This window comes from Xenopus tropicalis, chromosome 8 (genome assembly GCF_000004195.4).
Source record: "Xenopus tropicalis strain Nigerian chromosome 8, UCB_Xtro_10.0, whole genome shotgun sequence".
Taxonomy (NCBI): Eukaryota; Metazoa; Chordata; class Amphibia; order Anura; family Pipidae; genus Xenopus; species Xenopus tropicalis.
Window position 1 is genome coordinate 136,979,620 of NC_030684.2, and position 142,651 is coordinate 137,122,270.

Genomic DNA, 142,651 nt, shown 5'->3' on the forward strand with positions numbered 1-142,651 from the left:
ACGACATGTTGCACAGACGACATGTTGCACAGAGGAGATGTTGCACAGACGACATGTTGCACAGAGGAGATGTTGCACAGACGACATGTTGCACAGAGGAGATGTTGCACAGAGGAGATGTTGCACAGAGGAGATGTTGCACAGACGACATGTTGCACAGAGGAGATGTTGCACAGAGGAGATGTTGCACAGAGGAGATGTTGCACAGAGGAGATGTTGCACAGAGGAGATGTTGCACAGACGACATGTTGCACAGAGGAGATGTTGCACAGAGGAGATGTTGCACAGAGGAGATGTTGCACAGACGACATGTTGCACAGAGGAGATGTTGCACAGAGGAGATGTTGCACAGAGGAGATGTTGCACAGAGGAGATGTTGCACAGAGGAGATGTTGCACAGAGGAGATGTTGCACAGACGACATGTTGCACAGAGGAGATGTTGCACAGAGGAGATGTTGCACAGAGGAGATGTTGCACAGACGACATGTTGCACAGACGACATGTTGCACAGAGGAGATGTTGCACAGAGGAGATGTTGCACAGAGGAGATGTTGCACAGAGGAGATGTTGCACAGAGGAGATGTTGCACAGACGACATGTTGCACAGAGGAGATGTTGCACAGAGGAGATGTTGCACAGACGACATGTTGCACAGACGACATGTTGCACAGACGACATGTTGCACAGACGACATGTTGCACAGAGGAGATGTTGCACAGAGGAGATGTTGCACAGAGGAGATGTTGCACAGAGGAGATGTTGCACAGACGACATGTTGCACAGAGGAGATGTTGCACAGAGGAGATGTTGCACAGACGACATGTTGCACAGAGGAGATGTTGCACAGAGGAGATGTTGCACAGACGACATGTTGCACAGACGACATGTTGCACAGACGACATGTTGCACAGAGGAGATGTTGCACAGAGGAATGTTGCACAGAGGAGATGTTGCACAGAGGAGATGTTGCACAGAGGAGATGTTGCACAGACGACATGTTGCACAGAGGAGATGTTGCACAGAGGAGATGTTGCACAGACGACATGTTGCACAGACGACATGTTGCACAGACGACATGTTGCACAGACGACATGTTGCACAGACGACATGTTGCACAGACGACATGTTGCACAGAGGAGATGTTGCACAGAGGAGAATGTTGCACAGAGGAGATGTTGCACAGAGGAGATGTTGCACAGAGGAGATGTTGCACAGAGGAGATGTTGCACAGAGGAGATGTTGCACAGACGACATGTTGCACAGAGGAGATGTTGCACAGAGGAGATGTTGCACAGACGACATGTTGCACAGAGGAGATGTTGCACAGAGGAGATATTGCACAGAGGAGATGTTGCACAGAGGAGATGTTGCACAGAGGAGATGTTGCACAGAGGAGATGTTGCACAGACGACATGTTGCACAGACGACATGTTGCACAGACGACATGTTGCACAGACGACATGTTGCACAGACGACATGTTGCACAGACGACATGTTGCACAGACGACATGTTGCACAGACGACATGTTGCACAGACGAGATGTTGCACAGACGAGATGTTGCACAGAGGAGATGTTGCACAGACGACATGTTGCACAGACGACATGTTGCACAGAGGAGATGTTGCACAGAGGAGATGTTGCACAGACGACATGTTGCACAGAGGAGATGTTGCACAGAGGAGATATTGCACAGAGGAGATGTTGCACAGAGGAGATGTTGCACAGAGGAGATGTTGCACAGACGACATGTTGCACAGACGACATGTTGCACAGACGACATGTTGCACAGACGACATGTTGCACAGACGACATGTTGCACAGACGACATGTTGCACAGACGACATGTTGCACAGACGACATGTTGCACAGACGAGATGTTGCACAGACGAGATGTTGCACAGAGGAGATGTTGCACAGACGACATGTTGCACAGACGACATGTTGCACAGACGACATGTTGCACAGAGGAGATGTTGCACAGAGGAGATGTTGCACAGAGGAGATGTTGCACAGAGGAGATGTTGCACAGAGGGATTGCCAGAGGAGATGTTGCACAGAGGAGATGTTGCACAGACGACATGTTGCACAGACGACATGTTGCACAGACGACATGTTGCACAGACGACATGTTGCACAGACGACATGTTGCACAGACGACATGTTGCACAAAGGAGATGTTGCACAGAGGAGATGTTGCACAGAGGAGATGTTGCACAAAGGAGATGTTGCACAGAGGAGATGTTGCACAGAGGAGATGTTGCACAGACGACATGTTGCACAGACGACATGTTGCACAGACGACATGTTGCACAGACGACATGTTGCACAGACGACATGTTGCACAGACGACATGTTGCACAGAGGAGATGTTGCACAGACGACATGTTGCACAAAGGAGATGTTGCACAGAGGAGATGTTGCACAGAGGAGATGTTGCACAAAGGAGATGTTGCACAGAGGAGATGTTGCACAGAGGAGATGTTGCACAGAGGAGATGTTGCACAGGGAGATGTTGCACAGACGACATGTTGCACAGACGACATGTTTGCACAGACGACATGTTGCACAGACGACATGTTGCCACAGACGACATGTTGCACAGACGACATGTTGCACAGAGGAGATGTTGCACAGACGACATGTTGCACAAAGGAGATGTTGCACAGAGGAGATGTTGCACAGAGGAGATGTTGCACAAAGGAGATGTTGCACAGAGGAGATGTTGCACAGACGACATGTTGCACAGAGGAGATGTTGCACAGAGGAGATGTTGCACAGAGGAGATGTTGCACAGACGACATGTTGCACAGACGACATGTTGCACAGAGGAGATGTTGCACAGACGACATGTTGCACAGACGACATGTTGCACAGACGACATGTTGCACAGACGACATGTTGCACAGACGACATGTTGCACAGACGACATGTTGCACAGACGACATGTTGCACAGACGACATGTTGCACAGACGACATGTTGCACAGACGACATGTTGCACAGACGACATGTTGCACAGCACAGAGGAGATGTTGCACAGACGACATGTTGCACAGAGGAGATGTTGCACAGAGGAGATGTTGCACAGAGGAGATGTTGCACAGACGACATGTTGCACAGAGGAGATGTTGCACAGAGGAGATGTTGCACAGACGACATGTTGCACAGACGACATGTTGCACAGACGACATGTTGCACAGACGACATGTTGCACAGACGACATGTTGCACAGACGACATGTTGCACAGACGACATGTTGCACAGACGACATGTTGCACAGACGACATGTTGCACAGACGACATGTTGCACAGACGACATGTTGCACAGACGACATGTTGCACAGACGACATGTTGCACAGACGACATGTTGCACAGACGACATGTTGCACAGACGACATGTTGCACAGACGACATGTTGCACAGACGAAATGTTGCACAGACGAAATGTTGCACAGAGGAGATGTTGCACAGACGACATGTTGCACAGAGGAGATGTTGCACAGAGGAGATGTTGCACAGAGGAGATGTTGCACAGACGACGTTGCACAGAGGAGATGTTGCACAGAGGAGATGTTGCACAGAGGAGATGTTGCACAGAGGAGATGTTGCACAGACGACATGTTGCACAGACGACATGTTGCACAGACGACATGTTGCACAGACGACATGTTGCACAGACGACATGTTGCACAGACGACATGTTGCACAGAGGAGATGTTGCACAGAGGAGATGTTGCACAGAGGAGATGTTGCACAGAGGAGATGTTGCACAGAGGAGATGTTGCACAGAGGAGATGTTGCACAGAGGACATGTTGCACAGAGGAGATGTTGCACAGACGACATGTTGCACAGACGACATGTTGCACAGACGACATGTTGCACAGACGACATGTTGCACAGACGACATGTTGCACAGACGACATGTTGCACAGAGGAGATGTTGCACAGAGAGATGTTGCACAGAGGAGATGTTGCACAGAGGAGATGTTGCACAGAGGAGATGTTGCACAGAGGAGATTGTTGCACAGAGGAGATGTTGCACAGAGGAGATGTTGCACAGAGAGATGTTGCACAGACGACATGTTGCACAGAGTAGATGTTGCACAGAGTAGATGTTGCACAGACGACATGTTGCACAGAGTAGATGTTGCACAGACGACATGTTGCACAGACGACATGTTGCACAGACGACATGTTGCACAGACGACATGTTGCACAGACGACATGTTTGCACAGACGACATGTTGCACAGACGACATGTTGCACAGACGACATGTTGCACAGACGACATGTTGCACAGACGACATGTTGCACAGACGACATGTTGCACAGACGACATGTTGCACAGACGACATGTTGCACAGACGACATGTTGCACAGACGACATGTTGCACAGACGACATGTTGCACAGACGACATGTTGCACAGACGACATGTTGCACAGACGACATGTTGCACAGACGACATGTTGCCAGCATTGCACAGACGACATGTTGCACAGACGACATGTTGCCACAGACGACATGTTGCCAGACGACATGTTGCCACAGACGACATGTTGCACAGACGACATGTTGCACAGACGACATGTTGCACAGAGGAGATGTTGCACAGAGGAGATGTTGCACAGAGGAGATGTTGCACAGAGGAGATGTTGCACAGACGACATGTTGCACAGAGGAGATGTTGCACAGAGGAGATGTTGCACAGAGGAGATGTTGCACAGAGGAGATGTTGCACAGAGGAGATGTTGCACAGACGACATGTTGCACAGACGACATGTTGCACAGACGACATGTTGCACAGACGACATGTTGCACAGACGACATGTTGCACAGAGGAGATGTTGCACAGACGACATGTTGCACAGACGACATGTTGCACAGACGAGATGTTGCACAGACGACATGTTGCACAGACGACATGTTGCACAGACGACATGTTGCACAGACGACATGTTGCACAGACGACATGTTGCACAGACGACATGTTGCACAGAGGAGATGTTGCACAGAGGAGATGTTGCACAGAGGAGATGTTGCACAGACGACATGTTGCACAGACGAGATGTTGCACAGACGAGATGTTGCACAGACGACATGTTGCACAGACGACATGTTGCACAGACGACATGTTGCACAGACGACATGTTGCACAGACGACATGTTGCACAGAGGAGATGTTGCACAGACGACATGTTGCACAGACGACATGTTGCACAGACGACATGTTGCACAGACGACATGTTGCACAGACGACATGTTGCACAGACGACATGTTGCACAGACGACATGTTGCACAGACGACATGTTGCACAGACGACATGTTGCACAGACGACATGTTGCACAGAGGAGATGTTGCACAGAGGAGATGTTGCACAGAGGAGATGTTGCACAGAGGAGATGTTGCACAGAGGAGATGTTGCACAGAGGAGATGTTGCACAGACGACATGTTGCACAGACGACATGTTGCACAGACGACATGTTGCACAGACGACATGTTGCACAGACGACATGTTGCACAGACGACATGTTGCACAGACGACATGTTGCACAGACGACATGTTGCACAGACGACATGTTGCACAGACGACATGTTGCACAGAGGAGATGTTGCACAGAGGAGATGTTGCACAGAGGAGATGTTGCACAGAGGAGATGTTGCACAGAGGAGATGTTGCACAGAGGAGATGTTGCACAGACGACATGTTGCACAGACGACATGTTGCACAGACGACATGTTGCACAGAGGAGATGTTGCACAGAGGAGATGTTGCACAGAGGAGATGTTGCACAGACGACATGTTGCACAGACGACATGTTGCACAGACGAGATGTTGCACAGACGAGATGTTGCACAGACGACATGTTGCACAGACGACATGTTGCACAGACGACATGTTGCACAGACGACATGTTGCACAGACGACATGTTGCACAGACGACATGTTGCACAGACGACATGTTGCACAGACGACATGTTGCACAGAGGACATGTTGCACAGACGACATGTTGCACAGACGACATGTTGCACAGAGGAGATGTTGCACAGAGGAGATGTTGCACAGAGGAGATGTTGCACAGAGGAGATGTTGCACAGAGGAGATGTTGCACAGAGGAGATGTTGCACAGACGACATGTTGCACAGAGGAGATGTTGCACAGAGGAGATGTTGCACAGAGGAGATGTTGCACAGAGGAGATGTTGCACAGACGACATGTTGCACAGACGACATGTTGCACAGACGACATGTTGCACAGACGACATGTTGCACAGACGACATGTTGCACAGAGGAGATGTTGCACAGAGGAGATGTTGCACAGAGGAGATGTTGCACAGAGGAGATGTTGCACAGAGGAGATGTTGCACAGACGACATGTTGCACAGACGACATGTTGCACAGACGACATGTTGCACAGAGGAGATGTTGCACAGACGACATGTTGCACAGACGACATGTTGCACAGAGGAGATGTTGCACAGAGGAGATGTTGCACAGACGACATGTTGCACAGACGACATGTTGCACAGACGACATGTTGCACAGACGACATGTTGCACAGACGACATGTTGCACAGACGACATGTTGCACAGACGACATGTTGCACAGACGACATGTTGCACAGAGGAGATGTTGCACAGAGGAGATGTTGCACAGAGGAGATGTTGCACAGACGACATGTTGCACAGACGACATGTTGCACAGAGGAGATGTTGCACAGACGACATGTTGCACAGAGGAGATGTTGCACAGAGGAGATGTTGCACAGAGGAGATGTTGCACAGAGGAGATGTTGCACAGAGGAGATGTTGCACAGAGGAGATGTTGCACAGAGGAGATGTTGCACAGACGACATGTTGCACAGAGGAGATGTTGCACAGACGACATGTTGCACAGACGACATGTTGCACAGACGACATGTTGCACAGACGACATGTTGCACAGACGACATGTTGCACAGACGACATGTTGCACAGAGGAGATGTTGCACAGAGGAGATGTTGCACAGACGACATGTTGCACAGAGGAGATGTTGCACAGACGACATGTTGCACAGACGACATGTTGCACAAAGGAGATGTTGCACAGACGACATGTTGCACAGACGACATGTTGCACAGACGACATGTTGCACAGACGACATGTTGCACAGACGACATGTTGCACAGACGACATGTTGCACAGACGACATGTTGCACAGACGACATGTTGCACAGACGACATGTTGCACAGACGACATGTTGCACAGAGGAGATGTTGCACAGACGACATGTTGCACAGAGGAGATGTTGCACAGAGGAGATGTTGCACAGAGGAGATGTTGCACAGAGGAGATGTTGTACAGACGACATGTTGCACAGACGACATGTTGCACAGAGGAGATGTTGCACAGAGGAGATGTTGCACAGACGACATGTTGCACAAAGGAGATGTTGCACAAAGGAGATGTTGCACAGAGGAGATGTTGTACAGACGACATGTTGCACAGACGACATGTTGCACAGAGGAGATGTTGCACAGACGACATGTTGCACAAAGGAGATGTTGCACAAAGGAGATGTTGCACAGAGGAGATGTTGTACAGACGACATGTTGCACAGACGACATGTTGCACAGAGGAGATGTTGCACAGACGACATGTTGCACAAAGGAGATGTTGCACAGAGGAGATGTTGCACAGACGACATGTTGCACAAAGGAGATGTTGCACAGAGGAGATGTTGCACAGACGACATGTTGCACAGAGGAGATGTTGCACAGAGGAGATGTTGCACAGAGGAGATGTTGCACAGAGGAGATGTTGCACAGAGGAGATGTTGCACAGAGGAGATGTTGCACAGAGGAGATGTTGCACAGAGGAGATGTTGCACAGAGGAGATGTTGCACAGAGGACATGTTGCACAGAGGACATGTTGCACAGACGACATGTTGCACAGACGACATGTTGCACAGACGACATGTTGCACAGACGACATGTTGCACAGACGACATGTTGCACAGACGACATGTTGCACAGACGACATGTTGCACAGACCGACATGTTGCACAGAGGAGATGTTGCACAGAGGAGATGTTGCACAGAGGAGATGTTGCACAGACGACATGTTGCACAGAGGAGATGTTGCACAGAGGAGATGTTGCACAGAGGAGATGTTGCACAGACGACATGTTGCACAGAGGAGATGTTGCACAGAGGAGATGTTGCACAGAGGAGATGTTGCACAGAGGAGATGTTGCACAGAGGAGATGTTGCACAGACGACATGTTGCACAGAGGAGATGTTGCACAGAGGAGATGTTGCACAGAGGAGATGTTGCACAGAGGAGATGTTGCACAGAGGAGATGTTGCACAGAGGAGATGTTGCATAGAGGAGATGTTGCACAGAGGAGATGTTACACAGAGGAGATGTTACACAGAGGAGATGTTACACAGAGGAGATGTTGCACAGACGACATGTTGCACAGAGTAGATGTTGCACAGACGACATGTTGCACAGAGTAGATGTTGCACAGAGGAGATGTTGCACAGAGGAGATGTTGCACAGAGGAGATGTTGCACAGACGACATGTTGCACAGACGACATGTTGCACAGACGACATGTTGCACAGACGACATGTTGCACAGACGACATGTTGCACAGACGACATGTTGCACAGACGACATGTTGCACAGACGACATGTTGCACAGACGACATGTTGCACAGACGACATGTTGCACAGACGACATGTTGCACAGACGACATGTTGCACAGACGACATGTTGCACAGACGACATGTTGCACAGACGACATGTTGCACAGACGACATGTTGCACAGACGACATGTTGCACAGACGACATGTTGCACAGACGACATGTTGCACAGACGACATGTTGCACAGACGACATGTTGCACAGACGACATGTTGCACAGAGGAGATGTTGCACAGAGGAGATGTTGCACAGAGGAGATGTTGCACAGAGGAGATGTTGCACAGAGGAGATGTTGCACAGACGACATGTTGCACAGAGGAGATGTTGCACAGAGGAGATGTTGCACAGAGGAGATGTTGCACAGAGGAGATGTTGCCACAGAGGAGATGTTGCACAGACGACATGTTGCACAGACGACATGTTGCACAGACGACATGTTGCACAGAGGAGATGTTGCACAGAGGAGATGTTGCACAGAGGACATGTTGCACAGACGACATGTTGCACAGACGACATGTTGCACAGACGAGATGTTGCACAGACGACATGTTGCACAGAGGAGATGTTGCACAGACGACATGTTGCACAGAGGAGATGTTGCACAGACGACATGTTGCACAAAGGAGATGTTGCACAAAGGAGATGTTGCACAGAGGAGATGTTGTACAGACGACATGTTGCACAGAGGAGATGTTGCACAGAGGAGATGTTGCACAGACGACATGTTGCACAGAGGAGATGTTGCACAGAGGAGATGTTGCACAGAGGAGATGTTGCACAGAAGGAGATGTTGCACAGAGGACATGTTGCACAGAGGACATGTTGCACAGACGACATGTTTGCACAGACGACATGTTGCACAGACGACATGTTGCACAGACGGACATGTTGCACAGACGACATGTTGCACAGACGACATGTTGCACAGAGGAGATGTTGCACAGAGGAGATGTTGCACAGAGGAGATGTTGCACAGAGGAGATGTTGCACAGAGGAGATGTTGCACAGACGACATGTTGCACAGAGGAGATGTTGCACAGAGGAGATGTTGCACAGAGGAGATGTTGCACAGAGGAGATGTTGCACAGACGACATGTTGCACAGACGACATGTTGCACAGACGACATGTTGCACAGACGACATGTTGCACAGACGACATGTTGCACAGAGGAGATGTTGCACAGAGGAGATGTTGCACAGAGGAGATGTTGGCACAGAGGAGATGTTGCACAGAGGAGATGTTGCACAGAGGACATGTTGCACAGACGACATGTTGCACAGAGGAGATGTTGCACAGAGGAGATGTTGCACAGAGGAGATGTTGCACAGACGACATGTTGCACAGAGGAGATGTTGCACAGAGGAGATGTTGCACAGAGGAGATGTTGCACAGAGGAGATGTTGCACAGAGGAAGATGTTGCACAGAGGAGATGTTGCACAGAGGAGATGTTGCATAGAGGAGATGTTGCACAGAGGGAGATGTTGCACAGAGGAGATGTTACACAGAGGAGATGTTGCACAGACGACATGTTGCACAGAGTAGATGTTGCACAGACGACATGTTGCACAGAGGAGATGTTGCACAGAGGAGATGTTGGCACAGAGGAGATGTTGCACAGAGGAGATGTGCACAGAGGAGATGTTGCACAGACGACATGTTGCACAGACGGACATGTTGCCACAGACGACATGTTGCACAGACGACATGTTGCACAGACGACATGTTGCACAGAGGAGATGTTGCACAGAGGAGATGTTGCACAGACGACATGATGCAGAGGAGATGTTGCACAGACGAGATGTTGCACAGAGGAGGATGTGCACAGAGGAGATGTTGCACAGAGGAGATGTTGCACAGAGGAGATGTTGCACAGAGGAGATGTTGCACAGACGACATGTTGCACAGACGACATGTTGCACAGAGGAGATGTTGCACAAAGGAGATGTTGCACAGACGACATGTTGCACAAGACGACATGTTGCACAAAGGAGATGTTGCACAGAGGAGATGTTGCACAGACGACATGTTGCACAAAGGAGATGTTGCACAGAGGAGATGTTGCACAGACGACATGTTGCACAGAGGAGATGTTGCACAAAGGAGATGTTGCACAGACGACATGTTGCACAGACGACATGTTGCACAGACGACATGTTGCACAGAGGAGATGTTGCACAGAGGAGATGTTGCACAGACGAGATGTTGCACAGACGAGATGTTGCACAGACGACATGTTGCACAGACGAGATGTTGCACAGAGGAGATGTTGCACAGAGGAGATGTTGCACAGACGACATGTTGCACAAAGGAGATGTTGCACAGACGACATGTTGCACAGACGACATGTTGCACAGACGACATGTTGCACAGACGACATGTTGCACAGACGACATGTTGCACAGACGACATGTTGCACAGACGACATGTTGCACAGACGACATGTTGCACAGACGACATGTTGCACAGACGACATGTTGCACAAAGGAGATGTTGCACAGAGGAGATGTTGCACAGACGACATGTTGCACAAAGGAGATGTTGCACAGAGGAGATGTTGCACAGAGGAGATGTTGCACAGAGGAGATGTTGCACAGAGGAGATGTTGCACAGACGACATGTTGCACAGAGGAGATGTTGCACAGAGGAGATGTTGCACAGACGACATGTTGCACAGAGGAGATGTTGCACAGAGGAGATGTTGCACAGACGACATGTTGCACAGAGGAGATGTTGCACAGACGACATGTTGCACAGAGGAGATGTTACACAGACGACATGTTGCACAGAGGAGATGTTGCACAGAGGAGATGTTGCACAGAGGAGATTTGCACAGACGACATGTTGCACAGAGGAGATGTTGCACAGAGGAGATGTTGCACAGACGACATGTTGCACAGAGGAGATGTTGCACAGACGACATGTTGCACAGACGACATGTTGGCACAGACGACATGTTGCACAGACGACATGTTGCACAGACGACATGTTGCACAGACGACATGTTGCACAGACGACATGTTGCACAGACGACATGTTGCACAGACGACATGTTGCACAGACGACATGTTGCACAGACGACATGTTGCACAGACGACATGTTGCACAGACGACATGTTGCACAAAGGAGATGTTGCACAGAGGAGATGTTGCACAGAGGACATGTTGCCACAGACGACATGTTGCACAGAGGAGATGTTGCACAGACGACATGTTGCACAGAGGAGATGTTGCACAGACGACATGTTGCACAGAGGAGATGTTGCACAGAGGGATGTTGCACAGAGGAGATGTTGCACAGAGGAGATGTTGCACAGACGACATGTTGCACAGAGGAGATGTTGCACAGAGGAGATGTGCACAGAGGATGTTGCACAGAGGAGATGTTGCACAGAGGAGATTGTTGCACAGAGGAGATGTTGCACAGACGACATGTTGCACAGACGACATGTTGCACAGACGACATGTTGCACAGACGACATGTTGCACAGACGACATGTTGCACAGACGACATGTTGCACAGACCGACATGTGCACAGACGACATGTTGCACAGACGACATGTTGCACAGACGACATGTTGCACAGACGACATGTTGCACAGACGACATGTTGCCACAGACGACATGTTGCACAGACGACATGTTGCAAGAGGAGATGTTGCACAGAGGAGATGTTTGCAAGACGACATGTTGCACAGAGGAGATGTTGCACAGAGGAGATGTTGCACAGAGGAGATGTTGCACAGACGACATGTTGCACAGACGACATGTTTGCACCAGACGACATGTTGCACAGACGACATGTTGCACAGACGACATGACATGTTGCACAGACGACATGTTGCACAGACGACATGTTGCACAGACGACATGTTGCACAGACGACATGTTGCACAGACGACATGTTGCACAGAGGAGATGTTGCACAGAGGAGATGTTGCACAGAGGAGATGTTGCACAGAGGAGATGTTGCACAGACGACATGTTGCACAGAGGAGATGTTGCACAGAGGAGATGTTGCACAGACGACATGTTGCACAGAGGAGATGTTGCACAGACGACATGTTGCACAGACGACATGTTGCACAGAGGAGATGTTGCACAGAGGAGATGTTGCACAGAGGAGATGTTGCACAGACGACATGTTGCACAGAGGAGATGTTGCACAGAGGAGATGTTGCACAGAGGAGATGTTGCACAGACGACATGTTGCACAAAGGAGATGTTGCACAGAGGAGATGTTGCACAGACGACATGTTGCACAGAGGAGATGTTGCACAGACGACATGTTGCACAGAGGAGATGTTGCACAGAGGAGATGTTGCACAGAGGAGATGTTGCACAGAGGAGATGTTGCACAGAGGAGATGTTGCACAGAGGAGATGTTGCACAGAGGAGATGTTGCACAGACGACATGTTGCACAGAGGAGATGTTGCACAGAGGAGATGTTGCACAGAGGAGATGTTGCACAGAGTAGATGTTGCACAGACGACATGTTGCACAGAGGAGATGTTGCACAGAACGACATGTTGCACAGACGACATGTTGCACAGACGACATGTTGCACAGACGACATGTTGCACAGACGACATGTTGCACAGACGACATGTTGCACAGACGACATGTTGCACAGACGACATGTTGCACAGACGACATGTTGCACAGAGGAGATGTTGCACAGAGGAGATGTTGCACAGACGACATGTTGCACAGAGGAGATGTTGCACAGAGGAGATGTTGCACAGAGGAGATGTTGCACAGAGGAGATGTTGCACAGAGGAGATGTTGCACAGAGGAGATGTTGCACAGAGGAGATGTTGCACAAGAACGACATGTTGCACAGACGACATGTTGCACAGACGACATGTTGCACAGACGACATGTTGCACAGACGACATGTTGCACAGACGACATGTTGCACAGACGACATGTTGCACAGAGAGATGTTGCACAGAGGAGATGTTGCACAGAGGAGATGTTGCACAGAGGAGATGTTGCACAGAGGAGATGTTGCACAGAGGAGATGTTGCACAGACGACATGTTGCACAAAGGAGATGTTGCACAGAGGAGATGTTGCACAGAGGAGATGTTGCACAAAGGAGATGTTGCACAGACGACATGTTGCACAGACGACATGTTGCACAGAGGAGATGTTGCACAGAGGAGATGTTGCACAGAGGAGATGTTGCACAGAGGAGATGTTGCACAGAGGAGATGTTGCACAGACGACATGTTGCACAGACGAGATGTTGCACAGACGAGATGTTGCACAGAGGAGATGTTGCACAGAGGAGATGTTGCACAGACGGACATGTGCACAGACGACATGTTGCACAGACGACATGTTGCACAGACGACATGTTGCACAGACGACATGTTGCACAGACGACATGTTGCACAGACGACATGTTGCACAGACGACATGTTGCACAGAGGAGATGTTGCACAGAGGAGATGTTGCACAGACGACATGTTGCACAGACGACATGTTGCACAGACGACATGTTGCACAGAGGAGATGTTGCACAGAGGAGATGTTGCACAGAGGAGATGTTGCACAGAGGAGATGTTGCACAGAGGAGATGTTGCACAGAGGAGATGTTGCACAGAGGAGATGTTGCACAGAGGAGATGTTGCACAGAGGAGATGTTGCACAGAGGAGATGTTGCACAGAGGAGATGTTGCACAGAGGAGATGTTGCACAGAGGAGATGTTGCACAAAGGAGAATGTTGCACAGAGGAGATGTTGCACAGACGACATGTTGCACAGAGGAGAGTTGCACAGAGGAGATGTTTGCACAGAGGAGATGTTGCACAGAGGAGATGTTGCACAGAGGAGATGTTGCCACAGACGACATGTTGCACAGAGGAGATGTTGCACAGAGGAGATGTTGCACAGAGGAGATGTTGCACAGACGGACATGTTGCACAGAGGAGATGTTGCACAGAGGAGATGTTGCACAGAGGAGATGTTGCACAGAGGAGATGTTGCACAGAGGAGATGTTGCACAGAGGAGATGTTGCACAGAGGAGATGTTGCACAGACGACATGTTGCACAGAGGAGATGTTGCACAGAGGAGATGTTGCACAGAGGAGATGTTGCACAGAGGAGATGTTGCACAGAGGAGATGTTGCACAGAGGAGATGTTGCACAGACGACATGTTGCACAGAGGAGATGTTGCACAGAGGAGATGTTGCACAGAGGAGATGTTGCACAGAGGAGATGTTGCACAGACGACATGTTGCACAGACGACATGTTGCACAGAGGAGATGTTGCACAGAGGAGATGTTGCACAGAGGAGATGTTGCACAGAGGAGATGTTGCACAGAGGAGATGTTGCACAGACGACATGTTGCACAGAGGAGATGTTGCACAGAGGAGATGTTGCACAGAGGAGATGTTGCACAGAGGAGATGTTGCACAGACGACATGTTGCACAGACGACATGTTGCACAGAGGAGATGTTGCACAGAGGAGATGTTGCACAGACGACATGTTGCACAGACGACATGTTGCACAGAGGAGATGTTGCACAGAGGAGATGTTGCACAGAGGAGATGTTGCACAGACGACATGTTGCACAGACGACATGTTGCACAGACGACATGTTGCACAGAGGAGATGTTGCACAGAGGAGATGTTGCACAGAGGAGATGTTGCACAGACGACATGTTGCACAGACGACATGTTGCACAGAGGAGATGTTGCACAGAGGAGATGTTGCACAGACGACATGTTGCACAAGGAGATGTTGCACAGAGGAGATGTTGCACAGACGACATGTTGCACAGAGGAGATGTTGCACAGAGGAGATGTTGCACAGAGGAGATGTTGCACAGAGGAGATGTTGCACAGAGGAGATGTTGCACAGACGACATGTTGCACAGACGACATGTTGCACAGAGGAGATGTTGCACAGAGGAGATGTTGCACAGAGGAGATGTTGCACAGAGGAGATGTTGCACAGACGACATGTTGCACAGACGACATGTTGCACAGACGACATGTTGCACAGACGACATGTTGCACAGACGACATGTTGCACAGACGACATGTTGCACAGAGGAGATGTTGCACAGACGACATGTTGCACAGACGACATGTTGCACAGACGACATGTTGCACAGACGACATGTTGCACAGACGACATGTTGCACAGACGACATGTTGCACAGACGACATGTTGCACAGACGACATGTTGCACAGACGACATGTTGCACAGACGACATGTTGCACAGACGACATGTTGCACAGAGGAGATGTTGCACAGAGGAGATGTTGCACAGAGGAGATGTTGCACAGAGGAGATGTTGCACAGACGACATGTTGCACAGAGGAGATGTTGCACAGAGGAGATGTTGCACAGAGGAGATGTTGCACAGACGACATGTTGCACAGAGGAGATGTTGCACAGAGGAGATGTTGCACAGAGGAGATGTTGCACAGAGGAGATGTTGCACAGAGGAGATGTTGCACAGAGGAGATGTTGCACAGAGGAGATGTTGCACAGAGGAGATGTTGCACAGACGACATGTTGCACAGAGGAGATGTTGCACAGAGGAGATGTTGCACAGAGGAGATGTTGCACAGAGGAGATGTTGCACAGACGACATGTTGCACAGAGGAGATGTTGCACAGACGACATGTTGCACAGAGGAGATGTTGCACAGACGACATGTTGCACAGAGGAGATGTTGCACAGACGACATGTTGCACAGAGGAGATGTTGCACAGACGACATGTTGCACAGAGGAGATGTTGCACAGAGGAGATGTTGCACAGACGACATGTTGCACAGACGACATGTTGCACAGACGACATGTTGCACAGACGACATGTTGCACAGACGACATGTTGCACAGACGACATGTTGCACAGACGACATGTTGCACAGACGACATGTTGCACAGACGACATGTTGCACAGAGACATGTTGCACAGACGAAATGTTGCACAGACGAAATGTTGCACAGACGAAATGTTGCACAGAGGAGATGTTGCACAGACGACATGTTGCACAGAGGAGATGTTGCACAGAGGAGATGTTGCACAGAGGAGATGTTGCACAGACGACGTTGCACAGAGGAGATGTTGCACAGAGGAGATGTTGCACAGAGGAGATGTTGCACAGAGGAGATGTTGCACAGAGGAGATGTTGCACAGAGGAGATGTTGCACAGAGGAGATGTTGCACAGAGGAGATGTTGCACAGACGACATGTTGCACAGAGGAGATGTTGCACAGAGGAGATGTTGCACAGAGGAGATGTTGCACAGAGGAGATGTTGCACAGAGGAGATGTTGCACAGACGACATGTTGCACAGAGGAGATGTTGCACAGAGGAGATGTTGCACAGAGGAGATGTTGCACAGAGGAGATGTTGCACAGAGGAGATGTTGCACAGACGACATGTTGCACAGACGACATGTTGCACAGACGACATGTTGCACAGACGACATGTTGCACAGACGACATGTTGCACAGACGACATGTTGCACAGACGACATGTTGCACAGACGACATGTTGCACAGACGACATGTTGCACAGACGACATGTTGCACAGACGACATGTTGCACAGAGGAGATGTTGCACAGAGGAGATGTTGCACAGAGGAGATGTTGCACAGAGGAGATGTTGCACAGAGGAGATGTTGCACAGAGGAGATGTTGCACAGACGACATGTTGCACAGACGACATGTTGCACAGACGACATGTTGCACAGAGGAGATGTTGCACAGAGGAGATGTTGCACAGAGGAGATGTTGCACAGACGACATGTTGCACAGACGACATGTTGCACAGACGAGATGTTGCACAGACGAGATGTTGCACAGACGACATGTTGCACAGACGACATGTTGCACAGACGACATGTTGCACAGACGACATGTTGCACAGACGACATGTTGCACAGACGACATGTTGCACAGACGACATGTTGCACAGACGACATGTTGCACAGAGGACATGTTGCACAGACGACATGTTGCACAGACGACATGTTGCACAGAGGAGATGTTGCACAGAGGAGATGTTGCACAGAGGAGATGTTGCACAGAGGAGATGTTGCACAGAGGAGATGTTGCACAGAGGAGATGTTGCACAGACGACATGTTGCACAGAGGAGATGTTGCACAGAGGAGATGTTGCACAGAGGAGATGTTGCACAGAGGAGATGTTGCACAGACGACATGTTGCACAGACGACATGTTGCACAGACGACATGTTGCACAGACGACATGTTGCACAGACGACATGTTGCACAGAGGAGATGTTGCACAGAGGAGATGTTGCACAGAGGAGATGTTGCACAGAGGAGATGTTGCACAGAGGAGATGTTGCACAGACGACATGTTGCACAGACGACATGTTGCACAGAGGAGATGTTGCACAGACGACATGTTGCACAGACGACATGTTGCACAGAGGAGATGTTGCACAGAGGAGATGTTGCACAGACGACATGTTGCACAGACGACATGTTGCACAGACGACATGTTGCACAGACGACATGTTGCACAGACGACATGTTGCACAGACGACATGTTGCACAGACGACATGTTGCACAGACGACATGTTGCACAGAGGAGATGTTGCACAGAGGAGATGTTGCACAGAGGAGATGTTGCACAGACGACATGTTGCACAGACGACATGTTGCACAGAGGAGATGTTGCACAGACGACATGTTGCACAGAGGAGATGTTGCACAGAGGAGATGTTGCACAGAGGAGATGTTGCACAGAGGAGATGTTGCACAGAGGAGATGTTGCACAGAGGAGATGTTGCACAGAGGAGATGTTGCACAGAGGAGATGTTGCACAGACGACATGTTGCACAGAGGAGATGTTGCACAGACGACATGTTGCACAGACGACATGTTGCACAGACGACATGTTGCACAGACGACATGTTGCACAGACGACATGTTGCACAGACGACATGTTGCACAGAGGAGATGTTGCACAGAGGAGATGTTGCACAGACGACATGTTGCACAGAGGAGATGTTGCACAGACGACATGTTGCACAGACGACATGTTGCACAGAGGAGATGTTGCACAGACGACATGTTGCACAGACGACATGTTGCACAGACGACATGTTGCACAGACGACATGTTGCACAGACGACATGTTGCACAGACGACATGTTGCACAGACGACATGTTGCACAGACGACATGTTGCACAGACGACATGTTGCACAGACGACATGTTGCACAGAGGAGATGTTGCACAGACGACATGTTGCACAGAGGAGATGTTGCACAGAGGAGATGTTGCACAGAGGAGATGTTGCACAGAGGAGATGTTGCACAGACGACATGTTGCACAGACGACATGTTGCACAGAGGAGATGTTGCACAGAGGAGATGTTGCACAGACGACATGTTGCACAGAGGAGATGTTGCACAGAGGAGATGTTGCACAGAGGAGATGTTGCACAGACGACATGTTGCACAGACGACATGTTGCACAGAGGAGATGTTGCACAGACGACATGTTGCACAGAGGAGATGTTGCACAGAGGAGATGTTGCACAGAGGAGATGTTGCACAGACGACATGTTGCACAGACGACATGTTGCACAGAGGAGATGTTGCACAGACGACATGTTGCACAAGGAGATGTTGCACAGAGGAGATGTTGCACAGACGACATGTTGCACAGAGGAGATGTTGCACAGAGGAGATGTTGCACAGACGACATGTTGCACAGAGGAGATGTTGCACAGAGGAGATGTTGCACAGAGGAGATGTTGCACAGAGGAGATGTTGCACAGAGGAGATGTTGCACAGAGGAGATGTTGCACAGAGGAGATGTTGCACAGAGGAGATGTTGCACAGAGGAGATGTTGCACAGAGGACATGTTGCACAGAGGACATGTTGCACAGACGACATGTTGCACAGACGACATGTTGCACAGACGACATGTTGCACAGACGACATGTTGCACAGACGACATGTTGCACAGACGACATGTTGCACAGAGGAGATGTTGCACAGAGGAGATGTTGCACAGAGGAGATGTTGCACAGACGACATGTTGCACAGAGGAGATGTTGCACAGAGGAGATGTTGCACAGAGGAGATGTTGCACAGACGACATGTTGCACAGAGGAGATGTTGCACAGAGGAGATGTTGCACAGAGGAGATGTTGCACAGAGGAGATGTTGCACAGAGGAGATGTTGCACAGACGACATGTTGCACAGAGGAGATGTTGCACAGAGGAGATGTTGCACAGAGGAGATGTTGCACAGAGGAGATGTTGCACAGAGGAGATGTTGCACAGAGGAGATGTTGCACAGAGGAGATGTTGCACAGAGGAGATGTTGCACAGAGGAGATGTTGCACAGAGGAGATGTTGCACAGAGGAGATGTTGCACAGACGACATGTTGCACAGAGTAGATGTTGCACAGACGACATGTTGCACAGAGGAGATGTTGCACAGAGGAGATGTTGCACAGAGGAGATGTTGCACAGAGGAGATGTTGCACAGACGACATGTTGCACAGACGACATGTTGCACAGACGACATGTTGCACAGACGACATGTTGCACAGACGACATGTTGCACAGACGACATGTTGCACAGACGACATGTTGCACAGACGACATGTTGCACAGACGACATGTTGCACAGACGACATGTTGCACAGACGACATGTTGCACAGACGACATGTTGCACAGACGACATGTTGCACAGACGACATGTTGCACAGACGACATGTTGCACAGACGACATGTTGCACAGACGACATGTTGCACAGACGACATGTTGCACAGACGACATGTTGCACAGACGACATGTTGCACAGACGACATGTTGCACAGAGGAGATGTTGCACAGAGGAGATGTTGCACAGAGGAGATGTTGCACAGAGGAGATGTTGCACAGAGGAGATGTTGCACAGACGACATGTTGCACAGAGGAGATGTTGCACAGAGGAGATGTTGCACAGAGGAGATGTTGCACAGAGGAGATGTTGCACAGAGGAGATGTTGCACAGACGACATGTTGCACAGACGACATGTTGCACAGACGACATGTTGCACAGAGGAGATGTTGCACAGAGGAGATGTTGCACAGAGGACATGTTGCACAGACGACATGTTGCACAGACGACATGTTGCACAGACGAGATGTTGCACAGACGACATGTTGCACAGAGGAGATGTTGCACAGACGACATGTTGCACAGAGGAGATGTTGCACAGACGACATGTTGCACAGAGGAGATGTTGCACAGAGGAGATGTTGCACAGAGGAGATGTTGCACAGACGACATGTTGCACAGAGGAGATGTTGCACAGAGGAGATGTTGCACAGACGACATGTTGCACAGAGGAGATGTTGCACAGAGGAGATGTTGCACAGAGGAGATGTTGCACAGAGGAGATGTTGCACAGAGGACATGTTGCACAGAGGACATGTTGCACAGACGACATGTTGCACAGACGACATGTTGCACAGACGACATGTTGCACAGACGACATGTTGCACAGACGACATGTTGCACAGACGACATGTTGCACAGAGGAGATGTTGCACAGAGGAGATGTTGCACAGAGGAGATGTTGCACAGAGGAGATGTTGCACAGAGGAGATGTTGCACAGACGACATGTTGCACAGAGGAGATGTTGCACAGAGGAGATGTTGCACAGAGGAGATGTTGCACAGAGGAGATGTTGCACAGACGACATGTTGCACAGACGACATGTTGCACAGACGACATGTTGCACAGACGACATGTTGCACAGACGACATGTTGCACAGAGGAGATGTTGCACAGAGGAGATGTTGCACAGAGGAGATGTTGCACAGAGGAGATGTTGCACAGAGGAGATGTTGCACAGAGGACATGTTGCACAGACGACATGTTGCACAGAGGAGATGTTGCACAGAGGAGATGTTGCACAGAGGAGATGTTGCACAGAGGAGATGTTGCACAGACGACATGTTGCACAGAGGAGATGTTGCACAGAGGAGATGTTGCACAGAGGAGATGTTGCACAGAGGAGATGTTGCACAGAGGAGATGTTGCACAGAGGAGATGTTGCACAGAGGAGATGTTGCACAGACGACATGTTGCACAGAGGAGATGTTGCACAGAGGAGATGTTGCACAGAGGAGATGTTGCACAGAGGAGATGTTGCACAGAGGAGATGTTGCACAGACGACATGTTGCACAGACGACATGTTGCACAGAGGAGATGTTGCACAGAGGAGATGTTGCACAGACGACATGTTGCACAGACGACATGTTGCACAGAGGAGATGTTGCACAGAGGAGATGTTGCACAGACGACATGTTGCACAGAGGAGATGTTGCACAGAGGAGATGTTGCACAGACGACATGTTGCACAGAGGAGATGTTGCACAGAGGAGATGTTGCACAGACGACATGTTGCACAGACGACATGTTGCACAGAGGAGATGTTGCACAGAGGAGATGTTGCACAGAGGAGATGTTGCACAGAGGAGATGTTGCACAGACGACATGTTGCACAGACGACATGTTGCACAGACGACATGTTGCACAGACGACATGTTGCACAGACGACATGTTGCACAGAGGAGATGTTGCACAGAGGAGATGTTGCACAGAGGAGATGTTGCACAGAGGAGATGTTGCACAGAGGAGATGTTGCACAGAGGACATGTTGCACAGACGACATGTTGCACAGAGGAGATGTTGCACAGAGGAGATGTTGCACAGAGGAGATGTTGCACAGAGGAGATGTTGCACAGACGACATGTTGCACAGAGGAGATGTTGCACAGAGGAGATGTTGCACAGAGGAGATGTTGCACAGAGGAGATGTTGCACAGAGGAGATGTTGCACAGAGGAGATGTTGCACAGAGGAGATGTTGCACAGACGAGATGTTGCACAGAGGAGATGTTGCACAGAGGAGATGTTGCACAGAGGAGATGTTGCACAGAGGAGATGTTGCACAGAGGAGATGTTGCACAGACGACATGTTGCACAGACGACATGTTGCACAGAGGAGATGTTGCACAGAGGAGATGTTGCACAGACGACATGTTGCACAGACGACATGTTGCACAGAGGAGATGTTGCACAGAGGAGATGTTGCACAGACGACATGTTGCACAGAGGAGATGTTGCACAGAGGAGATGTTGCACAGACGACATGTTGCACAGAGGAGATGTTGCACAGAGGAGATGTTGCACAGACGACATGTTGCACAGACGACATGTTGCACAGAGGAGATGTTGCACAGAGGAGATGTTGCACAGACGAGATGTTGCACAGACGAGATGTTGCACAGACGACATGTTGCACAGACGAGATGTTGCACAGAGGAGATGTTGCACAGAGGAGATGTTGCACAGACGACATGTTGCACAGAGGAGATGTTGCACAGACGACATGTTGCACAGACGACATGTTGCACAGACGACATGTTGCACAGACGACATGTTGCACAGACGACATGTTGCACAGACGACATGTTGCACAGACGACATGTTGCACAGACGACATGTTGCACAGACGACATGTTGCACAGACGACATGTTGCACAGAGGAGATGTTGCACAGAGGAGATGTTGCACAGACGACATGTTGCACAGAGGAGATGTTGCACAGAGGAGATGTTGCACAGAGGAGATGTTGCACAGAGGAGATGTTGCACAGAGGAGATGTTGCACAGACGACATGTTGCACAGAGGAGATGTTGCACAGAGGAGATGTTGCACAGACGACATGTTGCACAGAGGAGATGTTGCACAGAGGAGATGTTGCACAGACGACATGTTGCACAGAGGAGATGTTGCACAGACGACATGTTGCACAGAGGAGATGTTGCACAGACGACATGTTGCACAGAGGAGATGTTGCACAGAGGAGATGTTGCACAGAGGAGATGTTGCACAGACGACATGTTGCACAGAGGAGATGTTGCACAGAGGAGATGTTGCACAGACGACATGTTGCACAGAGGAGATGTTGCACAGACGACATGTTGCACAGACGACATGTTGCACAGACGACATGTTGCACAGACGACATGTTGCACAGACGACATGTTGCACAGACGACATGTTGCACAGACGACATGTTGCACAGACGACATGTTGCACAGACGACATGTTGCACAGACGACATGTTGCACAGACGACATGTTGCACAGACGACATGTTGCACAGACGACATGTTGCACAGAGGAGATGTTGCACAGAGGAGATGTTGCACAGAGGACATGTTGCACAGACGACATGTTGCACAGAGGAGATGTTGCACAGACGACATGTTGCACAGAGGAGATGTTGCACAGACGACATGTTGCACAGAGGAGATGTTGCACAGAGGAGATGTTGCACAGAGGAGATGTTGCACAGAGGAGATGTTGCACAGACGACATGTTGCACAGAGGAGATGTTGCACAGAGGAGATGTTGCACAGAGGAGATGTTGCACAGAGGAGATGTTGCACAGAGGAGATGTTGCACAGACGACATGTTGCACAGACGACATGTTGCACAGACGACATGTTGCACAGACGACATGTTGCACAGACGACATGTTGCACAGACGACATGTTGCACAGACGACATGTTGCACAGACGACATGTTGCACAGACGACATGTTGCACAGACGACATGTTGCACAGACGACATGTTGCACAGACGACATGTTGCACAGACGACATGTTGCACAGACGACATGTTGCACAGACGACATGTTGCACAGACGACATGTTGCACAGAGGAGATGTTGCACAGAGGAGATGTTGCACAGACGACATGTTGCACAGAGGAGATGTTGCACAGAGGAGATGTTGCACAGAGGAGATGTTGCACAGACGACATGTTGCACAGACGACATGTTGCACAGACGACATGTTGCACAGACGACATGTTGCACAGACGACATGTTGCACAGACGACATGTTGCACAGACGACATGTTGCACAGACGACATGTTGCACAGACGACATGTTGCACAGACGACATGTTGCACAGACGACATGTTGCACAGAGGAGATGTTGCACAGAGGAGATGTTGCACAGAGGAGATGTTGCACAGAGGAGATGTTGCACAGACGACATGTTGCACAGAGGAGATGTTGCACAGAGGAGATGTTGCACAGACGACATGTTGCACAGAGGAGATGTTGCACAGACGACATGTTGCACAGACGACATGTTGCACAGAGGAGATGTTGCACAGAGGAGATGTTGCACAGAGGAGATGTTGCACAGACGACATGTTGCACAGAGGAGATGTTGCACAGAGGAGATGTTGCACAGAGGAGATGTTGCACAGACGACATGTTGCACAGAGGAGATGTTGCACAGAGGAGATGTTGCACAGACGACATGTTGCACAGAGGAGATGTTGCACAGACGACATGTTGCACAGAGGAGATGTTGCACAGAGGAGATGTTGCACAGAGGAGATGTTGCACAGAGGAGATGTTGCACAGAGGAGATGTTGCACAGAGGAGATGTTGCACAGAGGAGATGTTGCACAGACGACATGTTGCACAGAGGAGATGTTGCACAGAGGAGATGTTGCACAGAGGAGATGTTGCACAGAGGAGATGTTGCACAGACGACATGTTGCACAGAGGAGATGTTGCACAGACGACATGTTGCACAGACGACATGTTGCACAGACGACATGTTGCACAGACGACATGTTGCACAGACGACATGTTGCACAGACGACATGTTGCACAGACGACATGTTGCACAGACGACATGTTGCACAGACGACATGTTGCACAGAGGAGATGTTGCACAGAGGAGATGTTGCACAGAGGAGATGTTGCACAGACGACATGTTGCACAGAGGAGATGTTGCACAGAGGAGATGTTGCACAGAGGAGATGTTGCACAGAGGAGATGTTGCACAGAGGAGATGTTGCACAGAGGAGATGTTGCACAGACGACATGTTGCACAGACGACATGTTGCACAGACGACATGTTGCACAGACGACATGTTGCACAGACGACATGTTGCACAGACGACATGTTGCACAGACGACATGTTGCACAGAGGAGATGTTGCACAGAGGAGATGTTGCACAGAGGAGATGTTGCACAGAGGAGATGTTGCACAGAGGAGATGTTGCACAGAGGAGATGTTGCACAGACGACATGTTGCACAGAGGAGATGTTGCACAGAGGAGATGTTGCACAGAGGAGATGTTGCACAGAGGAGATGTTGCACAGACGACATGTTGCACAGACGACATGTTGCACAGAGGAGATGTTGCACAGAGGAGATGTTGCACAGAGGAGATGTTGCACAGAGGAGATGTTGCACAGAGGAGATGTTGCACAGACGACATGTTGCACAGACGAGATGTTGCACAGACGAGATGTTGCACAGAGGAGATGTTGCACAGAGGAGATGTTGCACAGACGACATGTTGCACAGACGACATGTTGCACAGACGACATGTTGCACAGACGACATGTTGCACAGACGACATGTTGCACAGACGACATGTTGCACAGACGACATGTTGCACAGACGACATGTTGCACAGAGGAGATGTTGCACAGAGGAGATGTTGCACAGACGACATGTTGCACAGACGACATGTTGCACAGACGACATGTTGCACAGAGGAGATGTTGCACAGAGGAGATGTTGCACAGAGGAGATGTTGCACAGAGGAGATGTTGCACAGAGGAGATGTTGCACAGAGGAGATGTTGCACAGAGGAGATGTTGCACAGAGGAGATGTTGCACAGAGGAGATGTTGCACAGAGGAGATGTTGCACAGAGGAGATGTTGCACAGAGGAGATGTTGCACAGAGGAGATGTTGCACAGAGGAGATGTTGCACAGACGACATGTTGCACAGAGGAGATGTTGCACAGAGGAGATGTTGCACAGAGGAGATGTTGCACAGAGGAGATGTTGCACAGAGGAGATGTTGCACAGACGACATGTTGCACAGAGGAGATGTTGCACAGAGGAGATGTTGCACAGAGGAGATGTTGCACAGACGACATGTTGCACAGAGGAGATGTTGCACAGAGGAGATGTTGCACAGAGGAGATGTTGCACAGAGGAGATGTTGCACAGAGGAGATGTTGCACAGAGGAGATGTTGCACAGAGGAGATGTTGCACAGAGGAGATGTTGCACAGACGACATGTTGCACAGAGGAGATGTTGCACAGAGGAGATGTTGCACAGAGGAGATGTTGCACAGAGGAGATGTTGCACAGAGGAGATGTTGCACAGAGGAGATGTTGCACAGACGACATGTTGCACAGAGGAGATGTTGCACAGAGGAGATGTTGCACAGAGGAGATGTTGCACAGAGGAGATGTTGCACAGACGACATGTTGCACAGACGACATGTTGCACAGAGGAGATGTTGCACAGAGGAGATGTTGCACAGAGGAGATGTTGCACAGAGGAGATGTTGCACAGAGGAGATGTTGCACAGACGACATGTTGCACAGAGGAGATGTTGCACAGAGGAGATGTTGCACAGAGGAGATGTTGCACAGAGGAGATGTTGCACAGACGACATGTTGCACAGACGACATGTTGCACAGAGGAGATGTTGCACAGAGGAGATGTTGCACAGACGACATGTTGCACAGACGACATGTTGCACAGAGGAGATGTTGCACAGAGGAGATGTTGCACAGAGGAGATGTTGCACAGACGACATGTTGCACAGACGACATGTTGCACAGACGACATGTTGCACAGAGGAGATGTTGCACAGAGGAGATGTTGCACAGAGGAGATGTTGCACAGACGACATGTTGCACAGACGACATGTTGCACAGAGGAGATGTTGCACAGAGGAGATGTTGCACAGACGACATGTTGCACAGAGGAGATGTTGCACAGAGGAGATGTTGCACAGACGACATGTTGCACAGAGGAGATGTTGCACAGAGGAGATGTTGCACAGAGGAGATGTTGCACAGAGGAGATGTTGCACAGAGGAGATGTTGCACAGACGACATGTTGCACAGACGACATGTTGCACAGAGGAGATGTTGCACAGAGGAGATGTTGCACAGAGGAGATGTTGCACAGAGGAGATGTTGCACAGACGACATGTTGCACAGACGACATGTTGCACAGACGACATGTTGCACAGACGACATGTTGCACAGACGACATGTTGCACAGACGACATGTTGCACAGAGGAGATGTTGCACAGACGACATGTTGCACAGACGACATGTTGCACAGACGACATGTTGCACAGACGACATGTTGCACAGACGACATGTTGCACAGACGACATGTTGCACAGACGACATGTTGCACAGACGACATGTTGCACAGACGACATGTTGCACAGACGACATGTTGCACAGACGACATGTTGCACAGAGGAGATGTTGCACAGAGGAGATGTTGCACAGAGGAGATGTTGCACAGAGGAGATGTTGCACAGACGACATGTTGCACAGAGGAGATGTTGCACAGAGGAGATGTTGCACAGAGGAGATGTTGCACAGACGACATGTTGCACAGAGGAGATGTTGCACAGAGGAGATGTTGCACAGAGGAGATGTTGCACAGAGGAGATGTTGCACAGAGGAGATGTTGCACAGAGGAGATGTTGCACAGAGGAGATGTTGCACAGAGGAGATGTTGCACAGAGGAGATGTTGCACAGACGACATGTTGCACAGAGGAGATGTTGCACAGAGGAGATGTTGCACAGAGGAGATGTTGCACAGAGGAGATGTTGCACAGACGACATGTTGCACAGAGGAGATGTTGCACAGACGACATGTTGCACAGAGGAGATGTTGCACAGACGACATGTTGCACAGAGGAGATGTTGCACAGACGACATGTTGCACAGAGGAGATGTTGCACAGACGACATGTTGCACAGAGGAGATGTTGCACAGAGGAGATGTTGCACAGACGACATGTTGCACAGACGACATGTTGCACAGACGACATGTTGCACAGACGACATGTTGCACAGACGACATGTTGCACAGACGACATGTTGCACAGACGACATGTTGCACAGACGACATGTTGCACAGACGACATGTTGCACAGAAGACATGTTGCACAGACGAAATGTTGCACAGACGAAATGTTGCACAGACGAAATGTTGCACAGAGGAGATGTTGCACAGACGACATGTTGCACAGAGGAGATGTTGCACAGAGGAGATGTTGCACAGAGGAGATGTTGCACAGACGACGTTGCACAGAGGAGATGTTGCACAGAGGAGATGTTGCACAGAGGAGATGTTGCACAGAGGAGATGTTGCACAGAGGAGATGTTGCACAGAGGAGATGTTGCACAGAGGAGATGTTGCACAGAGGAGATGTTGCACAGACGACATGTTGCACAGAGGAGATGTTGCACAGAGGAGATGTTGCACAGAGGAGATGTTGCACAGAGGAGATGTTGCACAGAGGAGATGTTGCACAGACGACATGTTGCACAGAGGAGATGTTGCACAGAGGAGATGTTGCACAGAGGAGATGTTGCACAGAGGAGATGTTGCACAGAGGAGATGTTGCACAGACGACATGTTGCACAGACGACATGTTGCACAGACGACATGTTGCACAGACGACATGTTGCACAGACGACATGTTGCACAGACGACATGTTGCACAGACGACATGTTGCACAGAGGAGATGTTGCACAGAGGAGATGTTGCACAGAGGAGATGTTGCACAGAGGAGATGTTGCACAGAGGAGATGTTGCACAGAGGAGATGTTGCACAGAGGAGATGTTGCACAGAGGAGATGTTGCACAGACGACATGTTGCACAGAGGAGATGTTGCACAGAGGAGATGTTGCACAGAGGAGATGTTGCACAGACGACATGTTGCACAGAGGAGATGTTGCACAGACGACATGTTGCACAGAGGAGATGTTGCACAGAGGAGATGTTGCACAGAGGAGATGTTGCACAGAGGAGATGTTGCACAGAGGAGATGTTGCACAGAGGAGATGTTGCACAGAGGAGATGTTGCACAGAGGAGATGTTGCACAGAGGAGATGTTGCACAGAGGAGATGTTGCACAGAGGAGATGTTGCACAGAGGAGATGTTGCACAGACGACATGTTGCACAGACGACATGTTGCACAGACGACATGTTGCACAGACGACATGTTGCACAGACGACATGTTGCACAGACGACATGTTGCACAGACGACATGTTGCACAGACGACATGTTGCACAGACGACATGTTGCACAGACGACATGTTGCACAGACGACATGTTGCACAGACGACATGTTGCACAGACGACATGTTGCACAGACGACATGTTGCACAGACGACATGTTGCACAGACGACATGTTGCACAGACGACATGTTGCACAGACGACATGTTGCACAGACGACATGTTGCACAGACGACATGTTGCACAGACGACATGTTGCACAGACGACATGTTGCACAGACGACATGTTGCACAGACGACATGTTGCACAGACGACATGTTGCACAGACGACATGTTGCACAGACGACATGTTGCACAGACGACATGTTGCACAGACGACATGTTGCACAGACGACATGTTGCACAGACGAAATGTTGCACAGACGACATGTTGCACAGACGACATGTTGCACAGACGACATGTTGCACAGACGACATGTTGCACAGACGACATGTTGCACAGAGGAGATGTTGCACAGAGGAGATGTTGCACAGACGACATGTTGCACAGACGACATGTTGCACAGACGACATGTTGCACAGACGACATGTTGCACAGACGACATGTTGCACAGACGACATGTTGCACAGAGGAGATGTTGCACAGACGACATGTTGCACAGACGACATGTTGCACAGACGACATGTTGCACAGACGACATGTTGCACAGAGGAGATGTTGCACAGACGACATGTTGCACAGACGACATGTTGCACAGACGACATGTTGCACAGACGACATGTTGCACAGACGACATGTTGCACAGACGACATGTTGCACAGAGGAGATGTTGCACAGAGGAGATGTTGCACAGACGACATGTTGCACAGAGGAGATGTTGCACAGACGACATGTTGCACAGACGACATGTTGCACAGAGGAGATGTTGCACAGAGGAGATGTTGCACAGACGACATGTTGCACAGACGACATGTTGCACAGAGGAGATGTTGCACAGACGACATGTTGCACAGACGACATGTTGCACAGACGACATGTTGCACAGACGACATGTTGCACAGACGACATGTTGCACAGACGACATGTTGCACAGACGACATGTTGCACAGACGACATGTTGCACAGACGACATGTTGCACAGAGGAGATGTTGCACAGACGACATGTTGCACAGACGACATGTTGCACAGAGGAGATGTTGCACAGACGACATGTTGCACAGACGACATGTTGCACAGACGACATGTTGCACAGACGACATGTTGCACAGACGACATGTTGCACAGACGACATGTTGCACAGACGACATGTTGCACAGACGACATGTTGCACAGAGGAGATGTTGCACAGACGACATGTTGCACAGACGACATGTTGCACAGACGACATGTTGCACAGACGACATGTTGCACAGACGACATGTTGCACAGAGGAGATGTTGCACAGAGGAGATGTTGCACAGAGGAGATGTTGCACAGAGGAGATGTTGCACAGACGACATGTTGCACAGAGGAGATGTTGCACAGAGGAGATGTTGCACAGAGGAGATGTTGCACAGAGGAGATGTTGCACAGAGGAGATGTTGCACAGAGGAGATGTTGCACAGAGGAGATGTTGCACAGAGGAGATGTTGCACAGAGGAGATGTTGCACAGAGGAGATGTTGCACAGAGGAGATGTTGCACAGAGGAGATGTTGCACAGAGGAGATGTTGCACAGAGGAGATGTTGCACAGACGACATGTTGCACAGACGACATGTTGCACAGAGGAGATGTTGCACAGACGACATGTTGCACAGACGACATGTTGCACAGACGACATGTTGCACAGACGACATGTTGCACAGACGACATGTTGCACAGACGACATGTTGCACAGACGACATGTTGCACAGACGACATGTTGCACAGACGACATGTTGCACAGACGACATGTTGCACAGACGACATGTTGCACAGACGACATGTTGCACAGACGACATGTTGCACAGAGGAGATGTTGCACAGACGACATGTTGCACAGAGGAGATGTTGCACAGACGACATGTTGCACAGAGGAGATGTTGCACAGAGGAGATGTTGCACAGACGACATGTTGCACAGAGGAGATGTTGCACAGACGACATGTTGCACAGAGGAGATGTTGCACAGAGGAGATGTTGCACAGACGACATGTTGCACAGAGGAGATGTTGCACAGACGACATGTTGCACAGAGGAGATGTTGCACAGACGACATGTTGCACAGACGACATGTTGCACAGAGGAGATGTTGCACAGAGGAGATGTTGCACAGAGGAGATGTTGCACAGAGGAGATGTTGCACAGACGACATGTTGCACAGACGACATGTTGCACAGAGGAGATGTTGCACAGAGGAGATGTTGCACAGACGACATGTTGCACAGACGACATGTTGCACAGACGACATGTTGCACAGAGGAGATGTTGCACAGAGGAGATGTTGCACAGAGGAGATGTTGCACAGAGGAGATGTTGCACAGAGGAGATGTTGCACAGAGGAGATGTTGCACAGACGACATGTTGCACAGAGGAGATGTTGCACAGAGGAGATGTTGCACAGAGGAGATGTTGCACAGAGGAGATGTTGCACAGAGGAGATGTTGCACAGACGACATGTTGCACAGACGACATGTTGCACAGACGACATGTTGCACAGAGAGATGTTGCACAGAGAGATGTTGCACAGACGACATGTTGCACAGAGGAGATGTTGCACAGACGACATGTTGCACAGAGGAGATGTTGCACAGACGACATGTTGCACAGACGACATGTTGCACAGAGGAGATGTTGCACAGAGGAGATGTTGCACAGAGGAGATGTTGCACAGAGGAGATGTTGCACAGACGACATGTTGCACAGACGACATGTTGCACAGACGACATGTTGCACAGACGACATGTTGCACAGACGACATGTTGCACAGACGACATGTTGCACAGACGACATGTTGCACAGACGACATGTTGCACAGACGACATGTTGCACAGACGACATGTTGCACAGAGGAGATGTTGCACAGACGACATGTTGCACAGAGGAGATGTTGCACAGACGACATGTTGCACAGACGACATGTTGCACAGAGGAGATGTTGCACAGACGACATGTTGCACAGACGACATGTTGCACAGAGGAGATGTTGCACAGAGGAGATGTTGCACAGACGACATGTTGCACAGAGGAGATGTTGCACAGACGACATGTTGCACAGAGGAGATGTTGCACAGACGACATGTTGCACAGAGGAGATGTTGCACAGACGACATGTTGCACAGACGACATGTTGCACAGACGACATGTTGCACAGACGACATGTTGCACAGACGACATGTTGCACAGACGACATGTTGCACAGACGACATGTTGCACAGACGAGATGTTGCACAGAGGAGATGTTGCACAGAGGAGATGTTGCACAGAGGAGATGTTGCACAGAGGAGATGTTGCACAGAGGAGATGTTGCACAGAGGAGATGTTGCACAGACGACATGTTGCACAGACGACATGTTGCACAGAGGAGATGTTGCACAGAGGAGATGTTGCACAGACGACATGTTGCACAGAGGAGATGTTGCACAGAGGAGATGTTGCACAGAGGAGATGTTGCACAGAGGAGATGTTGCACAGAGGAGATGTTGCACAGAGGAGATGTTGCACAGAGGACATGTTGCACAGACGACATGTTGCACAGACGACATGTTGCACAGACGACATGTTGCACAGACGACATGTTGCACAGACGACATGTTGCACAGACGACATGTTGCACAGAGGAGATGTTGCACAGAGGAGATGTTGCACAGACGACATGTTGCACAGAGGAGATGTTGCACAGAGGAGATGTTGCACAGAGGAGATGTTGCACAGAGGAGATGTTGCACAGAGGAGATGTTGCACAGAGGAGATGTTGCACAGAGGAGATGTTGCACAGAGGAGATGTTGCACAGACGACATGTTGCACAGAGGAGATGTTGCACAGAGGAGATGTTGCACAGAGGAGATGTTGCACAGAGGAGATGTTGCACAGAGGAGATGTTGCACAGAGGAGATGTTGCACAGAGGAGATGTTGCACAGACGATGTTGCACAGAGGAGATGTTGCACAGAGGAGATGTTGCACAGAGGAGATGTTGCACAGAGGAGATGTTGCACAGAGGAGATGTTGCACAGAGGAGATGTTGCACAGAGGAGATGTTGCACAGACGACATGTTGCACAGACGACATGTTGCACAGACGACATGTTGCACAGAGGAGATGTTGCACAGAGGAGATGTTGCACAGACGACATGTTGCACAGAGGAGATGTTGCACAGAGGAGATGTTGCACAGAGGAGATGTTGCACAGAGGAGATGTTGCACAGAGGAGATGTTGCACAGAGGAGATGTTGCACAGAGGAGATGTTGCACAGAGGAGATGTTGCACAGAGGAGATGTTGCACAGAGGAGATGTTGCACAGACGACATGTTGCACAGACGACATGTTGCACAGAGGAGATGTTGCACAGACGACATGTTGCACAGAGGAGATGTTGCACAGAGGAGATGTTGCACAGAGGAGATGTTGCACAGAGGAGATGTTGCACAGAGGAGATGTTGCACAGAGGAGATGTTGCACAGAGGAGATGTTGCACAGACGACATGTTGCACAGACGACATGTTGCACAGAGGAGATGTTGCACAGAGGAGATGTTGCACAGAGGAGATGTTGCACAGACGACATGTTGCACAGACGACATGTTGCACAGAGGAGATGTTGCACAGAGGAGATGTTGCACAGAGGAGATGTTGCACAGAGGAGATGTTGCACAGAGGAGATGTTGCACAGAGGAGATGTTGCACAGAGGAGATGTTGCACAGACGACATGTTGCACAGAGGAGATGTTGCACAGAGGAGATGTTGCACAGAGGAGATGTTGCACAGAGGAGATGTTGCACAGAGGAGATGTTGCACAGAGGAGATGTTGCACAGACGACATGTTGCACAGAGGAGATGTTGCACAGAGGAGATGTTGCACAGAGGAGATGTTGCACAGAGGAGATGTTGCACAGAGGAGATGTTGCACAGAGGAGATGTTGCACAGACGACATGTTGCACAGACGACATGTTGCACAGACGACATGTTGCACAGACGACATGTTGCACAGAGGACATGTTGCACAGAGGAGATGTTGCACAGAGGAGATGTTGCACAGAGGAGATGTTGCACAGAGGAGATGTTGCACAGAGGAGATGTTGCACAGAGGAGATGTTGCACAGAGGAGATGTTGCACAGAGGAGATGTTGCACAGACGACATGTTGCACAGAGGAGATGTTGCACAGAGGAGATGTTGCACAGAGGAGATGTTGCACAGAGGAGATGTTGCACAGACGACATGTTGCACAGAGGAGATGTTGCACAGAGGAGATGTTGCACAGAGGAGATGTTGCACAGAGGAGATGTTGCACAGAGGAGATGTTGCACAGAGGAGATGTTGCACAGACGACATGTTGCACAGAGGAGATGTTGCACAGACGACATGTTGCACAGAGGAGATGTTGCACAGAGGAGATGTTGCACAGAGGAGATGTTGCACAGAGGAGATGTTGCACAGAGGAGATGTTGCACAGAGGAGATGTTGCACAGAGGAGATGTTGCACAGAGGAGATGTTGCACAGAGGAGATGTTGCACAGAGGAGATGTTGCACAGAGGAGATGTTGCACAGACGACATGTTGCACAGACGACATGTTGCACAGACGACATGTTGCACAGACGACATGTTGCACAGACGACATGTTGCACAGACGACATGTTGCACAGACGACATGTTGCACAGACGACATGTTGCACAGACGACATGTTGCACAGACGACATGTTGCACAGACGACATGTTGCACAGACGACATGTTGCACAGACGACATGTTGCACAGACGACATGTTGCACAGACGACATGTTGCACAGACGACATGTTGCACAGACGACATGTTGCACAGACGACATGTTGCACAGACGACATGTTGCACAGACGACATGTTGCACAGACGACATGTTGCACAGACGACATGTTGCACAGACGACATGTTGCACAGACGACATGTTGCACAGACGACATGTTGCACAGACGACATGTTGCACAGACGACATGTTGCACAGACGACATGTTGCACAGACGACATGTTGCACAGACGACATGTTGCACAGACGACATGTTGCACAGACGACATGTTGCACAGACGACATGTTGCACAGACGACATGTTGCACAGAGGAGATGTTGCACAGAGGAGATGTTGCACAGACGACATGTTTGCACAGACGACATGTTGCACAGACGACATGTTGCACAGACGACATGTTGCACAGAGGAGATGTTGCACAGACGACATGTTGCACCAGACGACATGTTGCACAGACGACATGTTGCACAGACGACATGTTGCACAGAGGAGATGTTGCACAGACGACATGTTGCACAGACGACATGTTGCACAGACGACATGTTGCACAGACGACATGTTTGCACAGACGACATGTTGCACAGACGACATGTTGCACAGACGACATGTTGCACAGAGGAGATGTTGCACAGAGGAGATGTTGCACAGACGACATGTTGCACAGAGGAGATGTTGCACAGACGACATGTTGCACAGACGACATGTTGCACAGAGGAGATGTTTGCACAGAGGAGATGTTGCACAGACGACATGTTGCACAGACGACATGTTGCACAGAGGAGATGTTGCACAGACGACATGTTGCACAGACGACATGTTGCACAGACGACATGTTGCACAGACGACATGTTGCACCAGACGACATGTTGCACAGACGACATGTTGCACAGACGACATGTTGCACAGACGACATGTTGCCACAGAGGAGATGTTGCACAGAGAGATGTTGCACAGACGACATGTTGCACAGACGACATGTTGCACAGAGGGAGATGTTGCACAGACGACATGTTGCACAGACGACATGTTGCACAGACGACATGTTGCACAGACGACATGTTGCACAGACGACATGTTGCACAGACGACATGTTGCACAGACGACATGTTGCACAGACGACATGTTGCACAGACGACATGTTGCACAGACGACATGTTGCACAGACGACATGTTGCACAGAGGAGATGTTGCACAGACGACATGTTGCACAGACGACATGTTGCCACAGAGGAGATGTTGCACAGAGGAGATGTTGCACAGAGGAGATGTTGCACAGAGGAGATGTTGCACAGACGACATGTTGCACAGAGGAGATGTTGCACAGAGGAGATGTTGCACAGAGGAGATGTTGCACAGAGGAGATGTTGCACAGAGGAGATGTTGCACAGAGGAGATGTTGCACAGAGGAGATGTTGCACAGAGGAGATGTTGCACAGAGGAGATGTTGCACAGAGGAGATGTTGCACAGAGGAGATGTTGCACAGACGACATGTTGCACAGACGACATGTTGCACAGAGGAGATGTTGCACAGACGACATGTTGCACAGACGACATGTTGCACAGACGACATGTTGCACAGACGACATGTTGCACAGACGACATGTTGCACAGACGACATGTTGCACAGACGACATGTTGCACAGACGACATGTTGCACAGACGACATGTTGCACAGACGACATGTTGCACAGACGACATGTTGCACAGACGACATGTTGCACAGAGGAGATGTTGCACAGACGACATGTTGCACAGAGGAGATGTTGCACAGACGACATGTTGCACAGAGGAGATGTTGCACAGAGGAGATGTTGCACAGAGGAGATGTTGCACAGAGGAGATGTTGCACAGACGACATGTTGCACAGAGGAGATGTTGCACAGAGGAGATGTTGCACAGACGACATGTTGCACAGAGGAGATGTTGCACAGACGACATGTTGCACAGAGGAGATGTTGCACAGACGACATGTTGCACAGACGACATGTTGCACAGAGGAGATGTTGCACAGAGGAGATGTTGCACAGAGGAGATGTTGCACAGACGACATGTTGCACAGACGACATGTTGCACAGAGGAGATGTTGCACAGAGGAGATGTTGCACAGACGACATGTTGCACAGACGACATGTTGCACAGACGACATGTTGCACAGAGGAGATGTTGCACAGAGGAGATGTTGCACAGAGGAGATGTTGCACAGAGGAGATGTTGCACAGAGGAGATGTTGCACAGAGGAGATGTTGCACAGACGACATGTTGCACAGAGGAGATGTTGCACAGAGGAGATGTTGCACAGAGGAGATGTTGCACAGAGGAGATGTTGCACAGACGACATGTTGCACAGACGACATGTTGCACAGACGACATGTTGCACAGACGACATGTTGCACAGAGGAGATGTTGCACAGAGGAGATGTTGCACAGACGACATGTTGCACAGAGGAGATGTTGCACAGACGACATGTTGCACAGAGGAGATGTTGCACAGACGACATGTTGCACAGACGACATGTTGCACAGAGGAGATGTTGCACAGAGGAGATGTTGCACAGAGGAGATGTTGCACAGAGGAGATGTTGCACAGACGACATGTTGCACAGACGACATGTTGCACAGACGACATGTTGCACAGACGACATGTTGCACAGACGACATGTTGCACAGACGACATGTTGCACAGACGACATGTTGCACAGACGACATGTTGCACAGACGACATGTTGCACAGACGACATGTTGCACAGAGGAGATGTTGCACAGACGACATGTTGCACAGAGGAGATGTTGCACAGACGACATGTTGCACAGACGACATGTTGCACAGAGGAGATGTTGCACAGACGACATGTTGCACAGACGACATGTTGCACAGAGGAGATGTTGCACAGAGGAGATGTTGCACAGACGACATGTTGCACAGAGGAGATGTTGCACAGACGACATGTTGCACAGAGGAGATGTTGCACAGACGACATGTTGCACAGAGGAGATGTTGCACAGACGACATGTTGCACAGAGGAGATGTTGCACAGACGACATGTTGCACAGAGGAGATGTTGCACAGAGGAGATGTTGCACAGAGGAGATGTTGCACAGAGGAGATGTTGCACAGAGGAGATGTTGCACAGACGACATGTTGCACAGAGGAGATGTTGCACAGAGGAGATGTTGCACAGAGGAGATGTTGCACAGAGGAGATGTTGCACAGACGACATGTTGCACAGACGACATGTTGCACAGACGACATGTTGCACAGACGACATGTTGCACAGACGACATGTTGCACAGACGACATGTTGCACAGACGACATGTTGCACAGACGACATGTTGCACAGACGACATGTTGCACAGACGACATGTTGCACAGACGACATGTTGCACAGACGACATGTTGCACAGACGACATGTTGCACAGACGACATGTTGCACAGACGACATGTTGCACAGACGACATGTTGCACAGACGACATGTTGCACAGACGACATGTTGCACAGACGACATGTTGCACAGACGACATGTTGCACAGACGACATGTTGCACAGACGACATGTTGCACAGACGACATGTTGCACAGACGACATGTTGCACAGACGACATGTTGCACAGACGACATGTTGCACAGACGACATGTTGCCACAGACGACATGTGTGCACAGAGGAGATGTTGCACAGACGACATGTTGCACAGACGACATGTTGCACAGAGGAGATGTTGCACAGACGACATGTTGCACAGACGACATGTTGCACAGACGACATGTTGCACAGACGACATGTTGCACAGACGACATGTTGCACAGACGACATGTTGCACAGACGACATGTTGCACAGACGACATGTTGCACAGACGACATGTTGCACAGACGACATGTTGCACAGAGGAGATGTTGCACAGAGGAGATGTTGCACAGAGGAGAATGTTGCACAGAGGAGATGTTGCCACAGAGGGAGATGTTGCACAAGAGGAGATGTTGCACAGAGGAGATGTTGCACAGAGGAGATGTTGCACAGACGACATGTTGCACAGAGGGAGATGTTGCACAGACGACATTTTGCACAGAGGAGATGTTGCACAGACGACATGTTGCACAGAGGAGATGTTGCACAGTACGACATGTTGCACAGAGGAGATGTTGCACAGACGACATGTTGCACAGAGGAGATGTTGCCACAGAGGAGATGTTGCACAGAGGAGATGTTGCACAGACGACATGTTGCACAGACGACATGTTGCACAGAGGAGATGTTGCACAGAGGAGATGTTGCACAGAGGAGATGTTGCACAGACGACATGTTGCACAGACGACATGTTGCACAGACGACATGTTGCACAGACGACATGTTGCACAGACGACATGTTGCACAGACGACATGTTGCACAGACGACATGTTGCACAGACGACATGTTGCACAGACGACATGTTGCACAGACGACATGTTGCACAGACGACATGTTGCACAGACGACATGTTGCACAGACGACATGTTGCACAGACGACATGTTGCACAGACGGAACATGTTGCACAGACGACATGTTGCACAGACGACATGTTGCCACAGACGAGATGTTGCACAGAGGAGATGTTGCACAGAGGAGATGTTGCACAGAGGAGATGTTGCACAGAGGAGATGTTGCACAGAGGAGATGTTGCACAGAGGAGATGTTGCACAGAGGAGATGTTGCACAGACGACATGTTGCACAGACGACATGTTGCACAGAGGAGATGTTGCACAGAGGAGATGTTGCACAGACGACATGTTGCACAGACGACATGTTGCACAGAGGAGATGTTGCACAGAGGAGATGTTGCACAGAGGAGATGTTGCACAGAGGAGATGTTGCACAGACGACATGTTGCACAGACGACATGTTGCACAGACGACATGTTGCACAGACGACATGTTGCACAGACGACATGTTGCACAGACGACATGTTGCACAGACGACATGTTGCACAGACGACATGTTGCACAGACGACATGTTGCACAGACGACATGTTGCACAGAGGAGATGTTGCACAGAGGAGATGTTGCACAGAGGAGATGTTGCACAGAGGAGATGTTGCACAGAGGAGATGTTGCACAGAGGAGATGTTGCACAGAGGAGATGTTGCACAGAGGAGATGTTGCACAGAGGAGATGTTGCACAGAGGAGATGTTGCACAGACGACATGTTGCACAGACGACATGTTGCCACAGACGACATGTTGGCACAGACGACATGTTGCACAGACGACATGTTGCACAGACGACATGTTGCACAGACGACATGTTGCCACAGACGACATGTTTGCACAGACGACATGTTTGCACAGACGACATGTTGCACAGACGACATGTTGCCACAGACGACATGTTGCACAGACGACATGTTGCACAGAGGAGATGTTGCACAGAGGAGATGTTGCACAGAGGAGATGTTGCACAGACGACATGTTGCACAGAGGAGATGTTGCACAGAGGAGATGTTGCACAGAGGAGATGTGCACAGAGGAGATGTTGCACAGACGACATTGTTGCACAGAGGAGATGTTGCACAGACGACCATGTTGCACAGAGGAGATGTTGCACAGAGGAGATTGTTGCACAGACGACATGTTGCACAGAGGAGATGTTGCACAGAGGAGATGTTGCACAGAGGAGATGTTGCACAGAGGAGATGTTGGCACAGAGGAGATGTTGCACAGGAGGAGAATGTTGCCACAGAGGAGATGTTGCACAGAGGAGATGTTGCACAGAGGAGATGTTGCACAGAGGAGATGTTGCACAGACGACATGTTGCACAGACGACATGTTGCACAGAGGAGATGTTGCACAGAGGAGATGTTGCACAGAGGAGATGGTTGCACAGAGGAGATGTTGCACAGAGGAGATGTTGCACAGAGGAGATGTTGCACAGACGACGTTGCACAGAGGAGATGTTGCACAGAGGAGATGTTGCACAGAGGAGATGTTGCACAGAGGAGATGTTGCACAGAGGAGATGTTGCACAGAGGAGATGTTGCACAGAGGAGATGTTTGCACAGAGGAGATGTTGCACAGACGACATGTTGCACAGACGACATGTTGCACAGACGACATGTTGCACAGAGGAGATGTTGCACAGAGGAGATGTTGCACAGAGGAGATGTTGCACAGACGACATGTTGCACAGAGGAGATGTGCACAGAGGAGATGTTGCACAGAGGAGAGGAGATGTTGCACAGAGGAGATGTTTGCACAGAGGAGATGTTGCACAGAGGAGATGTTGCACAGAGGAGATGTTGCACAGAGGAGATGTTGCACAGAGGAGATGTTGCACAGACGACATGTTGCACAGACGACATGTTGCACAGAGGAGATGTTGCACAGGACGACATGTTGCACAGAGGAGATGTTGCACAGAGGAGATGTTGCACAGAGGAGATGTTGCACAGAGGAGATGTTGCACAGAGGAGATGTTGCACAGAGGAGATGTTGCACAGAGGAGATGTTGCACAGACGACATGTTGCACAGAGGAGATGTTGCACAGACGACATGTTGCACAGACGACATGTTGCACAAAGGAGATGTTGCACAGACGACATGTTGCACAGACGACATGTTGCACAAAGGAGATGTTGCACAGAGGAGATGTTGCACAGACGACATGTTGCACAAAGGAGATGTTGCACAGAGGAGATGTTGCACAGACGACATGTTGCACAGAGGAGATGTTGCACAGAGGAGATGTTGCACAGAGGAGATGTTGCACAGAGGAGATGTTGCACAGAGGAGATGTTGCACAGAGGAGATGTTGCACAGAGGAGATGTTGCACAGACGACATGTTGCACAGACGACATGTTGCACAGACGACATGTTGCACAGAGGAGATGTTGCACAGACGACATGTTGCACAGAGGAGATGTTGCACAGAGGAGATGTTGCACAGAGGAGATGTTGCACAGAGGAGATGTTGCACAGAGGAGATGTTGCACAGAGGAGATGTTGCACAGAGGAGATGTTGCACAGAGGAGATGTTGCACAGAGGAGATGTTGCACAGAGGAGATGTTGCACAGAGGAGATGTTGCACAGAGGAGATGTTGCACAGAGGAGATGTTGCACAGAGGAGATGTTGCACAGACGACATGTTGCACAGACGACATGTTGCACAGACGACATGTTGCACAGACGACATGTTGCACAGACGACATGTTGCACAAAGGAGATGTTGCACAGACGACATGTTGCACAGACGACATGTTGCACAGACGACATGTTGCACAGACGACATGTTGCACAAAGGAGATGTTGCACAGAGGAGATGTTGCACAGAGGAGATGTTGCACAGACGACATGTTGCACAAAGGAGATGTTGCACAGAGGAGATGTTGCACAGACGACATGTTGCACAGACGACATGTTGAACAGAGGAGATGTTGAACAGAGGAGATGTTGAACAGAGGAGATGTTGAACAGAGGAGATGTTGAACAGACGACATGTTGCACAGAGGAGATGTTGAACAGAGGAGATGTTGAACAGACGACATGTTGCACAGACGACATGTTGCACAGACGACATGTTGCACAGAGGAGATGTTGAACAGAGGAGATGTTGAACAGACGACATGTTGCACAGACGACATGTTGCACAGACGACATGTTGCACAGACGACATGTTGCACAGACGACATGTTGCACAGACGACATGTTGCACAGACGACATGTTGCACAGACGACATGTTGCACAGACGACATGTTGCACAGACGACATGTTGCACAGACGACATGTTGCACAGACGACATGTTGCCACAGACGACATGTTGCACAGACGACATGTTGCACAGACGACATGTTGCACAGACGACATGTTGCACAGACGACATGTTGCACAGACGACATGTTGCACAGAGGAGATGTTGCACAGAGGAGATGTTGCAGGGTTGCACAGAGGAGATGTTGCACAGACGACATGTTGCACAGAGGAGATGTTGCACAGAGGAGATGTTGCACAGAGGAGATGTTGCACAGAGGAGATGTTGCACAGAGGAGATGTTGCACAGACGACATGTTGCACAGACGAGATGTTGCACAGAGGAGATGTTGCACAGAGGAGATGTTGCACAGACGACATGTTGCACAGACGACATGTTGCACAGACGACATGTTGCACAGACGACATGTTGCACAGACGACATGTTGCACAGAGGAGATGTTGCACAGACGACATGTTGCACAGACGACATGTTGCACAGAGGAGATGTTGCACAGACGACATGTTGCACAGAGGAGATGTTGCACAGACGACATGTTGCACAGACGACATGTTGCACAGAGGAGATGTTGCACAGACGACATGTTGCACAGACGACATGTTGCACAGAGGAGATGTTGCACAGAGGAGATGTTGCACAGACGACATGTTGCACAGACGACATGTTGCACAGACGACATGTTGCACAGACGACATGTTGCACAGACGACATGTTGCACAGACGACATGTTGCACAGACGACATGTTGCACAGAGGAGATGTTGCACAGAGGAGATGTTGCACAGACGACATGTTGCACAGAGGAGATGTTGCACAGAGGAGATGTTGCACAGACGACATGTTGCACAGAGGAGATGTTGCACAGACGACATGTTGCACAGAGGAGATGTTGCACAGAGGAGATGTTGCACAGAGGAGATGTTGCACAGACGACATGTTGCACAGAGGAGATGTTGCACAGAGGAGATGTTGCACAGAGGAGATGTTGCACAGAGGAGATGTTGCACAGAGGAGATGTTGCACAGACGACATGTTGCACAGAGGAGATGTTGCACAGAGGAGATGTTGCACAGAGGAGATGTTGCACAGAGGAGATGTTGCACAGAGGAGATGATCCCGGGAGTTGAACCAATGCTGCTTAATGGGAAAGCCAAATCTGTATCCCTGGGGCACAGTCATCTGTCCTATTCATTTAATATACACCATCTGCTGGTGAGGGCGGAAACTGGAGATGGAGCCTTGTGTTGTTGCACAATACTTACACTTGAATGGACCCAGCCTTTTACTGGTTTCCTCTGTAGATATGACAATATCCCTGGGTACTTTACTAGGGAACTGCTTTTTTACTCGGAGGACCGGGTGAATATGGAAAAATAGGATGAATATCTAAAGCTAGCCAAGTGTAGTAACTACAGCTTTACTCAGTACAGGTATGGGATCCCTTATCCGGAAACCCGTTATCCAGAAAGCTCAGAATTAAGGCCCATAGACTCCATTTTAATCAAATAATTCAGAATTTTTAAACTGATTTCCTTTTTCTCTGTAATAATAAAACAGTACCTGTACTTGATCCCAACTAAGATATAATTACCCCTTATTGGGGCAGAACAGCCCTATTGGGTTTATTTAATGGTTAAATGATTCCCTTTTCTCTGTAATAATAAAACAGTACCTGTACTTGATCCCAACTAAGATATAATTACCCCTTATTGGGGCAGAACAGCCCTATTGGGTTTATTTAATGGTTAAATGATTCCCTTTTCTCTGTAATAATAAAACAGTACCTGTACTTGATCCCAACTAGATATAATTACCCCTTATTGGGGCAGAACAGCCCTATTGGGTTTATTTCATGGTTAAATGATTCCCTTTTCTCTGTAATAATAAAACAGTACCTGTACTTGATCCCAACTAAGATATAATTACTCCTTATTGGGGGCAGAACAGCCCTATTGGGTTTATTTCATGGTTAAATGATTCCCTTTTCTCTGTAATAATAAAACAGTACCTGTACTTGATCCCAACTAAGATATAATGACCCCTTATTGGGGGCAGAACAGTCCTATTGGGTTTATTTAATGGTTAAATGATTCCCTGCTGGGGCAATTAACCGCCCACCCCCTAGAAAAGTCATAGCACCCCATTCCCGAATAAGCCACACAGTTTGACACCTCATTCATGGGTCTACAACAAACGGTGCGGGACTCAGTCAAAGTTGGTCTCAATGTTAAGTCTATGTGCGAATAATTGCCCCCTGCTGGGGCAATTAACCGCCCACCCCTCAGAAAAGTCATAGCACCCCATTCCCGAATAAGCCGCACAGTTTGACACCTCATTCATGGGTCTACGACAAACTAGTTATTTGCCAAAATCCCCATAATAAGTCAATGAGGCAAATTTGGGGACCTCTCTTGCCCCGGCGGTAAAACTTATACCCTTGTGAGGGGTATCTTCACACAGGTTGCAAACCTCTTCAAATGTGGTAAATTTCACGTTTCTAAACAATTCCCTCTCTGTGCTACAATCCCTCAAAGTTGGCCTCAATGTTAAGTCAATGGGATTTTTACACCTCATTCATGGGTCTACGACAAACGGTAATTAATTGCCCCCTGCAGGGGCAATTAACCGCCCACCCCTCAGAAAAGTCATAGCACCCCATTCCCGAATAAGCCGCACAGTTTGACACCTCATTCATGGGTCTACGACAAACTAGTTATTTGCCAAAATCCCCATAATAAGTCAATGAGGCAAATTTGGGGACCTCTCTTGCCCCGGCGGTAAAACTTATACCCTTGTGAGGGGTATCTTCACACAGGTTGCAAACCTCTTCAAATGTGGTAAATTTCACGTTTCTAAACAATTCCCTCTCTGTGCTACAATCCCTCAAAGTTGGCCTCAATGTTAAGTCAATGGGATTTTTACACCTCATTCATGGGTCTACGACAAACGGTAATTAATTGCCCCCTGCAGGGGCAATTAACCGCCCACCCCTTAGAAAAGTCATAGCACCCCATTCCTGAATAGGCCGCACGATTTGACACCTCACTCATGGGTCTATGACAAACGGTGCGGGACTAGTTACGTACCGAACTTTTGTATGGAAGAAGAAGAAGAAGAAGAAGAAGAAAAAGAAAAATAAGTCTGTGAGATAACAGTAGTGATGCTTTGCATCGCAAGCACCACTAACTAGAGAGGTACATTTCCTGAAGAAAATGTGAGTGGTGCTTGCCGTGGCCAAAATATTACAATGTTTCTTTCAGTTCTCTGTGACAATTGCCCCTGCTGGGGCAATTAACCACCCACCCCTCAGAAAAGTCATAGCACCCCATTCCCGAATAAGCCACACGGTTTGACACCTCATTCATGGGACTACAACAAACGGTGGTTAATTGCCCCTGCTGGGGCAATTAACCGCCCACCCCTCAGAAAGGTCATAGCACCTAATTCCCGAATAAGCGGCACGGTTTGAAACCTCATTCATGGGTCTATGACAAACGGTGGTTAATTGCCCCCTGCTGGGGCAATTAACCGCCCACCCCCTAGAAAAGTCATAGCACCCGATTCCCGAATAAGCCGCACAGTTTGACACCTCATTCATGGGTCTATGACAAACGGTGGTTAATTGCCCCCTGCTGGGGCAATTAACTGCCCACCCCTCAGAAAAGTCATAGCACCCCATTCCCGAATAAGCCACACAGTTTGACACCTCACTCATGGGTCTACGACAAATGGTGGTTAATTGCCCCCTGCTGGGGCAATTAACCGCCCACCCCTCACAAAAGTCATAGCACCCCATTCCCGAATAAGCCGCACGGTTTGACACCTCATTCATGGGTCTACGACAAACGGTGGTTAATTGCCCCTGCTGGGGCAATTAACTGCCCACCCCCTAGAAAAGTCATAGCACCCCATTCCCGAATAAGCCGCATGGTTTGACACCTCATTCATGGGTCTACGACAAACGGTGGTTAATTGCCCCCTGCTGGGGCAATTAACCGCCCACCCCTCAGAAAGGTCATAGCACCCCATTCCCGAATAAGCCGCATGGTTTGACACCTCCCTCATGGGTCTACAACAAACGGTTGTTAATTGCCCCCTGCTGGGGCAATTAACCGCCCACCCCTCAGAAAGGTCATAGCACCTAATTACCAAATAAGCCGCACGGTTTGACACCTCATTCATGGGTCTACGACAAATGGTGGTTAATTGCCCCCTGCTGGGGCAATTAACCGCCCACCCCTAGAAAAGTCATAGCACCCGTTTCCCGAATAAGCCGCACAGTTTGACACCTCATTCATGGGTCTACGACAAACGGTAATTAATTGCCCCCTGCTGGGGCAATTAACCGCCCACCCCTCACAAAAGTCATAGCACCCCATTCCCGAATAAGCCGCACGGTTTGACACCTCCCTCATGGGTCTACGACAAACGGTGGTTAATTGCCCACCCCTCAGAAAAGTCATAGCACTCCATTCCCGAATAGGCCGCACAGTTTGACACCTCATTCATGGGTCTACGACAAACGGTGGTTAATTGCCCCTGCTGGGGCAATTAACTGCCCACCCCCTAGAAAAGTCATAGCACCCCATTCCCGAATAAGCCGCATGGTTTGACACCTCATTCATGGGTCTACGACAAACGGTGGTTAATTGCCCCCTGCTGGGACAATTAACCGCCCACCCCTCAGAAAGGTCATAGCACCCCATTCCCGAATAAGCCGCATGGTTTGACACCTCCCTCATGGGTCTACAACAAACGGTTGTTAATTGCCCCCTGCTGGGGCAATTAACCGCCCACCCCTCAGAAAGGTCATAGCACCTAATTACCAAATAAGCCGCACGGTTTGACACCTCATTCATGGGTCTACGACAAATGGTGGTTAATTGCCCCCTGCTGGGGCAATTAACCGCCCACCCCTAGAAAAGTCATAGCACCCGTTTCCCGAATAAGCCGCACAGTTTGACACCTCATTCATGGGTCTACGACAAACGGTAATTAATTGCCCCCTGCTGGGGCAATTAACCGCCCACCCCTCACAAAAGTCATAGCACCCCATTCCCGAATAAGCCGCACGGTTTGACACCTCCCTCATGGGTCTACGACAAACGGTGGTTAATTGCCCACCCCTCAGAAAAGTCATAGCACTCCATTCCCGAATAGGCCGCACAGTTTGACACCTCATTCATGGGTCTACGACAAACGGTGGTTAATTGCCCCCTGCTGGGGCAATTAACTGCCCACCCCTCAGAAAAGTCACAGCACCCCATTCCCAAATGGGTCTACGACAAATGGTGCGGGACTCAAAGTTGCTCAAAGTCAAAGTTGGTCTCAATGTTAAGTCTATGGGCGGATAATTGCCCCCTGCTGGCAAAGGAAAGGCAGAGGGAGGTGCCAGAGCTGGCAGGATAGACACACAGAGAGAGATCATATCAGGGGATTTGGGTTGCTATGGGAACGCTATGAATGCATGTCAGTAGGTGGTATGTAGATATAATGTTTGTATTGAATAAAGAGAGCTGGTTTGTAAGGAATGAAGGAGCCAGTGTCCCAGCCCTGCCATTCCCCAGCTCCCAACTGCCATTTGTGCCCCTGCCAGTATGAGGGAGAAGCCCTGTGCCCAACTGACATTTCAAATGCAGCCTGATGGGCAGCTGTCTGTGTCAAGGTGGGGGGTCTGCACTTGTTTCCCACTTTCTCTCTCTTTGTGACATCACAGACAGTCTGCACTTGTTTCCCACTTTCTCTCTCTTTGTGACATCACAGACAGTCTGCACTTGTTTCCCAGTTTCGCTCTCGCTCTGTGACATCACAGACAGTCTGCACTTGTTTCCCAGTTTCTCTCTTTGTGACATCACAGACAGTCTGCACTTGTTTCCCAGTTTCTCTCTCACTATGAGACATCACAGACAGAGTTGGTAAGAGAGCTGGCAGGGCACACTCAGCTGCAGGAAACTTTCTGTAGTCACCAAGTTGTACGGGGGCCGCGATTCCTGAATGAATGGCGACGGGGAGATGGGGGTCTGTACCTGAATGATGTGCTGTGTAAGCGCCTATGTGAGTATTTGCCTTGTAATCTTCATGCAGCTGCAGAGCATTTCGATGGGCAGTTACACACAGGTAAGATGTGTATGCTCAGTGCTACCTCCCTTCTATTGTACAGTGATGTGTAATATTATAATAATAATAATAATAATAATAATAATAGGTGTTATTATGCTACACTGCTGTATTAACAAGAACATGTTTACTGCTGCTATTCAGAAGGATATTAGAACTGGTTGTGGGGTCTTGTACTGTTATATGATCTGCTCAGTGCCTGATAATATCCTTATGAATGATAGCTGGGGATGTTATCCACTATATATGCTTATTTCCTAATGCTTCCAAACCCTTTACAATCACCTGTTTCCCAAATATAAAACCAACTACTGTTCCTTTGGTGGCGCCTTCCCCACTGATGCCTAGAAGGTTCCACTCCCCACATCTGTGCGCTGCCATTTCTCATGTATTACCTACAGCTCATGTATTATTCTTTAGCATTTATGTTTGCCCTTCACTCTTCTTGGCTGTTTAAAAACAAAGTCTGCAGACTTCTTAGCACAGAGTTGATTAAGGGGCAAGTCATTTTATTTTGACTTAGGAAAGAGATTCCCCCTCTCTGGGGCAAGTTACAGATAGCTTTAGAGTTGCCCAAGCTTAAGCAGCACACATTAGATGTTCTATAGCCCACACCCGTACCCCTACTACAGGCTCCAGTATCCCCACTCAGCTGCCAGGACTGAAGCAAAACCACAGAGGAATTTTCCCATACCATGGTCCAACCTGTAAAACACGAATATGCCTAAGCTGAGGCAGCACACTTAAACCAATATATACATCCATCTAAACCCCCTAGCATTAACCCCCCCAAACCAAGGGAACTCTTCAAGCATTTAACCAATGTATCCCTAACCTGCACACCTACCACAAGAACCAGCATCCTCAGCTTTCTGCCAATGTTGAAGCAGATCTGCAGCCTGGACTTCTCCCAAACCAACCTGTAAAATAAAGAAGCCTAGGCTGAAGCACATCCCTATGCATCTCAAAAGAAATCAAACCCCCTAACTAAGGCACCTACCGGGAGTACCAGAAACCCCCACTCACCTGAAAGGGCTCTCCCCCCAAAAAGCTATCACTCTATACCATGTGCATCCCCACTCACCCACTAATGATCTGATTTCTTCTCTGACACACTTATCCCCAACAGACTTGTATAAGAGACCTGTAGACACAAAAAAAAAAATCTAGCCCTTCCCTCAAAATCTTAACTGCAAGCATCAGCACCACACTCACGTGTTATAGCTAAAGCACTTACACCTCTGCAATTCGCTGTACAACCTGTTATAGACAAACCTAGGCTAAAGTAGCCCATTCATGTATAGCAAAGGCTGAACTTTCCCAACCTGTAAAAGAAAGATACATAGGTAAGAGATCGTACCTTTGTACACCTAAACCACTGGATTACCCATATGACCAGCTACCAAAAGCTTCAGCATCCCCACTCACCTAAAATGGCTAAAAAGCCACCATGGCCAGACTAAAAAAAGGCCTCACTTACTCAAAATAAAGGTGCTAATAAAAACAACATCACGTGAACCCCACAAGCAAGTACTATTGCTCCACTCTCCTACCAAAAGTGAAGAACCACAGTGGCCACGGGACAATTACTAAACCAAGGCCCAATATATAAAACAGACATCCAGCATCAACAATGCCCTGTGCCACACAAGTATCTGCCCCCCTACTCACCTCTAAGGCGTAAGTGCCTCTGTGAGCAGATAGTCACAACCTGTAAAGGAGGATTTTTTAACTTACCGTAAAATCCTTTTCTAGACGGCCCGTACTGTCAGTGCAGACGCCATGGGGTTAAGTATCCCTTCCGGAGGCAGGACAGAAGAAGAAAAAAAAAACTTCTCGGCTCCTCCTTCTCCCTATAAAGCAGTGCTCCTCCTTTTGGCTTCAGTTTTTTGTTATAATAGACCAGTTAGGAGGAGTAGATAGAGGTAAATACAGTAATAGTTAGGAAGGAGCCAGAAGTAGTAACTAAAACTTGTGCAACCAGTATAACTGAACTAAACTAACAATAACCTAAGGGTGGGGCTTACTGCACTGACAGTACGGGCCGTCTAGAAAAGGATTTTACGGTAAGTTAAAAAATCCTCCTTTCTCTAGTACGGCCCTACCTGTCAGTGCAGACGCCATGGGGACGTCCTAAAGCTGTCCCGTAACTAGGGTGGGTGAATTCCCTGGTGTGCTCTAGTGTTGTACTGCAGCTTGTAGGACCTTCCTACCAAAAGCTGCTGGAGCAGAGTGAAAAACCTGGAGTCTATAAAATTTTGCAAACGTGGAGAGTGATGCCCACGTAGCTGCCTTGCAGATTTGTTCTGCTGTGGCGGAATTGTACAGCGCCCATGAAGTGCTGACTGCTCTAGTAGAGTGTGCTTTAACACGAAAGGGTTTGGGCTGTTTTTTGAGGTCGTATGCATAGTTTATCGTGTTGACCAGCCATCTGGCTATCGTACGTTTAGATGCAGCAGAGCCCTTGTTTGCCCCGTAAGTGACCAGGAAGGCGTCCGCCTTCCTGTAGGATTTGGATCTATCCAAATAGAATCTAATTGCTCTAACTACATCTAGTTTGTGAAGGGCTTTTTCCTTAGCATTAGTGGGTCGTGGGCATAGTGATGGAAGGTTAATTTCCTCGTTGATATGGAACGGGGATACCACCTTTGGTGTGAAGGACGGAACTGTTCTGAAAACTGCTCTGTCTTGGTGTATGACAAGCCAAGGCTCTATGTGTGATAAAGCCGCTATGTCAGACACCCTTTTTGCTGACGCAATTGCTATCAGGAAGGTCACTTTCCAAGTAAGGAACTTTAGGTCACAAACACCTAGTGGTTCGAAAGGGGGACCTTGTAAGGCAGTTAGGACTAAGTTTAGGTCCCAGGGTGGCGTTGGGTCCCTGTATGGTGGTCTGGTTCTACCCACGCCCTGTAGGAACTGAGCTACGTCTGATTCCCTTGCCCACTGGTGCTGGAGTAGAAGAGAGAGAGCAGAGATTTGAGATTTAAGGGTAGCTAGAGAGAGACCCAGGTGAAACCCCTTGGCTAGGAACTCAATGATCGTCTGGGTGGAAGCTTGTTGCCATGGCATGTGTGTTGAGGCAGAGTGGTCCATAAAAGCTTTCCAAGTTCTATAATAAACCTTCGTAGTAGTAGGTTTTCTGGCTTTCAGCAGGATGTCGATGGCTGAATTAGAGAAACCCTTTGCCCGCCATAGGTCGGTTTCAATAGCCAGGCCGTCAAATGTAGCATTGCTGGATTCTCGTGTTTGATTGGACCTTGGGTCAGTAAATCCGGTCTGAGAGGTAGTCGCAATGGTGGAGCTATCGACATTGTCACAAGGTCCGCATACCAGGTCCGCCTGGGCCAGTCTGGGGCAATTAGAATTGTCACTGTGTGTTCCTGTTGAATCTTGCGTATTATTCGAGGTAAGAGAGCGAGCGGAGGAAACGCATAGACTTTGTTGAAAGTCCACGGTATGACTAAGGCATCCACGTATGACGCCCCCGGGTCCTGTGACCTGGCGCAGTACATAGGAACTTTGAAGTTGCGCCTGGATGCTAGCATGTCTATGTCCGGGCATCCCCATTTGTCCACGATTAGGTCGAAAATGTCCGGGTGGAGTGCCCACTCCCCTTGATCTATCCGTTGTCGACTGAGGTAATCCGCCTCCCAGTTCTGGACGCCGGGTATGTAGACGGCTGACAGTGCCGGGACGTGTGATTCTGCCCAATTGAGTATCATGGATACCTCTTGCATGGCTTGGCTGCTGCGGGTGCCTCCCTGCTTGTTGATGTAGGCAACCGCAGTGGCATTGTCCGACTGTACGCGCAGGGGCTGGCCTGTGAAGTGTGGTGACCAATGAAAGATGGCGTTTCGTATGGCCCTGATTTCCAGGACGTTGATTGGCAGTTTCGCCTCCTCGGCCGTCCATGTCCCTTGACATGTGTGTGGGGGGAAAATTGCCCCCCAGCCTGAGAGGCTTGCATCCGTAGTGATGACTGTCCATGGTGGTAAGGTCCATTTCCTGCCCTTGGCTAGACTGTGTGGGCAAGTCCACCACTCGAGGGATTGACGTACTGGTTTGGTTATAGGGATGTCTTGTGATAGGTTTGAGTGATCCTTGTTCCAGTGTCTTAGGAAATGGTTTTGTAGGCCTCTCATGTGGAAACGGCCGAATGGTAGTGCTTCCAAGGCGGCCGCCATGTAACCTAATAGTTTGAGGCACCCCTCTGCCGTTGTTGATCTCAGGTCGCTCATGTCCTGAGCTGCAGATGTTAGTCTTTGAACCTTCTCGGTTGGTAGCGATATGGTTTGAGATGTGGAGTCGAACCACATTCCTAGGTATTGGATGCGCTGAGTTGGCGACAGGTGGCTCTTCTTGTAGTTCACCACCCAGCCGTGCTGTGACAAGGTCGTTATGCAGATCTGTGTGTCTTTCGAGGCTTGTTGGTAGGAGTGGGAGCGAATTAGGATGTCGTCCAAGTAAGGAGTGAGCGCTATTCCCATCCGTCTGAGGTGTGCTACAACTGGGCTGAGCACTTTTGTGAAGACTCTGGGTGCTGTACAGAGTCCGAAGGGGAGGGCCCTGAACTGATAATGCCTTCCCTGGACCGTGAACCTCAGGTACTTTTGTGAACCTTTCCTGATGGGGACGTGTAAGTATGCGTCCTGTAGGTCCACTGTCGTCATGTAGCATTGTGGTGTCATGGACATGCTCATGACCTCAGGGATTCCATGCGGAACTTTTGTGTGGATACAAACGGGTTCAAGGGTTTGAGGTTGAGGACTGGGCGGAAAGTACTGTCCTTCTTTTCTACCAGGAATAATTTCGAGTAGAAACCTGTGTAGCGCTCCTGCCAAGGAACTGGAGAGATTACATTGTTGGCCAGGAGCTCCTCTACGATGTTTGTGAGAGCAAGTTGCCTGATTGGATTCTTTGGAGTGGCTGAGCGGGTAAATGTCCGAGGGGGCAGATTGTCGAATGGGATTCTGTATCCTTCTTTGATGATTGACAGTACCCAGTTGTCCTGTGTGTGTGTTTGCCAGGTTGCCACAAATTTTTGAAGGCGTCCGCCTACGCTCTCTGACCTCGGTGCGCAGTCATGTAGAGGCGGGTTTTGCGGGTCCCGCTTTCCTGTTTTGTTTGTGTTGTTGCGACCAGGATGGTCTATTCTTCCTGGTGTCTCCGCTACCTTGCGATGTGCGGTATGATGAGTTGCGAAAGGAGCGAAACGAACGGCCCTGAGTATTCCACTGTCTGTTGTAGGGTCTGTTGGTGGGTTCGGGCCTGGCCTTCTTGCCTGAGGGTAAGAAGGAGCTCTTGCCCCCGGAGACATCAGAAATTATTTGTTTCAGGTCGGGTCCGAAGAGAGTGTCTCCCGTGAACTTGAGGTTAAGGAGCTTGGATTTTGAGGCTGTGTCTCCGGACCAATGGCGTAACCATAGTGCTCGTCTGGCTACCACCGTGTCCATGCTGGTTTTGGCTGCTAATCGTACTGTGTCCATGGCAGCGTCTGATAGGAAGGCTAGGGAAGCCCCAATTTGATCTAGAGCCTCCTGCAGTGCTTGTGGTGAGGACGGCGGGTGCTTGATTAGTTCCTGGCACCAAAACTTTGCTGTCCTCGCCAACCCTGCTGATGCTACTGCAGGCCTGAGGATTGCTGTTGCGTGAGTGAAGCCTTTCCTGAGGGCGACCTCCATTTTCTTATCCATAGGTTCTTTGAAAGTGGCCTCCTCAGTGGGTAATGCCGTATTTTTGGAAAGGCGGGCCACTGCGGAGTCAACTCTGGGGGCTTTGTCCCAGAGTTTTTGTTGTTCTTCTGGTATGGGATAAGTGGTGAGGAAGCGTTGTGTTAGATTAAGGCGGTGATCTGGCTTTGCCCACTCGTTGTCGATTAATTGGGAAATGGAATTGAAGACGGGAAATGTTCTAGCCTTCTTGGCCTGTATCCCCAGTACCCTGTCGGCTTTGGATGCAGTTGTTCTCTCATCTTTGATCTCTAATGTGGTTAGCATGTCTCGTAGTAGTCGCTTTGCCGTGTCCGGCCCCGCGATAGAGTGGTAGTGTTGATCTCTTCCTGAGTCATCCGTATCGGAGTCACTATCTGATATTTCACCCGCCTCTGGTTCACTATCTTGTTCACTGAGCTCCGTGTCAGAGGAATTAGCGTCAAGCAATGTCTGTGCTTTGCGTTTCCTAGTGTGCGTAGAGGACTGTCTGATAGTGGACTGTATAGTCGATTTTATCCAATCGAACAAGTCCTCTAGTTGTGGTGGTTTTGCAGATGTGGACGGGCTAGGTTCCCTGTCCGGTTCTGGTGTGATGGGTATGTGAGTGGATTGAGTTTGATTGGCACTGTTCTGTGTTATCGCAGTCAGTGCCGTATCTGGTTGGGGAGATAATACTGGTGCGTTTATTGTTGGCTCCGCACAGTCCATGCACTCTCCTTGTTCCCCTTTGCGCAGAGTGTGTTTACAGACTCTGCATTTTTTGAATTGAGTGGTGGCCCTCTTGTCAGTAGCTTTTTTGGCCTTTGATGTAGGTGTAGTAGTGGCCATATCCTTCCTAAGCTCTTCCAGTGGATTGTTAGGCTCCATCTAGTAAAAGGGGGGACAGATTGGGAGATATCTCAGTAATACCTATGTAAGATAGGTTTATGTCATGTGGTAGGGGAGAGTGTAAGGTGTACTGTAGTGAAACTACAATTTGTACCTCATAACATGAGCATGTAAGCAGGCAGGAGCCGAATCGCTGTATCAGCACTGCAGCTCCGTTCCCGTGTACAGCCGCTGTGTTAATGTGAGCGCTTGATTGCGCATGCGCCTCTAGTACATGGCGCGAATCGGAGGCGCACTATGATGACGCGGCACGCGCGTCTACGTTCGTGCGCGCGCCTCGCACAGAGATGGCGCGCATCCTTAGTGGTGCGCGCCTCTGTACAAACCGCGCGTCCTGGAGGCGCCTTCCTGTCCGTGCAGTCTGCTTGTGCACGCAACGGGGGAAAGAGAGGTAGGGGGTACCGATCTCTGGGAGATGGTAATGGCCCCAGTATCACACCTGAAGGCTGGCCAGACCTGTGGTGTGGCGTGTAGCCCAGGGATGCCCCAACAGTGATAGCGTTTGTGGGGAATTTTGGTCTGCAGACCTGTGGTGTGCATAGACCAGTGCAATCCAAAGATATCCACAGAGAAAAAAAAAATAAATAAATAAATAAATAAATAAATAAAATAAAGCAAAATGCAGTCTGTCCTAACCTCCTAGCAGGACAGAAGAAGAAAAAAAAACTGAAGCCAAAAGGAGGAGCACTGCTTTATAGGGAGAAGGAGGAGCCGAGAAGTTTTTTTTTTCTTCTTCTGTCCTGCCTCCGGAAGGGATACTTAACCCCATGGCGTCTGCACTGACAGGTAGGGCCGTACTAGAGAAATATAAATTCTGCTGCTGTGAGCATTGCTACTCATGGCGGCTTCTGCAGAAGGACTTTCCCCAAACCAAGGCTCAATCTATAAAACAAAGACACAGGTTAAAGTAAGGAAAGGTCAGAATCTCACTCACCTACCAACTCAAATGCTGCCACTGCCAGACTTTTCCCAAACCAGGCCCGGTCAGTTAAACAGAACATACCTAGGTTGAAGCACAAATCTATCCCTCCTTCCTCCCCCAACTATAACCACTAGCATCCCCACCCACCATGCCAATCTCCCATGTGACCATACAATTCCCAGATGGGATCAAACCTGGGACTAGAAATAATAAAATATATAATCAACCACATATAGCCAACTCTTTCCTAAATCCTGTAAAAGGATAAGTACTCACCTTCCAAAGCCACCTACTGCTGACTTTTCTCATTTGTGGGCCCATTCTGTTAAAAACGAGACTCCAGCTCCCCTACTCAGTAATCAGTTACTTATTTGCCAAAGCTGTAGAGCCTCCTTGGCTGGACTATCAGTACCAGGACCTGACCTGGAAAATAAAGGGAAACTTAGACTAAAGCAATGCATTTTCATTCACATTAAAACCAATATATCAATTGACTTCCAATCCCCCCCCCCCCCCGCTATAACCACAAGAATCACTCTCATCTGCAACAGCTCTGGCACCTCAACAGCGTGACTTTCCCCAACCAATTGAAAGCCCAACTTGCTCCAGTTTCTCCAGGACCCAACCTATTGTAAGGTTGAAGTAGCACCTGAGAAGGATAAAGTGCCTCCAAAGCCAGACTTCTGGTAAAACCTGTAAAACAAAGCATGGATGGATTTTTATGACACTGTGGTGGAAACTATAAAAACAAATAGGCATGCAAGCTGAAGGGTATATTCCTCCCCTGCACACCTACCACAAGCACCTGCAACCCCAGTCATTTACCAAGCATAATACACCTCCATAGCCCGGACTTCTCCCAAACCAACCTGTAAAATAAAGCAGCCTAGGCTGAAGCACATCCCTATGCATCTTGACTAAGGCACCTACCAGGAGTACCAGAAACCCCCACTCACCTGAAAGGGCTGCACTGCCACTTCAGCCATAGGTAGTACTAACATAATTGATCTTGTAACCTTCACCTCTACCACAAGAACTAGCAATTACCAACAGCAAATAGCTCCTTGGTAAGACAAGTTCCAAATTACAGTTCAACCTGTAAAACAAAAACAATTAAGCAGTGAATTCTCCCCCCAAAAAGCTATCATTCTATACCATGTGCATCCCCACTCACCCACTAATGATCTGATTTCTTCTCTGACACACTTATCCCCAACAGACTTGTATAAGAGACCTGTAGACCTACTCACCAGCCTCAGCTGAGGTGTCTCCATGGCATTTTCCAAAACAAAGTCAAACCTATAAAACCCTTCTGTGTCTGTGACGGGTGCAATTGGTAAAAGACCTGAAGCTCCATAGTACAAGTTTTCGTTCACACAATAAATAGTTGGGGTGCAGGGAGTTGAAGAAGCAAAACATGTTTATTTGTCACAGCTGTTTAGGTCTCTCACCAACACTTATAGTGTTATTCATTACACATTCTCTAGTCCCTTTCAGAGAGGGTTTTTCTCACACATCCACATTCACCTAGAAAGGTCAGTTGACCTTATCAGGGCCTAGCCTAAAAAAGAGACTCAATCTTAACACCAAAACCAATATCTCCACATCCTACCTCCAGCACCGGCATGCCTACTTACCCATGAAGAATAAAATGCTTCTGGGAATAAATATCTACCAAAGCAAAGCCCATCCTACAACACCGAGATTGGTAATTCCCACTCACCGGCCAAGGCTGAAGTGCCTCCACAGAGGGTTTTCAAAAGCAGCTCCCCATCTGATTAAAAGAGATGCCTAGGTGAAGTAGCACACACCTTATGCACATTGAAACCAATCTATCCCTTCACCTTCACTAAAAGGATAAGTACTCACCTTCCAAAGCCACCTACTGCTGACTTTTCTCACCAGGGATGCTCAGGCAGAAGAATGCTCAAATAAATCCTAACCAATTACCCCACCACTAGCACCATCTTGTCTACTTACCTGCCAAGACTGAGGTACCTCCATGGCTAGGCTTTATTCAGACCAGGGTCCAACCTAATAAACAAAGATATATCTTTGTTAAAGCATTTCATTGTCACACTCATTAGAAACAATTCATCTCTTGTCTCGCACCCCTATCTCTAGAACCAGGACCTTCACTCACCCAGCAAGAGCGAAAACTCTCCTCTGCTGGGAACTCCAAAGCCATGGTCCAATCTACAAACCCCCTGAGGGTATATATTCTCACACATGTTAAAAAAATGATCATTCCACCCAAAACCTTTACCACAAACTCACGTACTAAGGCTGAAGCACCGCTGCTGTTGGACTTTTCCCACACCAGGGCACAACCTATTAACAAAAACATAGTTTGGGCAGCACATTCACACATATTGAAATCACTCTAACCCTGATAAAAGTATAATTTAGCAGGTTAACTAAGTTATCCAAACTTTGAAAAATGATACCAAGCCTGCATCCTATCAAGGGTTTAGAATATACTTAACTAGACTCCCCTGTAAGCTGAAGAACACTTAGAAATTTGTGGGTGAATTAAACATTCCATTCCCTAATCGGTGCTAAGAAGACCCAAATCCTTACATCCTACTAAATTCTACCATTTCTCTTTGGCTCTCCCTAAATCATAAACTAAAGCTAGCTACATACCCTTCGCCACTATTACCACTTCATATTAACATAGAATACTTACCTAGTATGGAGGATGCAGCTTATTCTTACGCCTTTAGGATGTAAAACCCACAACTTTTTGTTCCTACAACTCTAAATGAGATCCCAATTAATTATATTCCAACATAAAGATAAGTGGAAAAATAGAAATTGTACAAAGTACATCACTTGGATGCTCAGATAATCAGGCAGCAGAATGCTCACACAAATCCCAACCAATTACCCCACCACTAGCACCATCTTGTCTACTTACCTGCCAAGACTGAAGTACCTCCATGGCTAGGCTTTATTCAGACCAGGGTCCAACCTAATAAACAAAGATATATCTTTGTTAAAGCATTTCATTGTCACACTCATTAGAAACAATTCATCTCTTGTCTCACACCCCTATCTCAATAACCAGAACCTGCTCTCATGCATGTCTAAATCAGGCTATGTAGTCACCCCAACCTCTACCACAAACACAGGAACCCCACTTACCTTCCAGTGAGAACCAGCTCATGTATTGCAGTTAATTGTTCTATTATAGTACAGTCATTTATAATACAGAATTCAAACAGTTATTACAGTAAGAGTATAATACTGGTCTATACATTAAAGTTTCTTCCCATATATGACACTTTCCAGGGCCCAAACTGTAAAACAAACAGATGCCCAAGAAGAAATGGTACAATCTCCTAGGTCCCCCCTGGGTCAGCACTTTTTTGTTTCTATAACACTTTTGGTACTTTAGTGTGCCCATTTACTAGTGGCTAAAATGGGAGTTTCCAGTGAGTGACAGGCAGTATGCACAATTTACCTAATTAACTTAAACTTATAGCCTAGAATTACTTTGAGTTACTCATTAATGGGAAACACCATCAATTCCCAGTATAGAGTAGGGGTGAGTGGGTTACCTGTTGGTGCAAGATAAATGTACTCTTCCATATAATTGCCTTCACTTCTAAGATAATCCATATAACTAATATAGCTAGTGCCAGCATTGGTATACAAGGTTACATAGTTACATAGTAAGTTGGGTTGAAAAAAGACATACGTCCATCACGTTCAACCATAATGCCTATATATAACCTGCCTAACTACTAGTTGATCCAGAGGAAGGCAAAAAACCCCATCTGAAGCCTCTCTAATTTGCCGCAGAGAGGAAAGATTGGCTTTTATAATGAAGTAACAGGCAAAGTGGCACATATGAAATTTAGAAACAACTTGTTACTCCACCAACTCCACCATGTTGCTATGTGCATAGGACTTTATGAAACACTACCCTCCAACAGAGCACTGCTTTCCAGTGGCATATTCCAGTAGTACACCTTGTAAAAATATAATAAGGTATAGGATCCATTATTCATAAACCCACTATCCAGAAAGCTCTGAATTACAGAAAAGCCACCCCCCATACACCCTATTTTTTCTGTAATGATAAACCAATACCTTGTACTTGATTCCAACTAAGATATAATTACTCCTTATTGGAGGCAGAACAATCCTGTTTAGTTGACGTTTAAATTATTGTTTGTAGACTTAAGATATGGAGATCCAAATTAAATAACAGGTCCCTTACTGGTTTATTGTTATAGAACACAGTATGTGAAGTCAGTAAGCTTCTAAAAGAATTATAAAATATCCCTAATAGCTATGGTTCTACTATAGTCAGTATATCTATCATCCATTGTCCCACATTGAAGTGGCAATATGTTCCATTAAAGCCTCTCAATGGAATCTCTACCTCTTAGTAGAGCTGAAAGTCTCTGAAAATCCCTGTAAACTTATTTTATCAGTCTCCCATATCATAAAATATCTTCCAAATTGTAAAGAGCAGCTTAGTCTACATTCAGCACTACCATTTTGTGATATATATTTAGCCTCTGTATTTAACATAAAGCTGTTGATACTCAGGATCCCCTGTACATGGATGTAATACTCTGACCTGAAAGTAGTTTGTATATGTACCATAGCTTGTCAGATCCACCAAGCCATGTGCAATTCAGCAAACTCAATCATATAAGGGGGCCGAAATCTAAAACACAGGCTAAGTCGCCAGACAGATTTTTGATTAAGATACTGTACGGTCAGGCGCAGTCACCAGGGGCCACATAAAGCAACCACGGGCCTTGTGTTTGACACATCTGCCATGAGGCCTCCTCCAAACATCAAGTCCCTTTATCAGACGTACATCATTATTACATGTGTTTGAACATCTAGGAAATACAACTCACAACTCAATCAGACTTAATTATTAATGCATTCTGCAAATAACCCTGGGAATCAGGGCTGTGCATCTGCCCCACTTTCTTTCTTGACTTATTTTAATATATATAATGACTAGCTGGTCTGTAATCTCAGAGGTGTGACTTGACTCCATTATGGATCTATCTACAGCCCCAGGCAGAGGAAGGTGGCTGATGCCCTCCTGGTGCCTTCAGAGTCACTTGGTGCAAAGCTTTCAGAATTGTAGCTTACTGTGCTATACAGTACTAGGTATTATTATGCAAAGGGAATTTATTTTATTAGGAAAACAGTGTCCCTGAGGCAGCAATACGCTAGTTGGACTGGCGGCAAAAAATAGTCCCCAAGGCAGCAACGTGCTAGTTGGACTGCCGGGAAAAAATAGTCCCCGAGGCAGCAACGTGCTAGTTGGCCTGCCGGGAAAAAATAGTCCCCGAGGCAGCAACGTGCTAGTTGGCCTGCCGGGAAAAAATAGTCCCCGAGGCAGCAACGTGCTAGTTGGCCTGCCGGGAAAAAATAGTCCCCGAGGCAGCAACGTGCTAGTTGGCCTGCCGGGAAAAAATAGTCCCCGAGGCAGCAACGTGCTAGTTGGCCTGCCGGGAAAAAATAGTCCCCGAGGCAGCAACGTGCTAGTTGGACTGCCGGGAAAAAATAGTCCGGGGCAGCAACGCGATAGTTGGCCTGCCGGGAAAAAATAGTCCCCGAGGCAGCAACGTGCTAGTTGGCCTGCCGGGAAAAAATAGTCCCCGAGGCAGCAACGTGCTAGTTGGCCTGCCGGGAAAAAATAGTCCCCGAGGCAGGTGGGGTGCAATTGGTAGAAGACGTGAAGCTCCACAGTACAAGTTTTCGTTCACACAATAAATAGTTGGGGTGCAGGGAGTTGAAGAAGCAAAACATGTTTATTTGTCAGTTTACCTTATCAGGGCCTAGCCTAAAAAAGACAGAGACTCAGTCTTAACACCAAAACCAATATCTCCACATCCTACCTCCAGCACCGGCATGCCTACTTAACCATAAAGAATAAAATGCTTCGGGGACTAAATATCTCCCAAAGTAAAGCCCATCCTACAACACCGAGATTGGTAATTCCCACTCACCGGCCAAGGCTGAAGTGCCTCCACAGAGGGTTTTCAAAAGCAGCTCCCCATCCTAAAAATTAAAAGAGATGCCCAGGTGAAGTAGCACACACCTTATGCACATTGAAACCAATCTATCCCTTCACCAGGGATGCTCAGGCAGAAGAATGCTCACACAAATCCCAACCAATTACCCCACCACTAGCACCAGCTTGTCTACTTACCTGCCAAGACTGAAGTACCTCCATGGCTAGACTTTATTCAGACCAGGGTCCAACCTAATAAACAAAGATATATCTTTGTTAATGCTTTTCATTGTCACACTCATTAAAAAACAATTCATCTCTTGTCTCGCACCCCTATCTCAAGAACCAGAACCTCCACTCACCCAGCAAGAGTGAAAACTCTCCTCTGCTGGGAAGAACACTTAGGAATCTGTGGGTGAATGAAACATTCCATTCCCTAATCTGTGCTAAGAAGACCCAAATCCTCACATCCTACTAAATTCTACCATTTCTCTTTGGCTCTCCCTAAATCATAAACTAAAGCTAGCTAAATACCCTTCTCCACTATTACCACTTCATATTAATATAGAACCACTTCATATTAATATAGAATACTTACCTGGTATGGAGGATGCACCTTATTCTTCAGCCTTTAGGGTGTGAAACCCACAACTTATACATTTTGTTCCTACAACTCTAAATGAGATCCCAATTATATTCCAACATAAAGATAAGTGGAAAAATAGAAATTGTACAAAGTATATCACTTGGATGCTCATGTAATCAGGCAGCAGAATGCTCACACAAATCCCAACCAATTACCCCACCACTAGCACCAGCTTGTCTACTTACCTGCCAAGGCTGAAGTACCTCCTCCGCTTGACTTTATTCAGACCAGGGTCCAACCTAATAAAAATAGATACATCTTTGTTAAGGCATTTCATTGTCACACTCATTAGAAACAATTAATCTCTTGTCTCGCACCCCTATCTCAATAACCAGAACCTGCTCTCATGCATGTCTAAATCAGGCTATGTAGTCACCCCAACCTCTACCACAAACACAGGGACCCCACTTACCTTCCAGTGAGAACCAGCTCATGTATTGCAGTTAATTGTTCTATTATAGTACAGTCATTTATAATACAGAATTCAAACAGTTATTACAGTAAGAGTATAATACTGGTCTATACATTAAAGTTTCTTCCCATATATGACACTTTCCAGGGCCCAAACTGTAAAACAAACAGATGCCCAAGAAGAAATGGTACAATCTCCTAGGTCCCCCCTGGGTCAGCACTTTTTTGTTTCTATAACACTTTTGGTACTTTAGTGTGCTCATTTACTAGTGGCTAAAATGGGAGTTTCCAGTGAGTGACAGGCAGTATGCACAATTTACCTAATTAACTTAAACTTAAAGCCTAGAATTACTTTGAGTTACTCATTAATGGGAAACACCATCAATTCCCAGTATAGAGTAGGGGTGAGTGGGTTACCAGTTGGTGCAAGGTAAATGCACTCTTCCACATAATTGCCTTCACTTCTAAGATAATCCATATAACTATTATAGCTAGTGCCAGCATTGGTATACAAGGTTACATAGTTACATAGTAAGTTGGGTTGAAAAAAGACATACGTCCATCACGTTCAACCATAATGCCTATATATAACCTGCCTAACTACTAGTTGATCCAGAGGAAGGCAAAAAACCCCATCTGAAGCCTCTCTAATTTGCCGCAGAGAGGAAAGATTGGCTTTTATAATGAAGTAACAGGCAAAGTGGCACATATGAAATTTAGAAACAACTTATTACTCCACCAACTCCACCATGTTGCTATGTGCATAGGACTTTATGAAACACTACCCTCCAACAGAGCACTGCTTTCCAGTGGCATATTCCAGTAGTACACCTTGTAAAAATATAATAAGGTATAGGATCCATTATTCATAAACCCACTATCCAGAAAGCTCTGAATTACAGAAAAGCAACCCCCCATACACCCTATTTTTTCTGTAATGATAAACCAATACCTTGTACTTGATTCCAACTAAGATATAATTACTCCTTATTGGAGGCAGAACAATCCTGTTTAGTTGACGTTTAAATTATTGTTTGTAGACTTAAGATATGGAGATCCAAATTAAATAACAGGTCCCTTACTGGTTTATTGTTATAGAACACAGTATGTGAAGTCAGTAAGCTTCTAAAAGAATTATAAAATATCCCTAATAGCTATGGTTCTACTATAGTCAGTATATCTATCATCCATTGTCCCACATTGAAGTGGCAATATGTTCCATTAAAGCCTCTCAATGGAATCTCTACCTCTTAGTAGAGCTGAAAGTCTCTGAAAATCCCTGTAAACTTATTTTATCAGTCTCCCATATCATAAAATATCTTCCAAATTGTAAAGAGCAGCTTAGTCTACATTCAGCACTACCATTTTGCAATATATTTAGCCTCTGTATTTAACATAAAGCTGTTGATACTCAGGATCCCCTGTACATGGATGTAATACTCTGACCTGAAAGTAGTTTGTATATGTACCATAGTTTGTCAGATCCACCAAGCCATGTGCAATTCAGCAAACTCAATCATATAAGGGGGCCAAAATCTAAAACACAGGCTAAGTCGCCAGACAGATTTTTGATTAAGATACTGTACGGTCAGGCGCGGTCAGGCGCAGTCAGGCGATTGGTTTAATGACTAGCTGGTCTGTAATCTCAGAGGTGTGACTTGACTCCATTATGGATCTATCTACAGCCCCAGGCAGAGGAAGGTGGCTGATGCCCTCCTGGTGCCTTCAGAGTCACTTGGTGCAAAGCTTTCAGAATTGTAGCTTACTGTGCTATACAGTACTAGGTATTATTATGCAAAGGGAATTTATTTTATTAGGAAAACAGTGTCCCTGAGGCAGCAATACGCTAGTTGGACTGGCGGCAAAAAATAGTCCCCAAGGCAGCAACGTGCTAGTTGGACTGCCGGGAAAAAATAGTCCCCGAGGCAGCAACGTGCTAGTTGGCCTGCCGGGAAAAAATAGTCCCGAGGCAGCAACGTGCTAGTTGGACTGCCGGGAAAAAATAGTCCCCGAGGCAGCAACGTGCTAGTTGGCCTGCCGGGAAAAAATAGTCCCCGGGGCAGCAACGTGCTAGTTGGCCTGCCGGGAAAGAATAGTCCCGAGGCAGCAACGTGCTAGTTGGCCTGCCGGGAAAAAATAGTCCCCGAGGCAGCAACGTTCTAGTTGGCCTGCCGGGAAAAAATAGTCCCCGAGGCAGCAACGTGCTAGTTGGCCTGCCGGGAAAAAATAGTCCCCGAGGCAGCAACGTGCTAGTTGGCCTGCCGGGAAAAAATAGTCCCAGAGGCAGGTGGGGTGCAATTGGTAGAAGACGTGAAGCTCCACAGTACAAGTTTTCGTTCACACAATAAATAGTTGGGGTGCAGGGAGTTGAAGAAGCAAAACATGTTTATTTGTCACAGCTGTTTAGGTCTCTCACCAACAGAGAGGGTTTTTCTCACACATCCACATTCACCTACAAAGGTCAGTTTACCTTATCAGGGCCTAGCCTAAAAAAGACAGAGACTCAGTCTTAACACCAAAACCAATATCTCCACATCCTACCTCCAGCACCGGCATGCCTACTTAACCATGAAGAATAAAATGCTTCGGGGACTAAATATCTCCCAAAGCAAAGCCCATCCTACAACAACGAGATTGGTAATTCCCACTCACCGGCCAAGGCTGAAGTGCCTCCACAGAGGGTTTTCAAAAGCAGCTCCCCATCCTAAAAATTAAAAGAGATGCCCAGGTGAAGTAGCACACACACCTTATGCACATTGAAACCAATCTATCCCTTCACCAGGGATGCTCAGGCAGAAGAATGCTCACACAAATCCCAACCAATTACCCCACCACTGGCACCAGCTTTTCTACTTACCTGCCAAGACTGAAGTACCTCCATGGCTAGACTTTATTCAGACCAGGGTCCAACCTAATAAACAAAGATATATCTTTCTTTAGGCATTTCATTGTAACACTCATTAGAAACAATTCATCTCTTGTCTCGCACCCCTATCTCAAGAACCAGGACCTTCACTCACTCAGCAAGAAAACTCTCCTCTGCTGGGAACTCCAAAGCCAGGGTCCAATCTACAAAACACCCTGAGGGTATATATTCTCACACATGTTAAAAAAATGATCATTCCACCCAAAACCTTTACCACAAACTCACGTACTAAGGCTGAAGCACCGCTGCTGTTGGACTTTTCCCACACCAGGGCACAACCTATTACCAAAAACATAGTTTGGGCAGCACATTCACACATATTAAAATCACTCTAACCCTTATATAAGTATAATTTAGCAGGTGAACTAAGTTATCCAAACTTTGAAAAATGATACCAAGCCTGCATCCTATCAAGGGTTTAGAATATACTAAACTAGACTCCCCTGTAAGCTGAAGAACACTTAGAAATTTGTGGGTGAATTAAACATTCCATTCCCTAATCTGTGCTAAGAAGACCCAAATCCTTACATCCTACTAAATTCTACCATTTCTCTTTGGCTCTCCCTAAATCATAAACTAAAGCTTGCTACATACCCTTCTCCACTATTACCACTTCATATTAACATAGAATACTTACCTGGTATGGAGGATGCAGCTTATTCTTACGCCTTTAGGATGTAAAACCCACAACTTTTTGTTCCTACAACTCTAAATGAGATCCCAATTATATTCCAACATAAAGATAAGTGGAAAAATAGAAATTGTACAAAGTATATCACTTGGATGCTCATGTAATCAGGCAGCAGAATGCTCACACAAATCCCAACCAATTACCCCACCATTAGCACCAGCTTGTCTACTTACCTGCCAAGGCTGAAGTACCTCCTCCGCTTGACTTTATTCAGACCAGGGTCCAACCTAATAAAAATAGATATATCTTTGTTAAGGCATTTCATTGTCACACTCATTAGAAACAATTAATCTCTTGTCTCGCACCCCTATCTCAAGAACCAGAACCTCCTCTCATGCATGTCTAAATCAGGCTATGTAGTCACCCCAACCTCTACCACAAACACAGGGACCCCACTTACCTTCCAGTGAGAACCAACTCATGTATTGCAGTTAATTGTTCTATTATAGTACAGTCATTTATAATACATAATTCAAACAGTTATTACAGTAAGAGTATAATACTGGTCTATACATTAAAGTTTCTTCCCATATATGACACTTCCCAGGGCCCAAACTGTAAAACAAACAGATGCCCAAGAAGAAATGGTACAATCTCCTAGGTCCCCCCTGGGTCAGCACTTTTTTGTTTCTATAACACTTTTGGTACTTTAGTGTGCTCATTTACTAGTGGCTAAAATGGGAGTTTCCAGTGAGTGACAGGCAGTATGCACAATTTACCTAATTAACTTAAACTTAAAGCCTAGAATTACTTTGAGTTACTCATTAATAGGAAACACCATCAATTCCCAGTATAGAGTAGGGGTGAGTGGGTTACCTGTTGGTGCAAGGTAAATGCACTCTTCCACATAATTGCCTTCACTTCTAAGATAATCCATATAACTATTATAGCTAGTGCCAGCATTGGTATACAAGGTTACATAGTTACATAGTAAGTTGGGTTGAAAAAAGACATACGTCCATCACGTTCAACCATAATGCCTATATATAACCTGCCTAACTACTAGTTGATCCAGAGGAAGGCAAAAAACCCCATCTGAAGCCTCTCTAATTTGCCGCAGAGAGGAAAGATTGGCTTTTATAATGAAGTAACAGGCAAAGTGGCACATATGAAATTTAGAAACAACTTGTTACTCCACCAACTCCACCATGTTGCTATGTGCATAGGACTTTATGAAACACTACCCTCCAACAGAGCACTGCTTTCCAGTGGCATATTCCAGTAGTACACCTTGTAAAAATATAATAAGGTATAGGATCCATTATTCATAAACCCACTATCCAGAAAGCTCTGAATTACAGAAAAGCCACCCCCCCATACACCCTACACCTTTTCTGTAATGATAAACCAATACCTTGTACTTGATTCCAACTAAGATATAATTACCCCTTATTGGGGCAGAACAGCCCTATTGGGTTTATTTAATGGTTAAATGATTCCCTTTTCTCTGTAATAATAAAACAGTACCTGTACTTGATCCCAACTAAGATATAATTACCCCTTATTGGGGCAGAACAGCCCTATTGGGTTTATTTAATGGTTAAATGATTCCCTTTTCTCTGTAATAATAAAACAGTACCTGTACTTGATTCCAACTAAGATATAATTACTCCTTATTGGAGGCAGAACAATCCTGTTTAGTTGACATTTAAATTATTGTTTGTAGACTTAAGATATGGAGAGGGCTGATGCCCTCCTGGTGCCTTCAGAGTCACTTGGTGCAAAGCTTTCAGAATTGTAGCTTACTGTGCTATACAGTACTAGGTATTATTATGCAAAGGGAATTTATTTTATTAGGAAAACAGTGTCCCTGAGGCAGCAGTACGCTAGTTTGACTGGCGGCAAAAAATAGTCCCCAAGGCAGCAACGTGCTAGTTGGCCTGCCGGGAAAAAATAGTCCCGAGGCAGCAACGTGCTAGTTGGCCTGCCGGGAAAAAATAGTCCCCGAGGCAGCAACGCACTAGTTGGCCTGCCGGGAAAAAATAGTCCCCGAGGCAGCAACGTGCTAGTTGGCCTGCCGGGAAAAAATAGTCCCCGAGGCAGCAACGCGCTAGTTGGCCTGCCGGGAAAAAATAGTCCCCGAGGCAGCAACGTGCTAGTTGGCCTGCCGGGAAAAAATAGTCCGGGGCAGCAACGCGATAGTTGGACTGCCGGGAAAAAATAGTCCCCGGGGCAGCAACGTGCTAGTTGGCCTGCCGGGAAAAAATAGTCCCCGAGGCAGCAACGTGCTAGTTGGCCTGCCGGGAAAAAATAGTCCGGGGCAGCAACGCGATAATTGGCCTGCCGGGAAAAAATAGTCCCCGGGGCAGCAACGTGCTAGTTGGACTGCCGGGAAAAAATAGTCCCCGTGGCAGCAACGCGCTAGTTGGACTGCCGGGAAAAAATAGTCCCCGAGGCAGCAACGCGCTGGTTGGACTGCCGGGAAAGAAATAATCCTTAAGGCAGCAATGTGATAGTTGGGCTGCCGGTATACTGTAGAAAGAAGGAGTAGATAAATATGGGTGGGATACCAAATAGCACGCTATAGGGATCCTTTATTTTGTGAATGTGGAATCCCAAAGCAGTAATGTGGTAGTTGGACTGCCAGGACACTGTAGGGTGATGGAGTACCCCAGGGAAATGTATAGCATGGCCTGTAGCAATACTGAAAGCTGCACCCTAAGCAAAGAGAATAGTAAAGAGATGAAATCAGATGCCCTTTTTGGCCAGGAAATGTGGGGGTCAGAGCACAAAATGTCTATAGGGGACATGGATATGCAGAAAGCGCAACACAACAATCAAGAAGCACCTTTCAATACCTGTTAACACAGTATATCAGATACCAATGTCATTCAAAGCCTTGAGCAGAACAATAACATCAATATTAAAGAGCTTATAAGGGAGGCAACACTATTAGTAGTTCAGACTATGCCAAACACTGGCTAATAGGCAACTGATTATTAAGGAATGCTCGGCTAGTGAATGGAGACCCAACATGGGATATAAATATAAAGACCCATGTACTGATACAAGGTACATGTGGCCAGGGCATTATAACATTGATGGCTTGCTACTAATGTAGTATAGATCTGTGAGCCTTGTTTATTTCTACAAAGGGATACAATGTGGGGAGGTTGTGTTATTGAGTGGTGCTATTCCATGTTTTTGGTGGATCTACAAATAAAGGTACATCGGCAAAATTCCTTTTTAAGGTTAAATGTTATATCCAAGTGCAGAGTACAGCTGTGGGAAATAATATTGCTACAATGTGCACACCCACAGAAGGAAAATCAGATTCCTATACAAAATATTTCACATCCACCCACTGGCAATAATCAGTGGTATAAAAACAGTGCCCCCCCCCTACAGAGTAGGTAAGACAGCAACTGGGGAAGCAGGATTTCTAAAAACCATAGAAAAACAGACCCCACAGTCCAGACCCCCTGTCCCCTGCACCTCTCCTGCAACTGCTTCCTCTATACTTACACCACTGGCAATCATTCTATGCACCACACCAGTAGTTATAGTTGACCCCAGAGTAGCCAATTAGAGGACATCACTAAGTAACAAACCCGTAGTGTGTACAAAGGGCAAAGTCAATTAAAAGTAGTGTTTATAGGGTTACCCACACCCGTTGGCAAAAGACAAATGCACACTGAATCCAGTGAGTGCAGCCCTAGCCATCTTAGTGCATGGTAGGCTCTGCTAGGGGTCACTTAAATGACTTGGCATAGATGAGATTAAGACAGTAAAGACAATTAAGCATCAACTTGGCACCAAAATAGTGCCCCTTTTCTATACATTTAAAACAGCTTTAAACCCCAAAGAATGCAAAGTGTAGCCCTGATATCCCCAGTATCCCTGTATAACCAACCCTCTCCATCACTGTGCAAGTGTTTGTTCCAACTCAATACAGTAAATGAATTTGGCATTCTTGTAAAGTCCTTAAACGGACGGTCTATTTAATATGAAACAGTCTTGCTCAGCATCAGTGGGGAGACAGTCCAGAGACACCCCCACAATCCTGGGGGGCACTTTACAGTAGGAGAAATAATGCCTGCATATTATCTCAGAACTGTGGAGGAAGGTATCAATGTTTTCCCTGCAGTCATCAAATGAGGGGAAGGCAGAGTTAGTTGGACCATAGGGTGGGTTTTTCTGAAGCAGGGGTACCCTTGGGGTAGTTTTGTATCAGTGAGCGAGAGAGGGTGCTCCCCACGTGCCCTTCTTAAATTGTCAGTTCCAGTAACCCAGGGCTATGTAAAGTTATAGGTTTTATTGAATGAGCAATTGTAATTGAAGAAAATAACTAAAGAAACGAATTTGTCCCATTACAAGACATAATAGGAGCTTATTTCCCAGGGCTCAGTGGCACAGAGTGACAGGGTCACAGTCCAGCAACTCACACAGTATGTAATAGCGCCACTTTTTAACATCCAGTCCAGGCATTCATAGCAAGTGTGAGGGGAAATTAAACCAACGTTGCTTAAAGATTCCTTAGGATTCATTTAAAGAGAAATTCACTTCCACAATGAATGTATTGCCTTCAGGCCAATCCAGCAAAAGCAACTCCCAGCAGCTTGGTGTTCCCCTGATAAGAATGAGTAGGAATGCTGTATCTGCAGCAATAATATTCATGGGATATACAGTAAGGCGAATGTCTCTCTGCATGGGACGCCCAACATTAACCTGCCTCAGCCAATGGATAATAACTTAGTCCCCCAGGCAATACAGAGTATCCAGTAGTGCAGGGCAGTAGCTTATTTAGTCACTGACAAAGCTCCGTGCAGGTTATTAACTCCCAAATCTACAGCTGATGTGACCACTTGTTTGATTAAGCCACAGAACAGTACATAGAGCAGTACATATGAAAAGATGTGAACTGTATAAAGCTATAAAGTCAGGTACTGAGCCAATGATGAGAGTCTCTCACAGCATCCAAAACCCTGTGTTGTAGGATAAGGAGAGACAAATCTGAGGTTCTAATGTGTATCCTGACTGACAGGCCACAGTTCCATCACATTAACGGCACTGAGAGCAAATTCTCTCTCCATTTACATGGTAAATTTGCCAAGACTTTCTTTATCCTGGGTGGTAAATCTTACAGTTTCCCCACTTTTTTCTACAGTGGCACTGACACCAGTACTAACCCCAGGGTTAAAGGTACAGGCTTAATCCAACCAGTTATACACCCTGCTGTTACACTTTGGTGCAAAGTAGCCTCCTGTTCCCATGATTCTGGCTAGGGCTGTAATCAAAAGGCCAGGCCTTAATTATACTTTCCTTTTTGTACTGGGTTTTCAGCCCCATAACCTCCAAAATAAGGGAAAGCCTAAAACCAGTATTACTTTATGCATTTGGGTTTCACCGCCCCCACCTCATGAAAGATACATAGTACTGCAGGGGGTTCAGTTGGAGCCATAGCAGTGGGATATTTCTTAGCATTCTCATGTATGCGCATTAACCCATGCATTGCCCTTTTTGATTACTGTGATCCAAATGGTTGGCATGTACTAGACTGGCCACACTACCAGAGTCTAGCAAAGCATTAACACTGCAACCTTATATATTTATTTATACATTTAGTTTTAGAAACAGTCTCTGCAGAACACAAAGGCCAAGCAAATAATGAATGTGCCTGGCTGCAGCACATTCCACTGGTTCAGTTGAAGGGGTACAAGTTGCCGCTATATGTGTGAGTTCACGACACCACCAACCCTGTAACTGATCCTAGTCCCAGGATGGAGGCCTTGGTTTGTTTACGTGCCCCTTTATTAACAGGAACAGTCTTTCCTGGCTGTACCAGACATCTTACTATTCCTGTAGAGGTGCATCCTGAAGTAAATCCTCTGTACCTTGGTTCCACTAAGCTGACCAACTGTTCTTTATCTTTGGGGTATCCTTGCCCAACCCAGTGCTGGATCTTAGGAAGAGACCTGATGTAGTTGGCTAGTGCCACTCTCTCAATGATCTGGCCAGGAGCTGATTTCTCAGACTGTAGCCATGTCATTTTTCCATCATTTACAGCATGAATTAGATCATACATCTTTGATGTCGCTGGAAAGTCAGTATTAAAAGCCCAAATTATGCCCACCATGGGTCTGTGTAGTCATATTAACTCCGGCCATGATAGGGGATTGCTTTTAGTCTGACACAGTCCTTGGCATCCTGTTCAGTAAGACAATAGTAGGCCTTTTGGGGCTCAGCAGTTAGTGGTGTAATCACCTTTGCAGACTACCCTATTGGTTACATTTCTACCTCAGTGTTATCTGAGGGGGCCATCTTGTGTAGCGCTTTGTGAGCAGTTATCGGTGCCAGGACTAGGGCTGAACCACCCTGTAGTTTTTAGCCACGGTCTGATGGCATTGACCCAAAGCAGTGTTACTGTCGGCACTTTTAGTTCAGTCATTAGGAGTCTATTGGTTTCCTACTAGCTTTGCTGTTGCATAGCCATGGCTTCCTCCTGCTCTCTGGCGATTGCCATTAGTTTGCTACACAGGTAACTCTTATACAGGTGTCTGTTTCTCTAGGAACACTGTCTCTTTAAGAATGTGCCCACCTCCCCACACCATATGTGGAAACTCACTCTAATGGCAGCGTTTCTCCAAAAAAATACGTTTCAGCAACACATAACATATCAAAATGGAAGTTCATTCCTCAGAATCCCTAATAGATTCACTGGGCATCTGCATTATTATAAAACCTGCTCCTTGTCAGCCCCTCACACACTAATGGGGGGAAATGACTTCATAAACCCACAGCTACTCAGCTCAGTGTCGTCTCCTCAGGAGATTCAAAACTCACTGCACCAGCAAATCCCCTACTTCCTGCTTCCTGGGAAGAGAGCTCCCCAGCCCCTCCCCTTTTCCCTCATCAGCCATTACACATAGTAACATAGTAAGTTGGGTTGAAAAAAGACACACGTCCATCACGTTCAACCATAATGCCTATATCTAACACAGCTCTTGTTATTCTCCTCATCTGCTGCTTCTCACAGAGAGGGGTTTTCCAGTCACAAACTCAAGTACTACTGACAATAGGGCACTGTAAGTGCAATATAATCTTATTAGTCACGTTGTTGTACGGAGACCAATGATATATAAATGCCCCATTGGAGTACAACACCATACACCATACATTTATTACACCGGTAGGCAGTGTAGGTCTCACGTATAATGAGGGGCCTTGACGTGGCACGTGAGCTTACATATTTTGGCCAAAGTATGGTACCAGAAGCCCATCTTTTAAAAAAATATATTTATACAGATACGGTGCTTAGAAGCTGAATGTTCCCTTGGAAGAGGCCATTCCTAACAGATAACTCATAAACAGAGGCTTCAATAGGCTGAAACTTCGCACCGATAATTATTTTTTTCCTCTTGATGTCAGACCGAGTGCTGCCAATTGTGCCACTCTGCCTTTAGCGTAGAGGAATTGCTCGTAGGAGCACCTCCGTTACCTGGGCTTTCCACACTAGAGCTTGTTGCTGGGGGGATAATGATTTTAACTGCCCCAGAGATTTCATACAGCAATATGTGTAGGACTCACATGTAATAAGAGGCCTCGATAAGGCCCACAAGCTTATATACTTTGGCCAAAGTATGGTACTAACACCTCATTTTTTGTAACAAGAATTTATATATTTTTACCAAGACGGACACTGTGCATTGGCAACCATTTTCTTTCACTTTATATTTAGGCTGTAACCAGAGATATCCACTTGAATGAGTGGCCTCACAGGGGGGGTCAGCATCCTGCTAAGAAGGTAGGCGAGGCCTATTGGGATTCTCCCAGTGACATCACTGCGCATACGCTCAAGGCCCATCTTGTGGCACTGAATGGTCACTGCGCATGAGTGAGGGGAGTACAGGGGAGGGGGTTCTAAACCAGGGAAATCCGGGAGAGCTGACAGGTATGTGAAAGCCAGTGGCTCCTCTCCTATAATTCTTCTTTGTGCCAGTATGGGCTTCCCCAGCCATCTGGTGGCAAACAGCAGCGATCAAAATGTTCCCTTCCACTTATCTTTCCTTGTAATCTTATTCAATGTAAAGAGCTTTAGCTGCTGGGGTGATTTACAGACCTTCACTAAAATGCACTCGCTGGAATATGTTCTGTATGTGCTTCAGACATGGCTGTTCCCATTAAATATCATTAATGTTGATGCCAGGTGAAAAGGGACATTTTGCCTGATGCTGCTGTTCACCTAATAAAAGACTGGGGCACTATGTGTCTATGGTTCACTTGACTTCACTTCATTACTGGCTATTTATATTTGGGGCAGAGGTTTTCTAGACACTTGGATCAAAACATACTACCACAAATGTTTCACCGAAATGGCACGTGGCAATCACCAATGCACACCCTGGCTCCTAATTCAGGATAGTAGCACTGGTGCTCAGCAATAAAGGGAGACAGCACCCCCATGGAATCATTGCAGTAAAGAGAAATGCAGAACACAGGATAACTGCAAAATGGGGACAAGCTGCTGTTTATTAAAGCTATACATACAAGCCTTATGGGGGGTGTGCCCCCCAAACATTATGGCTTTTATTTTGCAGTGTGCCCTGTGTTCCAGCATTTCTCTTCATTGCAGTGATTCAACAATATACTGTGTGCTTAACCCAATGGGTACAAACTGCACCTTGATCATCAGCCAAAAAAATGAATGGTAACATGTATCGTATCACCATAGCAATTTTTGGTAATTGCCTTTAGAAAAATACATAGAAGAGCCCGATTACTCCAGAAAAATTGTTACATAGAAACTTGAAACCAAGACACTAAAGAGACTAAAGCTGTGGCAATATCAGCGTATGCCATAAACTTTATTAAGAATTAACAATAACAGACTAAGTACACCCCAGCTGTGGCCCCAACTCCTATTGGCCATTGATGCCCATCACACAGGCAGGCCCGGATTTGTGGAGAGGCCACAGAGGCCCGGGCCTAGGGCGGCAGAAGCTTAGGGGCGGCATGCCACCCCACCACAAGTTTGGCTCCCATACGGAGCAGTTGGGACCTCTCCCCACTGCTCCGTATGGGAGTTTAAAGGAGCACACGGGGGGGGGGGAACAACAGGGGTGGCCTTGGGGCGCCCAGAAGAGAAATCCGGCCCTGCACTTACCCTAGTGACCAGGCAATGGTTTCAGTGGCAGATTGGAATAGAGATTCTAGTGGACTGAAATGTTCTTTACTGTGAATGTTTATATATAACAACTATGCTGTTGTTACTAAATGGGCTTCTAACATCCGTTTATACCCGTACCATGTAAGGAACCACAACAATGAGGAAAAGACGCTGAAATATTTTTAAAAAAAAACTATTACAGAAAACATGGAATAAAAACCTGAGAATAGTCTGGGGGTTCCCTCTGGTTCATGTTCTTGATCTAGAAAACAAGAGTTAGGTTAGGTATCGTGAATGAGTGTTTAAAATGACTTATTTTCAGGTATGGGACCTGTTATCCAGAATGTTTGGGACCTGGGGTTTTCCAGATAAGGGATCTTTCCGTAATTTGGATATCCATAACTTAAGTCTAGGCTTGTTTTGCCTCCAATAAGGATTCATTATTTTTTAGTTGGGATCAAGTACAGGTACTGTTTTATTATTACAGAGAAAAGGGAATCATTTAACCATTAAATAAACCCAATAGGGCTGTTCTGCCCCCAATAAGGGGTAATTATATCTTAGTTGGGATCGAGTACAGGTACTGTTTTATTATTACAGAGAAAAGGGAATCATTTAACCATTAAATAAACCCAATAGGGCTGTTCTGCCCCCAATAAGGGGTAATTATATCTTAGTTGGGATCAAGTACAGGTACTGTTTTATTATTACAGAGAAAAGGGAATCATTTAAACAGGGACCTTTGGGGCTTAAATTAAATGTATTCAGTAGTCTGCTTTGTACGAACAGACTGTGCTCTTAATGGCAATTCTATATGTTTAGACCAAAACATCAATGTCACAATAATTTTGTTTTCTTTTTTCAATTCCTGTGCGTGCTTATTCTATATATAGATATATGTATGAATAATGTGGGGATTACAAAAATAATTCAGAGTTTTGCTTAAAAATCACACAAACCCTCTGTATAAATATTCTCTTTAGTGTTTTCAAAAAGAGCCAAATGGAAAGTGCTGTTGGCACACAGGCCGATACCTGGGGGGAAGAATAACTAGGAACTTGGAACAGACCTAAATATCGATATTTTAGTCAATTTGTTACCACTGTCTCTAACTGCGCGGTTACTAACCCCACACGGAATTACACCCAGCCTTCCTGTTATTTGGTCTCTTCTGAATACATTTTCTAGGAAAACTGAGACTAAAAGTTTTGTTTTTTATCAAGACATAATGTATTAATCTAAGTTTTAACCTCAGCCTATATATATATATATATATATTTTTTTTTTAAAGAGCGTGATATAAAGAATAGTTATAAATAACAAATTTAAAAAAAATCAAAGCATTTCTATTCTCGTTGTATTTAAAAATCCAAATTTTGTCTAGTTCTGGCAAAAAAAATCTTTATTTCCTGCAGGAGACTGTAGTGTTTGTTTTTTTGTAAAAGAAAGTGAGAGAAAAAACAGGGATTGAAAAAGAAAAAAAAAATTATTGTAAAATCAACATTTTGGTCTAAACTGAAACGTTGATTTCACAACCAAAAGATTTTTCCTTTTTTTAATTCCTGTGCATGCTGGTTTCTTCCTATAGTTTCTAGATAGATAGATAGATAGATAGATAGATAGATAGATAGATAGATAGATAGATAGATAGATATAATACAGAGATAGATAGATATAATACAGAGATAGATAGATAGATATAATACAGAGATAGATAGATATAATACAGAGATAGATAGATATAATACAGAGATAGATAGATAGATAGATATAATACAGAGATAGACAGAGGATGGAGATAGATATAATACATAGATAGACGGATAGGGGATGGGAATATATAGAGATAGATATAATACATAGAGGATGAACATAGATAGAGATAGATAGATATAATACAAAGATAGATAGAGGATGGAGATATATAGAGATAGACAGATATAATACAGAGATAGATAGGGGATGGAGATATACAGAGATAGACAGATATAATACAGAGATAGATAGGGGATGGAGATATACAGAGATAGACAGATATAATACAGAGATAGATAGGGGATGGAGATATACAGAGATAGACAGATATAATACAGAGATTGATAGGGGATGGAGATATATAGAGACAGATATAATACAGAGATAGATAGGGGATGGAGATATACAGAGATAGACAGATATAATACAGAGATAGATAGGGGATGGAGATATACAGAGATAGACAGATATAATACAGAGATAGATAGGGGATGGAGATATACAGAGATAGACAGATATAATACAGAGATTGATAGGGGATGGAGATATATAGAGACAGATATAATACAGAGATAGATAGGGGATGGAGATATACAGAGATAGAAAGATATAATACAGAGATAGATAGGGGATGGAGATATACAGAGATAGACAGATATAATACAGAGATAGATAGGGGATGGAGATATACAGAGATAGACAGATATAATACAGAGATTGATAGGGGATGGAGATATATAGAGACAGATATAATACAGAGATAGATAGGGGATGGAGATATACAGAGATAGACAGATATAATACAGAGATAGATAGGGGATGGAGATATACAGAGATAGACAGATATAATACAGAGATAGATAGGGATGGAGATATAAAATAGACAGAATAATACAGAGATTGATAGGGATGGAGATATATAGAGACAGATATAATACAGAGATAGATAGGGGGAATTGGAGATAATACAGAGATAGACAGATATAATACAGAGATAGATAGGGGATGGAGATATACAGAGTAGACAGATATAATACAGAGATGGATAGGGGATGGGAGATATTACAGAGATAGACAGATATAATACAGAGATAATAGGGGATGGAGATATACAGAGATAGACAGATATAATACAGAGATTGATAGGGATGGAGATATATAGAGACAGATATAATACAGAGATAGATAGGGGATGGAGATATACAGAGAGACAGATATAATACAGAGATAGATAGGGGATGGAGATATACAGAGATAGACAGATATAATACAGAGATAGATAGGGGATGGAGATATACAGAGATAGACAGATATAATACAGAGATTGATAGGGGATGGAGATATATAGAGACAGATATAATACAGAGATAGATAGGGGATGGAGATATACAGAGATAGAAAGATATAATACAGAGATAGATAGGGGATGGAGATATACAGAGATAGACAGATATAATACAGAGATAGATAGGGGATGGAGATATACAGAGATAGACAGATATAATACAGAGATTGATAGGGGATGGAGATATATAGAGACAGATATAATACAGAGATAGATAGGGGATGGAGATATACAGAGATAGACAGATATAATACAGAGATAGATAGGGGATGGAGATATACAGAGATAGACAGATATAATACAGAGATAGATAGGGGATGGAGATATACAGAGATAGACAGATATAATACAGAGATTGATAGGGGATGGAGATATATAGAGACAGATATAATACAGAGATAGATAGGGGATGGAGATATACAGAGATAGACAGATATAATACAGAGATAGATAGGGGATGGAGATATACAGAGACAGATATAATACAGAGATAGATAGGGGATGGAGATATACAGAGATAGACAGATATAATACAGAGATTGATAGGGGATGGAGATATATAGAGACAGATATAATACAGAGATAGATAGGGGATGGAGATATACAGAGATAGACAGATATAATACAGAGATAGATAGGGGATGGAGATATACAGAGATAGACAGATATAATACAGAGATAGATAGGGGATGGAGATATACAGAGATAGACAGATATAATACAGAGATTGATAGGGGATGGAGATATATAGAGACAGATATAATACAGAGATAGATAGGGGATGGAGATATACAGAGATAGAAAGATATAATACAGAGATAGATAGGGGATGGAGATATACAGAGATAGACAGATATAATACAGAGATAGATAGGGGATGGAGATATACAGAGATAGACAGATATAATACAGAGATTGATAGGGGATGGAGATATATAGAGACAGATATAATACAGAGATAGATAGGGGATGGAGATATACAGAGATAGACAGATATAATACAGAGATAGATGGGGATGGAGATATATAGAGATAGACAGATATAATTTATAAATTAATTTATACATATAAATATATATATATAATTTGGGGATTACAAAACTAATTCAGGGTCATACAAATCACACAAGCCCTCTGTATAAATATTCTCTTTAGTGTTAGAGCCAAATGGAAAGTGCTGTTACACTCCAACTCTTACACCGTAACTCTCTCACCCTAACTCTTACACCCTGCGGGACCCCCACATCAAACCTCCTTTTTGCTCCAAGGCCCAGTTCCAGTAGAACATGACTGGACTCCCTTTAACATGCTAAGAACATACTAATTACTGTTTTTCCATTTCCCAAGAACAATAAGTTATGGCTGCACTGCTTAGTGGGGATATGGAGCCCCGGGAGTAGACTTTTATTTGCAGTTTCCTATATTTACCAGCAGACACTGGGTACCTGGTGCTCTCTGGCAGATACACTGTGTGCCCTGAAATTGGGAAATGCCAAGTTTTTGTACTGAAAATATTTACTTGCCTTCCCTTGACTGGAGATATTCTAACCTATGGCACAGAGCACTGTGCCCCCCATGGCAATTAAGCCAAAAATAACAGCAGTTAAAAATGCCCAAGTCTGCCTGTCACTTACAGTAGAGATCTATGGGAAATGCAGTGGCTAAAGCACGTGGCACCTTGTATTATGTATATTCCCCTGTACCTGTCATCCTACTGCCCCTGAGCTACCAGTAATACAGGGCTAGGATCTGAGAGATGGTTACCCCCAGAGATAGCAATGATATACAAATTACCCCAAACAGACCAATATTCTGCCGTCAGTTCTTTGTAGCAAATCACTTATACAAATGATCATAATTCAGTGCAAGCAAATTGTGTGATTCCCTAGGACAGATGAAGGGGCACCTCTCTCATTGAACTCAAACTACAGGAATTTTAGCAATATAGAAACCATCTTAGAGGCCCCAAGTCAAGTGCTAGAAGTAAATTAATTAGATTAAATAAATCAGTTTGTAATATACCCCAGTCAGCAATATTCACATACCAGCCACCCCTCCCCTTTTGTAAAAAATCAGGTAGCTTTTCCTTACCCAGCATGGGTGCCATCTTGGCAGATCTGGCTGTCCCAGTTCTTCCTAAACTCTGTTATAGGCATGAACAGCACAGTGGGATAGTGGTGAGGCCAATATGGCACCATGACAGGGTAAGAAAAGGATGCCCAGCCAGTTCCTTACAGAAGCACCAGTGTATCAGTGGAAGCTAGCCAATGGGGCTGCTTGGCGGGTGTCTTACAAATTACTGACTTCCTTTAAAATAATATTGATGTTTCTTTCTTGACCAACCAGATAAAGACAAAGGGTAACTGATTCTGAGCGTGTCTTGTGAAATGATTCCATTGGTCCTGGGAGTAAAGCTGGCCAAACATGCACCAATATAATTGCACAATACTATGTCTCAGACGACTTTCAGATCGTGCATGGGCTCCGAACTTTTGTCCCGATAATTGTTGTAACACGGTGATTGGTCCTTTAGTCGATTGGACAGGTTAGAAAATTTTAGTCGGATGATAAAATCTGTGCATGTTTTGTGTATGGGATGATATCCTTGGGGGACATACAGTGCTGGGGCATCACTTTCATACGATTGGTGTCTGCCAATTATTTGTCATTTTTAGGACTTTATCCTATAAGATGACTAAAATCTGAATGTGTATGGCCAGCTTAATAAATACACTTGACTGGGCAAGTGTAATGCTTCTTACCTCTTCTGCCCTGTATTGTATCTTTGAGTCTCGCTACTTGCAGTGGGGCTGTGTGGGCGATGAGATGGGTGCGGCCATAGTGGGCGTAGAGATGGGTGTGGGCAATTTGGGTGTAGATACAAGTGTGGCCGCAGCAGGTGCAGAGATCAGTGCGGGAGTAGACACAGGTGTGGCCGGAGCGGGTGTAGAGACAGATGAGGCTGTAGATACACGTGAGGCTGGAGCAGGAGAAGAAATGGGTGCAGCCAGAGCGGGAGTAGAGATGGGTGTGGGCGAAGTGACAGTTGCGGCCGGAGCAGGCAAAGAGATGGGGACAGAGACAGGTGTGGGCCTAGACACAGATGTTGCCTGAGATGCGTCCAGTCCAGGCGTAGAGACAGATGCGGCCGGAGTGGGTGTAGAGACAGATGCGACTGGAGCAGGTGTAGAAACACGTAAGGCTGGAGCAGAATTAGATACAGGTGAGGCCGGAGCAGTCAAACAGATAGGTGCGGTCATAGTGGGTGTAGAGAGGGGTGTGGGCGTAGACACAGGTGTGGCTGAAGTGGGCATAGAGACAAGTGCGGCAGAGCAGGAGAAGAGATGGGTGCGACCATAGTAGGCATAGAGACTACACGTAGACACAGGTGTGGCTGGAGCGGGCATAAATACAGATGAGGCCAGTCCGGGCTGAGAGACAGATGCGGGCGGAGTGGGCTTAGATACAGGTGCAGCTGGAGCAGCCGCAGAGTTGTGGGTGCGGGTGTAGAGATGCATGTGGGCGAAGTGGGTGTAGACACAGGTGAGGCTGGAGCAGGCGTAGAGACAGGTGCGGCCAGAGCAGGCGAATAGATAGGTGTGGCCATAACGGGCGTAGAGACGGGTGTGGGCATAGACACAGGTGTGGCTGGAGTGGGTGTAGAGCCAAGTGCGGTGGAGCAGGCGAAGAGATGGGTGCCGCCATAGCAGGCGTAGAGACAGATGCAGCCATAGCGGGGAGTTGAGACAGATGCAGCCAAAGTGGGCGTATACACAGGTGAGGCTGGAGCAGGCGAAGAGATGGGTGCGGCCATAGTGGCTGTAGAGACGGGTGTGGGCATAGACACAGGTGTGGCCGGATCGGGCGTAGAGATGGGTGTGGCCATAGCGGGTGTAGAGATGGGTAGAGACAGATGCGGCCATTCCACATGAAGAGACTGATGCGGCCATTCCAGGTGAAGAGACAGATGCCGGCCATTCCAGGTGAAGAGACAGATGCGGCCATTCCAGGTGAAGAGACAGATGCGGCCATGCCAGGTGAAGAGACAGATGCAGCCATGCCAGGTGAAGAGACAGATGCGGCCATTCCAGGTGAAGAGACAGATGCGGCCATTCCAGGTGAAGAGACAGATGCGGCCATTTCAGGTGAAGAGACAGATGCGGCCATGCCAGGTGAAGAGACAGATGCGGCCATGCAAGGTGAAGAGACAGATGCGGCCATGCAAGGTGAAGAGACAGATGCGGCCATTCCAGGTGAAGAGACAGATGCGGCCATTCCAGGACCCTATGAAAAGATAATAACCTGACTGACCATCTATTCAATTAACAACCGTACGGCTTGGGGAATGGAACTGTTGTACCACCGACAATTTGCAATTGGTCTTCATATTTTATCATTTGTAGTTTTTTTAGTTAATTCATTTTTAGTTCTGCAGCTCTGCAGTTTGGACTTTCAGCGTCTATTTGGTTGCTAGAGTCAAAGTTACCTTAGCAACCAGGGAATGGTTTGGATGAGAGACTGGTAAATGAATAGGAGAGGGGCTGAATAGAAAGATAAGTAATATAAAGTAACAATAACAATAAAGCTGGAGCCTCACAGAGCAATAGTGTTTGGCTGCCGGGGTCAGTGACCCCCATTTGAAAGCTGCAAAGAGTTTGAAGAAGGAAGAAAATAATTTAAAAACTAGGTGAAATAGGTAATAAAGACCAATTGAAAAGTTGCTTAGAATTATTAATTCTATAACATGCTAAAAGCTAATTTTAACTGTCCATTGTGGAGAAAATCCAAATGATCATTATTACATTTTAAAAATAGAATATTATTATTATTATATTATTATTATTATTATATTGGCACAATCTAAAATGATTTGGGGTAAATGGATGGGAATCGAAGCCCAGCATTGGGCTTATTTATCAGTTTTTAAGTTTGTGAATTCGAGTTTGTGCTCACTTATATTTTGAGTTGCGTTCCGGCGGTTCCATGCCTCGCGTCGGATAATTATTATGAGATTTGGCATTCTTACTCACATTCTATCCGCACATAAGGACATATTCAGAGTTGCCATAGCAACCCATCAACAAATGAGCCTCCATAAAATTTGTTCTAAACCTGCAAAGGCAGTTCCTTTGGGATCCCCATTGTGCACTTGTTTGTAGCATCATGGTTCCCTATGGTTCATTTTACAGCTTTTTTACCACCTCAATTTTACTTTTCCTGATTTTTAGTTTTCCCTCCATTTCCCCTTCCATTTTTTGTGGTCCCACCCATATACTATATATAATACATATATATATATATATGTTACTTTGTATGTCCAATGTATGAAACCCACTTATTGTACAGCGCTGCGGGATATGTTGGCGCTTTATAAATAAATTATATTAATAATAATATATATATATATATATAATGTCGCAGAAATCGGCACTCACCAGTTCAAAGGGCAACGGCTGGGTGCTAACCCAAAACATGCATCCAAGATATAGAAAGCACTCATAGCATCAGTGTCCAATCGATCAACTATTTATTGAGACATACTATCATGGTATATATTTATTGATAGTATGTCTCAATTAATGGTTGATTCGATTGGACACTGATGCTGTGAGTGCTTTCTATATCTTGGATATATATATATATAAACTATAAAGATAGATTCCGCACTCACAGGACTTCGCTGTGTCCACAGTTCCACGTCACAATAAATTACCACTTTTATTTAAGTCCTGTGAGTGCGGAATCTGCTCTATTGCACCCAGGCACATTAGCTCCAGAATTATACATGAGTGCCTGTATTATATATATACTGTATATAATACATTTCTCTGAATTTACATTTGCCCCGGATTTTACACAATTTTTTCTGGTCCACTAAAAAAAAGTAAAATCGGGGTTCTACTATATATCGAATATGTTGCCTAATTCTGCATCCTTAAGTCCTTTTTACTCTTCCCAAATAGAGTTTATTACAGCGGCACACAGTTGGATATATGACATATACACAAGCCCCAATTCATGAAAGGATTTTATCTGGCATTTTGTTGCTAGAGGAAATTATGAGATGGTTAAGGGGGTGATGCCACTGGTCTATTAACAACAGAACTGGTATATGACGTATATGGCATAGGTTATCAATCCCAATATAAAGGGGTATAAATGGGGGAGGGATTGCAAGCTCAGTGGCCCAGAGGATCTGCTGTTTGAGGGGTCACTGCACAATGGCAAATGCAGGAATTGAGGGCTGTGTGTGGGACAGATGGGGTGACGTTATAAAACTCATTGGATTGGGAAAGTATGAGTAGGGAGGGTGTCCAGAGGGATGTTGCCAGAGGAGATGTTGCACAGACGCATGTTGCACAGACGACATGTTGCACAGACGACATGTTGCACAGACGACATGTTGCAACGACAGTTGCACGACATGTTGCACAGACGACATGTTGCACAGACGACATGTTGCACAGACGACATGTTGCACAGACGACATGTTGCACAGACGACATGTTGCACAGACGACATGTGCACAGACGACATGTTGCACAGACGACATGTTGCACAGACGACATGTTGCACAGACGACATGTTGCACAGACGACATGTTGCACAGACGACATGTTGCACAGACGACATGTTGCACAGACGACATGTTGCACAGACGACATGTTGCACAGACGACATGTTGAACAGACGAATGTTGCACAGACGACATGTTGCACAGAGGAGATGTTGCACAGACGAGATGTTGCACAGAGGAGATGTTGAACAGAGGAGATGTTGAACAGAGGAGATGTTGAACAGAGGAGATGTTGAACAGAGGAGATGTTGCACAGAGGAGATGTTGCAAAGACGACATGTTGCACAGAGGAGGAGATGTTGCACAGAGGAGGAGATGTTGCACAGACGACATGTTGCACAGACGACATGTTGCACAGACGACATGTTGCACAGACGACATGTTGCACAGACGACATGTTGCACAGACGACATGTTGCACAGACGACATGTTGCACAGACGACATGTTGCACAGACGACATGTTGCACAGACGACATGTTGCACAGACGACATGTTGCACAGACGACATGTTGCACAGACGACATGTTGCACAGACGACATGTTGCACAGACGACATGTTGCACAGACGACATGTTGCACAGACGACATGTTGCACAGACGACATGTTGCACAGACGACATGTTGCACAGACGACATGTTGCACAGACGACATGTTGCACAGACGACATGTTGCACAGACGACATGTTGCACAGACGACATGTTGCACAGACGACATGTTGCACAGACGACATGTTGCACAGACGACATGTTGCACAGACGACATGTTGCACAGACGAGATGTTGCACAGAGGATGTTGCACAGAGGAGATGTTGCACAGAGGAGATGTTGCACAGAGGAGATGTTGCACAGAGGAGATGTTGCACAGAGGAGATGTTGCACAGAGGAGATGTTGCACAGAGGAGATGTTGCACAGACGACATGTTGCACAGACGACATGTTGCACAGACGACATGTTGCACAGACGACATGTTGCACAGACGACATGTTGCACAGACGACATGTTGCACAGACGACATGTTGCACAGACGACATGTTGCACAGACGACATGTTGCACAGACGACATGTTGCACAGACGACATGTTGCACAGACGACATGTTGCACAGACGACATGTTGCACAGACGACATGTTGCACAGAGGAGATGTTGCACAGACGACATGTTGCACAGACGACATGTTGCACAGACGACATGTTGCACAGACGACATGTTGCACAGAGGAGATGTTGCACAGACGACATGTTGCACAGAGGAGATGTTGCACAGAGGAGATGTTGCACAGACGACATGTTGCACAGAGGAGATGTTGCACAGACGACATGTTGCACAGACGACATGTTGCACAGAGGAGATGTTGCACAGAGGAGATGTTGCACAGACGACATGTTGCACAGAGGAGATGTTGCACAGAGGAGATGTTGCACAGACGACATGTTGCACAGACATGTTGCACAGAGGAGATGTTGCACAGAGGAGATGTTGCACAGAGGAGATGTTGCACAGAGGAGATGTTGCACAGAGGAGATGTTGCACAGACGACATGTTGCACAGAGGAGATGTTGCACAGAGGAGATGTTGCACAGACGACATGTTGCACAGAGGAGATGTTGCACAGAGGAGATGTTGCACAGAGGAGATGTTGCACAGAGGAGATGTTGCACAGAGGAGATGTTGCACAGAGGAGATGATCCCGGGAGTTGAACCAATGCTGCTTAATGGGAAAGCCAAATCTGTATCCCTGGGGCACAGTCATCTGTCCTATTCATTTAATATACACCATCTGCTGGTGAGGGCGGAAACTGGAGATGGAGCCTTGTGTTGTTGCACAATACTTACACTTGAATGGACCCAGCCTTTTACTGGTTTCCTCTGTAGATATGACAATATCCCTGGGTACTTTACTAGGGAACTGCTTTTTTACTCGGAGGACCGGGTGAATATGGAAAAATAGGATGAATATCTAAAGCTAGCCAAGTGTAGTAACTACAGCTTTACTCAGTACAGGTATGGGATCCCTTATCCGGAAACCCGTTATCCAGAAAGCTCAGAATTAAGGCCCATAGACTCCATTTTAATCAAATAATTCAGAATTTTTAAACTGATTTCCTTTTTCTCTGTAATAATAAAACAGTACCTGTACTTGATCCCAACTAAGATATAATTACCCCTTATTGGGGGCAGAACAGCCCTATTGGGTTTATTTAATGGTTAAATGATTCCCTTTTCTCTGTAATAATAAAACAGTACCTGTACTTGATCCCAACTAAGATATAATTACCCCTTATTGGGGCAGAACAGCCCTATTGAGTTTATTTCATGGTTAAATGATTCCCTTTTCTCTGTAATAATAAAACAGTACCTGTACTTGATCCCAACTAAGATATAATTACCCCTTATTGGGGGCAGAACAGCCCTATTGGGTTTATTTCATGGTTAAATGATTCCCTTTTCTCTGTAATAATAAAACAGTACCTGTACTTGATCCCAACTAAGATATAATTACCCCTTATTGGGGGCAGAACAGCCCTATTGGGTTTATTTCATGGTTAAATGATTCCCTTTTCTCTGTAATAATAAAACAGTACCTGTACTTGATCCCAACTAAGATATAATTACTCCTTATTGGGGGCAGAACAGCCCTATTGGGTTTATTTCATGGTTAAATGATTCCCTTTTCTCTGTAATAATAAAACAGTACCTGTACTTGATCCCAACTAAGATATAATGACCCCTTATTGGGGGCAGAACAGTCCTATTGGGTTTATTTAATGGTTAAATGATTCCCTGCTGGGGCAATTAACCGCCCACCCCCTAGAAAAGTCATAGCACCCCATTCCCGAATAAGCCACACAGTTTGACACCTCATTCATGGGTCTACAACAAACGGTGCGGGACTCAGTCAAAGTTGGTCTCAATGTTAAGTCTATGTGCGAATAATTGCCCCCTGCTGGGGCAATTAACCGCCCACCCCTCAGAAAAGTCATAGCACCCCATTCCCGAATAAGCCGCACAGTTTGACACCTCATTCATGGGTCTACGACAAACTAGTTATTTGCCAAAATCCCCATAATAAGTCAATGAGGCAAATTTGGGGACCTCTCTTGCCCCGGCGGTAAAACTTATACCCTTGTGAGGGGTATCTTCACACAGGTTGCAAACCTCTTCAAATGTGGTAAATTTCACGTTTCTAAACAATTCCCTCTCTGTGCTACAATCCCTCAAAGTTGGCCTCAATGTTAAGTCAATGGGATTTTTACACCTCATTCATGGGTCTACGACAAACGGTAATTAATTGCCCCCTGCAGGGGCAATTAACCGCCCACCCCTCAGAAAAGTCATAGCACCCCATTCCCGAATAAGCCGCACAGTTTGACACCTCATTCATGGGTCTACGACAAACTAGTTATTTGCCAAAATCCCCATAATAAGTCAATGAGGCAAATTTGGGGACCTCTCTTGCCCCGGCGGTAAAACTTATACCCTTGTGAGGGGTATCTTCACACAGGTTGCAAACCTCTTCAAATGTGGTAAATTTCACGTTTCTAAACAATTCCCTCTCTGTGCTACAATCCCTCAAAGTTGGCCTCAATGTTAAGTCAATGGGATTTTTACACCTCATTCATGGGTCTACGACAAACGGTAATTAATTGCCCCCTGCAGGGGCAATTAACCGCCCACCCCTTAGAAAAGTCATAGCACCCCATTCCTGAATAGGCCGCACGATTTGACACCTCACTCATGGGTCTATGACAAACGGTGCGGGACTAGTTACGTACCGAACTTTTGTATGGAAGAAGAAGAAGAAGAAGAAGAAGAAAAAGAAAAATAAGTCTGTGAGATAACAGTAGTGATGCTTTGCATCGCAAGCACCACTAACTAGAGAGGTACATTTCCTGAAGAAAATGTGAGTGGTGCTTGCCGTGGCAAAATATTACAATGTTTCTTTCAGTTCTCTGTGACAATTGCCCCTGCTGGGGCAATTAACCACCCACCCCTCAGAAAAGTCATAGCACCCCATTCCCGAATAAGCCACACGGTTTGACACCTCATTCATGGGACTACAACAAACGGTGGTTAATTGCCCCTGCTGGGGCAATTAACCGCCCACCCCTCAGAAAGGTCATAGCACCTAATTCCCGAATAAGCCGCACAGTTTGACACCTCATTCATGGGTCTACGACAAATGGTGGTTAATTGCCCCCTGCTGGGGCAATTAACCGCCCACCCCTCAGAAAGGTCATAGCACCCCATTCCCGAATAAGCGGCACGGTTTGAAACCTCATTCATGGGTCTATGACAAACGGTGGTTAATTGCCCCCTGCTGGGGCAATTAACCGCCCACCCCCTAGAAAAGTCATAGCACCCGATTCCCGAATAAGCCGCACAGTTTGACACCTCATTCATGGGTCTATGACAAACGGTGGTTAATTGCCCCCTGCTGGGGCAATTAACTGCCCACCCCTCAGAAAAGTCATAGCACCCCATTCCCGAATAAGCCACACAGTTTGACACCTCACTCATGGGTCTACGACAAATGGTGGTTAATTGCCCCCTGCTGGGGCAATTAACCGCCCACCCCTCACAAAAGTCATAGCACCCCATTCCCGAATAAGCCGCACGGTTTGACACCTCATTCATGGGTCTACGACAAACGGTGGTTAATTGCCCCTGCTGGGGCAATTAACTGCCCACCCCCTAGAAAAGTCATAGCACCCCATTCCCGAATAAGCCGCATGGTTTGACACCTCATTCATGGGTCTACGACAAACGGTGGTTAATTGCCCCCTGCTGGGGCAATTAACCGCCCACCCCTCAGAAAGGTCATAGCACCCCATTCCCGAATAAGCCGCATGGTTTGACACCTCCCTCATGGGTCTACAACAAACGGTTGTTAATTGCCCCCTGCTGGGGCAATTAACCGCCCACCCCTCAGAAAGGTCATAGCACCTAATTACCAAATAAGCCGCACGGTTTGACACCTCATTCATGGGTCTACGACAAATGGTGGTTAATTGCCCCCTGCTGGGGCAATTAACCGCCCACCCCTAGAAAAGTCATAGCACCCGTTTCCCGAATAAGCCGCACAGTTTGACACCTCATTCATGGGTCTACGACAAACGGTAATTAATTGCCCCCTGCTGGGGCAATTAACCGCCCACCCCTCACAAAAGTCATAGCACCCCATTCCCGAATAAGCCGCACGGTTTGACACCTCCCTCATGGGTCTACGACAAACGGTGGTTAATTGCCCACCCCTCAGAAAAGTCATAGCACTCCATTCCCGAATAGGCCGCACAGTTTGACACCTCATTCATGGGTCTACGACAAACGGTGGTTAATTGCCCCCTGCTGGGGCAATTAACCGCCCACCCCCTAGAAAAGTCATAGCACCCCATTCCCGAATAGGCAGCACGGTTTGACACCTCATTCATGGGTCTACGACAAACGGTGGTTAATTGCCCCCTGCTGGGGCAATTAACTGCCCACCCCTCAGAAAAGTCACAGCACCCCATTCCCAAATGGGTCTACGACAAATGGTGCGGGACTCAAAGTTGCTCAAAGTCAAAGTTGGTCTCAATGTTAAGTCTATGGGCGGATAATTGCCCCCTGCTGGCAAAGGAAAGGCAGAGGGAGGTGCCAGAGCTGGCAGGATAGACACACAGAGAGAGATCATATCAGGGGATTTGGGTTGCTATGGGAACGCTATGAATGCATGTCAGTAGGTGGGATGTAGATATAATGTTTGTATTGAATAAAGAGAGCTGGTTTGTAAGGAATGAAGGAGCCAGTGTCCCAGCCCTGCCATTCCCCAGCTCCCAACTGCCATTTGTGCCCCTGCCAGTATGAGGGAGAAGCCCTGTGCCCAACTGACATTTCAAATGCAGCCTGATGGGCAGCTGTCTGTGTCAAGGTGGGGGGTCTGCACTTGTTTCCCACTTTCTCTCTCTTTGTGACATCACAGACAGTCTGCACTTGTTTCCCACTTTCTCTCTCTTTGTGACATCACAGACAGTCTGCACTTGTTTCCCAGTTTCGCTCTCGCTCTGTGACATCACAGACAGTCTGCACTTGTTTCCCAGTTTCTCTCTTTGTGACATCACAGACAGTCTGCACTTGTTTCCCAGTTTCTCTCTCACTATGAGACATCACAGACAGAGTTGGTAAGAGAGCTGGCAGGGCACACTCAGCTGCAGGAAACTTTCTGTAGTCACCAAGTTGTACGGGGGCCGCGATTCCTGAATGAATGGTGACGGGGAGATGGGGGTCTGTACCTGAATGATGTGCTGTGTAAGCGCCTATGTGAGTATTTGCCTTGTAATCTTCATGCAGCTGCAGAGCATTTCGATGGGCAGTCACACACAGGTAAGATGTGTATGCTCAGTGCTACCTCCCTTCTATTGTACAGTGATGTGTAATATTATAATAATAATAATAATAATAATAATAGGTGTTATTATGCTACACTGCTGTATTAACAAGAACATGTTTTACTGCTGCTATTCAGAAGGATATTAGAACTGGTTGTGGGGTCTTGTACTGTTATATGATCTGCTCAGTGCCTGATAATATCCTTATGAATGATAGCTGGGGATGTTATCCACTATATATGCTTATTTCCTAATGCTTCCAAACCCTTTACAATCACCTGTTTCCCAAATATAAAACCAACTACTGCTCCTTTGGTGGCGCCTTCCCTACTGATGCCTAGAAGGTTCCACTCCCCACATCTGTGCGCTGCCATTTCTCATGTATTACCTACAGCTCATGTATTATTCTTTAGCATTTATGTTTGCCCTTCACTCTTCTTGGCTGTTTAAAAACAAAGTCTGCAGACTTCTTAGCACAGAGTTGATTAAGGGGCAAGTCATTTTATTTTGACTTAGGAAAGAGATTCCCCCTCTCTGGGGCAAGTTACAGATAGCTTTAGAGTTGCCCAAGCTTAAGCAGCACACATTAGATGTTCTATAGCCCACACCCGTACCCCTACTACAGGCTCCAGTATCCCCACTCAGCTGCCAGGACTGAAGCAAAACCACAGAGGAATTTTCCCATACCATGGTCCAACCTGTAAAACACGAATATGCCTAAGCTGAGGCAGCACACTTAAACCAATATATACATCCATCTAAACCCCCTAGCATTAACCCCCCCAAACCAAGGGAACTCTTCAAGCATTTAACCAATGTATCCCTAACCTGCACACCTACCACAAGAACCAGCATCCTCAGCTTTCTGCCAATGTTGAAGCAGATCTGCAGCCTGGACTTCTCCCAAACCAACCTGTAAAATAAAGAAGCCTAGGCTGAAGCACATCCCTATGCATCTCAAAAGAAATCAAACCCCCTAACTAAGGCACCTACCGGGAGTACCAGAAACCCCCACTCACCTGAAAGGGCTCTCCCCCCAAAAAGCTATCACTCTATACCATGTGCATCCCCACTCAGCCACTAATGATCTGATTTCTTCTCTGACACACTTATCCCCAACAGACTTGTATAAGAGACCTGTAGACACAAAAAAAAAAATCTAGCCCTTCCCTCAAAATCTTAACTGCAAGCATCAGCACCACACTCACGTGTTATAGCTAAAGCACTTACACCTCTGCAATTCGCTGTACAACCTGTTATAGACAAACCTAGGCTAAAGTAGCCCATTCATGTATAGCAAAGGCTGAACTTTCCCAACCTGTAAAAGAAAGATACATAGGTAAGAGATCGTACCTTTGTACACCTAAACCACTGGATTACCCATATGACCAGCTACCAAAAGCTTCAGCATCCCCACTCACCTAAAATGGCTAAAAAGCCACCATGGCCAGACTAAAAAAAGGCCTCACTTACTCAAAATAAAGGTGCTAATAAAAACAACATCACGTGAACCCCACAAGCAAGTACTATTGCTCCACTCTCCTACCAAAAGTGAAGAACCACAGTGGCCACGGGACAATTACTAAACCAAGGCCCAATATATAAAACAGACATCCAGCATCAACAATGCCCTGTGCCACACAAGTATCTGCCCCCCTACTCACCTCTAAGGCGTAAGTGCCTCTGTGAGCAGATAGTCACAACCTGTAAATATAAATTCTGCTGCTGTGAGCATTGCTACTCATGGCGTCTTCTGCAGAAGGACTTTCCCCAAACCAAGGCTCAATCTATAAAACAAAGACACAGGTTAAAGTAAGGAAAGGTCAGAATCTCACTCACCTACCAACTCAAATGCTGCCACTGCCAGACTTTTCCCAAACCAGGCCCGGTCAGTTAAACAGAACATACCTAGGTTGAAGCACAAATCTATCCCTCCTTCCTCCCCCAACTATAACCACTAGCATCCCCACCCACCATGCCAATCTCCCATGTGACCATACAATTCCCAGATGGGATCAAACCTGGGACTAGAAATAATAAAATATATAATCAACCACATATAGCCAACTCTTTCCTAAATCCTGTAAAAGGATAAGTACTCACCTTCCAAAGCCACCTACTGCTGACTTTTCTCACCAGGGATGCTCAGGCAGAAGAATGCTCAAATAAATCCTAACCAATTACCCCACCACTAGCACCATCTTGTCTACTTACCTGCCAAGACTGAGGTACCTCCATGGCTAGGCTTTATTCAGACCAGGGTCCAACCTAATAAACAAAGATATATCTTTGTTAAAGCATTTCATTGTCACACTCATTAGAAACAATTCATCTCTTGTCTCGCACCCCTATCTCTAGAACCAGGACCTTCACTCACCCAGCAAGAGCGAAAACTCTCCTCTGCTGGGAACTCCAAAGCCAGGGTCCAATCTACAAACCCCCTGAGGGTATATATTCTCACACATGTTAAAAAAATGATCATTCCACCCAAAACCTTTACCACAAACTCACGTACTAAGGCTGAAGCACCGCTGCTGTTGGACTTTTCCCACACCAGGGCACAACCTATTAACAAAAACATAGTTTGGGCAGCACATTCACACATATTGAAATCACTCTAACCCTGATAAAAGTATAATTTAGCAGGTTAACTAAGTTATCCAAACTTTGAAAAATGATACCAAGCCTGCATCCTATCAAGGGTTTAGAATATACTTAACTAGACTCCCCTGTAAGCTGAAGAACACTTAGAAATTTGTGGGTGAATTAAACATTCCATTCCCTAATCGGTGCTAAGAAGACCCAAATCCTTACATCCTACTAAATTCTACCATTTCTCTTTGGTTCTCCCTAAATCATAAACTAAAGCTTGCTACATACCCTTCTCCACTATTACCACTTCATATTAACATAGAATACTTACCTAGTATGGAGGATGCAGCTTATTCTTACGCCTTTAGGATGTAAAACCCACAACTTTTTGTTCCTACAACTCTAAATGAGATCCCAATTAATTATATTCCAACATAAAGATAAGTGGAAAAATAGAAATTGTACAAAGTACATCACTTGGATGCTCAGATAATCAGGCAGCAGAATGCTCACACAAATCCCAACCAATTACCCCACCACTAGCACCAGCTTGTCTACTTACCTGCCAAGACTGAAGTACCTCCATGGCTAGACTTTATTCAGACCAGGGTCCAACCCAATAAACAAAGATATATCTTTGTTAAGGCATTTCATTGTCACACTCATTAGAAACAATTCATCTCTTGTCTCGCACCCCTATCTCAATAACCAGAACCTCCTCTCATGCATGTCTAAATCAGGCTATATAGTCACCCCAACCTCTACCACAAACACAGGAACCCCACTTACCTTCCAGTGAGAACCAGCTCATGTATTGCAGTTAATTGTTCTATTATAGTACAGTCATTTATAATACAGAATTCAAACAGTTATTACAGTAAGAGTATAATACTGGTCTATACATTAAAGTTTCTTCCCATATATGACACTTTCCAGGGCCCAAACTGTAAAACAAACAGATGCCCAAGAAGAAATGGTACAATCTCCTAGGTCCCCCCTGGGTCAGCACTTTTTTGTTTCTATAACACTTTTGGTACTTTAGTGTGCTCATTTACTAGTGGCTAAAATGGGAGTTTCCAGTGAGTGACAGGCAGTATGCACAATTTACCTAATTAACTTAAACTTAAAGCCTAGAATTACTTTGAGTTACTCATTAATGTTGATCCACCATCAATTCCCAGTATAGAGTAGGGGTGAGTGGGTTACCTGTTGGTGCAAGATAAATGTACTCTTCCATATAATTGCCTTCACTTCTAAGATAATCCATATAACTATTATAGCTAGTGCCAGCATTGGTATACAAGGTTACATAGTTACATAGTAAGTTGGGTTGAAAAAAGACATACGTCCATCACGTTCAACCATAATGCCTATATATAACCTGCCTAACTACTAGTTGATCCAGAGGAAGGCAAAAAACCCCATCTGAAGCCTCTCTAATTTGCCGCAGAGAGGAAAGATTGGCTTTTATAATGAAGTAACAGGCAAAGTGGCACATATGAAATTTAGAAACAACTTGTTACTCCACCAACTCCACCATGTTGCTATGTGCATAGGACTTTATGAAACACTACCCTCCAACAGAGCACTGCTTTCCAGTGGCATATTCCAGTAGTACACCTTGTAAAAATATAATAAGGTATAGGATCCATTATTCATAAACCCACTATCCAGAAAGCTCTGAATTACAGAAAAGCCACCCCCCATACACCCTATTTTTTCTGTAATGATAAACCAATACCTTGTACTTGATTCCAACTAAGATATAATTACTCCTTATTGGAGGCAGAACAATCCTGTTTAGTTGACGTTTAAATTATTGTTTGTAGACTTAAGATATGGAGATCCAAATTAAATAACAGGTCCCTTACTGGTTTATTGTTATAGAACACAGTATGTGAAGTCAGTAAGCTTCTAAAAGAATTATAAAATATCCCTAATAGCTATGGTTCTACTATAGTCAGTATATCTATCATCCATTGTCCCACATTGAAGTGGCAATATGTTCCATTAAAGCCTCTCAATGGAATCTCTACCTCTTAGTAGAGCTGAAAGTCTCTGAAAATCCCTGTAAACTTATTTTATCAGTCTCCCATATCATAAAATATCTTCCAAATTGTAAAGAGCAGCTTAGTCTACATTCAGCACTACCATTTTGTGATATATATTTAGCCTCTGTATTTAACATAAAGCTGTTGATACTCAGGATCCCCTGTACATGGATGTAATACTCTGACCTGAAAGTAGTTTGTATATGTACCATAGCTTGTCAGATCCACCAAGCCATGTGCAATTCAGCAAACTCAATCATATAAGGGGGCCGAAATCTAAAACACAGGCTAAGTCGCCAGCCAGATTTTTGATTAAGATACTGTACGGTCAGGCGCAGTCACCAGGGGCCACATAAAGCAACCACGGGCCTTGTGTTTGACACATGTGCCATAAGGCCTCCTCCAAACATCAAGTCCCTTTATCAGACGTACATCATTATTACATGTGTTTGAACATCTAGGAAATACAACTCACAACTCAATCAGACTTAATTATTAATGCATTCTGCAAATAACCCTGGGAATCAGGGCTGTGCATCTGCCCCACTTTCTTTCTTGACTTATTTTAATATATATAATGACTAGCTGGTCTGTAATCTCAGAGGTGTGACTTGACTCCATTATGGATCTATCTACAGCCCCAGGCAGAGGAAGGTGGCTGATGCCCTCCTGGTGCCTTCAGAGTCACTTGGTGCAAAGCTTTCAGAATTGTAGCTTACTGTGCTATACAGTACTAGGTATTATTATGCAAAGGGAATTTATTTTATTAGGAAAACAGTGTCCCTGAGGCAGCAATACGCTAGTTGGACTGGCGGCAAAAAATAGTCCCCAAGGCAGCAACGTGCTAGTTGGACTGCCGGGAAAAAATAGTCCCCGAGGCAGCAACGTGCTAGTTGGCCTGCCGGGAAAAAATAGTCCCCGAGGCAGCAACGTGCTAGTTGGCCTGCCGGGAAAAAATAGTCCGGGGCAGCAACGCGATAGTTGGCCTGCCGGGAAAAAATAGTCCCCGAGGCAGCAACGTGCTAGTTGGCCTGCCGGGAAAAAATAGTCCCCGAGGCAGCAACGTGCTAGTTGGCCTGCCGGGAAAAAATAGTCCCCGAGGCAGGTGGGGTGCAATTGGTAGAAGACGTGAAGCTCCACAGTACAAGTTTTCGTTCACACAATAAATAGTTGGGGTGCAGGGAGTTGAAGAAGCAAAACATGTTTATTTGTCACAGCTGTTTAGGTCTCTCACCAACAGAGAGGGTTTTTCTCACACATCCACATTCACCTACAAAGGTCAGTTTACCTTATCAGGGCCTAGCCTAAAAAAGACAGAGACTCAGTCTTAACACCAAAACCAATATCTCCACATCCTACCTCCAGCACCGGCATGCCTACTTAACCATGAAGAATAAAATGCTTCGGGGACTAAATATCTCCCAAAGTAAAGCCCATCCTACAACACCGAGATTGGTAATTCCCACTCACCGGCCAAGGCTGAAGTGCCTCCACAGAGGGTTTTCAAAAGCAGCTCCCCATCCTATAAAATTAAAAGAGATGCCCAGGTGAAGTAGCACACACACCTTATGCACATTGAAACCAATCTATCCCTTCACCAGGGATGCTCAGGCAGAAGAATGCTCACACAAATCCCAACCAATTACCCCACCACTAGCACCAGCTTGTCTACTTACCTGCCAAGACTGAAGTACCTCCATGGCTAGATTTTATTCAGACCAGGGTCCAACCTAATAAACAAAGATATATCTTTGTTAATGCTTTTCATTGTCACACTCATTAAAAAACAATTCATCTCTTGTCTCGCACCCCTATCTCAAGAACCAGAACCTCCACTCACCCAGCAAGAGTGAAAACTCTCCTCTGCTGGGAAGAACACTTAGGAATCTGTGGGTGAATGAAACATTCCATTCCCTAATCTGTGCTAAGAAGACCCAAATCCTCACATCCTACTAAATTCTACCATTTCTCTTTGGCTCTCCCTAAATCATAAACTAAAGCTAGCTAAATACCCTTCTCCACTATTACCACTTCATATTAATATAGAACCACTTCATATTAATATAGAATACTTACCTGGTATGGAGGATGCACCTTATTCTTCAGCCTTTAGGGTGTGAAACCCACAACTTATACATTTTGTTCCTACAACTCTAAATGAGATCCCAATTATATTCCAACATAAAGATAAGTGGAAAAATAGAAATTGTACAAAGTATATCACTTGGATGCTCATGTAATCAGGCAGCAGAATGCTCACACAAATCCCAACCAATTACCCCACCATTAGCACCAGCTTGTCTACTTACCTGCCAAGGCTGAAGTACCTCCTCCGCTTGACTTTATTCAGACCAGGGTCCAACCTAATAAAAATAGATATATCTTTGTTAAGGCATTTCATTGTCACACTCATTAGAAACAATTAATCTCTTGTCTCGCACCCCTATCTCAAGAACCAGAACCTCCTCTCATGCATGTCTAAATCAGGCTATGTAGTCACCCCAACCTCTACCACAAACACAGGGACCCCACTTACCTGCCAGTGAGAACCAGCTCATGTATTGCAGTTAATTGTTCTATTATAGTACAGTTATTTATAATACATAATTCAAACAGTTATTACAGTAAGAGTATAATACTGGTCTATACATTAAAGTTTCTTCCCATATATGACACTTTCCAGGGCCCAAACTGTAAAACAAACAGATGCCCAAGAAGAAATGGTACAATCTCCTAGGTCCCCCCTGGGTCAGCACTTTTTTGTTTCTATAACACTTTTGGTACTTTAGTGTGCTCATTTACTAGTGGCTAAAATGGGAGTTTCCAGTGAGTGACAGGCAGTATGCACAATTTACCTAATTAACTTAAACTTAAAGCCTAGAATTACTTTGAGTTACTCATTAATGGGAAACACCATCAATTCCCAGTATAGAGTAGGGGTGAGTGGGTTACCAGTTGGTGCAAGGTAAATGCACTCTTCCACATAATTGCCTTCACTTCTAAGATAATCCATATAACTATTATAGCTAGTGCCAGCATTGGTATACAAGGTTACATAGTTACATAGTAAGTTGGGTTGAAAAAAGACATACGTCCATCACGTTCAACCATAATGCCTATATATAACCTGCCTAACTACTAGTTGATCCAGAGGAAGGCAAAAAACCCCATCTGAAGCCTCTCTAATTTGCCGCAGAGAGGAAAGATTGGCTTTTATAATGAAGTAACAGGCAAAGTGGCACATATGAAATTTAGAAACAACTTATTACTCCACCAACTCCACCATGTTGCTATGTGCATAGGACTTTATGAAACACTACCCTCCAACAGAGCACTGCTTTCCAGTGGCATATTCCAGTAGTACACCTTGTAAAAATATAATAAGGTATAGGATCCATTATTCATAAACCCACTATCCAGAAAGCTCTGAATTACAGAAAAGCAACCCCCCATACACCCTATTTTTTCTGTAATGATAAACCAATACCTTGTACTTGATTCCAACTAAGATATAATTACTCCTTATTGGAGGCAGAACAATCCTGTTTAGTTGACATTTAAATTATTGTTTGTAGACTTAAGATATGGAGATCCAAATTAAATAACAGGTCCCTTACTGGTTTATTGTTATAGAACACAGTATGTGAAGTCAGTAAGCTTCTAAAAGAATTATAAAATATCCCTAATAGCTATGGTTCTACTATAGTCAGTATATCTATCATCCATTGTCCCACATTGAAGTGGCAATATGTTCCATTAAAGCCTCTCAATGGAATCTCTACCTCTTAGTAGAGCTGAAAGTGTCTGAAAATCCCTGTAAACTTATTTTAGCAGTCTCCCATATCATAAAATATCTTCCAAATTGTAAAGAGCAGCTTAGTCTACATTTAGCAGTCCCATTTTGCGATATATATTTAGCCTCTGTATTTAACATAAAGCTGTTGATACTCAGGATCCCCTGTACATGGATGTAATACTCTGACCTGAAAGTAGTTTGTATATGTACCATAGTTTGTCAGATCCACCAAGCCATGTGCAATTCAGCAAACTCAATCATATAAGGGGGCCGAAATCTAAAACACAGGCTAAGTCGCCGTCCAGATTTTTGATTAAGATACTGTACGGTCAGGCGCAGTCACCAGGGGCCACATAAAGCAACCACGGACCTTGTGTTTGACACATGTGCCATAAGGCCTCCTCCAAACATCAAGTCCCTTTATCAGACGTACATCATTATTACATGTGTTTGAACATCTAGGAAATACAACTCACAACTCAGACTTAATTATTAATGCATTCTGCAAATAACCCTGGGAATCAGGGCTGTGCATCTGCCCCACTATCTTTCTTGACTTATTTTAATATATATAATGACTAGCTGGTCTGTAATCTCAGAGGTGTCACTTGACTCCATTATGGATCTATCTACAGCCCCAGGCAGAGGAAGGTGGCTGATGCCCTCCTGGTGCCTTCAGAGTCACTTGGTGCAAAGCTTTCAGAATTGTAGCTTACTGTGCTATACAGTACTAGGTATTATTATGCAAAGGGAATTTATTTTATTAGGAAAACAGTGTCCCTGAAACAGCAATACGCTAGTTGGACTGGCAGCAAAAAATAGTCCCCAAGGCAGCAACGTGCTAGTTGGCCTGCCGGGAAAAAATAGTCCCCGAGGCAGCAACGTGCTAGTTGGCCTGCCGGGAAAAAATAGTCCGGGGCAGCAACGCGATAGTTGGACTGCCGGGAAAAAATAGTCCCCGGGGCAGCAACGTGCTAGTTGGCCTGCCGGGAAAAAATAGTCCCCGAGGCAGCAACGTGCTAGTTGGCCTGCCGGGAAAAAATAGTCCCCGAAGGAAGCAACGTGCTAGTTGGACTGCCGGGAAAAAATAGTCCCTGAGGCAGCAACGTGCTAGTTGGCCTGCCGGGAAAAAATAGTCCCCGAGGCAGCAACGTGCTAGTTGGCCTGCCGGGAAAAAATAGTCCCCGAGGCAGGTGGGGTGCAATTGGTAGAAGACGTGAAGCTCCACAGTACAAGTTTTCGTTCACACAATAAATAGTTGGGGTGCAGGGAGTTGAAGAAGCAAAACATGTTTATTTGTCACAGCTGTTTAGGTCTCTCACCAACAGAGAGGGTTTTTCTCACACATCCACATTCACCTACAAAGGTCAGTTTACCTTATCAGGGCCTAGCCTAAAAAAGACAGAGACTCAGTCTTAACACCAAAACCAATATCTCCACATCCTACCTCCAGCACCGGCATGCCTACTTAACCATGAAGAATAAAATGCTTCGGGGACTAAATATCTCCCAAAGTAAAGCCCATCCTACAACACCGAGATTGGTAATTCCCACTCACCGGCCAAGGCTGAAGTGCCTCCACAGAGGGTTTTCAAAAGCAGCTCCCCATCCTAAAAATTAAAAGAGATGCCCAGGTGAAGTAGCACACACACCTTATGCACATTGAAACCAATCTATCCCTTCACCAGGGATGCTCAGGCAGAAGAATGCTCACACAAATCCCAACCAATTACCCCACCACTGGCACCAGCTTTTCTACTTACCTGCCAAGACTGAAGTACCTCCATGGCTAGACTTTATTCAGACCAGGGTCCAAGCTAATAAACAAAGATATATCTTTCTTTAGGCATTTCATTGTAACACTCATTAGAAAAAATTCATCTCTTGTCTCGCACCCCTATCTCAAGAACCAGAACCTTCACTCACCCAGCAAGAAAACTCTCCTCTGCTGGGAACTCCAAAGCCAGGGTCCAATCTACAAACACCCTGAGGGTATATATTCTCACACATGTTAAAAAAATGATCATTCCACCCAAAACCTTTACCACAAACTCACGTACTAAGGCTGAAGCACCGCTGCTGTTGGACTTTTCCCACACCAGGGCACAACCTATTACCAAAAACATAGTTTGGGCAGCACATTCACACATATTAAAATCACTCTAACCCTTATATAAGTATAATTTAGCAGGTGAACTAAGTTATCCAAACTTTGAAAAATGATACCAAGCCTGCATCCTATCAAGGGTTTAGAATATACTAAACTAGACTCCCCTGTAAGCTGAAGAACACTTAGAAATTTGTGGGTGAATTAAACATTCCATTCCCTAATCTGTGCTAAGAAGACCCAAATCCTTACATCCTACTAAATTCTACCATTTCTCTTTGGCTCTCCCTAAATCATAAACTAAAGCTAGCTACATACCCTTCTCCACTATTACCACTTCATATTAACATAGAATACTTACCTGGTATGGAGGATGCAGCTTATTCTTACGCCTTTAGGATGTAAAACCCACAACTTTTTGTTCCTACAACTCTAAATGAGATCCCAATTATATTCCAACATAAAGATAAGTGGAAAAATAGAAATTGTACAAAGTATATCACTTGGATGCTCATGTAATCAGGCAGCAGAATGCTCACACAAATCCCAACCAATTACCCCACCACTAGCACCAGCTTGTCTACTTACCTGCCAAGGCTGAAGTACCTCCTCCGCTTGACTTTATTCAGACCAGGGTCCAACCTAATAAACAAAGATATATCTTTGTTAAGGCATTTCATTGTCACACTCATTAGAAACAATTAATCTCTTGTCTCGCACCCCTATCTCAATAACCAGAACCTCCTCTCATGCATGTCTAAATCAGCCTATGTAGTCACCCCAACCTCTACCACAAACACAGGGACCCCACTTACCTTCCAGTGAGAACCAACTCATGTATTGCAGTTAATTGTTCTATTATAGTACAGTCATTTATAATACAGAATTCAAACAGTTATTACAGTAAGAGTATAATACTGGTCTATACATTAAAGTTTCTTCCCATATATGACACTTCCCAGGGCCCAAACTGTAAAACAAACAGATGCCCAAGAAGAAATGGTACAATCTCCTAGGTCCCCCCTGGGTCAGCACTTTTTTGTTTCTATAACACTTTTGGTACTTTAGTGTGCTCATTTACTAGTGGCTAAAATGGGAGTTTCCAGTGAGTGACAGGCAGTATGCACAATTTACCTAATTAACTTAAACTTAAAGCCTAGAATTACTTTGAGTTACTCATTAATAGGAAACACCATCAATTCCCAGTATAGAGTAGGGGTGAGTGGGTTACCTGTTGGTGCAAGGTAAATGCACTCTTCCACATAATTGCCTTCACTTCTAAGATAATCCATATAACTATTATAGCTAGTGCCAGCATTGGTATACAAGGTTACATAGTTACATAGTAAGTTGGGTTGAAAAAAGACATACGTCCATCACGTTCAACCATAATGCCTATATATAACCTGCCTAACTACTAGTTGATCCAGAGGAAGGCAAAAAACCCCATCTGAAGCCTCTCTAATTTGCCGCAGAGAGGAAAGATTGGCTTTTATAATGAAGTAACAGGCAAAGTGGCACATATGAAATTTAGAAACAACTTGTTACTCCACCAACTCCACCATGTTGCTATGTGCATAGGACTTTATGAAACACTACCCTCCAACAGAGCACTGCTTTCCAGTGGCATATTCCAGTAGTACACCTTGTAAAAATATAATAAGGTATAGGATCAATTATTCATAAACCCACTATCCAGAAAGCTCTGAATTACAGAAAAGCCACCCCCCATACACCCTATTTTTTCTGTAATGATAAACCAATACCTTGTACTTGATTCCAACTAAGATATAATTACCCCTTATTGGGGCAGAACAGCCCTATTGGGTTTATTTAATGGTTAAATGATTCCCTTTTCTCTGTAATAATAAAACAGTACCTGTACTTGATCCCAACTAAGATATAATTACCCCTTATTGGGGCAGAACAGCCCTATTGGGTTTATTTAATGGTTAAATGATTCCCTTTTCTCTGTAATAATAAAACAGTACCTGTACTTGATTCCAACTAAGATATAATTACTCCTTATTGGGGCAGAACAATCCTGTTTAGTTGACATTTAAATTATTGTTTGTAGACTTAAGATATGGAGATCCAAATTAAATAACAGGTCCCTTACTGGTTTATTGTTATAGAACACAGTATGTGAAGTCAGTAAGCTTCTAAAAGAATTATACAATATCCCTAATAGCTATGGTTCTACTATAGTCAGTATATCTATCATCCATTGTCCCACATTGAAGTGGCAATATGTTCCATTAAAGCCTCTCAATGGAATCTCTACCTCTTAGTAGAGCTGAAAGTCTCTGAAAATCCCTGTAAACTTATTTTATCAGTCTCCCATATCATAAAATATCTTCCAAATTGTAAAGAGCAGCTTAGTCTACATTCAGCACTACCATTTTGCGATATATATTTAGCCTCTGTATTTAACATAAAGCTGTTGATACTCAGGATCCCCTGTACATGGATGTAATACTCTGACCTGAAAGTAGTTTGTATATGTACCATAGCTTGTCAGATCCACCAAGCCATGTGCAATTCAGCAAACTCAATCATATAAGGGGGCCGAAATCTAAAACACAGGCTAAGTCGCCAGCCAGATTTTTGATTAAGATACTGTACGGTCAGGCGCAGTCACCAGGGGCCACATAAAGCAACCACGGGCCTTGTGTTTGACACATGTGCCATAAGGCCTCCTCCAAACATCAAGTCCCTTTATCAGACGTACATCATTATTACATGTGTTTGAACATCTAGGAAATACAACTCACAACTCAATCAGACTTAATTATTAATGCATTCTGCAAATAACCCTGGGAATCAGGGCTGTGCATCTGCCCCACTTTCTTTCTTGACTTATTTTAATATATATAATGACTAGCTGGTCTGTAATCTCAGAGGTGTCACTTGACTCCATTATGGATCTATCTACAGCCCCAGGCAGAGGAAGGTGGCTGATGCCCTCCTGGTGCCTTCAGAGTCACTTGGTGCAAAGCTTTCAGAATTGTAGCTTACTGTGCTATACAGTACTAGGTATTATTATGCAAAGGGAATTTATTTTATTAGGAAAACAGTGTCCCTGAGGCAGCAATACGCTAGTTGGACTGGCGGCAAAAAATAGTCCCCAAGGCAGCAACGTGCTAGTTGGCCTGCCGGGAAAAAATAGTCCCCGAGGCAGCAACGCACTAGTTGGCCTGCCGGGAAAAAATAGTCCCCGAGGCAGAAACGTGCTAGTTGGCCTGCCGGGAAAAAATAGTCCCCGAGGCAGCAACGTGCTAGTTGGCCTGCCGGGAAAAAATAGTCCGGGGCAGCAACGTGCTAGTTGGACTGCCGGGAAAAAATAGTCCCCGAGGCAGCAACGTGCTAGTTGGCCTGCCGGGAAAAATAGTCCGGGGCAGCAACGCGATAGTTGGACTGCCGGGAAAAAATAGTCCCCGGGGCAGCAACGTGCTAGTTGGCCTGCCGGGAAAAAATAGTCCCCGAGGCAGCAACGTGCTAGTTGGCCTGCCGGCAAAAAATAGTCCGGGGCAGCAACGCGATAATTGGCCTGCCGGGAAAAAATAGTCCCCGGGGCAGCAACGTGCTAGTTGGACTGCCGGGAAAAAATAGTCCCCGTGGCAGCAACGCGCTAGTTGGACTGCCGGGAAAAAATAGTCCCCGAGGCAGCAACGCGCTGGTTGGACTGCCGGGAAAGAAATAATCCTTAAGGCAGCAATGTGTTAGTTGGGCTGCCGGTATACTGTAGAAAGAAGGAGTAGATAAATATGGGTGGGATACCAAATAGCACGCTATAGGGATCCTTTATTTTGTGAATGTGGAATCCCAAAGCAGTAATGTGGTAGTTGGACTGCCAGGACACTGTAGGGTGATGGAGTACCCCAGGGAAATGTATAGCATGGCCTGTAGCAATACTGAAAGCTGCACCCTAAGCAAAGAGAATAGTAAAGAGATGAAATCAGATGCCCTTTTTGGCCAGGAAATGTGGGGGTCAGAGCACAAAATGTCTATAGGGGACATGGATATGCAGAAAGCGCAACACAACAATCAAGAAGCACCTTTCAATACCTGTTAACACAGTATATCAGATACCAATGTCATTCAAAGCCTTGAGCAGAACAATAACATCAATATTAAAGAGCTTATAAGGGAGGCAACACTATTAGTAGTTCAGACTATGCCAAACACTGGCTAATAGGCAACTGATTATTAAGGAATGCTCGGCTAGTGAATGGAGACCCAACATGGGATATAAATAAAAAGACCCATGTATTGATACAAGGTACATGTGGCCAGGGCATTATAACATTGATGGCTTGCTACTAATGTAGTATAGATCTGTGAGCCTTGTTTATTTCTACAAAGGGATACAATGTGGGGAGGTTGTGTTATTGAGTGGTGCTATTCCATGTTTTTGGTGGATCTACAAATTAAGGTACATCGGCAAAATTCCTTTTTAAGGTTAAATGTTATATCCAAGTGCAGAGTACAGCTGTGGGAAATAATATTGCTACAATGTGCACACCCACAGAAGGAAAATCAGATTCCTATACAAAATATTTCACATCCACCCACTGGCAATAATCAGTGGTATAAAAACAGTGCCCCCCCCCTACAGAGTAGGTAAGACAGCAACTGGGGAAGCAGGATTTCTAAAAACCATAGAAAAACAGACCCCACAGTCCAGACCCCCTGTCCCCTGCACCTCTCCTGCAACTGCTTCCTCTATACTTACACCACTGGCAATCATTCTATGCACCACACCAGTAGTTATAGTTGACCCCAGAGTAGCCAATTAGAGGACATCACTAAGTAACAAACCCGTAGTGTGTACAAAGGGCAAGGTCAATTAAAAGTAGTGTTTATAGGGTTACCCACACCCGTTGGCAAAAGACAAATGCACACTGAATCCAGTGAGTGCAGCCCTAGCCATCTTAGTGCATGGTAGGCTCTGCTAGGGGTCACTTAAATGACTTAGAATAGATGAGATTAAGACAGTAAAGACAATTAAGCATCAACTTGGCACCAAAATAGTGCCCCTTTTCTATACATTTAAAACAGCTTTAAACCCCAAAGAAAGCAAAGTGTAGCCCTAATATCCCCAGTATCCCTGTATAACCAACCCTCTCCATCACTGTGCAAGTGTTTGTTCCAACTCAATACAGTAAATGAATTTGGCATTCTTGTAAAGTCCTTAAACGGACGGTCTATTTAATATGAAACAGTCTTGCTCAGCATCAGTGGGGAGACAGTCCAGAGACACCCCCACAATCCTGGGGGGCACTTTACAGTAGGAGAAATAATGCCTGCATATTATCAGAACTGTGGAGGAAGGTATCAATGTTTTCCCTGCAGTCATCAAATGAGGGGAAGGCAGAGTTAGTTGGACCATAGGGTGGGTTTTTCTGAAGCAGGGGTACCCTTGGGGTAGTTTTGTATCAGTGAGCGAGAGAGGGTGCTCCCCACGTGCCCTTCTTAAATTGTCAGTTCCAGTAACCCAGGGCTATGTAAAGTTATAGGTTTTATTGAATGAGCAATTGTAATTGAAGAAAATAACTAAAGAAACAGATTTGTCCCATTACAAGACATAATAGGAGCTTATTTCCCAGGGCTCAGTGGCACAGAGTGACAGGGTCACAGTCCAGCAACTCACACAGTATGTAATAGCGCCACTTTTTAACATCCAGTCCAGGCATTCATAGCAAGTGTGAGGGGAAATTAAACCAACGTTGCTTACAGATTCCTTAGGATTCATTTAAAGAGCAATTCACTTCCACAATGAATGTATTGCCTTCAGGCCAATCCAGCAAAAGCAACTCCCAGCAGCTTGGTGTTCCCCTGATAAGAATGAGTAGGAATGCTGTATCTGCAGCAATAATATTCATGGGATATACAGTAAGGCAAATGTCTCTCTGCATGGGACGCCCAACATTAACCCTTTAAGTGCCAGCCGAATTCGTCATTTCAGTTCCCCCCAGTGCCAGACGTTTTGTAAACATTCTGTGCTCTCTCAATGTAGGGGCTTTTACTGGGGGCAGGGTTAAGTTTAGGTAGGCAAACTATATATTGTTTTTTTCAGGAGAACCTGAGCTTTCCAAATCTACCTGAGTTTTTGTGTATTTCCACTTCTGGAACAAGATTTAGAGCTTGAAATACAAAAAAAAAAAGAAAAAATGCTATTTTTCATGATATAAGGATTTCTACCAGAAACATATTTTATTTTATGGACAAAAATTCAACTGATTTGGAAAGCCTCATGTCTCCCGAACGTGCCAATACCTGATATGTATAGTTTTATTGAGATTTCTGACTTCTATAGATCAAAAACTCCCAGCAGTAAATTACTAAATTTTCAAAGCATTACAGCAGAATACGGCATACTTTACATTCCAAAGCCAAAAGTCCTGGAACATTAGGTTTACCCCAGGAAACCATACATTTTTGAAAACTACACATTCTGACGAATCCGAAATGGGTAACTATGTCTTCCAACTCCTAAGTAACAAACAGCAATGCTTTACTGAATTTAGCATTTTCTATAAAAAATTATGAAAATTCTAAAAAATCACCTCAAATCTTCCACTTTCAAGCACCTTATCTCCCACATAACATTAGGTACCAAGAAAACACACGCTAAATATGAAAGCCAAGGGTCCGCTGAACAGTTTGATGCCCATTGTGCATAGGATCACCAATGTATCTGGCATTTAGAGACCCCATAAGGAAGTTAGTGCATACAAATTGCCCAGGAGATCTCTTTAGCTACTGAAAATTCAACACGTTTACTGCATTTTCTGTGGGGTAAAAAACACAAAAAAATACATTGACCCCCCAAAACCATATATTTTTGGAAAGTACACATTCGGGCGAATTCAAAATTGGTACCCATGTCTTTCTACTCCAAACTACAGAGTCGCAGTGCTTTCCCAAAATTGCTAGTTTTGGTGAAATACCTGAAAATCACATCAAATCTTCCACTTTCAAGCACCTTATCTCCCAGATAACATTAGGTACCAAAAGAACACACGCTAAATATGAAAGCCAAGGGTCCGCTGAACAGTTTGATGCCCATTGTGCATAGGATCACCAATGTATCTGGCATTTAGAGACCCCATAAGGAAGTTAGTGCATAGAGATTGCCCAGGAGATCTCTTTAGCTACTGAAAATTCAACACACGTACTGCATTTTCTGTGGGGTAAAAACACAAAAAAATACATTGACCCCCCAAAACCATATATTTTTGGAAAGTACACATTCAGGCGAATTCAAAATTGGTACCCATGTCTTTCTAATCCAAACTACAGAGTCGCAGTGCTTTCCCAAAATTGCTAGTTTTGGTGAAATACCTGAAAATCACATCAAATCTTCCACTTTCAAGCACCTTATCTCCCACATAACATTAGGTACCAAGAAAACACACCCTAAATATGAAAGCCAAGGGTCCGCTGAACAGTTTGATGCCCATTGTGCATAGGATCAGCACTGTATCTGGCATTTAGAGACCCCATAAGGACGTCAGTGCATAGAGATTGCCCCAGAGGTCTCTTTAGCTACTGAAAATTCAACACGTTTACTGCATTTTCTGTGGAGTAAAAACACAAAAAAATACATTGACCCCCCAAAACCATATATTTTTGGAAAGTACACATTCGGGCGAATTCAAAATTGGTACCCATGTCTTTCTACTCCAAACTACAGAGTCGCAGTGCTTTCCCAAAATTGCTAGTTTTGGTGAAATACCTGAAAATCACATCAAATCTTCCACTTTCAAGCACCTTATCTCCCACATAACATTAGGTACCAAGAAAACACACCCTAAATATGAAAGCCAAGGGTCCGCTGAACAGTTTGATGCCCATTGTGCATAGGATCACCACTGTATCTGGCATTTAGAGACCCCATAAGGAAGTTAGTGCATAGAGATTGCCCCAGAGGTCTCTTTAGCTACTGAAAATTCAACACGTTTACTGCATTTTCTGTGGGGTAAAAACACAAAAAAATACATTGACCCCCCAAAACCATATATTTTTGGAAAGTACACATTCGGGCGAATTCAAAATTGGTACCCATGTCTTTCTACTCCAAACTACAGAGTCGCAGTGCTTTCCCAAAATTGCTAGTTTTGGTGAAATACCTGAAAATCACATCAAATCTTCCACTTTCAAGCACCTTATCTCCCACATAACATTAGGTACCAAGAAAACACACCCTAAATATGAAAGCCAAGGGTCCGCTGAACAGTTTGATGCCCATTGTGCATAGGATCAGCATTGTATCTGGCATTTAGAGACCCCATAAGGAAGTTAGTGCATAGAGATTGCCCCAGAGGTCTCTTTAGCTACTGAAAATTCAACACATTTACTGCATTTTCTGTGGGGTAAAAACACAAAAAAATACATTGACCCCCCAAAACCATATATTTTTGGAAAGAACACATTCGGGCGAATTCAAAATTGGTACCCATGTCTTTCTACTCCAAACTACAGAGTCGCAGTGCTTTCCCAAAATTGCTAGTTTTGGTGAAATACCTGAAAATCACATCAAATCTTCCACTTTCAAGCACCTTATCTCCCACATAACATTAGGTACCAAGAAAACACACCCTAAATATGAAAGCCAAGGGTCCGCTGAACAGTTTGATGCCCATTGTGCATAGGATCACCACTGTATCTGGCATTTAGAGACCCCATAAGGAAGTTAGTGCATAGAGATTGCCCCAGAGGTCTCTTTAGCTACTGAAAATTCAACACATTTACTGCATTTTCTGTGGGGTAAAAACACAAAAAAATACATTGACCCCCCAAAACCATATATTTTTGGAAAGTACACATTCGGGCGAATTCAAAATTGGTACCCATGTCTTTCTACTCCAAACTACAGAGTCGCAGTGCTTTCCCAAAATTGCTAGTTTTGGTGAAATACCTGAAAATCACATCAAATCTTCCACTTTCAAGCACCTTATCTCCCACATAACATTAGGTACCAAGAAAACACACCCTAAATATGAAAGCCAAGGGTCCGCTGAACAGTTTGATGCCCATTGTGCATAGGATCAGCATTGTATCTGGCATTTAGAGACCCCATAAGGAAGTTAGTGCATAGAGATTGCCCCAGAGGTCTCTTTAGCTACTGAAATTCAACACATTTACTGCATTTTCTGTGGGGTAAAAACACAAAAAAATACATTGACCCCCCAAAACCATATATTTTTGGAAAGAACACATTCGGGCGAATTCAAAATTGGTACCCATGTCTTTCTACTCCAAACTACAGAGTCGCAGTGCTTTCCCAAAATTGCTAGTTTTGGTGAAATACCTGAAAATCACATCAAATCTTTCACTTTCAAGCACCTTATCTCCCACATAACATTAGGTACCAAGAAAACACACCCTAAATATGAAAGCCAAGGGTCCGCTGAACAGTTTGATGCCCATTGTGCATAGGATCACCAATGTATCTGGCATTTAGAGACCCCATAAGGAAGTTAGTGCATACAAATTGCCCAGGAGATCTCGGTAGCTACTGAAAATTCAACACGTTTACTGCATTTTCTGTGGGGTAAAAACACAAAAAAATACATTGACCCCCCAAAACCATATATTTTTGGAAAGTACACATTCGGGCAAATTCAAAATTGGTACCCATGTCTTTCTACTCCAAACTACAGAGTCGCAGTGCTTTCCCAAAATTGCTAGTTTTGGTGAAATACCTGAAAATCACATCAAATCTTCCACTTTCAAGCACCTTATCTCCCACATAACATTAGGTACCAAGAAAACACACCCTAAATATGAAAGCCAAGGGTCCGCTGAACAGTTTGATGCCCATTGTGCATAGGATCACTGATGTATCTGGCATTTAGAGACCCCAAAAGGAAGTTAGTGCATACAAAGTGTATATACTGCAATATAAGCTACCGGCATGTGCATTATGCGGCATAAGACCCCCTAACAGTTAGGAGACTCTAGAAAACCATATATTTTCCGAAAGTACACATTCTGACAAAACAAAAATGGGTAAATACATCTTTCTACTGCAAACTACCAAACTACAAAGCTATGCTAAACAGAACGGTTTTTATGACATTTCTGAAAATTGTCACAAAGCTTGCATTTTACCCCATTATGTATCCCCACATTTTGTACCGTATCAACATAAAACATTCTAAATATGAACGCCATGGGTCTACTGAACAGTTTGATGCCCTATATGCATAGATTTACCAAACTATGTGGTGTACAGGGGCACCCAAGCAAAAATAGTGCATATGAATTTTCACATAAGACGCTCCGGCTCATGCAGTTTTTGCACCCGGTATGTGTATTATGCGGCATAAGACCCCCTAACAATACAGAGACCCTAGAAAACCATATATTTTACGAAAGTACACATTCTGACAAAACAAAAATGGGTAAATACATCTTTCTACTGTAAACTACCAAACTACAAAGCTATGCTAAACAGAACGGTTTTTATGACATTTCTGAAAATTGTCACAAAACTTGCATTTTACCCCATTATGTACCTCCACATTTTGTACCGTATCAACATAAAACATTCTAAATATGAACGCCAGGGGCCTACTGAACAGTTTGATGCCCTATATGCATAGATTTACCAAACTATGTGGGGTACAGGGGCACCCAAGTAAAAATAGTGCATATGAATTTTCACATAAGACGCTCCGGCTCATGCAGTTTTTGCACCAGGTATGTGTATTATGCGGCATAAGATCCCCTAACAGTACAGAGACCCTAGAAAACCATATATTTTCCGAAAGTACACATTCTGACAAAACAAAAATGGGTAAATACATCTTTCTACTGCAAACTACCAAACTACAAAGCTATGCTAAACAGAACGGTTTTTATGACATTTCTGAAAATTGTCACAAAGCTTGCATTTTACCCCATTATGTACCCCCACATTTAGTAACGTATCAACATAAAACATTCTAACTATGAACGCCAGGGGTCTACTGAAAAGTTTGATGCCCAATATGAATAGATTTACCAAACTATGTGGGGTACAGAGGATGCCAAATTGAAATACAGCAGACAAAATGTCCATGTGCAAAGACAAGTAACAAAGAACAATGTAAAAAGCCCTAAAATTGATAAAAATAAAAAAGAAATCACTAAAATCATTTTTTTTTTGCCTAATAATATCTGCAGGCAGAATAACAGTTTGAGTATTTTGGCTTGGGCAAATAAGTTTTACAGACAAAGTCAAGCGAGCAACAACTATGCATAACTGAAAATGCTATAAAATGGCTAAACATGCAGTAAAAAACCCAAAAATGCACCAAAATCACAGAACATGTAGTAGAAACACCAAAATAATACACAAAAGGTATTGCGCAGTGCGGTTAGCGAATACGCTATCCGCAAAGGCAATAAAACATTTTTTTCAGGCAAGAATAAAAACGATGCGATAGAAAAAAAAAAAAAATACAAAATTACATAAGTGTGTAAGTGAGTGTGTACACATGGTAAAATGTGTTTTTTGTGCATGTGTGTGAGTGTGCAAGTGAGTGTGCAAGTAAGTATGTGTAAGTGTAACTGTTCTGAATGTGTGAAACCCAACAACTACCCAAAATGTATGTGTTTGTGTGTAAGTGTGAGTATAAGTGTGTATTAGTGTATTATGTGTGTGTATGTGTGTTTTTTTACACTTACCTGGGACAAGCAGGCACAGACATCGTGTGAAGGTGGGAGGAAGGACCCAGGAGACGCTGCAAAGCGTCCGGTGAGTATGAGAAGGGGGGCCAGGGGGGAGGGAAGGGAGAGCAGGAAATGTCAGGCACGCATAGACAGCGTGTCCTGACATTTCCTATGGGGCCCCTGGGCGATCGCGCCCCAGGGGCCACTCGTTCCCCACCTCTGACTTGTGTCTGGAGGCTGGGGAACGAGCGGGGAGCGAAGAAGTGGCTTGAAAAGCCGCTTCTCCGCTCCCAAACCCGGAAGTGCCCCAGGACGTAGAATCTACGTTCTGTGGCACTTTGGTCCTTTAGTACCCAGGACGTAGATTCTACGTCCTGTGGCACTAAAAAGGTTAACCTGCCTCAGCCAATGGATAATAACTTAGTCCCCCAGGCAATACAGAGTATCCAGTAGTGCAGGGCAGTAGCTTATTTAGTCACTGACAAAGCTCCGTGCAGGTTATTAACTCCCAAACCTACAGCTGATGTGACCACAGAACAGTACATAGAGCAGTACATATGAAAAGACGTGAACTGTATAAAGTCAGGTACTGAGCCAATGATGAGAGTCTCTCACAGCATCCAAAACCCTGTGTTGTAGGATAAGGAGAGACAAATCTGAGGTTCTAATGTGTATCCTGACTGACAGGCCACAGTTCCATCACATTAACGGCACTGAGAGCAAATTCTCTCTCCATTTACATGGTAAATTTGCCAAGACTTTCTTTATCCTGGGTGGTAAATCTTAGTTTCCCCACTTTTTTCTACAGTGGCACTGACACCAGTACTAACCCCAGGGTTAAAGGTACAGGCTTAATCCAACCAGTTATACACCCTGCTGTTACACTTTGGTGCAAAGTAGCCTCCTGTTCCCATGATTCTGGCTAGGGCTGTAATCAAAAGGCCAGGCCTTAATTATACTTTCCTTTTTGTACTGGGTTTTCAGCCCCATAACCTCCAAAATAAGGGAAAGCCTAAAACCAGTATTACTTTATACATTTGGGTTTCACCGCCCCCACCTCATGAAAGATACATAGTACTGCAGGGGGTTCAGTTGGAGCCATAGCAGTGGGATATTTCTTAGCATTCTCATGTATGCGCATTAACCCATGCATTGCCCTTTTTGATTACTGTGATCCAAATGGTTGGCATGCACTAGACTGGCCACACTACCAGAGTCTAGCAAAGCATTAACACTGCAACCTTATATATTTATTTATACATTTAGTTTTAGAAACAGTCTCTGCAGAACACAAAGGCCAAGCAAATAATGAATGTGCCTGAATGCAGCACATTCCACTGGTTCAGTTGAAGGGGTACAAGTTGCCGCTATATGTGTGAGTTCACGACACCACCAACCCTGTAACTGATCCTAGTCCCAGGATGGAGGCCTTGGTTTGTTTACGTGCCCCTTTATTAACAGGAACAGTCTTTACTGGCTGTACCAGACATCTTACTATTCCTGTAGAGGTGCATCCTGAAGTAAATCCTCTGTACCTTGGTTCCACTAAGCTGACCAACTGTTCTTTATCTTTGGGGTATCCTTGCCCAACCCAGTGCTGGATCTTTGTAGGAAGAGACCTGATGTAGTTGGCTAGTGCCACTCTCTCAATGATCTGGCCAGGAGCTGATTTCTCAGACTGTAGCCATGTCATTTTTCCATCATTTACAACATGAATTAGATCATACATCTTTGATGTCGCTGGAAAGTCAGTATTAAAAGCCCAATTTATGCCCACCATGGGTCTGTGTAGTCATATTAACTCCGGCCATGATAGGGGATTGCTTTTAGTCTGACACAGTCCTTGGCATCCTGTTCAGTAAGACAATAGTAGGCCTTTTGGGGCTCAGCAGTTAGTGGTGTAATCACCTTTGCAGACTACCCTATTGGTTACATTTCTACCTCAGTGTTATCTGAGGGGGCCATCTTGTGTAGCGCTTTGTGAGCAGTTATCGGTGCCAGGACTAGGGCTGAACCACCCTGTAGTTTTTAGCCACGGTCTGATGGCATTGACCCAAAGCAGTGTTACTGTCTGCACTTTTAGTTCAGTCATTAGGAGTCTATTGGTTTCCTACTAGCTTTGCTGTTGCATAGCCATGGCTTCCTCCTGCTCTCTGGCGATTGCCATTAGTTTGCTACACAGGTAACTCTTATACAGGTGTCTGTTTCTTTAGGAATGAGCCCACCTCCCCACACCATATGTGGAAACTCACTCTAATGGCAGCGTTTCACCAAAAAAATACGTTTCAGCAACACATAACATATGAATCAAAATGGAAGTTCACTCCTCAGAATCCCTAATAGATTCACTGGGCATCTGCATTATTATAAAACCTGCTCCTTGTCAGCCCCTCACACACTAATGGGGGGAAATGACTTCATAAACCCACAGCTACTCAGCTCAGTGTCGTCTCCTCAGGAGAGTCAAAACTCACTGCACCAGCAAATCCCCTACTTCCTGCTTCCTGGGAAGAGAGCTCCCCAGCCCCTCCCCTTTTCCCTCATCAGCCATTACACATAGTAACATAGTAGCATAGTAAGTTGGGTTGAAAAAAGACACACGTCCATCACATTCAACCATAATGCCTATATCTAACACAGCTCTTGTTATTCTCCTCATCTGCTGCTTCTCACAGAGAGGGGTTTTCCAGTCACAAACTCAAGTACTACTGACAATAGGGCATTGTAAGTGCAATATAATATTATTAGTCACGTTGTTGTACGGAGACCAATGATATATAAATGCCCCATAGATTAGTACAACACCATACATTTATTACACCGGTAGGCAGTGTAGGTCTCACGTATAATGAGGGGCCTTGACGTGGCACGTGAGCTTACATATTTTGGCCAAAGTATGGTACCAGCAGCCCATCTTTTAAAAAAATATATTTATACAGATACGGTGCTTAGAAGCTGAATGTTCCCTTGGAAGAGGCCATTCCTAACAGATAACTCATAAACAGAGGCTTCAATAGGCTGAAACTGCGCACCGATAATTATTTTCTTCCTCTTGATGTCAGACCGAGTGCTGCCAATTGTGCCACTCTGCCTTTAGCGTAGAGGAATTGCTCGTAGGAGCACCTCCGTTACATGGGCTTTCCACACTAGAGCTTGTTGCTGGGGGGATAATGATTTTAACTGCCCCAGAGATTTCATACAGCAATATGCAGTGTAGGACTCACATGTAATAAGAGGCCTCGATAAGGCCCACAAGCTTATATACTTTGGCCAAAGTATGGTACTAACACCTCATTTTTTGTAACAAGAATTTATATATTTTTACCAAGACGGACATTGTGCATTGGCAACCATTTTCTTTCACTTTATATTTAGGCTGTAACCAGAGATATCCACTTGAATGAGTGGCCTCACAGGGGGGGTCAGCATCCTGCTAAGAAGGTAGGCGTGGCCTACATCACTGCGCATACGCTCAAGGCCCATCTTGTGGCACTGAATGGTCCCTGCGCATGAGTGAGGGGAGTACAGGGGAGGGGGTTCTAAACCAGGGAAATCCAGGAGAGCTGACAGGTATGTGAAAGCCAGTGGCTCCTCCTCTCCTATAATTCTTCTTTGTGCCAGTATGGGCTGCCCCAGCCATCTGGTGGCAAACAGCAGCGATCAAAATGTTCCCTTCCACTTATCTTTCCTTGTAATCTTATTCAATGTAAAGAGCTTTAGCTGCTGGGGTGATTTACAGACCTTCACTAAAATGCACTCGCTGGAATATGTTCTGTATGTGCTTCAGACATGGCTGTTCCCATTAAATATCATTAACGTTGATGCCAGGTGAAAAGGGACATTTTGCCTGATGCTGCTGTTCACCTAATAAAAGACTGGGGCACTATGTGTCTATGGTTCACTTGACTTCACTTCATTACTGGCTATTTATATTTGGGGCAGAGGTTTTCTAGACACTTGGATCAAAACATACTACCACAAATGTTTCACCGAAATGGCACGTGGCAATCACCAATGCACACCCTGGCTCCTAATTCAGGATAGTAGCACTGGTGCTCAGCAATAAAGGGAGACAGCATCCCCATGGAATCATTGCAGTAAAGAGAAATGCAGAACACAGGATAACTGCAAAATGGGGACAAGCTGCTGTTTATTAAAGCTATACATACAAGCCTTATGGGGGGTGTGCCCCCCAAACATTATGGCTTTTATTTTGCAGTGTGCCCTGTGTTCCAGCATTTCTCTTCATTGCAGTGATTCAACAATATACTGTGTGCTTAACCCAATGGGTACAAACTGCACCTTGATCATCAGCCAAAAAAATGAATGGTAACATGTATCGTATCACCATAGCAATTTTTGGTAATTGCCTTTAGAAAAATACATAGAAGAGCCCGATTACTCCATAAAAATTGTTACATAGAAACTTGAAACCAAGACACTAAAGAGACTAAAGCTGTGGCAATATCAGCGTATGCCATAAACTTTATTAAGAATTAACAATAACAGACTAAGTACACCCCAGCTGTGGCCCCAACTCCTATTGGCCATTGATGCCCATCACACAGGCAGGCCCGGATTTGTGGAGAGGCCACAGAGGCCCGGGCCCAGGGCGGCAGAAGCTTAGGGGCGGCATGCCACCCCACCACAAGTTTGGCTCCCATACGGAGCAGCTGGGACCTCTCCCCACTGCTCCGTATGGGAGTTTAAAGGAGCACACGGGGGGGGGGGGGAACAACAGGGGTGGCCTTGGGGCGCCCAGAAGAGAAATCCGGCCCTGCACTTACCCTAGTGACCAGGCAATGGTTTCAGTGGCAGATTGGAATAGAGATTCTAGTGGACTGAAATGTTCTTTACTGTGAATGTTTATATATAACAACTATGCTGTTGTTACTAAATGGGCTTCTAACATCCGTTTATACCCGTACCATGTAAGGAACCACAACAATGAGGAAAAGATGCTGAAATATTTAAAAAAATAAACTATTACAGAAAACATGGAATAAAAACCTGAGAATAGTCTGGGGGTTCCCTCTGGTTCATGTTCTTGATCTAGAAAACAAGAGTTAAGTTAGGTATCGTGAATGAGTGTTTAAAATGACTTATTTTCAGGTATGGGACCTGTTATCCAGAATGTTTGGGACCTGGGGTTTTCCAGATAAGGGATCTTTCCGTAATTTGGATATCCATAACTTAAGTCTAGGCTTGTTTTGCCTCCAATAAGGATTCATTATTTTTTAATTGGGATCAAGTACAGGTACTGTTTTATTATTACAGAGAAAAGGGAATCATTTAACGATTAAATAAACCCAATAGGGCTGTTCTGCCCCCAATAAGGGGTAATTATATCTTAGTTGGGATCAAGTACAGGTACTGTTTTATTATTACAGAGAAAAGGGAATCATTTAACCATTAAATAAACCCAATAGGACTGTTCTGCCCCAATAAGGGGTAATTATATCTTAGTTGGGATCAAGTACAGGTACTGTTTTATTATTACAGAGAAAAGGGAATCATTTAACCATTAAATAAACCCAATAGGGCTGTTCTGCCCCCAATAAGGGGTAATTATATCTTAGTTGGGATCAAGTACATGTACCGTTTTATTATTACAGAGAAAAGGGAATCATTTAACCATGAAATAAACCCAATAGGACTGTTCTGCCCCCAATAAGGGGTAATTATATCTTAGTTGGGATCAAGTACATGTACTGTTTTATTATTACAGATAAAAAGGAAATAATTTTTTAAAATTAGAATTGTTATCTTATAATGGAGTCTATGGGAGATGGCCTTTCCGTAATTCGGAACTTTCTGGATAATGGGTTTCCGGATAAGGGATCCCATACCTGTACAGTATTTCCGAATCAGCAATACGGCCCTATTGGCAACCCACATCCAAAAGTCCTACCCGCAACCTGCAGGACAGGTTACCTACAGGCCCGACTTACTGGGTTCCTGGCTGTAGAGATATAGCTCACAGAACCAGAGAGAACCAGTGTATAGTGTGCCCCCCCACCTGGGCACTAAGCCAGTTTGTGTCACTCCAGGTGAGCGTCTATGTTTGCCACCTTTTCCCCCCTAGTTTACCGGCCAGTATTGAGGGAGGGGTGGTGGCGGTGTCATGGGGGGGGAGTTTCAGGGGCAGGGAGTGGGTGTGTGGGCGCGTCAGGTCTGCGGGGAGGTTCTGAACATAAAGAAGGGGTCTCAGAGCACTTAAATATATGTGTAGTAGGGGGAGGAGTTTAGGAAATAGTGGGAGTTACAAATTGTATTGCTGGTAGATTTGTAATACCGGCCCTGGCCCTTAAGGTGGCCACACACGTGGTGATTTCCGATCTTTCGGTCGCATGAAAGATGGTACAATCGGCCAATAACCGTTCAGGGCTGAAACAGCCGATGAGGAGGCAGAAACAATAGGATTTCTACCTCCTTGTGCCGATTCAGCCCTAAAGGCAGATTTTGCTCAGGCGCCTTCTATGGCGCCCAATCAAAATCTTTTAACCCGCCCGATCGGCGAGTTGACCGATATCAGCAGCCTTCTGCGATATCGGTCGACTCGCCGACTTGCCATACACGGCACCGAATATCGTACGAAACGAGGTTTCCTACAATATTATCTGTGCATGTATGGCAAGCTTTACAGATGATTTACCGGCTGGGGAGCAACCCCAGAAACGTCAGGACCATTTATCTCACAGGGCAGTGCAATGTTACACGGCTCAGACACGGTGATATTGACATGAATCAGTATATCAGCCGCCGAGAGATCCTCTACCCAAAGAGAAAATGTAACCCCTCTATGGCTGTAAGAACAGGCAACACCAACTAGAATGGCTTTAGCGCATGGGGTCCATAGGACTCTAACACACAAGATGACCTTGGGGTGTAGTGCTACTACAACTCACTTATGCTGTAACATAGTAAGTTAGGTTGAATAAAGACGTACGTCCATCACGTTCAACCAACTGTGTGCAAAGTAATGTAAAGAATAGACACCAGAAGGTTCTTTGCGGTAAAAACAAACTGGAACTGATTTATTGTCCCAGACAATTAGTGCACGGGGATTTAGATAATACTCACACAGAGGAATTAGCAGTTAAGCTGGCCATACACATGGCGATCTGACGAAACATCGTCAGATCCGCCACACACCATTCAGGGCTGAATCGACAGGTAAGGAGGTAGAAACAATAGGATTTCTACCTCCTTCTGCCGATTCAGCGCTGAAGGGAGATTTTGGTCAGGCGCCTTCTATGGCGCCTGATCAAAATTTTCAAACTGGTCCGATCGGCGAGTCGATATCAGCAGCTTCCTGCGATATCGGTCGACTCGCCGACATACCATACACGCACCGAATATCGTACGAAACGAGGTTTCCTACAATATTATCTGTGCGTGTATGGCCACCTTAAGTGTAAGAGTGTGGGCAGGGTAAGGGCTCCTGTCAGCTCAGCACCACTATGGAGGGCAGTCTGGATAGTTACCTCAGGATGAATACCTTAGCTGTTGAGGATCCCGAATAGCAGACTTTGGATCAGGGATCCGTGGCCCTGTTGATCCCAAGCTCAGTGTAACTCCCACCAGAGACACAGAGGCAGCCAAAGAGGAAGCCCCACCCCCCTGCTAAGCACTATATCAGAGCGCAAAGGGAGTGGCCTACCTATTAACCAATAAGGCACAAATACAAATGGCACACTAGATACATGGGCCTCTGCCCAGTAACAGGATAAAGAAGGAAATGGTAGGGTTTAGAGCCATAGGGACGTATTAACCCTTTTACTGCCTTGAGCCACCATTTTGTGATGTTCTGTGTGACAGTCACTGATCAGCTGACAGGAAATACTGCGGCTCTCACTGAAACAGGAAGTAGTGTGGGAGTAAAAGGCAGAACTCTGATGGGGCCTAGCATGTATGTGTGGGAGCACAGTGCCCCCTACATGCCGGGACAGATTTCTTACTTAAAGGGAAACTCACCCTTCCAAACCAAAGCCCCCTGTCCAATGGTCTCCAATGGCCGTCTTCCCCCCCCCCCCGCCCGCACAGTCAAAAGAGTCCCTACTGGTGGACACAGCTGAGTTCTGCATTGTCACAATACCTGAGGGGCTTTAACATTTAGAAGAGAATGTGAAACATGTTAATCTCCAGTTTATGGAGGCAGAGAGTCAAGCGGCCGTCACAGAGACGGAAAGTGATTGGTTAAAACTAAATAACAACTTTGCTGAAAGTAAGTAATCGCCATAGAGCGCCGTGTATCAGAGCCTGATTGGTGGGTTTGTGTGGCAGTTCAGGTGGATACAGTGAAGGCACCATGTATAATTGTACATAGAAAATGATATAAATGGCGATTTAGACACAATAGGGACTAAATACCATAGTTATATAGAATAAAAGGAGCCAGGCTCGTGGGCCAATTCCTTATAAATAGGGAAGAGAATACTGTGCCGCCATGTTCCCTGTTTTAATAAATACCTAATACGGTAGATTGAAAAGATTGAAAAGAAAATTAAATCTGAGTTGAGGGCTTTAAAACAAAAATATTGCAAAATACCATGAGAGTTGGTAAAAGATGGGAGCAGTTGAATAAACTCACCAGCAGGGGGCAGGATAGTACAACACATAATAAAGTTGAACATGTTTCTCTGCATTGAGCATTTACAAGTGCCCCCTACAGTACAGTCCCTATAGAGAGATATAGGGTCAGTTAACTCCTGCATTCCCATACAGTGGAACTCCATTACTCAGACACTACCCATATACAAAGCTATCTCTTTCTCACAATCCCAGGCCTAACCAAGGCAGGCACCGATAATTTCTACTCCAGTTGCCCTAAATGGCCTTGAGGTTGGGGCCCCTAGGAGGGCCAGTCCTACCAGATATATGGACTTCACTGGCATTCAACTATCCCCTGGAACACAGCAGCAACAATGTGCCGGAGAGCAGAATGCACCTACATTTACACTGCATGGCACAGGAACAGACATAATAGTCGATTATTTTCAATCAGGGATGCACAAAATCCATTATTTTTGGGTTTGGCCGAACACCAAATCCTACGTGAAAGATTCAGCTGAATGCCGAACCGAATCCTAACTTGGATATGGAAGGGTTAAATAGAAGCACATTGTAAGAAATGTAAGTCATGTGATTATAAAATCTTTGCCCAAAACAAATCCTGGATTTGGTGCATCCCTAATTTCCATTGCTCCTTTTTTAAATATTGGATACACTAACAACTAATTGTACAGTCAAAATAATCCGCTAATTACTGTAGTCCATAGTTACTACCCCCTTTATAGGCCCCCAGCGCAGCCTGATCACTGGCCTAAGGCTTGGCCAGGTCAGCTTCATTATGGCCGCCATGCAGTTGGTGGAAGTGGGGTCTATATGATGGTTAGGCCAGCTCAGCTAGGCATTATGTAACGAAAGCCTATCTGTATTTGCCTTCATTTAGTAGGGCTTTCTACGGCAAACCATGAAGACGTATGATGATGACAGCAGAGTGGGTGTGGCTTTGTTAAAAGCAGCTTCAACATGTCTGCCCACGTCACTGCTAAAACTTCCCGCCAACAAAAACCTCTTGCCTGTGTATATTATATTGCATATATATATATATATATTTTCAGAGGGGCAGTTCACTTTAAAATGGACGTTGCATGATATAGGCAGATCTCTCCGGTTTCCTACTGGACCCTCCCCTAGCAACTAGGCATAAGTGTGAAACAATAACAACCATATGAACAAGGTAACGAAGACCACGGTGATATTGACATGAATCAGTATATCAGCCGCCGAGAGATCCTCTACCCAAAGAGAAAATGTAACCCCTCTATGGCTGTAAGAACAGGCAACACCAACTAGAATGGCTTTAGCGCATGGGGTCCATAGGACTCTAACACACAAGATGACCTTGGGGTGTAGCGCTACTACAACTCACTTATGCTGTAACATAGTAAGTTAGGTTGAAAAAAGACGTACGTCCATCACGTTCAACCAACTGTGTGCAAAGTAATGTAAAGAATAGACACCAGAAGGTTCTTTGCGGTAAAAACAAACTGGAACTGATTTATTGTCCCAGACAATTAGTGCACGGGGATTTAGATAATACTCACACAGAGGAATTAGCAGTTAAGCTGGCCATACACGTGGCGATCTGACGATGTTTCGTGCGACCATCGGTGCGACCACCATTCAGGGCTGAATCGGCAGGTAAGGAGGTAGAAACAATAGGATTTCTACCTCCTTCTGCCAATTCAGCGCTGAAGGGAGATTTTGGTCAGGCGCCTTCTATGGCGCCCGATCAAAATTTTCAAACTGGTCCGATCGGCGAGTCGACTGATATCAGCAGCCTCCTGCGATATCGATCGACTCGCCGACATACCATACACGCACCGAATATCGTACGAAACGAGGTTTCCTACAATATTATCTGTGCGTGTATGGCCACCTTAAGTGTAAGAGTGTGGGCAGGGTAAGGGCTCCTGTCAGCTCAGCACCACTATGGAGGGCAGTCTGGATAGTTACCTCAGGATGAATACCTTAGCTGTTAAGGATCCCGAATAGCAGACTTTGGATCAGGGATCTGTGGCCCTGTTGATCCCAGGCTCAGTGTAACTCCCACCAGAGACACAGATGCAGCCAAAGAGGAAGCCCCACCCCCCTGCTAAGCACTATATCAGAGCGCAAAGGGAGTGGCCTACCTATTAACCAATAAGGCACAAATACAAATGGCACACTAGATACATGGGCCTCTGCCCAGTAACAGGATAAAGAAGGAAATGGTACGGTTTAGAGCCATAGGGACGTATTAACCCTTTTACTGCCTTGAGCCACCATTTTGTGATGTTCTGTGTGACAGTCACTGACCAGCTGACAGGAAATCCTGCTGCTCTCACTGAAACAGGAAGTAGTATGGGAGTAAAAGGCAGAACTCTGATGGGGCCTAGGGTGTATGTGCAGGGCCGCCATCAGAAATCATGGGGCCCCTCACAACAAAATTTTCTGGGCCCCCCTCCCACCAGTACAAAGGATTCACAGACATGAGACATTGGTAGCCAGCAGTGCCCCCCCTTGTACACTGGTAGCCGGCAGGGCCCCCCCTTGTACATTGGTAGCCAGCAGACCCCCCCCCCTTATACATTGGTAGCCAGCAATGCCCCCCAAGTACATTGGTAGCCAGCAGCCCCCCCCTTGTACATTGGTAGCCAGCAGGGCCCCCCCTTGTACATTGGTAGCCAGCAGGGCCCCCCCTAGTACATTGGTAGCCAGCAGGGCCCCTCCTTGTACATTGGTAGCCAGCAGGGCCCCCCCTTGTACATTGGTAGCCAGCAGGGCCCCCCCCTTGTACATTGGTAGCCAGCAGGGCCCCCCTTGTACATTGGTAGCCAGCAGGGCCCCCCCTTGTACATTGGTAGCCAGCAGGGCCCCCCCTTGTACATTGGTAGGCAGCAGGGCCCCCCCCTTGTACATTGGTAGCCAGCAGGGCCCCCCTTGTACATTGGTAGCCAGCAGGGCCCCCCTTGTACATTGGTAGCCAGCAGGGCCCCCCTTGTACATTGGTAGCCAGCAGGGCCCCCCCCTTGTACATTGGTAGCCAGCAGGGCCCCCCCTTGTACATTGGTAGCCAGCACAGCACAGCCCCCCTTGGCTTGTCCGGCTCCTCTGGCAGCGGCTTCAGCGGCGAGGTACTTCGTTCATGACACCTCTGCACTTCTGAGTGCCGAAAGACGCCGGGCCCTTTTATAAGGTTGCACCCCGTGCGTACTGACGTGCATGTACGCACGGGGAGCGACCAATAGGATCGCCCGCTGACCACCAATGACAGGGCCCGGAATTGATTTAAGGGGGCCCGAGATACTAAGAAAACTGTAGCACAGCCGGGCCCCCTTTTAAAGTTAAAATTGTCCGGGTCTGGGACAACTGTGCCCCCCTGTGCCCCCCTGATGGCAGCCCTGTGTATGTGTGGGAGCACAGTGCCTCCTACATGCCAGGACAGATTTCTTACTTAAAGGGGAACTCACCCTTCCAAACCAAAGCCCCTGTCCATTGGTCTCCAATGGCCGTCTTCCCCCCCCCCCCCGCACAGTCAAAAGAGTCCCTACTGGTGGACACAGCTGAGTTCTGCATTGTCACAATACCTGAGGGGCTTTAACATTTAGAAGAGAATGTGAAACATGTTAATCTCCAGTTTATGGAGGCAGAGAGTCAAGCGGACGTCACAGAGACGGAAAGTGATTGGTTAAAACTAAATAACGACTTTGCTGAAAGTAAGTAAAAGCCATAGAGCGCTGTGTATCAGAGCCTGATTGGTGGGTTTGTGTGGCAGTTCAGGTGGATACAGTGAAGGCACCATGTATAATTGTACATAGAAAATGATATAAATGAAGATTTAGACACAATAGGGACTAAATACCATAGTTATATAGAATAAAAGGAGCCAGGCTGGTGGGCCAATTCCTTATAAATAGGGAAAAGAATACTGTGCCGCCCTGTTCCCAGGTGTCCCTTGTGCTAATATACACTCAGTATCCAGGGGCCCCGGTGCATTTACCTTGAGCCATCAGCAGGGGGAGCAAGGGTTTAATCATTTATTGGAGGAATGGAAAAGGCCATATTAGCAGTCTATCTTATAAATCCCTCCCACGAGGAGCCAGGTTTGCACCTTCCAGTTATAGTGATGAAAGCAATTAAAGAGGAGTTATTAGGGGCTACTTACTAATGTCTAAAATGGGGGTTTTATCTTATGGGATGGCTTTCTTACCCCTGTGGCAACAGGAACTCAATTTAAAATACAAATAGGGATTTGCTCTCCCCTCTCAGTAATAATATATGAACTTATACTGTAGAATGGAAGGATGTAGAGTTGGTTGTGTTTCCCCTTCTTTGTATGTACCCAAGCTCTGTAGGTTCCCTGGTGAAACCCTCCATCTTTACCTTTATAACTGTATTTCTTTCATTCTTGGGCCCTGGCCAACTCCTTTCCAGCCACACGCAAACTCCCATCATACACTGGGTTTATCACACCCAAAAATAATCACATGTCATGGGAACCTAATCCACAGTCTAATGAAAAGTACCCCCCCAGTGGCCATACTGCCAGGGGAACATGGCAACTCTCCCCCTAACTGGCCTTCAGGCTGGGCCCCCTTAGCCCATAACAAGGTTACAGATATATAGAAACGTTGGGGTAACAGTCACCCCGCTATAGTTCCAGGGGTACCCAGGGCACAAATAAGCACTCACCCCAAATCCCCCCCTAACTGGCCTTCAGGCTGGGCCCCCTTAGCCCATAACAAGGTTACAGATATATAGAAACATTGGGGTAACAGTCACCCCGCTATAGTTCCAGGGGTACCCAGGGCACAAATAAGCACTCACCCCAAATCCCCCCTAACTGGCCTTCAGGCTGGGCCCCCTTAGCCCATAACAAGGTTACAGATATATAGAAACATTGGGGTAACAGTCAACCCGCTATAGTTCCAGGGGTACCCAGGGCACAAATAAGCACTCACCCCAAATCCCCCCCTAACTGGCCTTCAGGCTGGGCCCCCTTAGCCCATAACAAGGTTACAGATATATAGAAACATTGGGGTAACAGTCACCCCGCTATAGTTCCAGGGGTACCCAGGGCACAAATAAGCACTCACCCCAATTCCCCCCCTAACTGGCCTTCAGGGTGGGCCCCCTTAGCCCATAACAAGGTTACAGATATATAGAAACATTGGGGTAACAGTCACCCCGCTATAGTTTCAGGGGTACCCAGGGCACAAAAAAGTATATAAATATATATTTATAAAACAAATCCCTGATACGGTAGATTGAAAAGAAAATTAAATCTGAGTTGAGGGCTTTAAAACAAAAATATTGCAAAATAGAATGAGAGTGGGTAAAAGATGGGAGCAGTTGAATAAACTTACCAGCAGGGGGCAGGATAGTACAACACATAATAAAGTTGAACTATTTTCCCTGCATTTACAAGTGCCCCCTACAGTACAGTCCCTATAGAGAGATATAGGGTCAGTTAACTCCTGCATTCCCATACAGTGGAACTCCATTACTCAGACACTACCCATATACAAACCTATCCCTTTCTCACATTCCCAGGCCTAACCAAGGCAGGCACCGATAATTTCTACTCCAGTTGCCCTAAATGGCCTTCCGGTTGGGGCCCCTAGAAGGGCCAGTCCTACCAGATATATGGACTTCACTGGCATTCAACTATCCCCTGGAACACAGCAGCAACAATGTGCCGGAGAGCAGAATGCACCTACATTTACACTGCATGGCACAGGAACAGACATAATAGTCGATTATTTTCAATCAGGGATGCACAAAATCCATTATTTTTGGGTTTGGCCGAACACCAAATCCTACGTGAAAGATTCAGCTGAATGCCGAACCGAATCCTAACTTGGATATGGAAGGGTTAAATAGAAGCACATTGTAAGAATTTTTCATTTTCCATGATCATGTAAGTCATGTGATTATAAAATCTTGTACAGTCAAAATAATCCCCTAATTACTGTAGTCCATAGTTACTACCCCCTTTATAGGCCCCCAGCGCAGCCTGATCACTGGCCTAAGGCTTGGCCAGGTCAGCTTCATTATGGCCGCCATGTGTTTGGTGGAAGTGGGGTCTATGCTGGCTAGGCATTATGTAACGAAAGCCTATCTGTGTTTGCCTTCATTTAGTAGGGCTTTCTACGGCAAACCATGAAGACGTATGATGATGACATGTGAACTTCCCCTTTAATCAGTACACGGCAAGAAAGAACCCAATGGGGTTTATGAAACCAGGTGTTTAGACGCCAACAGCCCAACTCCTTCCCCTAAATACAGTGGAATCTTCTACCTATCTTTTCACCTTTTTGCTATTGAAAATTCAAAATGGTCAGGGGGAATTTGTCTATAATTATCATTCTTTCCCATTTTTTTTCTCCCCATAAAAGATGTGAAACAGTTGCAGAAAAATAGCAAAAACATTTTTTCAGGAATTTTTTTTCGTTTGTTTTTTACTGTGATAGAATGTGGAAGGTATGAGGGGAAATTTGTTCCAAACCTTTGATATATCTGCCCCAAGAAGGGCAGGTTTATTGCACCAGGGTGGGACTGGCCTACTGAGCTACCAGGGTAAAGCCCAATGTGCCCCGACCCTGTTGGGCCCTGCCCGCACCATGTTCCACCCCTGCTCTGCTGCTTACTTGCTGTGAAAAAATAAAGATGGCCGCGTGTTCCAAAGTGGAATGCACGGCCATTTTAATTTTTCACAGCAAGTAAGCAGTGCAGGAGTGGTGGTGGCTGGGGGCAGAGCAGGGAGCGGTGGTGGGCCCTTAACTCGGCCACCCAGTGGGCCCCAGGTACCCCAGTCTCAATCTGTATCTCCCCAAGGAGTCAAACTATTTTACCCCATTGGCAAAAAACAAATGTATTTGGGAAATTTATTATAATACAACCCAATGGGAAATTTGTCTTTCACACCTTTTCATCCAGGAAAAAAAAATACTAGGATAGAATGTTAAATATAGGAAAATTCCCTGATCATTTTACATTTCTTCCACTGGTAATAACGGATTTTCCCATTTTACCACCAATGAAAATATTAAATATAAAATCAGTAAAATAATATAGTAAGATCTTGAAATAAAGAAACATTTTGTCACCAATGAAAAACCGTTTCCTCTGGAGACGTTCCCATAGTTACAGTTAGCCCGGAATTCCCTAGGTTAGAAAAAACATTCGAAAAATAAAACGGGAACATTTTTGATCATTCTTAAAGAAAACTCTAGAGAACAACAATTAGGAACCCACTTTTTTGGATTCGGCTGAACCCCCGGAAACCTTTGTAAAGGATTCGGCCGAATACTGCCTTACTGCTTATGCCAATTAGGTTTTGGAAGGGTTATAAGTCACGTGACTTTTTGGATTCGGTTTGGCCAAAGACATGGATTCGGACAATTCCGAATCTTTGCCAAATCCGAATCCTGAACTGAATCCTGGATTCGGTGCAACCCTAGTAACAATAAATATGGGAAAATTGGTTTCCACCGGCAATAAAAATGGGGAAACAAAATTCAAAATGGCTACGTGGCAGATGGGATTTAATGTGGGTAAATGGAAGGCCATGCACCTGGGATGTAACAATGTGCAGCCGCTTCAGGTTAATATCAATTAAAGCCTAAAGGCATTCTGTTTAAGTACTTACTGCATATCTAAACTCCCAGATCCCTGCTTGCTTCTCTGAGATATGGTGCTGGCAGCCTACAGCAGTGTGAGGCCTACAGTCACTGATATCTCCCGCCCCTTCCTGTCGGCTTCAGTAGCAATGCCCATGTGTGCAACCTGATCCTGTCTTCTGCTCTGAGCTACACATGCCCACCAGCCAATCAGAAGCGGATCTGCAGAGGGGAGGAGGGAATGAAACACATGGGCAGAATGAAGCAAGGAGGGAAAGGAAGGGAGAATACCTTTTTAAAGATGGCTGCCTGTTCTAGAAAACAGATAGAAAATATGAAGTAAGTTAGGTGAGCCAAGCGTGTGGCATTTTCACTAAACAATAGGAGGACTATTGGGCAGTATGCTTTTTACATATTGACTTGCATTCTCCAGTCCTTGTAGATAATAAACTTGGCTGTAGCAAGCAATGCCAGGCAGCAGCTGCAAGGGCAAACAGGGTTTTGAGCTGTATTAAAAGGGTATAGATTCACAGGGTATAGAACACTCACCCCAAATCCCCCCCTAACTGGCCTTCAGGCTGGGCCCCCTTAGCCCATAACAAGGTTACAGATATATAGAAACATTGGGGTAACAGTCACCCTGCTATAGTTCCAGGGGTACCCAGGGCACAAATAAGCACTCACCCCCAAATCCCCCCCTAACTGGCCTTCAGGCTGGGCCCCCTTAGCCCATAACAAGGTTACAGATATATAGAAACATTGGGGTAACAGTCACCCTGCTATAGTTCCAGGGGTACCCAAGGCACAAATAAGCACTCACCCCAAATCCCCCCCTAACTGGCCTTCAGGCTGGGCCCCCTTAGCCCATAACAAGGTTACAGATATATAGAAACATTGGGGTAACAGTCACCCTGCTATAGTTCCAGGGGTACCCAAGGCACAAATAAGCACTCACCCCAAATCCCCCCCTAACTGGCCTTCAGGCTGGGCCCCCTTAGCCCATAACAAGGTTACAGATATATAGAAACATTGGGGTAACAGTCACCCCGCTATAGTTCCAGGGGTACCCAGGGCACAAATAAGCACTCACCCCAAATCCCCCCCTAACTGGCCTTCAGGCTGGGCCCCCTTAGCCCATAACAAGGTTACAGATATATAGAAACATTGGGGTAACAGTCACCCCGCTATAGTTCCAGGGGTACCCAGGGCACAAAAAAGTATATAAATATATATTTATAAAACAAATACCTAATACGGTAGATTGAAAAGAAAATTAAATCTGAGTTGAGGGCTTTAAAACAAAAATATTGCAAAATACCATGAGAGTTGGTAAAAGATGGGAGCAGTTGAATAAACTCACCAGCAGGGGGCAGGATAGTACAACACATAATAAAGCTGAACTATTTTCTCTGCATTGAGCATTTACAAGTGCCCCCTACAGTACAGTCCCTATAGAGAGATATAGGGTCAGTTAACTCCTGCATTCCCATACAGTGGAACTCCAGTACTCAGACACTACCCATATACAAACCTATCCCTTTCTCACATTCCCAGGCCTAACCAAGGCAGGCACCGATAATTTCTACTCCAGTTGCCCTAAATGGCCTTCCGGTTGGGGCCCCTAGGAGGGCCAGTCCTACCAGATATATGGACTTCACTGGCATTCAACTATCCCCTGGAACACAGCAGCAACAATGTGCCGGAGAGCAGAATGCATCTACATTTACACTGCATGGCACCGGAACAGACATAATAGTCGATTATTTTCAATCAGGGATGCACAAAATCCATTATTTTTGGGTTTGGCCGAACACCAAATCCTACGTGAAAGATTCAGCTGAATGCCGAACCGAATCCTAACTTGGATATGGAAGGGTTAAATAGAAGCACATTGTAAGAATGTTTCATTTTCCATGATCATGTAAGTCATGTGATTATAAAATCTTGTACAGTCAAAATAATCCCCTAATTTCTGTAGTCCATAGTTACTACCCCCTTTATAGGCCCCCAGCGCAGCCTGATCACTGGCCTAAGGCTTGGCCGGGTCAGCTTCATTATGGCCGCCATGCAGTTGGTGGAAGTGGGGTCTATGCTGGCTAGGCATTATGTAACGAAAGCCTATCTGTGTTTGCCTTCATTTAGTAGGGCTTTCTACAGCAATCCATGAAGACGTATGATGATGACATGTGAACTTCCCCTTTAATCAGTACACGGCAAGAAAGAACCCAATGGGGTTTATGAAACCAGGTGTTTAGACGCCAACAGCCCAACACCTTCCCCTAAATACAGTGGAATCTTCTACCTATCTTTTCACCTTTTTGCTATTGAAAATTCAAAATTGTCAGGGGGAATTTGTCCATAATTATCATTCTTTCCCATTTTTTTTTCTCCCCATAAAAGATGTGAAACAGTTGCAGAAAAATAGCAAAAACATTTTTTTCAGGAATTTTTTTTCGTTTGTTTTTTACTGTGATAGAATGTGGAAGGTATGAGGGGAAATTTTTTCCAAACCTTTGATATATCTGCCCCAAGAAGGGCAGGTTTATTGCACCAGGGTGGGACTGGCCTACTGAGCTACCAGGGTAAAGCCCAATGTGCCCCGACCCTGTTGGGCCCTGCCCGCACCATGTTCCACCCCTGCTCTGCTGCTTACTTGCTGTGAAAAAATAAAGATGGCCGCGTGTTCCAAAGTGGAATGCACGGCCATTTTAATTTTTCACAGCAAGTAAGCAGTGCAGGAGTGGTGGTGGCTGGGGGCAGAGCAGGGAGCGGTGGTGGGCCCTTAACTCGGCCACCCAGTGGGCCCCAGGTACCCCAGTCTCAATCTGTATCTCCCCAAGGAGTCAAACTATTTTACCCCATTGGCAAAAAACAAATGTATTTGGGAAATTTATTATAATACAAGCCAATGGGAAATTTGTCTTTCACACCTTTTCATCCAGGAAAAAAAAATACTAGGATAGAATGTTAAATATAGGAAAAATCCCTGATCATTTTACATTTCTTCCACTGGTAATAACGGATTTTCCCATGTTACCACCAATGAAAATATTAAATATAAAATCAGTAAAATAATATAGTAAGATCTTGAAATAAAGAAACATTTTGTCACCAATGAAAAACCGTTTCCTCTGGAAACGTTCCCATAGTTACAGTTAGCCCGGAATTCCCTAGGTTAGAAAAAACATTCGAAAAATAAAACGGGAACATTTTTGATCATTCTTAAAGAAAACTCTAGAGAACAAAAATTAGGAACCCACTTTTTTGGATTCGGCTGAACCCCCGGAAACCTTTGTAAAGGATTCGGCCGAATACTGCCTTACTACTTATGCCAATTAGGTTTTGGAAGGGTTATAAGTCACGTGACTTTTTGGATTCGGTTTGGCCAAAGACATGGATTCGGACATTTCCGAATCTTCGCCAAATCCGAATCCTGAACTGAATCCTGGATTCGGTGCAACCCTAGTAACAATAAATATGGGAAAATTGGTTTCCACCGGCAATAAAAATGGGGAAACAAAATTCAAAATGGCTACGTGGCAGATGGGATTTAATGTGGGTAAATGGAAGGCCATGCACCTGGGATGTAACAATGTGCAGCCGCTTCAGGTTAATATCAATTAAAGCCTAAAGGCATTCTGTTTAAGTACTTACTGCATATCTAAACTCCCAGATCCCTGCTTGCTTCTCTGAGATATGGTGCTGGCAGCCTACAGCAGTGTGAGGCCTACAGTCACTGATATCTCCCGCCCCTTCCTGTCGGCTTCAGTAGCAATGCCCATGTGTGCAACCTGATCCTGTCTGCTGCTCTGAGCTACACATGCCCACCAGCCAATCAGAAGCGGATCTGGCAGAGGGGAGGGAATGAAACACATGTGCAGTATGAAGCAAGGAGGGAAAGGAAGGGAGAATACCTTTTTAAAGATGGCTGCCTGTTCTAGAAAACAGATAGAAAATATGAAGTAAGTTAGGTGAGCCAAACGTGTGGCGTTTTCACTAAACAATAGGAGGACTATTGGGCAGTATGCTTTTTACATATTGACTTGCATTCTCCAGTCCTTGTAGATAATAAACTTGGCTGTAGCAAGCAATGCCAGGCAGCAGCTGCAAGGGCAAACAGGGTACAGAGCTGTATTAAAAGGGGTATAGAACACTCACCCCAAATCCCCCCCTAACTGGCCTTCAGGCTGGGCCCCCTTAGCCCATAACAAGGTTACAGATATATAGAAACATTGGGGTAACAGTCACCCTGCTATAGTTCCAGGGGTACCCAGGGCACAAATAAACACTCACCCCAAATCCCCCCCTAACTGGCCTTCAGGCTGGGCCCCCTTAGCCCATAACAAGGTTACAGATATATAGAAACATTGGGGTAACAGTCACCCCGCTATAGTTCCAGGGGTACCCAGGGCACAAATAAGCACTCACCCCAAATCCCCCCCTAACTGGCCTTCAGGCTGGGCCCCCTTAGCCCATAACAAGGTTACAGATATATAGAAACATTGGGGTAACAGTCACCCCGCTATAGTTCCAGGGGTACCCAGGGCACAAATAAGCACTCACCCCAAATCCCCCCCTAACTGGCCTTCAGGCTGGGCCCCCTTAGCCCATAACAAGGTTACAGATATATAGAAACATTGGGGTAACAGTCACCCTGCTATAGTTCCAGGGGTACCCAGGGCACAAATAAGCACTCACCCCAAATCCCCCCCTAACTGGCCTTCAGGCTGGGCCCCCTTAGCCCATAACAAGGTTACAGATACATAGAAACATTGGGGTAACAGTCACCCTGCTATAGTTCCAGGGGTACCCAGGGCACAAATAAGCACTCACCCCAAATCCCCCCCTAACTGGCCTTCAGGCCGGGCCCCCTTAGCCCATAACAAGGTTACAGATATATAGAAACATTGGGGTAACAGTCACCCCGCTATAGTTCCAGGGGTACCCAGGGCACAAATAAGCACTCACCCCAAATCCCCCCTAACTGGCCTTCAGGCTGGGCCCCCTTAGCCCATAACAAGGTTACAGATATATAGAAACATTGGGGTAACAGTCACCCCGCTATAGTTCCAGGGGTACCCAGGGCACTAAAAAGTATATAAATATATATTTATAAAACAAATACCTAATACGGTAGATTGAAAAGAAAATTAAATCTGAGTTGAGGGCTTTAAAACAAAAATATTGCAAAATACAATGAGAGTGGGTAAAAGATGGGAGCAGTTGAATAAACTCACCAGCAGGGGGCAGGATAGTACAACACATAATAAAGTTGAACTATTTTCTCTGCATTGAGCATTTACAAGTGCCCCCTACAGTACAGTCCCTATAGAGAGATATAGGGTCAGTTAACTCCTGCATTCCCATACAGTGGGACTCCAGTACTCAGACACTACCCATATACAAAGCTATCCCTTTCTCACATTCCCAGGCCTAACCAAGGCAGGCACCGATAATTTCTACTCCAGTTGCCCTAAATGGCCTTGAGGTTGGGGCCCCTAGGAGGGCCAGTCCTACCAGATATATGGACTTCACTGGCATTCAACTATCCCCTGGAACACAGCAGCAACAATGTGCCGGAGAGCAGAATGCATCTACATTTACACTGCATGGCACAGGAACAGACATAATAGTCGATAATTTTCAATCAGGGATGCACAAAATCCATTATTTTTGGGTTTGGCCGAACACCAAATCCTACGTGAAAGATTCAGCTGAATGCCGAACCGAATCCTAACTTGGATATGGAAGGGTTAAATAGAAGCACATTGTAAGAATTTTTCATTTTCCATGATCATGTAAGTCATGTGATTATAAAATCTTGTACAGTCAAAATAATCCCCTAATTACTGTAGTCCATAGTTACTACCCCCTTTATAGGCCCCCAGCGCAGCCTGATCACTGGCCTAAGGCTTGGCCGGGTCAGCTTCATTATGGCCGCCATGTGTTTGGTGGAAGTGGGGTCTATGCTGGCTAGGCATTATGTAACGAAAGCCTATCTGTGTTTGCCTTCATTTAGTAGGGCTTTCTACAGCAATCCATGAAGACGTATGATGATGACATGTGAACTTCCCCTTTAATCAGTACACGGCAAGAAAGAACCCAATGGGGTTTATGAAACCAGGTGTTTAGACGCCAACAGCCCAACACCTTCCCCTAAATACAGTGGAATCTTCTACCTATCTTTTCACCTTTTTGCTATTGAAAATTCAAAATTGTCAGGGGGAATTTGTCTATAATTATCATTCTTTCCCATTTTTTTTTCTCCCCATAAAAGATGTGAAACAGTTGCAGAAAAATAGCAAAAACATTTTTTTCCGTTTGTTTTTTACTGTGATAGAATGTGGAAGGTATGAGGGGAAATTTGTTCCAAACCTTTGATATATCTGCCCCAAGAAGGGCAGGTTTATTGCACCAGGGTGGGACTGGCCTACTGAGCTACCAGGGTAAAACCCAATGTGCCCCGACCCTGTTGGGCCCTGCCCGCACCATGTTCCACCCCTGCTCTGCTGCTTACTTGCTGTGAAAAAATTAAGATGGCCGCGTGTTCCAAAGTGGAATGCACGGCCATTTTAATTTTTCACAGCATGTAAGCAGTGCAGGAGTGGCGGTGGCTGGGGGCAGAGCAGGGAGCGGTGGTGGGCCCTTAACTCGGCCACCCAGTGGGCCCCAGGTACCCCAGTCTCAATCTGTATCTCCCCAAAAAGTCAAACTATTTTACCCCATTGGCAAAAAACAAATGTATTTGGGAAATTTATTATAATACAAGCCAATGGGAAATTTGTCTTTCACACCTTTTCATCCAGGAAAAAAAAAATACTAGGATAGAATGTTAAATATAGGAAAAATCCCTGATCATTTTACATTTCTTCCACTGGTAATAACGGATTTTCCCAGTTTACCACCAATGAAAATATTAAATATAAAATCAGTAAAATAATATAGTAAGATCTTGAAATAAAGAAACATTTTGTCACCAATGAAAAACCGTTTCCTCTGGAAACGTTCCCATAGTTACAGTTAGCCCGGAATTCCCTAGGTTAGAAAAAACATTCGAAAAATAAAACGGGAACATTTTTGATCATTCTTAAAGAAAACTCTAGAGAACAACAATTAGGAACCCACTTTTTTGGATTCGGCTGAACCCCCGGAAACCTTTGTAAAGGATTCGGCCGAATACTGCCTTACTGCTTATGCCAATTAGGTTTTGGAAGGGTTATAAGTCACGTGACTTTTTGGATTCGGTTTGGCCAAAGACATGGATTCGGACAATTCTGAATCTTCGCCAAATCCGAATCCTGAACTGAATCCTGGATTCGGTGCAACCCTAGTAACAATAAATATGGGAAAATTGGTTTCCACCGGCAATAAAAATGGGGAAACAAAATTCAAAATGGCTACGTGGCAGATGGGATTTAATGTGGGTAAATGGAAGGCCATGCACCTGGGATGTAACAATGTGCAGCCGCTTCAGGTTAATATCAATTAAAGCCTAAAGGCATTCTGTTTAAGTACTTACTGCATATCTAAACTCCCAGATCCCTGCTTGCTTCTCTGAGATATGGTGCTGGCAGCCTACAGCAGTGTGAGGCCTACAGTCACTGATATCTCCCGCCCCTTCCTGTCGGCTTCAGTAGCAATGCCCATGTGTGCAACCTGATCCTGTCTGCTGCTCTGAGCTACACATGCCCAGCAGCCAATCAGAAGCGGATCTGGCAGAGGGGAGGGAATGAAACACATGGGCAGTATGAAGCAAGGAGGGAAAGGAAGGGAGAATACCTTTTTAAAGATGGCTGCCTGTTCTAGAAAACAGATAGAAAATATGAAGTAAGTTAGGTGAGCCAAGCGTGTGGCGTTTTCACTAAACTATAGGAGGACTATTGGGCAGTATGCTTTTTACATATTGACTTGCATTCTCCAGTCCTTGTAGATAATAAACTTGGCTGTAGCAAGCAATGCCAGGCAGCAGCTGCAAGGGCAAACAGGGTACAGAGCTGTATTAAAAGGGGTATAGATTCATGGGGTATAGAACACTCACCCCAAATCCCCCCCTAACTGGCCTTCAGGCTGGGCCCCCTTAGCCCATAACAAGGTTACAGATATATAGAAACATTGGGGTACCAGTCACCCCGCTATAGTTCCAGGGGTACCCAGGGCACAAATAAGCACTCACCCCAAATCCCCCCCTAACTGGCCTTCAGGCTGGGCCCCCTTAGCCCATAACAAGGTTACAGATATATAGAAACATTGGGGTAACAGTCACCCTGCTATAGTTCCAGGGGTACCCAGGGCACAAATAAGCACTCACCCCAAATCCCCCCCTAACTGGCCTTCAGGCTGGGCCCCCTTAGCCCATAACAAGGTTACAGATATATAGAAACATTGGGGTAACAGTCACCCTGCTATAGTTCCAGGGGTACCCAGGGCACAAATAAGCACTCACCCCAAATCCCCCCCTAACTGGCCTTCAGGCTGGGCCCCCTTAGCCCATAACAAGGTTACAGATATATAGAAACATTGGGGTAACAGTCACCCCGCTATAGTTCCAGGGGTACCCAGGGCACACACTCACCCCAAATCCCCCCCTAACTGGCCTTCAGGCTGGGCCCCCTTAGCCCATAACAAGGTTACAGATATATAGAAACATTGGGGTAACAGTCACCCTGCTATAGTTCCAGGGGTACCCAGGGCACAAATAAGCACTCACCCCAAATCCCCCCCTAACTGGCCTTCAGGCTGGGCCCCCTTAGCCCATAACAAGGTTACAGATATATAGAAACATTGGGGTAACAGTCACCCTGCTATAGTTCCAGGGGTACCCAGGGCACAAATAAGCACTCACCCCAAATCCCCCCTAACTGGCCTTCAGGCTGGGCCCCCTTAGCCCATAACAATGTTACAGATATATAGAAACATTGGGGTAACAGTCACCCCGCTATAGTTCCAGGGGTACCCAGGGCACAAATAAGCACTCACCCCAAATCCCCCCCTAACTGGCCTTCAGGCTGGGCCCCCTTAGCCCATAACAAGGTTACAGATATATAGAAACATTGGGGTAACAGTCACCCCGCTATAGTTCCAGGGGTACCCAGGGCACTAAAAAGTATATAAATATATATTTATAAAACAAATCCCTGATACGGTAGATTGAAAAGAAAATTAAATCTGAGTTGAGGGCTTTAAAACAAAAATATTGCAAAATACCATGAGAGTGGGTAAAAGATAGGAGCAGTTGAATAAACTCACCAGCAGGGGGCAGGATAGTACAACACATAATAAAGTTGAACATGTTTCTCTGCATTGAGCATTTACAAGTGCCCCCTACAGTACAGTCCCTATAGAGAGATATAGGGTCAGTTAACTCCTGCATTCCCATACAGTGGAACTCCAGTACTCAGACACTACCCATATACAAACCTATCCCTTTCTCACATTCCCAGGCCTAACCAAGGCAGGCACCGATAATTTCTACTCCAGTTGCCCTAAATGGCCTTCCGGTTGGGGCCCCTAGGAGGGCCAGTCCTACCAGATATATGGACTTCACTGGCATTCAACTATCCCCTGGAACACAGCAGCAACAATGTGCCGGAGAGCAGAATGCATCTACATTTACACTGCATGGCACCGGAACAGACATAATAGTCGATTATTTTCAATCAGGGATGCACAAAATCCATTATTTTTGGGTTTGGCCGAACACCAAATCCTACGTGAAAGATTCAGCTGAATGCCGAACCGAATCCTAACTTGGATATGGAAGGGTTAAATAGAAGCACATTGTAAGAATGTTTCATTTTCCGTGATCATGTAAGTCATGTGATTATAAAATCTTGTACAGTCAAAATAATCCCCTAATTTCTGTAGTCCATAGTTACTACCCCCTTTATAGGCCCCCAGCGCAGCCTGATCACTGGCCTAAGGCTTGGCCGGGTCAGCTTCATTATGGCCGCCATGTGTTTGGTGGAAGTGGGGTCTATGCTGGCTAGGCATTATGTAACGAAAGCCTATCTGTATTTGCCTTCATTTAGTAGGGCTTTCTACAGCAAACCATGAAGACGTATGATGATGACATGTGAACTTCCCCTTTAATCAGTACACGGCAAGAAAGAACCCAATGGGGTTTATGAAACCAGGTGTTTAGACGCCAACAGCCCAACTCCTTCCCCTAAATACAGTGGAATCTTCTACCTATCTTTTCACCTTTTTGCTATTGAAAATTCAAAATTGTCAGGGGGAATTTGTCTATAATTATCATTCTTTCCCATTTTTTTTTCTCCCCATAAAAGATGTGAAACAGTTGCAGAAAAATAGCAAAAACATTTTTTTCATTTGTTTTTTACTGTGATAGAATGTGGAAGGTATGAGGGGAAATTTGTTCCAAACCTTTGATATATCTGCCCCAAGAAGGGCAGGTTTATTGCACCAGGGTGGGACTGGCCTACTGAGCTACCAGGGTAAAACCCAATGTGCCCCGACCCTGTTGGGCCCTGCCCGCACCATGTTCCACCCCTGCTCTGCTGCTTACTTGCTGTGAAAAAATAAAGATGGCCGCGTGTTCCAAAGTGGAATGCACGGCCATTTTAATTTTTCACAGCAAGTAAGCAGTGCAGGAGTGGTGGTGGCTGGGGGCAGAGCAGGGAGCGGTGGTGGGCCCTTAACTCGGCCACCCAGTGGGCCCCAGGTACCCCAGTCTCAATCTGTATCTCCCCAAGGAGTCAAACTATTTTACCCCATTGGCAAAAAACAAATGTATTTGGGAAATTTATTATAATACAAGCCAATGGGAAATTTGTCTTTCATACCTTTTCATCCAGGAAAAAAAAAATACTAGGATAGAATGTTAAATATAGAAATATAGGGGGTTATTCTTCCCCTTTACAGAGCGCTGGTAAGGCCCCCATACACGTTGAGATCCGTTTGCTTGGTGAGGTCACCAAGCGAGTGGATCTTCACCCGATACCCCCACCTACGGGTGGGTGATATCGGGGAGCGTGTAGGTAAAAAAGGAAAATATTGACATCAATGGGGCAGTCGGTTCGGAGACTGCATCAATGAGCCGATGCGGTCCCTGATCCGACTGAATTTTCTAACCTTGCCGATCTATATCTGCCCAATTTCAGGCCAGATGTCGGTCGGGCAGGCCCGTCGTTTCTGCCCCTACACTGGCCGATAAGCTGCCGAATCGGTCCAAGGGACCCATATCGGCAGCTACAATCAGCCTGTGTATGGGGACCTTAGG

General features: G+C 45.7%; 2 long non-coding RNA genes across 2 annotated transcripts; both read right to left on the reverse strand.

Moving 5' to 3' along the window:
- Nucleotides 1-57,121: 57,121 nt before the first annotated feature.
- On the reverse strand, nt 57,122-120,292 carry LOC101731953. Its single transcript, XR_004219850.1, has 25 exons — nt 120,251-120,292; nt 104,165-104,218; nt 103,938-104,008; nt 103,396-103,579; nt 103,233-103,286; nt 103,028-103,079; nt 99,983-100,036; nt 99,750-99,826; nt 99,350-99,403; nt 99,144-99,195; nt 96,185-96,215; nt 95,954-96,024; nt 95,134-95,595; nt 94,261-94,817; nt 93,871-94,167; nt 68,051-68,104; nt 67,824-67,894; nt 67,281-67,465; nt 67,118-67,171; nt 66,913-66,964; nt 64,035-64,088; nt 59,898-59,968; nt 58,165-59,539; nt 57,485-58,077; nt 57,122-57,168 (listed from the first exon to the last, which is right to left on the reverse strand). It is a non-coding gene; the product is annotated as an uncharacterized LOC101731953 (long non-coding RNA).
- Nucleotides 63,013-64,028, reverse strand: LOC116406895. The gene is made up of 3 exons (XR_004219852.1): nt 63,802-64,028; nt 63,402-63,455; nt 63,013-63,250 (listed from the first exon to the last, which is right to left on the reverse strand). It is a non-coding gene; the product is annotated as an uncharacterized LOC116406895 (long non-coding RNA).
- Nucleotides 120,293-142,651: the final 22,359 nt, after the last annotated feature.